Raw genomic sequence first — 144,179 nt, 5'->3', positions numbered from 1 at the left:
GGTCCGCAGGACAAGTTGTGTACCTGAAGAGGCCATGGAAGCTCTGCGTCCCTTCCCACACACCTTGCCCTATGCATCTCTTCCATTTTGCTGTTCCTGAGTTATATCCTTTTATAATAAACCAGTAATCTAGCAAGTAATATGTTTCTCTGAGTTCTGTCAGCTGCTCTAGCAAACTAATGGAATCCAAGTAGGAGGCCATGGGAACCTCTGATTTATAGCCAGTGGTCAGAAGTACAAGTAACAGCCTGGGCTTACGACTGGCATCCTGAGTTGGAGGGGTCATTGGACACCCCAATCTATAGTCAGATGGTCAGAAGTCCAGGTAACATCCTGGGTAGATAATGTCTGAATTGAGCTGAATTGTAGGACATCCAGTTTGTATACTGGAGAATTCCTTGGTGCTGCGAGGTGAAACCCCCATCACAGAATTGCTTGTTGGCGTGGGGACCCCCTGCACCATTGGAATTGGTACCAGAACACTTTTAGCTACATAACAAATTACCACAAAGTTAATGGCTTGAAGCAACAACTTTTATTATCTCACAGTTTCTATGGGTCAGGAATGTGTGTGTGGCTTAGCAGGGTGTTCTGCTTCTAGGTTTCTCCACAGCTGCCATCAAGGGGTTAGTTAACCCAGGAGGTCTGAGAAGGCTGTCAGCAAGGTTTGGGTCGGGCTGCTTCATTTCAAGGCTTGACTGGGAGCAATGTCTACTTCCAAGATCATTCAGTGGTATTGGCAGGATTCAGTTTCTCCTAAGTTGTTGGACTGAGGACCTCAGTTCCTTGCTACTTGGGTCTCTCCAATATGCGAATGAGCCAAGATGGGGGAAAAATGAGTGAGAGAGTGCCAGCAAGACAGAACAAGACAAGTCACTCTCGTCTAACCTATGCTGGGAAGCGACTTCTCATTATTTCTTCTGTACTCTATTTGTTAGAACAAGTCACTAGGTCCAGCCCCACACAAGGGGCATGGATGACACAGGGAGTAGGCAACAAGAGGTAGGGACCATTGGGAGTCACTTTAGAAGACATTCTATAATAGCATTAACCAGATAAGTGGCCTTGGGCCTTAGTGCTTTCTTCTGTTTGATATCATAATAAAACACAAAATTTAAAGGTTGTTGAACTAAATCAGGGTGGCAAAGTCAACTGCCTTCCAGAGCTTGGTAGGTCACAGTTTCCTGTACAGTGGGTCATGTTTGAGATGTCAGGCACTGACACGAGGACTCCTGACAAACTATCCTTGTTCTGCTGGGCCTATCGTATTCAAAATCAAATCTCTTTGAAAGACAAATGTAACATAGGGGTGATAAGCTGGCTCCTGGTGCTCCTGGCCCACATCTAGCTCTAGTCATACTCTTCATATCACACCAGCTGGTAGGAACATTGGCTAAAAGAAGGTTATGTTGGGTTGAGACAGTACTTTGGATAACAGAAATGTTTGGCATATTATTTCTTCAACAAATGCTGACTGAGCCTGTGCTATGCCTGGAGCTGCATTAGCTCTGAGGACACCAAGAGAAATGAGACCTGGTTCCTCAAGTTCTCCCAGTCTATGGAGGACAGACACGCTGCCAACACCGTGGGACATGTGCCATTGAGAAGCAGGGTAGCAAGACAACAGGGGAGGGAATAACTGGGTTTGTGGGGAGTTAGTGACATCCGAGGACAGTGGGGGGGGCCTCTCCCCTTCCCAGGGGCACAATCCACCACTCCCATTTTTGCTTTTTATGTCAAAATGTTTTAACAATGAGATGATCTCATTAATCCTCCCAGCACTCTGGGATTGTAGGAGGGACACGGGTTATTACTCTGTCTGATAGAGAACTAGCCGAGTGGGGACCTTACAGCACAAAGTAGCCATCTAACAAGATCCCAGAGCAGGGGTGGAATCCAGTCGCTGACAGCCATTGGTTTGCTCAGCTGTACTGGGCTCCAGAAGGGCACTGGCTTAAAGTCACATTTTTCATGGCATTTCCACACCACTGCTTTGGGATTAACTGCATGCAGTGGCTAGGAATAAAAACAATTACAATAGTACGGTACTTTGCCTTTACGTGGTGTTTTAAAATTTTCTCATTTGACAGCAACACAGAGGTCTGAGTTTAGGAAGGGAGTGCATTGTATTCTTTCATCAAGCCTTGAATGGCTGAAGTTCAAAGTCCTTCCAGAGATCACCTAAATATTCCTGAAGCAACAGACCCCAGATGAAGAAAGGGTATTTATATGGGATGTATAATTAATTTGAGATCTAAAAGAGTCACATTTTTTTCCTTCCATTACGCTTTTTGAAAATGTAAAAAAGCAGTGTTTTTTCCCCCTTTCGCCTACCCCAACTGTCCCTAATCAGGTGTTGTTTGCAAAGCTGCTGCTTTATCATGAGACACCTGCTACCCCCTCCCCCAAGAAGTATCTGCATATTGAAAACTATGCAGGAAAATTTCTCAATTCTCTACCTTGTATCCAGCCACCCAAAGTGCTGCTTTACTATCAGAGAGAAGGACAGAAGTTCTGTGTATTGATTCATCTGGGAACTAGATATAATCAGTCATCCTTTCTACCAGCCCTGACAGGCAGTTCAAACAGCATCTATTTAGATTGGAGACCAATTAAATAATTATCAAAAGCACTGGGAAGACAGCAAGGATAAGACTCAGAGGAGCATGTGGAACCTAGTAGGAAAACATAATTGCCTTTTTGAATTTCTCCCTTACTCGCCTTTTATTAAACCCTGCCCTTCCAGTGACCTCTGCATATCAAAGAGGGCCTTGGGCAAGCTCCTTTTGATAGCACCCTCCCTGCGCACAAAGGAGTTTCCTGGTGTTTCTCTGGCTTAGGAGGAGATAGATTTTTCCCCTCCAGCTAAGCAGCCAGACCATTTGGACTTGAAAAAACACACGAGCACTTGGTCAGGATGGACGAACCCTGCCTTCTGGCCACGCGTGCATGAGGCGCTGGCTACCTTGCACTCTGCCCAGGACGCCCACCCAGCCGGCCTAACGTGGCCGCGATCCAGGCTGCCCAGGCAGAGTGGCCGGGCGGGTCCTTGCTGTCCACGGATGCATTTGGTTCTTCTCTTGGATTCCTTTTCATTCTGTATCTGTCCTGCTCTAAGAAGCAAACCCAGGAAAAGCTAAACCAGCAGCCTCTGAAAATGGACCAAATCCAGTCTCCACTTGTGCACCTGGGTGGGGACTGGCCCCTCTCTCGCCGCCTCCACAGAACCGGGGTGGGAGGAAGGCAGCCCACAGCCAGCCCCGCTGCAGACAAGCCCAGGGCTCACCCTGACCGCTCAGCAACGGCCTATTCAGCCTGGGCTCAGGGCCCATCGGTCTCAGAAAATGGGAAATCTCCGAGGTGGCCCAGCACAAAAGGATGCAAATGACAAAGGGTCAACAGCAGATGCCCATAATGGAGTGGGAACAAATAGCATTCACGGGCTTCATGTTTTTTTGTGTCTCCCACAAACGGCACCCCATTCTTTGCACACCATTTTCAGTGTCAACCATTCCCGTTTTCATGTCCAAGAGAAGCGTGAGAGGGGCATCTGGACTGATTTCCGCTTGAGGTTTTCTGCCCGTGGACTGAAGTGGGCCTCTTCTGTTTCTTTGCAGAACTGTGACATGTGTCTGCAAAGCTTTGTGACAGCCGCCCCTTCCTGCCCCCTGTCGCAGAGGCGGTTATATTTTCATGCTGAGTGGGAGGGACTGCATTGATGTAAAGTTTGCAGAACAATTTAAAACCCTGATTGAAGAAGATGTGGGCTTGCCAGAGTTGTCATTGACTGACCTTGAGCTTGAAAACAAAGCACTGGGTCTAGAATTTTTATGAAAATGAGACCTTTCTCTGGGATCAGAAACCAAGAAGAAAACGTGGGTACAGCACACACCCACACCTCCCCTCTCTACACATCAGGAAGAGGCGAAGGCTACCAGCCCAGTAAAACTTGCGCATTTAAATGAAACCGCAGATGGAACGTCAAACTCAGTTGTTAGAGGGACAGGTTACCCGTGCACATGGGGTAATAACAACAACAAGCAACATTTGATGAAGACTGCGTTCCAGAGACCCTGCCAAGAGCTTCGTAGTGTTATCTTACTTGATCCTCTTAATTACTGTGAGGTGTATGCTCTAATTATTCCATTTCTCGCTGGAGGAAATGAAGCCGGCACGAGGAGCCTGAATGAATTGTTCAAGGACACAGAGAGAAGTATGGGGGAGCTGCGACAGGACCCCAGGAAAAGCTCTTCCAAACCCAGCTAACAACTGGAGGACTTCATCAGTTAGGACCAGGAGGAGCTGCAGATCACCAGAAAACTGAAAATAACAAGAGCCAGGACACGCAGAGGTTTATTTTCTCTCCCTCTGGTAAGAAAAGTCTGGAAATAGGAGTTGTACTAACCCTGGATTGGCTGTCATTGGGGATCGGCTTCCTTCTTTCCTTGCTACACCACATCCTTACTTCTGCCTGCCTTCCATCCTTAAGTTCGCTTCATGGCACAAAAATGTTTTCAGAGCCTCAGCCATCATGTCCAATTCCAGGAAGGAAAGAGGAAGGGAATAGGGCACAAACGTCCCCAAGCAGCTGTCTGCTCCCCCTTTAAGGAAAGGTTCCTGAAGCACCACCCACCTCTTCGGCCTCATTGGCCGGAGCTGTCATATGGACACCCCTATCCCTGAGAGAGGGGACAGGTGTGCCCATATGTGTCCATTGTCACCTTGAGTGAAATTAATATTTCATTTTCAAAGAAGGGGAGAATGGCTATTGATAGGTAACCATTAGGATACTCCAGAGGTCCCAGCGGCCCTTAACTTGAGATGAAGGTAGAACGGCCATGTAGATTTGCTGCCATCCCCTCCGCCAGCTTGTCTGCTTGATACTTTGATTATCCTGGGAGCTGAGGAGCCTGCTGGGAATACTTCACACCATGGCCCAAACTGAGCCTCAGACACTACCACCTGGTGTGCCCGGCGGCCTGGGCAGCTTAGGTGCAGAGGGCCTCAGAAAAGGGCCAGGCCTCTGAGAGGCAATTCAAGGGCGAGGACCTTCCAGTTCGTGTGCTAGGTGAGCATGACTCTGAGGAAAGCTTGGTGGCACTGAGATCCTCTCTGACGCACCCACTTTGTGGGTTTGTCCATCCTGGGGACAAAGGTCCTGTGTATAAACTCAAGTGGCTGTAATACTGAACTCCCTAACATGTCTGGACATAAACAGCTCTGCTGTGGAGCTCCCCCTGAGTGTAACCCAGGGAGGAAGCCATGTGTCCTTATCGTGGCTTCTCAAGTCACAGTTGAAGTGCTGAGATGATGTGAGGATCAAGCACGTGGCAGCCAGGGAGATCTGCAGGGACGTGTGCCCACAGCGGCAGACGCGGAGGGCGGCATGACAGATCAGAGGGATAGAGGACATTGGCAAGTGGTGTGTGTCTTTTAATCCTGGATGCCCTTCCAAGTTACTGGCAGGGGGTTCTCTTCATGGGGCAAGATCTGATGTAGTGGAAGGGATATTAGAGTTTGTAACTTTCAGATTTAACTGTTAAGATGATGTCGTTTATTCATAAACATACTGAGATCTGGGGATATTTAGATGACACAGGTTTGGCCTGAGTTTTATTTTTTTTGCTCAAATACCAAAACCTGAACCTGGCCAACACAACTCAGGTAAAATTAAATTAACCTCCCTTTTTCTCCAATTCTGAATCCCCCTGTTCCATTTCATCCAAACTCAAATGGAAAATTGTCGATAGAGGAAAAAAGTAGAAGAAAGACAGAAGGGAAAGAAAATGAAGGGAGAGAGGGAGAAAGAAAGAAAAAGAAAAGGTAAAAGAAAAGAGCCAAACTTTTAAAATTGTTGTCATCAGTAGAATTGGTGATAAGGGCAATAGTAATAGAAGTGATCGTGTTTATTTTTAGTTTTAGGAGAAGCAATCGTGTAACTTGTGAGAAAATGGACTGCTGTCAAGTGTTACCACGCTGTTATTCTCACAGCTCAATTAGTCACAATGGAATATTCGGTAGGCAGTACAGCTTTCAAAATTTCATTTGGAGACCATTCTGTGTTAGAGTTATGATGACACTGAGCATTGTGGTTGAAGAACACTAAATGAGAATGAAGTCCAGACTCTCAGGTCCCACTCTGTGTTAAGGTTTCAGCTAATTCCCTGGGAAAGAGCAATGGCCATTCCTGCCCTGTGTAGCTCACAAGAATGTTGTGCGGGTCAAATTAGAAGTAATGGTTAAGGTGCTTTATACACTTAGAAGTTTCAGAAAGATATGTTGTTATATTTAGCAGAGATGTGAAGACCCAGCTAAGTGCAATGAAGCCAGATTCCTTAGTGTGAGTTGGAAACCACTGACAATCATTTTTACTTAAGGATTTTGTAGGTGATGTTGATGAGCTCTATCAAAATAAAGGGTCAAGATATGATTTCTAACAATGTCTTCTTTAGGAAAACGCCCACTCAGGCCCTTTGCCCATTTTGAAAGTAGATTATTTGCTGTTTTGCTATTGGATTGTATGAGTTCTTTGTACATTTAAATGTTAACTCATTATCATGGGTTATGCTTTGTGAATATTTTTGTCCCACTCTGTAGGCTGATTTTCAATTTGTTGTTTTTATTTGTTATAAAGAAGCTCTTTAGTTCAATGTAGTATCATTTGTTTATCTTAGTTTTTGATATCTCTGCTTTTGGTGTCTTATCCAAGGAATCATTGCCAAGACCAATGTCAAGGATCATTTTCTTTATGTTTTCTTCAATAAGTTTTATGGTTTCAGGTTTTACATTTAAGTATTTGACTTATTTTGAGTTAATTTTTGTGACTGGTATAAGATAGGGGTCAAGTTTTATTCTTTTGCATATAAATATGCCCCTTTCCCAATAGCATTTATTGAAGAGGCTGGTCTGGAACCCATAGTGGGTTTTGGCACACTTGTCAAATATTAGTTGACCATATTTATGTGGGTTTAAGTCTGGGCTCTCTATTCTGTCCCATTGGTCTGTGTGCCTGTTTCTAAGCCAGTACCATCTTGTTTTGCATACTACAGTTTTGTAATATAGCTTGAAGTCAGGTAATATGATATATCCAGCTTTATTCTTCGTTGTCAGGATTGGTTTGGCTCTTTGGGGTCTTTTGTGGTTCCAAAAGTTTTTTAAGATAGATTTTTCTGTTTTAAAAAATGCTGTTAAGATTTTGATTAGGATTTAATTTAATCTGGAGATCACTTTTGGTAATATGGGTATTTTCACAATATTATTTCTTTCAATCCAAGAATATGGGGTATCTTTTCCTTTGTGTCTTCTTCAGTCTCTTCCATCAATATGTTATAGTTTCAAGTGCATAGGTCTTTTACCTCCTTGGTTAAATTTATTTCTAAGTGTTTTATTGAATTTAATGCTATTGTAAATGAAATTGTTTTCTTAATGTCTCTTTCAGATAGTTTGTTGTTGGCAACTGACTTCTGTATGTTGATTTTTGTATCCTGTAACTTTACTGAATTAATTTATTAGTTTTAACAGTTTTTAGTAGAGTTTTTAGGGTTTTCTATATATAAGATATGTCATCTGCAAACAGAGATAATTTTACTTCTTACTTTCTGATATGGATGCTGTTATTTCTTTTTCTTGCCTAATTGCTTTAACTAGCCTTGTTCGTAATCTTTAACTTTTCACCATTGAGTATGATGTTAGTTGTGGGCTTGTCATATATGGCATTTGTTATGCTGATTGTGTGTACATTCTTTCTACACACAATTTATTGAACCTTTTTTATCATAAAAGGATGTTGTATTTTGTTAAGATTTGTATGCGTCTATGGAGATGATTACATGATCTCTATCTTTTACTCTATTAATTGGGGCATCACATTTATTGGTTTGTGTATGTTGCACCATCCTTGCCACAGCCAGATGTACAGCTCCAGCCTCGGGAAGCAGACAGAGGCAGTCAGTGGGACACCGGGCAGCTCTGTCAGCTCGATGGGCCTCGGTGAAGGGTGAGGACCGTAGTGAGCCTCTGTAACGCAGGCCGCAGAGACTCACGGCAGCGGGCTTCCCGGAGTCCTCATAGTCTCCTCTTCTCCACAGCAGGAAATTCCTCTGAGGCCACCCCTCTTGGTGCCCAGCTGCTCTTGAATTGGGGGTGCAGCGATACAGTTAATATGCTTCCTATGCTTTTCTATGCACCCACCCTCAATTCTTGATCTCCTCGAGGATTTTGCTGTTTCTTTGTAGTCCAGAGCTTCCCCTGAACTATTTTCTTCATTTTGTAGTATATTTATATTTATTTTTTGCAAGGGAGACAAGCGTTGCGACCTCCTAGCCTTCTGTCTTACTCAGAAGATAGACTTTTGATGAAAGGAAAATGATCTAAGATTTGAAGTCTGAAATGCAAGAAGAAATAAAAAGAAATACAGAGCAAAAAAATAGTAACTATATGATTAAACCTATAAGAATGAATAAAATAATGACTTTATCTTATAAATTTTAAAAGAAACAAGTAAAATACAGACAATAACATATGAGTCAGGAGAGAAAAAAAGTGGATTTAAATATTCTAAATTCTTCACACATTTCATGAGTAGAATAATAGTATTGATTAACCCAAAATTTAATGTTATTATTTAATTTTTGTAGTAATCACAAAAAGTAGAGAAACAGAATATACACCTGCCATTCTAGCAAATGGAAAAATAAGTGGGAAGAGAAAAGAATTCAAAAAAATAAAGGGTATGAGATTAAAAACAAACCATAGAATAGGCAAAAAATAAAACTGAAGTAACAAAATAAAATGGTAGCTTTAAAACATGCACATAAGTAATGGCATTGATGTAAGTGGATCAAGTCCTCCAGTTTGTAGGCTGGGGAAAAAATGAAAATAATAGTAAACTCTAACTATATGTCATGTACAAAATATATTCCTGAAATATCAGAAACAGGAAAGTTAAAAATTAAAAGAATATGCAAATAGTAACTAAAGTACAGTTGATTTGGCTTCTTCTGTATTAAACAAATTTTAAGGGAAAATATATTGCTAGAGATGAATGAGTTCCTTTGTAAAGATAACTGGTTCAAGTCATCAGAAAAATATTCTATACCGTTTTGAATCTACTTACGCAATAATGTATCTTCAAAATATATAAAGCAAAAGTTGACAGAATTATGAGAAGAAATAACAAATTAATAGTCACAGTGGGAGGTTTTTTAATACATCTCTCTTAGGATTGGAACTGATAGGAAAAGCAGACGGGAAAACTCTGTGACATAAAAGATTTAAACAAGATAATTAGCAAATTTGACCTACTAAACTTATATGGAACACTATAACCAATAAATGCAAAGCATACTTTCTTTTAAAGTACACACATGAACTTTTTATAACTACTTACCATATTCTGGACAACAAGGCAAATTTTATGGATGAAATGATGTACACCATGTTCTATGACACATTGCAATTAATTTAGAAATCCATAGCACAAGGATAATTAGAAAATCCTTATTAATTTAGAAACTAAGAGCTCTACATCCAAATCTATAGGTCAGAGAACAAATCATAAACAAAAATTTAGAAGTATTTCTAATTGAACAATGAAAATGGCTATTTCCAATTTTCTTATCTGTAAGGGAGCAGACTGCAGCAGCAGTGTTTGGAAAATTATAGCTGTAAATGCGTATATTAGAAAAAAATTAAGGCTTCAAATTAATGAGTTAAGCATTTATATGAGGTCAGAATAAAAGCCATAAACTCAAAGAAAGGAATATAGATCAGAAAGTAACTTAACAGAAGACACACACAAAAGAGAATTCAGAAAGTCAAAAGTTCTTTTTTTGTAAAGACTGAGAAATGCCAGGCAACATTGATCAAAGGGAAACAAAAAAGATACAAATAATAACTATCAGAAATGAAAAGACCCATATTCTGCAGATGTTTCTGATATTTTAAAAGGTAATAAGGGGGTATTCTAAATACTTCACATAAATTGGAAAATTTTATAAGAAAATCAAATTCTTAAAAAATATAATTTATCATAACTAACTTAAAAACCAGAAAACCTGAACACTCTTACAACCATTAATGAACTGAATCAGAAATCATAAATTTTCCTCCAAATAACACCATTGGTGAGTTCTACCACAAACCTAAAAAAACCACAATTCAAATTTGCACAGTTTCTTCTAGAGAACAGAAAAAGGAGCCTACTCTCTACTGGGAGGGGTAGTTAACGTGTGACAGTCCTCGGCCACTCTGTAATTACCCCACCTAGAATGGGCATGGCCTCCGACAGGACACAAGGAGAAGGCACAGCCACTCTTAACTCACTTAGACTATAAGTGCACGTCTTTTTTACGCCCGTTTCTATTGGCCGCTATCACTGCAAGGGAAGCTCAGAAATAATAGTCTTATATGTAGAAGATGTAGCAATGGTATGGTATAAACATAGCATGTCTTGGCTACACCCAATTCACATTTTATGAGCTAACATAACCCCCTTACTAAAACTTCACAAACACAGTAAGGAAGGAAAACTGGAGGCCAGTATCCTTCATTAATATAGATGCATAAGTCCCAAACAAAATCTTACCAAACTTAACCTAGAAATAGGTAAAAAGGATAACACATTAGGACCAAATTGGGTTTATTCCGGGAACGCAAGGTTAACTTTACAAGTCCAATTAATGTAACTAACGCCGTTAAGATATTAGTGGAGGAGAAAATAAAATAATCATGTTGATAGATGAAGAAAAGATTATGATAAAATGCAATATCATTTATAATTTTTCAAAAATTTCTTAGCACACTAGCTGTAAAAATGGAACTACCTGATTCAGATAAAGGTTATCTATAAAAACACCACTCAACAGGTGTCATGCTTAATGGTAAAATGTTGAATGCTTTCCCCTTAAAATCAGAATCAATAAAGTAATTGTTATTACTGCTACTGCTTACCATTGCACTGCCTAGGCCCTTCAGTTCAATAAATCAGAAAAAAAAGTAACCACTTTCCAGTAACCACCCCCTGCCCTTTGTGATCATGAGTTTTGAGTCCGTAGATGTGGACAAGAAGTTGCATTTCTTGCAAGTTCCCAGGTGGTGTTAATACCACTGGTCTGAGAACAACACTTTTAGAACAACTACATATTTAAAAAAATATTCCAAACAAAAGAGCCATTGATTTCTACAGCAGCACAAAGGTCGTACAGAAACCCTGAGATGAAGGTCTTTCCCTTACCTTGATCTGCCCACTTCAGATAGCAGTGTAATTCTGTGTAGCATTCCTCAACATCCTCAGTTACACAGAAGAGAAATTTTGGGCGGAGAGAGCATAAGTAACTAGGGGACTATGACCCAGAGCCCAGACCTCTCTGATTCTAAAGTCCCTGCCTTACCGTTGGTGTTCAATGGGAAGTGAGCACCAGAGCCCAAATTATGACCATGCAATTTTTTCAATAGGATGAGGTGGGCTTGGTGAGTAGAATTCACAAATGTAACTCAGGAGTGCATTAAAAAATAGTTCACATGCCAGCAATAATGGTGTGAACCCTCACTGCCAGGATTCATTATGAATAATTTCCTGGAAAAAGTATGATAACAATGCCACCAAATGGATGGCACTTGGCCAGAAGCTCTGAGGTGACAGACAGTAGATCAATATACTATATATGCTAGTGTTGTATGTAGGAGAAACCTGGCCTGAAGTGTTTAAAATCCCTATAAAATCTTTGTCAATTGAGCATAAATGACCTTCAGAATGAAGACTGAACAAATTGCAGGGTGTCAGAAAATTGTACATAATTTTCAGAGAAAACAGCCCACTAATGCTCCTTCCTCTTACTCCCCCTACCCCTGGCAAAAATAAAAAATAAAAAAAAAATCCAATAACATCAAGGTTAACTTTATCATCTGGGTCACTGGAGTGGTGCAGCCTAATCCTGGCTGGGAATTCAACTTTTAAGATCTAAGATTGATAAGTTCGGGCATTGTACTTCTTGGAAAGTACTGCTTCCTGGGTTGCCTGATATGTTGCTTTGGATTTTTTCATCTATGTTCTTGACAGGTTTCTACATCAAAGCAATCTCATAAGCAATTACTGCCAAGATGAAAAGCAATTTCTGTTATTGTGGAGAAGTCTATTTAAATTATTAAGTGGGCAGAAAGTAAAACAAATAGCATGGAGGTGCTTGATTATCATGGGCAACAACCAATCATTGATAATTATGCATAGAGTACAGAATTTAATTGTTTGACAAAAGCAATGTTCTGTATGAACCCGGTTCTTGTTTACAAGGTACTTGTCCAGGTGTGACTTTGACTAGATATTACATGGAATCAAAATTTTAGAAATAGAGCAGACATGCTGGATCTGATCATGCCTGAAGTATCCATTTTCCAAAAACACAATAACTAATACAAGGACTCTTTAAACAGACTTTTCTCTTCTTTGGAAATTTCTTAGAGTCTGGCTTATTTCAGTAGACACACTGACCACCTGTTTGACCAGCCAGTACAACCAAAGCAGAGAAGTGAAATAGAGATAGTTTTTGGGGATAAGAAAGGAAGTTTTAAAAAAGGCATGGAGTGAGAGGATTTGAGAGCTTGAGAGAGCGTAGAGTGGGGTATATGAGTTGCCTAGAGCTGCTGAAACAAATTACCACAAACTTGGTGGCTTAAACAATAGGAACTTACTGTCTTACGGTTCTGGACGCTGGAAGGCTGCCTTTAATGTGCCAGCTGGGTTGGTTCCTTTTGAGGGCCATGAGGAAAGGATCTGTTCCTTGCCTCTCTCCCAGTTCTGGGAGCCTCAGGCATTCCTTGGGTCATAGATGTTACTCCTCTTGTGTCTTCACATCATCTTTCTTGTGTTCGAATTTCTGCTTTTATAAGGACACCAGGCATATTGGATCAGGGCCTCCCCCAATGGCCTCATTTTCATTTAATTACCTCTGAAAGATCCGATGTCCAAATAAGGTCACATTCTGAGATACCTGGGGGTTAGAAGATATATGTATTAGTGAGGGGTATGGGAGATACAACTCAACCCATAACAGGAAGAGAGTTGTGGGTAGGAGAAAGGAAAGGGGAGGAGGAGAAATAGATAGGGAAAGAGACTAAAAAACAAGCAAATAATGAAGACAAGAGAGAGAGAGAAGAACGAATTCTTTATCAATTATAAGACTCCAGGTATCTGCCAACTCCAGGTTCTTGCCAAACCCAGCCAGGTGCTGACACTCAGGGCTGCTGGGAACTCAAGTCCAGCCATTGTGTAAATTAGAGGTTGGCATCCCCTTGGAGTTAACACAACACTGCAGGCACCTGGCACCGTTGTACATTTGCCCGATCCACACAACTGAACATTACAGCTCCATCAAAACAGTACTGTGAGCTTCTTTTCCTCAGTGACTTAAGGAACAGAATCCTCAGTTTTATAAGGCCATCAGTGGAAATGCTATGCAGAATGTGCTAGGGCTTGGATTATCAAGTGAGTGAACTCTGTAGATTTTGGTTCTGTTCTGCATGTAGGACATAAGACGAAACAACTAAATCAGATAATCTGCTATCCATCAGTCTAGTTTTCAAAAACAAAAATATAAGCCAAATTGATAGCTTTTTAATATTAATAGGTCCTGTTGAGGCAGGATAGTAAGAAACTAGGAAAATCCCTGGGCAAGTAGAATGGGGAAAGTGAGGCAAGAAAATTAAACAAGGCCAAAAAATTTGAACAACTTACAGCCAGCTGGTGAATGCAAGACCTTATCTCTCCTGACCAAGGACACTTGAGAGCAAATGGTTTATACCTCCCCTCCCTAAACAGAGAACTCATAGCTTAAATCACCCTGGTCTGGAAAATAGAGAACAAAGACTTAATTAACGTCATTTGTGCAGGCTAAACCCAAGGACAGATGAAATCAGGGGAACAAATAACAAAACCTGATTAGAGCTAGACAGGCCCAAGATAAAAGTAAAACAGTAAAGCAGACCAAAGAATAATCCCAGACTCCCCTATATGCTCATTTTGATGTATCAGCATATTAAAAAAGCACCTGGAAAGCTGATGAATATTCTGCTGAAACCCTCCCCTAAGATTCTCGCCCACAGCAAAAACAAAAGTATACAAAGCCCCCAGGACAAAGATCTAGTGTGGTCTCGATCTAGAGTACACCATGCTCCTTCCCAGGCATGACATTTTTGTTCTTCCTAAACTCTAAGGGCCCCATGAGGCTTGCAACCAGGAGAGCAACAGGCAGAGGCAGCTCATTCTGGGCTCACCCCCTGATCCTGTCTCCAAGGATCCCTTTTTCTCTGACTTCCCAGTGAGCTAAAAGCAGCCCTGCCTTGGCTCCCTGCTTTCCTGTAACATTTCTAGGAGCCAAAGCAGAGCACCACCTCGGCTCTCCCCTGTTGCTCTTTCTACCCTAAGTCCTTCCTTTGTTTCACTGTCCCCAGCTTTAATAAATGTACTCTCAAAATTACCTGGACTTGTATTTTGAAATCTTTCCTACAGGAATGATGCCTGTTCCATCTGTGCATCTTCAGCTCTTAGCAAAATGCCTTTGTCACAGTTGTAACTTAATACCGTAGCCATTTGCCAAATGAAGGAATGAAAATAGAGTGCTTCAGAATATACATCAGTTTGCCACAATTGCAAATTATTTATTTGAATGAGGTCGATCCAGTCTTGGTAAAAATGCAAATGTCTCTAGAAGGAATCATATAAAATACTTCTAGCCTTTAATAGGTTGGTGGGAATAAATTTTCTAACCAACTGACTCCTCAAATTGGGAAAGAGGAGGGAACACATGCTTAGGACAGAAATGGGAGTAGTTTAGAGCAGCCAGGGGGTGAAAGATGATGCTTATGAAGGCCAAAGGGAAGGGTAGGAAATCTTAAGCGGACAAACTTTGCTAATCTCACAGTTATATTCTACTCAAAATTTTTGCAAAGAGAATATTAAAAATGTTTGCAAAGAGCCTCCGGGTCTAACGATGAAAGCAACCAATCACATGCCTTGCCCACTGGGGAGTTAGGAGACGAGATAAAATGAAGTTCCTTCCCCTAGCATCCCATCGCAGAGAAAGATCCCGGCCTACAAACACACATTCTCACACTGATTTATTTCAGATATGCGGAAAGTAACCTAGTGGGAAATTCTTAGGCAATACTGAGCTGCTTAAATTCTTGGTTATTCTTGGTTTTGTGAAAGCCAGAATGTCAGCAAATTCAGAAATATGAACAATGGAGATAAAATCCACAGTTTGGAGGGAAGCTAAAATGTGACATTCTTAGAAATAAGCCCTGTAATCTCTGTTGAGATCCTACTTGCTAAACATTCATGTACACCTTAATGGCAAACAGACACAGGATCCATTTGTAAGAACTGGCATTCATTAAAAAATCTACAAAGGTACTTTTACTAGAGTGACAAAAACACATAGTTACAGACCATAGTTACAGTCTTTTTATAAATTTGAAGCTGAATTGGCATGAGAACTAATGTATAAAGAGAACTTGCTAGGACAAATTTCAGGTGGGATCTAGTCAATCGCCATAGGATTGACTTGCTAGCTTGAAACTTGAGGGCCTTGGGTTTTATTTTCTTTTTGGAAGCTCTGACTGTCTTTGGCCAAGTGGCTTTATCTCAGTGTCTGGCAAGAAATCAAATACAACAACGGAAGAGAAAGAACATCTAGAATTTCCTAAAAGCCCACGTGCAGGTACATTTGCACAGCATTGACAGGTGCTCACAGATACTTCATCTTGCATTTATTAAAATACCTTAGTACAATGTAAGTAGGGTATCTATTTAGAGAAACAGACTAACTTCTTAAATTCAAATTTAATTAACTTCATTCCCCTACTTAAAAAAAGCTTCTAGGGAGCCCTGTTGACATTGGATTAAAGTTTAAATTCTTGGCATGTTATACCCTTTATAATCTACTCTTTGGCCTCCCCTCCCCACCCCAACCCCAAGGGCCCTGACTGCCTTTTATTTCCTGGTACTAAGATTACCTCCTCTGGAAAGTCTACTCTGAACGTCCAGATTGGGATCAGTGTCTCTAGATTCCCACATCAATCCCTGCGTAGTTCTAGCTTATCCGATAGTATCCGTCCACATGTCCCGTTTCTCCACTAAACTGTGTGGACCCTGTATCATCCCTGTCGCTCTAGGATGTAGCCCAACACAGCACATGTTCAAAATAATTACTTGTTAAACTAAACAGAATTGCATTCATGAAAACACTTACTGTATGTAGGTGGCTCAAAGCCACCCGCGTGGAATGGAAGCTGAGACGAGCCTCCCGAAGCCCAGCAAGGTCACGCTGGGGCAGGCCGCGGTCAACGTGAAGCTCGCCTGTGGCAGAAGGAAAGCGGGCTACGGCGTGGAGGCAAACTGACAGGGCCCCTCTCTTCTTTATTCCTCCCCTCGGGTCTTGCGCCTTCATCTCTCCCTCTACTCCCCGCACCAATTTCCATCTGAACACACGTGCACTCAGGGCCCCGCCACTGTGACCCGGTCAGCCGCCCGCCACTCTCACTCTTGGCTGGAGCGTGGGAAGGGTCTAGAGCCCACCGGGCTTGTATGAAGAGTTGGCCTCGCTTGGGGAACACAGATTTAAATGCCTTTAAGAGCTGAGCAGTAGGTGTAACTGAAGAGCATTCAAATCCAGATTTAAAAAATAATAAAAATAGCTTGCTGAGCAACCAAAACATGGCTGACATATATGTCACTGACTGATTTGCAGGTTTGGGACCTCTGGCCTAGACGCTTTCTCCAGTAGTAGATCCAGAAATCAATGGCTAGCAACCCAGATCACAAATGTAAAGAATGTATTGGGAAAGAAATGGGGTCCTGGCACAAACAATATTGGAAAGATGTGCTTCCTACATACAAAATAACCCCTCACCAAAGGTGGTGACACAACACACACACACACACACACACACACACACACACACAGAGCATCTTGGAGGTCAAGGCCTCTATGACTACATTTTAGGTCCAACCCTGCTGATTCTATTTTTTTTTCCATTTTGTTTTTCTTGGTTCTCTGTGTTATTTATGGGGCATCATCCAAAAGTCAAACATGTGCCAGATATTGGGATGGAGAAACGGATAGACATGATTGCTCTTTTGAAGATTTATAAGGTAGTAGAGTAAGACAGTTCACCTATATGGAAAAGTGTAACAAAACCTTCCAGGGAATAGCGGGGTCTCTAGAAGAGAGGGGTCATTCCTATGTGAGGAAGTCAGGACAGGTCTCTGGAGAGGAGAGTCCTCGAAGTTGAATCTTTCCAGGTGAATGAATAGGTGTTTCTTAGGGAGATATGAGCTCAGAGAGAGAAGCTTGAACACAGTCACTCAAACATAAAAATGATTTAGACTAGTGTGATGGGATGATCAGTGGTTCTGCAGGGCTGAGAGATATAGAGAAAGAAAAAAAACTAGAAAAACAGAGTCCAGAGTATGGAGGCTTTATAGGTTCAGCTAAGGATTTTGAAATCTATTCTGTAAGAAGGGAAAAAACGAGTATTTGGGGGTGTGCCAGGATGATTTTTGTGATTATTAAGTTGTGTTTTCCATTTCTAACTAACCAGGCAGCCCGCACCACTGTTCTTTCAAGCAGGTGGCCTGCGCTTTTCTCTGGCCTTGCCCTGGGATGTTGGCAGTGCCCGAAAGAGATGCTGTTGGAAAAACAACATTCTTTTCTGTTCAAAGACTCCTGTCTTGGAGGAGATGCTCAGCATCCTGAGTGGGAGGGGAGAGAGGAGAGTGCCTGAAAGAGAGAGCTGGGAGAGGAAGAGAGAGATTCCCTTTGGCTGGGAAGGGAGTAGATATTGGCAGGTCACCAAAGAGTCAGAGACACAAACCTGGTGGCCTGGATCCGGGCACTCTGAGAGGTGCCTCAGAGAAGTCACGCCAGCTGCGCTGCTCCCCCCTAAGCAAATACCTCAGTAGCTCAGTTGGCACAACAGCTGGAGAGAGGTCTTCAAGAACCACGTAGGTCTAGAAAATGGTACCATTTTCCTAATGATTGAATAAATCTTAGAAGCCACCTGCCATTTTTCTGGGTGCCGTGTAAACTTCCTAGTTCCTTGGACTCATCTAGGAAAAGGGAGGGGCCTCCATTAAGGACTGTGATTGAATTTCCAGTCAGCCTTACATAAGAAGGGCTGAGAGTTAGATTTAGTTGGATTTTTAAGAATGTGACATTTTTTGAACACCCGAGCCTATGGAATAAAATTAATGTGTGCATTACAAAGCATTTTATACGGGAAAAATAGCACGGTCAGACTTGTGTTATGGAAGGATGATGTCGGAGAGAATTTATGTGGCATCCATGAACTTGATTGCAACTGGGGAATTCGATCTTCCCAGAAACTAGTAAAGTGGGACAATAGAACAGGGAGAAGGTCCACAAAAGAAACAGAACATTAATCTTCTAGAAAGATCAGCCCTTCCCAGATCGAGGGAGCATATCCTAAAGTCCGTGTTGGAGAAATGAGAGATCAGAGCTCGAGTCCAGCGTAGGGCACACTCTCGACAGCTCAGGAGGTGACAGTGCAGTGCGGCCTGCCCAAGTCAGATTAAGCTGGAAGATACCTGTGTCCAGTAAGATGTATTTTTTAATGTTGGTCAAAGGGTACAAACTTTCAGTTATAAACTGAATCCCTTCTGGGGATTTTATGCACAGCATGGTGACTATAGATAACAACATTTTATCGTATATTTGAAAGTTGCTAAGGGAGATCTTGTGTTTTTAACACACACACACACAATAACTATGTGAGGTGATAGATATGTTAATTAATGACTGTGGTAATCATTTCACAATGTATACATATATCAAATCATATTGTACACCCTAACTATATACAAATTTGTCATGTGGACCTCAATAAAGCTAGAAAAAATACATAAAAATTGAAAATAAATATTTTAAGTACAACTTGAATGAACTAAGTTTTGTTCTTGAAAATATACACACTTGGAATAATTATTAATTCCAATGGGTTAAATCTGAAAAGAAACATCAGCTGTTAAAGTATGTATACATTTTTTGGGACACCCTGTATAAAAAATAATATGTAAAATAACTTTTTGTTCTTAAATATATATAAAAATACACTTTAAGTCTCACATGTCATCATAAATCTAAAGAAAGAACATCAGTATTATTGGGTCCAAGTTCATGCCTTCAGGCATAAAATATTGTTATTTCCATTTTAGGGTTAAAAACCTCAGATATCAAAGAGATTGAATTCATTCATTAAACACATATTCAAAGAACATAGACTAAGCACACCTTATTCCAGACATGCTGGTAAGAACTGCTGTAGAGAAGTCTAGTGATGGGAAACAAACATGTAAGTAAAATTTGATTTTATATATTAAGTGCTATACACTTGTATGTTCCTTTTGGAGTGTCTGCCCCCAACAATGACCCCATTTTTCTGAGAACTCTGCGCGCTCTCTCTCGCCTCAGTAGTGACCACTGGCAAATGTGTTTTGCAATTTAATCCAACACTCTGGCTCTAATTGATTGTATCTGGTATGGTCACTGGACTAAAGAGAGTCCAATTAAATTCTCTTTCCAGGGAATTTAAAACTGGCCTTGAGAAATAATCTCTTAGTCTGAGCTTGTCTCTCAGGTCAAAGGCAATTTTAGTAAATTATAGATTTCTATGAATTTCATTAAAATTTTTTAAATTATTCAGATAAAGTTGTTCAGAAGAACTTATCTTTTTAATATCTGTAGCACCTACAGAGGAAGCCTTTTTTACTCCTGCTATTGGTTATTTGTCCCTTATTGTTGTTGTTTTTTTTTAGATAGATCTTGCTGGAGGTTTGTTAATTATATTAGCTTTTCAATAAACCAATATTTGTTAATCCTCTCTAGTTTATACTTGTTTCTATTTCATTAAATTCTGTTCTTTCTTATTTCCTTTCTTCTGTTTTGTGTGTGTTTATTTTATGGTTCTTTTTTCTAGCATCTTGAAATGGATGCTTTGTTCATAAATTTTTAACCTATCTTCTCTAATACAAGCATTCAAGGCTATAAATTTATAAGTGCTGTTGGAATTGTATCCCATATGGTTTGAAACTCTTTTGCTACAGTTAAACTGAAAATGTTTCTGATTTTCATTATGACCTCTACTTTGACCCTTGGGCTACTGAGAAGGGTATTTCTTAATTTTTAAATACACAGGAAACTTTCTAGGTATCTTTTTGTTATTGATTTCTAGCTTTATTACACTGTGGTCAGAGAACACAGTTTCAATTCTTTGAAATTTGTAGAGCGTTGTCCAGGATATGGCCAATTTTGTGACTGTTCCATGTTTGCTTGGGATAAATGCATACTCTGCAAATCTTGAGCACAATATTCTATAAGTATACATTAAGCCAAATTTGTTAATTATGTTGTTCAAATTTTCTATATACTTAGAGCTTTGCTGCTTCTTTTGTTCTCTGTGTTCTGTTAGTTCCTGATAGAAATGTGTTATCTCCCAATATTATTGTGGATTTGTTTATATCTCCTTGGAATTCTTTTGCTTTTTACTTTCTATATTTTGAGGCTATACGAATATGTACATATAAATTTTAAAATGTTGTATATTCCTGGTAAATTAAATTATTATTGCAAAATGATTAACTAAAGTAATTCTTTTAGCGTTAAAGTTTACTCTGTCCAATACATACTTACAGTTTTCTTCCGATTCCTGTTAGCCTGATATGATTATTCTAGTCTTTAACTTTCTAACCTTTCTGTATCCTTATATTTTAGATATGTTTCTTAAATAATATTTTCTTGGATTTTAAAAAATAATCCAGTATGATAATCTTTATCTTTTAACTAGAGAACTTAATTCTTGTATATTTGAATTTTGTATTTATTATCTACTGTCCTATTTTGTGTTGTCTCATGTGTTTTGTTTCTTTTTGTTTACAATCCTGTTTTCTTTTGCATTAAACAATTTAAATTTTTTTTATTCCCTTTGTCTCTGTATCATTTGAAGGTTATATACTCTATGTATATTCATTTAATGATTATCCTACAGATTACAACATACATATTTACTTAAGTTATCAAATCTATATTTTTGCAACACCTTTACTATCTCCCTTATAATATAGTTCTTAGACTTTATCAGCTACCACCATCCTCCAACTGAAATGTCACTTAGAGTCAATATTTGTTTAGGTTTTCCACATATTATACTTTATTTTCTCTTCCTCCCTTCTTACACCTCAGACTTTCCATTTTAGATCATTTTTTAAAATGTAATGAACATCCTTTAAAATGTCCATTAGTGAAAATCTGGTAATGGCACACTTTTTCTGTTCTTTTTTGAAAATTGAAAATTTCTTGTTTCTTTCCATTCCACCCCTCACTATTGAAAAATATTTTGGATGGGTATAGAATTGTAGGTTAGACATTATTATTTCTCAGCACCTTAAAGACATCACTACAGTGTATTCTTTATAGTTACTTGTTCCCTGTATATATCTTTCATTTTGCCTTTTAAAATGTAAATATAGTTATTTACATTCTATTAATGTAAATTAATACTTATTTACATTCTATTAATGCTAACATCTGAAAATTTTGAGGATCCTTTGCTGCCATGGTTGCTGTTCTTTGTGTTTGTAGAACATTATTTCCTTGTGTGCTTAACAATGTTTAGTGTTTGCTGCATATTTTCTTTGGAAAATACATTTCTGGGAATTCTTTGAGGATTGTGATGAAAGTACATTCCTCTGGACAGAATTTGCTTTCCTTTGCCATGAACCCTTGAGCACTAGCAGTTTGGGTTCCTTTCATTAAAAAAAAGCTAATGGTTTGTGATCTTTTTGGAGTATCTGAGTGACATGGGCTGTAAATCCACATGAGGTAGTTTACTTGCCTGCTCTTGAAGTGACAGCATAGCTGTTTGGGGTGTTCCAGCCTACGGGACATTACCTACTAGGCTCCCTACTTTGGGAAGGTCTGGGCTTTATCTTCTATACATATCTGCGCATATGTTATGCATATGATAGCATGAATACTTAGACTCATGTTTATCAGGTTTAATAAATGACCTCAAGGCAGAAGCAACTTCCAAGCTCCCCTTGTATCTCTGGGTTGCCACCTTCACTTAGACTTAGTACTGATTAAATCTCTTTTCTCCTCTCTTTTTGCCTCTTAGATATTTTCAAAAGGTGCTTTCTATATTTTATCATTCAATCTAGTTCTCAATATTGGAAGAGTTAGTCCACATGCCAAGCCAGAAGTAATGCTAGAAAGAGAAGCCACACTTTTACCTTCGAATAGTAATTTAGCTGTTATTCCTTAAAGGTAATTTTCTTTAAAATTCTAGAGTGACAGTTTTCCTCTCAAATTTTCAGATATTAACATAATTCTAGAGTGACAGTTTTCCTCTCAAATTTTCAGATATTAACATACTATTTGTTTAATGTTCATTTCTTGGACTCTATTTTTGCCAATGTTTAGTATACAAACGTTTTAAGGTTCGTTATTCTACATTTTATGCCTGGTTGTTTTTAAAATTTTTATCTTTTTCTGTGAAATTATATCACAACACAGTTTTAGCTACATACCACAAATTTGGATATATCCTATTTTCACCATAATCCAGTTAACATGTTTTCTAAAATTCATTGAAATTTTTTTAACCTACGTAATATTTAGAAGATATTAATTTCAAAGCATTTGGTTTCAGTGATCTTTTGCTATTGATTTCTATCATACTTCCACTGTGGTAAGAAAACATACTTTGTTTTTCAATTTTTAAAATATGCTAACACTTGCTTCATTGCCGAGCATAAGATTAAATTTGGTACACAGTACATATGCATTTGAAAAGAATGTATTCTGCAGTTGTTGGCTCCAGTATTTTATAGATGTCCAAGTGTGTTAGCCTTGTTGTTCATACCTTCTCTATTCTTAACTAATTTTTGTCTGTTTCTTCTATCACTTATTGAATAATGTTGTAGGCAGTTTCTAAAAATGTTCCTAGTATTTATGCCCTTCTCTCCTCAGCTGTACACTGGATCTAGTAACTCAGCCGCTATGTGGTGAGCTGCCCTTTGGGGGGGTGGGGGGCAGAGAACTGAAAAAGGCTTCTGGTCAATGACCATAGAGGGACTGAGAAACTAAGTCCAATAGTCTGTGAGGAACTGGATCCTGCCAATGACCAGGCTGGAAGTAGATCTTCCCCTAGCAGAAACTTCAGATAAGATTGCCATATGAGAGACCTTAACTCAGAGGGCCCAACAAAGCCACACTTAGATTTATGATCTACTGAAACTGAGGTGATAAATGTTTATTAATACAGGTATCCAAATCTTGGGGCAATTTATTATGCAGCAATAGATAATTAATACAAGAGAGATTTCACTGTAGATTTGCCTGTTCTTTTAATTCTGTTTTTTATTTAAAAATTGATTTTATTGTGATAAAATACACATAACATAAATTTCCCATCTTAACCACTTTTAAATGTATAGTTCAGTAGAATAAAGTACATTTACATTGTTGTGCAACCAATCTCTAGAACTTTTTTCATCTTGAAAAACTGAAGTTCTTATACCCATTAAACAGTAGCTCCCAATTTCCTCCTGCCCCCAGCCCCTGGCAACCACCATTTTATTTTCTGTTTCTCTAGATTTGACTATTCTGAGTACCACATGTAAGTGGAATCACACAATATCTGTCTTCTTGTGAATGCATTATTTCACTTAGTATAATGTCTTCAAAGTTCATTTGTGTTGCAGCATGTGTCAGAGATTTCTTTTTCCATTGCACGTACATATCACACTTTGTTTATCCATTCATCTGTTGAAGTACTCTTGAGTTGCTTTCACCTTTTGACCATTGCGATTAATGATCCAATGAACATGTGTAAACAAATATCTCTTTGAGACATTGCTTTCATTTTTTTTAATTATATACCCAGAAGTGGAATTGCCAAAGTATATGGTAATTTGATCTTTAATCTCTTTTGAAGAGCTGTCATGCCATTTTCCATAGTAGTTGCACTATTTTACATTCCCACCAGCAGTGCAGAAGGATTCCAATTTCTCCACATCCTTGGCAATACTTCTTTGCTGTATTTTCTTTGATAATAGCAGTCAGTCCTAATGGGTGTGAGATTAATTCTGTTACTTTTTTGCTTTAAATATTTTGAAGTCATGTTAATATGTGCACAAACATTTAAATTTTCATGAAGGATTGATTGACTCCTTTATAATCATGAAATATCCACGTTTCTCTTTGATAATATTTCTTGCTTTAGCATGTATATTGTCTGATAGTAGTAATGCTACATTGGACTTCTTTTCATCGGTGTTTGCATGTATATATTTTAATTTTATTTTACTTTCAAACTTTCTTTGCATGTCTAATGTTTAGATAGAGATTTTAAAAAATCTAATATGATAATCTTAGTCTTCTATAATTAAATATTTTTTCCATTTACATTTAATGCAACTAATGATATATTTTAAATTTTAATCTACCATTTTCTCTTTCTTTTCAATTTGTCCATTTAGTTTATAATTTCTGGATTTTTCATATTATTACTATTTTTACAAGTCCTATTCAGTTCTTTTCAAATCTACTTTATCTCTTTTTATAGTGTTCTGTTCTTCTATTATATTTTTTCTTTAATTTTGTTATCTTGAGCATGTTTATCTTATAATTTCTTGAAGCTTATTATCTCAGTTTTTTAGGAAAGTATCAAATCTCCTTTGTTTTGTCATTGATTTTGCTCTATGGTAAGTAGGGTTTTTTGGTTTTTTTCCATCATGTGTTTTCTAACTTTGATGTTGAGCTTATCGTCAGCTTTTCCTTCTCTTTCCCTTAGAAAATCAATATGCACTGAGTTAAAAATATCTTTTTCCAAATGAAATATTCTTCAACAAGGACCCGCGCTAGCTTTATTATGCCAGGGCCAATTTACACATTGATTTATTTGCTTAGTATTTCTATACCACATGGGCAATTAGGGTATCACTTCTGTGTATTATGCAAGTTTGGGTTTTTTATGTTTAATAGAAAACTTTTTGCCTAACACTGGGGTCAAGGGAAGAGAAGATTCCCTGCCACTTTTCTAGGCCAGAATATAGAGCTTTTCTAATCTTCTGTCTGGGAATAACCATTTGGATTAGCTTTGTTCAGAGTTTTGGTACATGCTTCGTACTCTATTTGGACCCTACACCATGTCTCCTGTCCTTACATGTATATTAAAACTCTTCTCTCTTTCTAATTCTACATATATCCTACTTTAATGTCACCTTGGACTGTCCCAGCATTACTTCTGTGTTCATCATTCTGGTGATACACTGTTTTGTTGGAACCTAAAAAATTCTGATTCTTTTCATTAAGATTGGCCTCATTCATCTGTATTTGTATCCGGCAGACAGATAAAGAAATTCACATTTTTATTCACAATCATGCTAGAACTGTAAGTCCCATGCCAAAGGGATCCAAACGATGTCTAATATTCTTTATGGATTTGAAATTTTATTATTTTCAGTGTTAATACTGACTCTAATGCATGTGCATTCATAATAAAGTCCTTACCTGCTACTGATTCGTTAAATACCAGAGAATTTTATCATAAGAGTTTCCACCAGAGAGAACTTTATGATTGTATAATCATAAAGTGCTGGTCTCAATCAAATTTTTATACAAGCCTCTTAGTGAATTTATGACAGTGCCACCCAGTCTTCTGTTTATCTTCCTTTCCAAAAAGTAATCTCTATGTTGGCTATCATCGTCATTAACTCTGTTCACAATTATTTCACCTCTATTTTCTTTGGTGCATATGGTAAGACTGTCATTCTCTTCCCTCTTAAATTTAGTTATAGCAATATGACTTTCTTTGGCCAATGAAAGGTCCGTGGATGATACCACTTTGTGGTGAAGGCTTTAAGAGCTAATGCGTGCTTCTTCACATTTGCTTTCTCCTGCCCCATAGTCACTGACAGTATTGCAGATCATGCTGCTTCTTTAGCCTGCGTCCCAGAATGAGGAGTGTGCAGACTAGAGCTTCTGTCTGACTTAAAATTGACATGGAGTTTGAGTGAGAAACAAACCTTTGTTGTTTGAGATTTTAAGGTTGTTTGCTAGTGTAGCAAAACTTAACCTTTCCTGATTGACTTGAGAATAAATGGGCAGCTTCTTTTTCAATGTATTTCCCATATGTTAGCACAGCCCCGGCACAGTAAGTGTTTATGAATTGTTGAGTCAAATTTTAGAATCAAACTCTAATCCCTGTGGTGACAGTGCAAAGATGAGGACTGATTTTCTGTGAGATTTGGTCTTTAATCCTCCATATATTCCATGCATCTTTTCAGCTGGAGGGAGGGAAAGTTACATTTGACTTAGTCACAAATAGAAATAATTTTATTTGGTACAAAACCCATTAGGAAAATAAATACAAAAGACTTTTTTTTTTTTTTCCCCCAGTGGTAACCTGCTACTGCATTTCCTATAAACACTAGAGTCTATTGGCCTGTGAGAAATGGGGCAAGGTAGAAGAGGCAAGAGTTATTTGTTTTGTTTTTGTTTTTTAGCTCAAAAGAATTGGGACAAAAACAACTCTGATTGCAAAGTTGTGTACTTATTTTGGCATTCATTCAGTCTACCTCACTTCCTACTAATAATCTATCTTTTTTTAAAAACAGGTGTTTTATTCTCAGAGGCTATGAGGTCATTCTTGTTCTATGATGTAAGGTGATTGGATCTACCGAGAGAAAGCCATATTCTCTCAGTCAGATAAATATTTTATAGATTACTTTTCTCAAACAGGCAAAGTAGCCGTATTGTTTATTGTTCAAACTGAGAAACATTTGAGGATGAAAGAGGGCACCATTACCAGTTATACCAGTATAATCAGCATAAACTGATATTTGCCTGGGCAATCTATATGAACACATTGTGAACGCAATACTTATGAATGTGAATTTCACAACATATCATCAAGGCACAAAGTCCTTTGTTCTGAAAGGACCCAGCTAATTGAGGGACCAAAAAGCCAAGGGAAAGACATTTCATCCCCAATTAGGCATTTCAAAGGGTGGCATCATTTCTCCAATAGCTGATTATCACTAACCTTTCTTTAGATGTACCCCAAGTGAGGTACTTTTATACAAATGCATGAACTATTTGCCTGGCCTGGAAGGCCTGTTCCTTCCCAGCAACCCCCCACCCCAAGACCAGATTAAATGTTTTTTACTCTGGAAAGGCATCTCTGACATCCCTCGATAGAGCCAGTCTGGCAGCTGTGTTTCCCCAGCACAGTGTAGACACGTCTATGGTAGACTCGGCATATTATATTAGAATTCTCTGTTTATGTCTGCTTTCCCTTGTGGGCTGCTCAAGGGCAAAAAACCACATCTTATTTTCTATTGTCTTTCTAAGAAAAACTTTTTTTTTGCCCAAAAGTAACTGTTCAGTAACTGTTCAGTTATTGAAAGAATAAACCCAGAGAAATACTTATTTAGAAAAAGATTACATTTACAAGGTGTAATCTTTCCCAGCTTGAACATGAGATAAAAGTAAAAAGAATGAACTGGTCTCCCAGCTGTTTCATAAGGGAAGAAATATAGAGTGGGAGCAAGGGAAAAAACAAAACACACTTTCTTCATTTTAATTACATTTGGCTGTGGTGCCATTTCTGGATGGAACTCACAAAACTGTAACTGCTAGAAACTGTGTGTTTATTACTTAAGGGAAAACAAGGTAATGTAGTAATCTTTAAGGGTTTTTAAAAAGACTTTTGTGGTACAGCTTCTAGGAATGAAACTCGATGTACATCATATCCCCCAAATGGTAATTACAGAAATTAGAGATGCGGAGAACTCATCTGGTCTACCCTCCCAGCATGGCAGGCATTTTTATGTGACTCCTGTCATTTCCCAGAAGTGGGCAGAGCTCTTAGCAGAGCAGAACAAACTGCTTTGGAAATATAAGGCAGATGCTTGGCTCCTAAGGCGAGATGGCCTTGGTGAGGGATTGGGAATTGACACATGTTAAATTAAAAGCAGAATTCTCCAAACCAGGAGTTAAGGCGGAAGCCTAAGGCATGGAAAAGGCATATATATTTATGTAAAGGGGAGAGCTCTCTCTCCTGGGTAGGATGTACAATTGCCTTCTTAAGTTGTTTTGCAGGATCTGTGGAGCTGCCCTCCCTGAGGCATGTGGCAGGACAGGGCGGCCGTTCTCAGAGTCAGAAGTAATACTGTCCATGAAAAACGGCATGGGGCACAGAGACTCATGAGGTTACTTTGGGTTCTAATTCTGGGCTGACACTCTGAGTAGGTTAGAAACATCAAACATCTGCATTTCTCCCCAGGGCTAGAGTTTTCACAACACTAGGTTGCAGGGAGGGGTCCCACTGACCTGGGAGGGGGCAGCAGGAGAGGGAGCAGAAAGAACAACATACATCTCTCCCTGCACAGTTTGCCTCAGCCCCCCCCCCCCATTCTTTCAGCAAGTGTATCATGAACCTCCACTAGGCTCGGGGCACTGTGCTAAGCAGTGCAGAACTAATGACCAAAATAGCAGCCTTGGCTCTCAGGATGGCTCAGTCCAGTGGGAAGGCAGCCACATAAACAGATCATCACTGACTGCGATAGGTGTGCTATTCAAAATATGTATAGGAGGCCATGGGAACGTGGGAGAGGAAGTTGCTCGTTCTGCGGGGTTACAGTTACAGAGGAACTGGAATCTGGGGAAGGCTTCGCATATGGTTCCCCATTATAAAGCCCAGCCTCCTTGGCAAGGCATTCTGGGGTCTCCATTATGTGGGTCTTTGTCAGATCGGATAAACCACATCTATTTCTCACAGTTCTGGAGCCTGGAAAGCCCAGGGCCCTGGCACCAGCAGGCTGGGCGTTTGGCAAGGTCTTGCTGGGTCACCCGCTGCTGTCTTTTCCCTGCGTCCTCACGCACACAAGGGGCAAAGGGCACCACTGTGGTCTCTTTCAAAAGTGCACTAGTCCATGCATGAGGGCTCTGCTCTCATGACCTAATCACCTCCCAAAGGCCCCACCTCCTAAAACCATAATTTTTGACATTAAGTTTTCAACATGTAAATCCTGAGGAAATATATGCATTCAATCTATAGAAATGTGTCTCTGCTAGTGCAGTCTCACCACCCATCAAGCTCGACACGTGCTCTCTGCTCCATCTCCTGTGCGTTATTCTTAGCTTTGCCTCTTTGCTCCCCAGCTGGAATGCTCCACTTCTCTCCCCTACTCTGACTCCCCTCTGTCAAAGACCAGCATAAGTCATACCTCCTCATGTCTTCCCTGATTATTTCAGCCCACAGTGGTCTCCCCATTCTGGACACACTGTTTGGAATTCTACTTTGATACTTGATTTTGTCTGACAATGTGATATCTCTTATATTGTCATTTAACTCTTTTATTGATTTAATGCCATCCTTTCTTCCTCAACTAAAATGAAAGGCATTAAATGGTGGGCTTCATTATCTAATATTTCATATAGACTGTAGGAAAGTGTAGGACACAATACTCAATAAATACTTGTTGAATGAGTGAATGGAAAATATAGGCATTTTCTCCCTTCAGGATGAAATTGTCTTGTTCCTTAGTGTCAGATTCAATATCAGGAGCCTTCCTTTCCTGTGGCTACTAGGTGGGTACTGGCATTCCCCCCGCCAATTGCCATCCATCCATTCATCCACCCACCAAGTACTTGAGAGATGACTATGAAACACTACTTAGTGCCAGAAAAACGAAAATGACTGACAATCTAAACAGGAAGGCCAGCACGTAAAGGGGTAAGCGGAACCCAGCGTTATGAGCTTATATCTGTGAGACTGGGGCACAGAGGACTGACAGATCTATCATAGGGGGAAGTCATGAGTTCATGAGGCAGGGGCTGGAGACGCTTGAGCGCCTCAGGTGTCCATCAGGGAGTGTGGTTAGAATGGGGACTTTTAGGGGCAAGAAGCTGTGTGAGCAAAAGAGTAGCCGTGGAGGCTAAGGCAGCGCAGTGCAGCCACACAACCCGCAGTTTTTGAACAGGGTTTCAGGAGCCCTGAACACCAGCTGGCCGTTTTAGTTTGTCATGCTTTGGCCCAAGACGGCCCCTTTGTGCATTCCTGACCCGATTCCATTGTGACCTTGCATATTTGAACATGTCTTTATTCGACCCTCGCAGATGATTTGATTGATACTTTGGCAGGAGATAAGAGTCCTTGGCTGGAAGTAATATTCTCTCAGAATACTGAAGGAATTTCCCAATTATTTCTAGCTTTTAGTGAGGCTGGACTTAGACGCCATTTCTGACTCTTGATATTTTATATGTGATCTTTTTCTCACTAATTGGCCCCAGACGTTTTTAGGATCCTCTCTGTTTGCTGGTATCAATGAAAATGTACCTTGATATATTTTATTGTTGTTAGTTGACTTCAACTATATTAAATAAAATGTTTAATTTTTAAAGTCCTTAATGGGTCCTTTAGAAATGGAGATTCATGTTCTTCTTTTATTTCTTTAAAATTGCCGTCTCTAGGTATTCTCCCTTCTTTCTTTCTGGAATTTCTATTGGGCAGAAGTCTGATCTTCTGAACCACTTCCCTAATGTTATGTCTTCTCTCCTATTACTCGTGTTATTACCTATCTCTTTGATCATTTGTTCTACTCTCTGAGGTTTCTTTAACTTTGTATTCTAGTTATTTTACTAAATGTTTTCTTTCTTTTATCATATGTTGATTTTATATTTGTTATTTCTTGTTTTGAATATTTTTAATAGCATCCCATTATTGTTTCATTGATGCAAAATGTCCTCTTATTTCTCTGAGAATAATAGTTATAATTTTCTTGAAGACCCTTTCTTTCCTCCAAGTATCTTTTATTTTTTCTATTTGTCTTTCTGGTCTCTCTCCCATTTTAAGAGGTTTTCCTTAAACATCAGCCACCCCTGGCTGTCTGTTCATGGCTAAGAATGTGTCACTAGGAAGCTGAATGGACCATCTGTGTGCATGGATAGGACTGGGTAATGGGTGGGGAGCATTATAAGGCGATCCATTAGGTGAATTGTTTGCAACCATCAATGGGCATTTTCCCTTAAGCTAAGATGTCAGCAATCTGAAAACCCAGCAGGAGAAGGGAGTGGGGGCCTCACCAATTACTACTAGGCTGTTAGTTAATTGTTCTTATTTCAGCATCATGTTCCACTCTTTTCTGTGCCTGATGTGTTTACCTATAGAGCTTCTCAGGTTCGTCTTCTCCAGTAAATCTCTCAACTCCTCTGAGTTTGGGGCAGAGAAGGCACCTGAGTGCTTCCTGCTTTTTATACAGACTGATCCCTCCCTACCCCAATGTCTTCTGAGGCCTCTGTGCTCCTAATTCCTGAGCCTTTTCAGATTTTTGCAGCTCAATTAGTTTTCCCTCTACAAACTTTCTCCATTATGCTGTCAGTTACTGTTTACATATTACTCTGCATCTCCCCAAATTTTTGGAAGCATTATCATTTACTATCATGTCCTTACTCCCATTTTCTTCATAACTTTTGGGCCTTCTTTTTTATTTTCTTACTACCACTTTGGAGATTTTGCTGGATAGAGTTGAGAAAGCCCTCTATGTTTAATCTGCTATATTTAACTGACAGCCCTTTTTCTTTATAGGACCTTAGATTTATAGGACTGGCTGTCTTGGGGGGCTCCCCTCACTCTCATCTTCCATCCCATACCCAGTGCTATGGTTCCAGGTTGCCAGATTTAGCAAATAAAAATGCAGGATACCCCATGAAATATGAACTTTAGATAAACAAATATTATATAAAATATAATTAAACTAAAAAAGTATTCATTGTTTTTCTGAAATTCAAATTTATCTGCTCACCCTATATTTTGCTCGGCAAACCTGCTGGAATAGAAACTTCTCACCCTAGCTTTGGCTCTGTCGAACCCAATCTTAATGTCTAAGAAATTAATAGGAAGGAAATATCCCTTCCTTGCTCTCCTACCTCCACGACAGGGTAGTGCTAGAACTTACCTGGTGTTCAGGGCCTTCTATACCCTGTGGAAACAAGATGGGTAAAATTTCTGCTCTTTGCATTTTGCTTATGCTAAGCTAAAGAGTTTGAATTTTTATTTCTTAGAGCATTAGAGAAATGGCAAATATTTGTTCCAGTGAAGTGATATCAGATTTGGATTTTAAAAAAAATTATAGAGGGTGACACGCCTGGGACTAGGGAGAGCTTTAGATGACTTGTCATGAGTAATTCAAACAAGAAAATATGGCATCTCGAACCAGGGCAGGATGCGTGAGAATGGAGAAGAGCCAATGCAAGGAATATTACAGAAGTAGGAACTCCTGGCCTGGGAAAGCGAAAGCTGTGGGGAGGGGAAAAGAGGTGTTGAAGATGTCTGCTGAGTTTTGGGCTTAGGAAAATGATGGTGAGTAGAGCCTTTCATCAAGAAAAGGAATTCAGGAGAACCATTTTGGGGAGGAGACTGTTTTTCTCTCTAAAATGGTTCTCATTTACACGTGGGAGGGGGATGTTCTTCTGGGAATCGTGAATATGCTTGGCCTTATTTCAAACTCCAGCAAAAAGAAACCGCGAGGATGTATCCAGCTTACTGAAGTCGTTTGCAAACAGTTGCTCCTGCGCCAGCAGCAGCTCATCTGATGGAGGGAGGCCTCCGTTTCCCAATGCAAGCAAGGGGGGGCCTTCCCACGTGATCTAGCCCTGCCCTTTCTACCAGGGGTGACAGCTGGTGGCAATTGTCGGCTCAGCAATATGGAAGTAGGCTGTCCTCATTTAGCTTCAGCCCACGGTGACAAAGAAGAATGGCAGGGGCTGGTCTGTGCTGGAGCTGAGCTGAAATAACCCATCCTGGACTGAGACCTGATCGAATCAGAGAGGACCGACTCCCTTCAGGGACCATTTTCTTATCACTTCAGAGGCTTGTCCTTTACTTTCTCTCTTAACTTTCAGATCACGTCATCTGCATCCAGTTCTCTTCCTGCACTAAATCATACCCTTGCAATAATTATGTCAGGGATAGTTTGTCAGCTGCGATCAGCACGTGTCACTTCCCGAGGTGTTGAAAAAATATGGACTCCTCTGTTGTTGATTTTTTTGGTTCACACCAGATCTCTTTATTGAATTGAACTGGTGAAAGTTTAACATTAACTTCAATGCCAGGTTTTTTGCTCTTTTAATAGTCAAGGCAATGAAGACAACTGCTATCTCTGTTAAGCTAATGAGGCAGGACAAGGGACAGAAGGAGGCAGGTGAGGCCAGTCCTTCATCCCTTGCATCTCTGTTGCCCAGGCAACTCCTCCCCAACTGCAACGGCATATTTGGCTTTTTAGTGTTGCTTCCCGGGTCCTGTGTCGGCAGACCAACTGGCCTCCCCCTCTGTTTGCTCAGAGTGTAGGGTGAACTTGATCAGTCATCATGACAACTCCACCCAGGGCTCCTATATCGTTTTCTATTGCCATCGATTTAATTTCCTTTTGAAAATTTGTACCGAATTGAAAGCGCAATTTTGCATGTGAAATGACTGGCACAAAGTACCAAGTTTCTACAGTGCCTAGGAAAAGGAAGGTGGATGTTAAAGGAAACATTTTTAAAAATGGAAGCAGGGTGCAGGGGGAGGGCAGAGCTGAAACTCAGATCCCCAGCTAATAAAGCTAGTGAGTCCCTAAGAGAAGAAGGAAAGGGTTTGCAAACTTGCAGCTCTACAAATTCAAACCAGTATTACTGTGCCTGCGTTGGCCTTATTAGATAAATTGTTAAACTTAAGTCTAAGGTCAGAGAAATAATAAAAATCAACGGGGTAGAATTTTTAAACAGGGAAACTAGAATTCAGTGGAAGGAGAGTAGGGAACACAGCACCTCAGCTTATGGGAAGAAACGTTTGTCAGCCAGTGCGAGCTTGTTGTTGGGTTGTCTCTTAACTGGCCCACCTTTCAGGAGGTAATCATGGAGTATGATGAATTGTATTTAGTGTTCAAATTCTCTCGTAATGCACACATGCATGTATATGTGCGCACACACACACACGCACACACTCACACACACACACTCATACACTCACACACAGACACTCCAGCACGCCCTGAAGCTGGTCCACTGGTTTTTAAGAAGTGCTGTTACACAGTGGTTAAGAATCTGGGCTCTAGAGCAAAAAGGCTGAGAGTCACGTCCCGGATCTGTAAGCTGCTAAAGGATTTGGGGGAAATTGTCTCTGAGCCTCAGTGCTCTCCTCTGAAAACTGCGGCCGATTAAAAGAGCAAGGCCACGAGGCACTCAGGCTGCTGCGGGGAGCACGTCACCAACCGCATGGTTATTATTTTGGGAGACTGGCCTACAAAGATCGCGTCCCTTGCATGGCTCCGGTTCTCGGGCTAGAGCACAACACTCCCCACCCAGCTCCCTTGTGTCCCCCGGGCAGTGCTCCCGAGCTCTTTGCCTCCCCGCTTCCTGCTGCGGGCGGGCAGCAAGCCCCTTGCTCTGCGCGTGCAGAGGAGGCTGGGTTGTTTGCCAGGCGGCGAGGAGGGTGCCCCTTGAGGCCGTCAGAGACGCTAATGAGATCTCTGTTTAACCACGGCTGTGAGCCCGCCTGGCAGTCTGGGGAGAGATGAAACACCTTGCACGACAATTAGCTTTTCACAGCCATTAGCAATTTGTAGTCATTAGCAGCCCAGGCACACTGCGGATAATACTCGGGAAGCAAACACGGCTGCGAGTTGGAGCAGGGCTTCCGAGCAGCGTCAGCCCCCAGTGCGTCGGGGGTGTCAGGGCCTGAGAACCCCTGTTCCCCGCAGCAAATGGGATACGACCCAAAGTGCCTCGTTCCTTCCCATCATATCTTTGAAAAGGCCTGCATCGAGCCCATTATTTGTTTCAGCGAAATGTAAATCTTTCAGAAGGAAAGTCCAGAAGATGGATTGTATAATAAAGCAATTCTGAACTCCTTCACAGACCAAGAAACCTAGGCTGGGCTGCAAGGAGTGCTATGAATAATTGAAATGCGAATTGAATGAAAGCCCAGTGCAGCGCAATGATTTAGACGCAGAGCTGTTCACAGCAGCACTGCTAAATCCTGGAACCATCTATATCTTTAACAGCAGGAATTGGTTAAATTGTTGTGTTACACTCCTTTAAAAATAATATCCTGGAATTTACAGGTAGATGACATTGAAAAGGTTGCAGAACAGTAGTAACACGACTTTTTTTTTTTTTAAATGATATTCAAAAATATTAGCAGTGCTTGTCCTTGGGTGCTGAGAATGGAAATGGATAGCTTTAAATTTTCATTTTTTTGCTTTCCTGTTTTGTATTATTTTTCTAAAATAACTATGTAGATATGTATAATCCCTTTGAATTAGAGAGAAAGTAAAAGAGAAAAAGAAAGCAGAGTGAGAAAATAGACCCTGAAGAGCTAAGTGGATTTAACATAAATGCATAATTTTGCAGTAAATATTTTATTAAATATAACATACATACAAAAAAAAAGACACAGATAATAAGTATACAGTTCGATGCCTTCCCACACATTGTATAAACCCATGTGCAGAATGAGTTTTAAATACGTGATGGTTCTGCTTGTGGTTCCCCAACCACAACTCTAGCTGGTGATCAGTTACAGTAGGAGATCAGCTAAGAGGGGTCAGTGATCCAAGCTGGCCAATTAGAAGCCCATGATGGTAACTCTGGAGGAAAGGTGGTAAGTCCCCATTTATAGGTGCAATAACTGAGTCTCAGGGAGTAAGAGTTACCTGAATCCCACAGCTACTAACTGGAGAAGGTGAGATTCATTCCCAGGCAGTCAGGCTCTGAAATCAGCATCTCACCAAGAAGAGAGAGAGGAGCTGGAGAAGGTCCTGCAGAAGGTCAGAGTATCCCTAAGGGCTTGATGATTGGACATTGAGAGAGGGAAAAAGATATGTAAGGGAGGGCAGGAAGGCTAGTATGTTAGGACAGAGGGATGGAAACGGCAGTTCCTGGAAATTTCTACAAAAGGGAGACCAATGGGGAATTTGATATCTGTAAGTTTGGTGCCTTTGTGTTCCTCTAGTCCATATGGAACTGAAAGGTGCCCTTGAAGCTGATGGACCAGAGCTACTGAGCGTAAGAGCTTCTGGCCTTGTTCAGAAGTCACAGTCAGCTAAGAAAGAGAATGGGATCTGATTTGTATTCTCTTTATATTTGCTGGTTCATAGGGAGGCAAGCATAATCCCCTCCACCTAACCTCCAAAGTCTTCACCCGATTATCAACTTGCTTTCCCTTGAAATAACTCTTCTGGGTGAACCATGAAGAGGGTGCATGCTGGGCAAGGGGTGCCTCTGGATAATATGGAGTAAATGTTGAGGACAGTGGGTGATGATAGCAAAAAGTCATCTTTCAAACTCCCTGGGGAGGACTAAGCTCGAAAATTTTCATGGACAGCATTTTGTCAAAGACATACGCCTAGGAATTCGGTTTTCCTAATTAACTCGGTGGTAGCACTGAAGGTGGTATTCATACTCAGTGATGTGTGAGGAGGGGTGGATATGGTACCTTGTAAATACCTCTATTTAGGTTGTAACATCCTATTTTGACACTGTAAGCTTTTCAAGGATAGGGGCTGTGTGGTGGTTCATCTGTACACCTCCAATGCATCACAAAGTACCTGGTAGCTAAGAGATGCTAAATACGTGTTTACTAAATGGATAAAACACATATCCTAGATTTCCTAGGGCAATACCAATGTAAACATTCCATTGATTACATATGCCGATTTATGTTCAGAAATGCTGATCACTAGAAAGTCAGGTCTAAATGTGACTGATGGGAATTGCAGAGAAATCTTCAGAGATATTTCTTAGCAGTAGCCACAATGCCAGTCATTTTTTATAATCCTTCTTCAGTCATTCTTTGGCTCCAGTAAAAGTAGGATCAGACAGAAATGACAAAGTTCCTGGCAGTGAGGGAAGCAAGAATTTTATAGGACCTAAAATTGGATCCTGAGCTTCATGTTTCACTAACTTCAGAGGTTTGTATCTGTTAAACACCCTTTTCAACAGGCATTTATTAAAGTTTTACTAAGTACCAAGATTATATTCAATGCTAAGAATCCAAAAATCAATAAGACAGAATCCACAGACATGAAATAGATAAATTACAACACAAGTTGAATAGTGTTTGTGTCACATAAGATGTCTTTGGTTGCAAGTAACAACAAGAACAAAAATATGGCTGAAACAATAGAAATTTTTAATTATCTCACAAATCCTGCAAGTTTAGAAGGAAATGATTCCAGATTGGTTCACCAGCACAATGATATTATTTTTTAAATGCCAAGTTCTATCTCGTTGCTGTTTTATCCTTTGCTCTTTGGTTTGTTGCCTCATGGTCACAAAATGGTTGCTGTAGCTCCAAGTACCATGTTCTCAGGCAACTGCAGATAAGTCAGGCAGAAAGGAACTTGCTGCCTTGATAACAGTGTCAACGTAAGAATGCCCAAACCTGTAGAGAACTTAAAAAAATGTGCTTGAGCCAAACAGAGGGTACATGTGGAAGCAAAATCTCAATAGACGGAGAAAAATTCTTCCTAGAATGACAGTTTGCAGTTTCTTTTATGCATTTTTGTATTAAGAAAGGTATATAGGAAAGCTTAAATAAAGGTGGGAGAAAGCAAGGTGGGGATTGGATTACAGGATAGTTAACAAGATTACATGCTCCCTTCAGGAGGTCTGGAAAAGAGAATTATTCTGGCATTTTAAAGGCGAGTTAACCTAGATGCACAAGAACACTGGGCAGGGCATGCTTAAGGCAAAGATAAGCCTTTTACTAAAGAAGTTACATTTATGCCTGCGGTGTGACTATCCACCACCACCTGCCCACGTAGGAGTTTATGATCAGACCACCTTGTGAGGTTACTTTCCATTAGAGCCTATTAGAAGTCCTTTGTACCCCTATTTTAATCACAACAGGAAACCAAAATCTTCTGAAAAGAGCCCATCAACAGATTGCTCGTTTGTTGTCATTGGTCAGAATTGGGTCATGTGCCTACTCGCAAGTGAATCCTGTGGGAAGGGGGGCGGGATTGCCACACTTGGCATAAGCCAATTATGCTTCATTCTCTTGGGGTGGATGAAGAGTCATCTTCCTGGAGCATGTTGCCACCCCCTAGAAATGGGGATCCTATAACCTAACGAGGAAGGTGTGAGAAGAAGGTAACCAACCGTGCTTGCCGCTGGATTAGGCATGGAGCAGTGCCAGTCAGTGTACCTGTTTTAATTTGATAACTTGCCTTCAGCTCCAAATCCCTTCCTAGCATGAGACCAACAGCCCAGTTCTACTAGAAAATTCTGGCCTGTCACTGACACCCCCTGGCCTTGACCGCCCCAGCGCAGGGAATAAAATAAGCTGCCAGACTCAGCTTTGGATCTACCCTCGAGTTCTCATAACCTTAAGTTTTCACAATTCCAACCAGTTTTAAAAACTGCAGCTCGCTGATGCGAGTGGGAGTTAGGAATGCCGGAGGAAGGGTGAGGGTCAGGTCAACAGAGGAGGCTTGCGGTGGATCTCCTGCCTCAAACGCAGGGCTCTTGGCAGGACCCTGAACCCCAGCCGCTTCTCCTGGATGAGAGAGAGGCCGGGAGGGTCCAGCCATGGGGGTACCTGAGTGTGGTTTGAAAGGAAGACAAGTATATTTTCATCCCTGAAGAGCCTAGGTTCTGCTTCCAGGATGCATGTAAGAGAGAAAAAAGAGTGGTGTGGGCCTAGGGAAGAACCTTAAGAAAGTAAATAGAAGAGAGCTCTGGAGGGTGTGACTTTGGTGAGCACATGGACAGTCACTGGTGTGACAGGGCCGCAATCGACACACTACTATATCGAATACAGTGGGACAGGCTACGATGTGATATGATGCGCAGTAGGATGTAAAATAACTTAATGGAATACAATAGAATGCAGCCATACACCAGGATAATTATTAAAATGTACTGGGCACTCACTTAATAGACAAGATACAAGATACTTCCCTGCTTGATGACTTGTCATGTTCACAGAGGTTGGTAACTCACCCAAAGCCACTTGGTTAGGTGGTAGCCTCAGGACTCCAGGGCCCAGGCTGTCTGCCACCAAAGCACCCACCCCGGTCCATCGCTTCCAGTTTGCCTTCTCCCTACCAGGGTGTTAAAGAATATTGTGGCGCCTGGCCGGGCGTGGCTCAGCGGTTGAGCGTCGACCTAGGATCCAGGCGATCGGGGTTCGATTCCCGGTCAGGGCACATGCCCTGGTTGAGGGCTCGATCAATGACTTTCTCATCATTGATGTTTCTCTCTCTCTCTCTCTCCCTCTCCTTTCCTCTCTCTGAAATCAATAAAGATATACTAAAAAAAAAGAAGAAAAAGAATATTGTGGCGACAGGACCAGGTGGTGGCAACAGACAAGAAGACACTGGAAGAGTTTAAGTGAAAAATCCGTCAATTGGGCTCTGGAATGAGAACAAATGTTCAACTGGCTAAAACAAAAATTTTTAAAAAATGAAAGAAATAACACCAAAAAGTTATTTTAATCCTGCCCAATGTTCAGAGAACAAAATAGTTAATTTAAAGGTTTCTGGTTCTATAAAGTGCAGGAGAGTAAAGAACAGAAGAGGAAGCGCTCTGTTTGTAGCAATTACGTAGACGGAACCTCGGCTCCAGTGTGGAATTCATGTAAATTTATGCACGCATCATCGAGGTTCTGCAATTCCCTTGCCCATTTCCACAATTATTCTCTATCTAGATAGTTCATTCATTTACTCATTAACTCAAATGCTCACTTTATTCTTTCATTCATTCATTTACCTGGACATTTGTCATATACTTAGTCAGTCTCTTCTGTGTGCTGGGTACCAAGGGGGATAATGGAGGCTTAAGAATTAAAAAAACACACGCTGTCTGCTGCCTTAAATGAGATGGAGTTTCATATAGTTACAAGATGTAACTTTCCTGGGATCCACTCTTAGCTCTCGGTTATTTGTGAATGGTGCCTGCTGGGGACAGGCCTCCTTTAGTCCTCTGGTGTGACGCTCCCGTAACGTGGGGAGTTGCCCTGCTATGGGGAGTGGCCTGTCCCTGATTTAGGACTGAGAGTGGAGGTCAGAAGATAAGACACTAAAGAACAGAGCACATGTGATGTCCTCTGTCTGTCTAATGGGAGCAAATCCTGGCTCAGGGATGCTCTGTGAGGTTCTGAGACGCCTGTAGGATTTTGAACACATCAAAGCTTCCAGGAACTGATCAACCCATCTTGGTCTCCTTAAGATTTCCCTCCCGCCTGCGGAGGGGCACTAGGCTACCTAGGCGGGTGCCTCTGTGGGATGCACCTACAAGTACCTCTGGCTTCTGCAGTGCAGGGGGCAGCTGGCATTCCCAGCCCAGTCCTGGGGGAGCTGCAGCAGCCACCCTATAAAAAGACACTTAGCTCTCCGTGGGAGCTAGTCCGTCCTCCCGGCAGAGAGCAGCCCGGGGAGAGGAGACACATCCCCATGCACTGCAGCCTGGGCTGCATGCCCCCGGACCGTAATCACAAGGACTTATGAATGGAGAGAAGGGAACAGTCAGTCCCAGGGTGCATATTAGGGATCCTAAGTCCTATTTGATCTTACAAACTTGGCAGCCCCTAAGACCTGGAAACGCTAATGCCCTGAGGCCATGCAGTGTAGTGGAAAGAGAGCTGGCATCAGAAATTCTGGTTTGTCTTGGCCCTGCCCTTGCTAGCTACGTGACCAGGAGCAGGTCTCCTCACCCAGCTGCATGTGGGTTTTCTTGTGTGTCCAATGAGAAGCATGAGATCTTTCCTGATGACCTCACAGGGCTGGTCTTCACTGGTTACTTTTCTTGCACACAGTGTACTAACCCAGGGATTGCCTTAGTCATGACCTGCTGACAATACAAGGGCAGGATAAAGATAAAATTAATATTAATTTTTGTGGCAAATACAGGGTGGGGCAAAAGTAGGTTTGCAGGTGTTCATATGGAAAATAATAATAATAATACAAGAATACACTGTGTTTTGCGTACTCACAACTGTAAGCCTACTTTTGCCCACCCTATCATGTTGATAGTTACTGCTACCAGTTGTTGAGCTTTTATTATGTACCAGACACTGTGCTCAGGACCGTAGAAACATTATTTCATTGCCCAAGGTCACATGGCCAGTAAATCTCAGGGCAGGACTCAACCCAGACAAGCCAAGATCTTAACCCTGTGCCAGCTGCATCCCTCATGACCAAACAGCCAGTTTATCAAGTCCCGGCTTGTAGAGCATGAGTGAGATACGCCTCCTTGTCTGCTCACATTAATAAACAAATAAATGAAATCAATTCATCAAACCCTTTAAAACAGCCAGATCCAACAACTTTGGAATATCATTTAAAAAAACATTTAAGGAGCAGAGTTAAATAAATGTATAGGGAAAAAGTGATCCTATTTTTACTCATATTTAATCAACCTTGTGCACTGCCTAGGTAAAACTTTCCCCTTAGGCTTGTTCAGAATGGGCATCCATCCCCCACACCATGCCCTCTCATCCATTCCTAAAGAAATATTTTTCCAGCACCTGCTCTCTGCCAGGCACCTGAGACGTGCTTAGTGAGGGAAACTGATAGGCATACAATTAGAGCACGGAAGCCCTTTGAGGGATTGTGGACAGGGTACTAAGGACACACAGAAAATAGGGAGTGAATGAAGTCTGAGAGCATCAGGGAAGCCTTCCCAGAAAAGGTGGCAGCTAAGTAGAGTGAGAGACAGACTGTTGGAAGGGCCAGGGCAAGGGCGAGGAGGGGAGGGGAGAGGGGGCCAGGACACCTCAGGAAGTGGGAGTATTCTATGCAATGGCTAAGAGGCAAGACCCCTCAGGGAGCCCAAAGTTCAGAACAGCTGGTGGATAGAGTCCAAAGACTGGGGAGGCAAGAGCTAGAAAGAAGGCTATATCATGCAGGGCCGTCCATACCACACAAAGGAGTTTGGACCTTATTGTAATCACATTGGGAATTAATTGAAGGCCTTTAATTTGTCTGGTGAAGGTGGTCATAATTCCATTTGGGCATTATAAAGATGATTCTGAACACAGCTGGGAGAATGGACTCCTTAGGGGCAGGAGAGGAGGGCAGCTAATGGAAGATGGAGCTAGTTAGAGAGTTTCTGGAGTAATCCAGCCGAAAGATGGTAACTCAACCTGGGGTACTGGCAGTGGGAATGGAGAGAAGCAGATGCTCCAAAGAATGTTTAGTGAGGTGATGTGATTTAGTGATGGAAGAAAGGTGGGGTGGGCAAAAGCATGATGTCAGGGATGCTGTGTCTGTGCCAGTCCCCTCAGTCCCTGAGAATAAGGGCTGATCTGTTTTGTTCCAGGTTCTTCCCAGTTGAGATGGAATGGTTTTGTGTCCCCAAATTTCTGAATCCATTATCCCATGCTTCTTGATGACCTTCATCTCTTCTTTTGCCCCATATTTTCTTTCATCATTCAGCATACTAACTAGGGCAAAGCAAACTGCCGTGCCAAATCCAGAACCTCAGTGGTTTATCAAAATAGTTTATTTCTGCTCATGTGAGAGTCTTCCCGGGTAAGCCTGCAGCTTCCCTCCACATGCAGGTTAAGAAACAGGCCCCCTCCAGCTGTATGGCCTTGCTGTTCCCTAGGGCCCCACTGTTCTCAGTGTTCAGCTAGTAGAAGGGGTAAGAGAGCGGAGAAAGTGAGCGGTAGAGGGGGCCGAGTTTATGGTGACAGAAGGACATTTGACTTTGGTTGGTGGACACATAATACAATATACAGATGGTGTATCATAGAATTATACACTTGCAACCTATATAATTTTATTAATGTCACCACAATAAATTTAGTTAAAAATAAAAAATTATAAAAAACACACAACATTTTGTGAGCAGATTAGTGAGGACTTGTTACCTGGCCACACCTGCTTGCATGCACATACCCACATGAGTGGGCAGGGCATAATGTTTTGCTCTATAGCTAGGCACCTCTGGCACACCCAGTAGGCTGAGGCATTAGCTCATTTTCTCCTTATTTTTATTTAGCTGTTTCTCCTACTATTTGGCAGCTCCAGGTCATGGGAATGATACAAACATTTCACTCCTCTAGTTGAGACACGGAAGGAGAATGACATGCATCTAAATCACAAATATAGTTCCTAAGCTGTCCGTCACAGGTACACCCAGGGCCACCGTTTGCTGCCATTGAGCAAAGGGTGCCCGAGATATGAGAGACCGGGGTTCAAGTTCTGGCTCTATCGATAACTTAATCACTTCACCTCTTGGACCCCAATTTTCCCATGAGTAAAGTGAATGGACTGGGCTACACCATTGTTTCTCTAAGTGTGTTTTATAGAACATTAGTTTCATGAAAAACTCCTCGCCAAATCAGTTTGGGAAATACTGTGAACTTTAAGGATAGTCAAGGCTCACAGGCATACTGAAGGCTCTGAGAAATCTTATATATTAAGGAACCTTGTTTGGCTTTCTTTAAATTGACAGTTCCTAATAGTGAGAAGTATAATTTATTGATGGTAGCCATTCTATCACATTGTGAGGTGATATCTCATTGTGGTTTTAATTTGCATTTCTCTGTTGATTAGTGATGCTGAGCATCTTTTTGTATGTCTGTTGGCCATCCGTATGTCCTTTTTGGGGAAGTGTCTATTCAGGTCCTTTGCCCATTTTTAAATTGGATTGTTTATTTTTTGTGTGTTGAGTTCTGTAAGTTCTTTATAAATTTTGGATATTAACCCTTTATCAGATGTATCTTTGACAAATATGTTCTCCCATTCAGTGGACTGCCTTTTCTGAGGTGGCACTGACTGAGCCTGCGGGATGGAAGTGAGCTCCATGCCCCCCTTCAGCTCTGTGGCCAGGCTTACTTGAGCCCTGGGCCAGAGCCTCTGTAGGAGACATGCTCTCAATGTCCTAGCCCTTAGCAACCCTTCTTTCCCCCAAGGAACTGAGCTCAGCAGGAAGAGGCCACCAGGACTTGGGAAGACTGAACAAGCAGTCTCCCATTGAGGGGGGTCTTGGTTGAGCCTGTGGGTGTGGGGGAATACTGGCCCTCATTTCCAAAGCTTCACAGTTCAATGTCTAAGTGTCTACTTATAGTTTCTCCAGAGAAAGAGCGCACCAAAGGTCCCTGTTGGGTGCAGTAAACAGTCCTTTCCGCCAGACTCAAGCTTTGCAGGGAAGTGTGACCAGTATTTGAAGGACAGGGTTAGTGCACTCCCCAGGCTAGTGCTGTAAGAACAGGAGTATCTGACCCTGGGAAGGTGGTGCCTGAAGGTGATGTGGGATATTGACTCAGGACCAGGACCTCAATAGTTGACACATCCAGCTCTCTTTGGGGCCATGCAAACTAGGTCTTCTCTTTATGACTCTCATATACCCTGAGTTGCCTTCCCTCTACCGGAGCCCTGGGCGAGTGCCCAAGAGCAAGCTCCTGTGCATTAGCCCTTTAGGGGAGCAGACTCCCTCCTCTTCCCGGAGGACAGAGTTCCTGCTGATTTTCACTGCCAGACACTATGCAGGCTCTACTTCCTGGCCCTGGTGCTCTGGGTTAGGAGTCCCAGTGTGGGGTTGAGACCACACACTCCTCAGGGTAAACTTGCAGCTAAGATGTTTCTTCAGCTTCTCAGCCACCAAACGCTGGTACAGGGTACAGCCCTCTCCATGTCTCCACCTTTCTTACCAGTCTCTATGTAGCTTTCTCTATAAATCCTTGGATAAAATACTCCTGTTCAGCTGTCCTTCAGCTGGTCATTCAGGTTGACTGCTCTATAATTTGGTTGTAAATCCAGTTTTGCACCAGGAGGAGGTGAGCGTAGCTTCCACCAACTCTGCAGCCATCTCAAAAATCCATCTAGCCATTATTTTATTTATTAATTTTTCTACACCCCTTTTTTTCTGCTCTCATTCTGGTAGCCCCATTCTACACGTGTTGGTGCTCTTAATGATGTCTCACATTCTCTGAGGCACTGTTCATTTTTCTTCATTATTTTATCTCTCCTTTGAATTGTACAACCTGTATCAACCTACCCTCAAGGTCACTGACTATCATCTTCTGCCAGTTCAGATCTACTGTTGAGTCTCTTTGGTGGATTTCTTATTTCAGTTACTGTGCTTTCAACTCGGGAATTTCCATTTGGTTCCTTTTTATAATTTCTATCGCTTTATTATTATTCTCTGGTGAGACATTGTCATCATACCTTCCTTTACCTTTTCAAGCATGATTTCCTTTATTTCATCCAGATAGTATAATGGCCTCGTGATACCTGTTAAGTCTGACATCTTCATCTTCTTGAAGGTGGTTTCTGTTGCCTGCTCCCTCTCCACCCTGGATGTATGTGTCAACGTGTTCTGCTTTTTTTGCAAATCATAATATTTTTTGTTGAAAACTGAACATTTTTGGTAATATATTGTAGCAACTCTGGATACTGATTTTTCTGAAGGCTTGTTGTTGTTATTTCTTGTTTATTTGTTTAATAACTTGGCTGAAGTGTTTGAGGGAAGTCTATTTCTCATGAATTTTGAAGGATAGAGCCTTCATTCTTGGAAGGATAGAGCCTTGAGCGTGGGCATAGTCACCCGGGGATGACCAGTGTTAGCAGGGCTCTCATTGACTGTTTCCCTGATTTTTCTCTGTTAAACTGTTTGTTGGTGTCACAGCTGTTAGGGCCCACTGAGTTGCTGCCTGATTTCTTTTTTTAAAAAATATATCTTTATTGATTTCAGAGAGAGGAAAGGAGAGGGAGAGAGAGCTAGAAACATCAATGACCAGAGAGTCACTGATGGGCTGCAGCCCGCAACCTGGGCATGTGCCCTGACCGGGAATCGAACCCCGACTGCCTGGATCCCAGGTCGACGTTCAACCGCTGAGCCAAGCCAGGCCGGGCTGCCTGATTTCTTTATTGTTTTCAATAGTGTTCCTGTACATATATTATTCCTGCTGAGTTCAATTAAATTTGGACCACTTTACAGGGCTAATCTTTGAAGCATTTTTCTAACTCCAGAAAGGCTCATCTTGGTTCTTGCTGGCAATCTAGCAACCAACCTCTTCTTAATTGCTTGCAACCAAAACCCCCATCATTTTTTAAAATGCCTTAAGATTAAATTTTCCCACAGTCTGTTCCAAATAAGTTCACTTTTTTGGGGGAAGAGCTTCACCAGCTTACATTCTTCTTGGCCTGCTTCTCCCTGTAGACAAAAATCTCAGAGCCACTTCTTTGGAGCTGGAAGCAGGGGCAATGACCCACCTCTCTGGAGTACCATCCCTGCTCTAATGAGCAGGGCGCTGGGCAGGGGCCTCTGATCTTTTTAGCTTGCCTCTCCCCATGTGGAATATCCTCTCTATGATCAGAATGTGGTGAGGGTCATTGGCCTCAGTATTATCTGAGCTCTTTACCTGGGATAGAACCAGTGAATGGAGGAAGGGAACCCCTGACCTCTTTACCACCCTTGCTTAGAAATTAGCCTCTACAACACGCAACTAGGGCAAGATGGGCAACATAGGTGTCTGTTCATTCCAGGAAGATACTAAAGCACTTGACTGGTAGCTTGGTGGAGAAGGATCGCACTCTGGAGTGAAGCTTCTATCATTCTGACCTGGGGGTGGAGGGAGGAAAGGGAGGGAGTAGATCATGACTCAGGTGACATAGGCTCTTACTGTTCTTATCAAGATTTAGTGGATTTTCTTGAATAAGTGTTCTTCATTTGCTACATTCCCTTAGGTGGTTTACAGAGCTTTTAAATAGTTGTTGTTTTTTTAACCAATTAAGGTTGTTTTGTTGGGAAGTGAGTTTGCAAAGCTCCTTCTACTGGTATTCCAGAAGCTATCTCTCTCCAATTATCTTTAGATGAAACTGAACTGATTAGGATAAAGGAAACAAACTAGTATAAATGCAAAACATTAGAACAAACCTGAATCTAGCTAACTTGGCTTTAGTGATCATTATTATATACAAATAGACTATTTTTAGTTCATTAACTGCAAACTTGCTTCATTTGTGTTGTAATTCATTAATCAAATAATATGTTGAGGGATGAAGCTCTGGTGCGGTTTGAATTTTTAGATAAATTCCAAGATTTAGATGATCGAGTTGCAGTGTAGCATTAAATAACCACTTTAAAGGGCTGAAGAATTGGTGACTATGTGCTTTTTCTAGAATGCAGGTATTTTAGTATCTTAAATGTCACTGTGCTTATCTAAGAGACTGGGTAGGTTTTAATGTATCCACTCTACACCATGTCTCATGTTTGAAGGACTGGCACATTAAGAAATTATCTTATCTTATAGAACACATAGTCTCTGATTTAATTAACAAAGAAGTATTTATAGAGTATCTACTGCCCAGAAAGTCACTGTGCTAAAAGGCAAATGTACGAGATACCAGTCTTCAAGGAGATGGTAATCAAGCAAGTAAAACATTCTCTAAATACGGAAAAAAATAACTTCCAACTCAAGACAGTGCATTTCAATGACAGATGAATAGTACAGAGGGATTCAGAGGAGAGTCAGGCCTTTAGAATTGAAGTCACATGTTTTAGTTAAAACAGTGACTTAAAACAATAGCAATATTTTTTTTCTTTTTCTACAGTGGGGAAAGCTTATCTCTGTTCCATGCAGTGTTAGCTGGGGAGTGACTGCTGGTTGATGGTGACTAAGGGCTGGAGGGCTCGCTTCCCTCATGTGACCAGCAAGGTGGTGCTGGCTTAGGTCGTGGTTTCTCTCCTGGGAAGTTCTTGAGAGAGGGCAAGGGAAATGAGGACTTCAGAATGTCATTGGGATTGTCTATATTAGAGTTGAAGAATATTGGAGTTTTGGGGAAGAAATCAAATTGCAAAAAAGATGAGGAAATGGGGGAACTGAAGCAGGGTTGTTTCCAATCCAGAGAGTAAGAGGCAAGAGAAAAATCAGTTGGTAGCCGGAGGGATGGTTCAATCAAATAAAGGGTTTCTTTCAAGTTGGGACAGATTCAATTATCACAGGAAAAAGAAGAGGAAGAAAAAATTTCAGTTTGTGGCCTGCCTTAGACTGGATTTCTAACAGCATTGCATTAGAATAATGTACTTGGAAGTATGAAAGAATTTCTCGGGCTCCCCTGGGGTCTTGATTTGTTTAGATGCTCCTGTGCCCCGGGAAGAGGGAGTCCAAGGCTTTTACAGCATTTCATATTTATACAACCTGAATCCAATACTCCCAGAGGAAAGCTGTTCCCTGCTCCTTAGAGGGTAGTCCCCTCCGGAGATTAAGAGAAGGCTGAGTATGTCCTGGCCTCACGCAAAGTAGAACACGGCTGAGGGGCCAGCCAAAAGCATGACTGAGCATTTCCTCTGAAGAGTTGCGTGGCTTTATTTATAATCACCTATTGGGCAGCCAAAACTACCTGAGACTGGAAAGCCCGTAAAGGACTATGCTGATGATTTGCCTGCTGTTTGCCACCGAGGGGTCTCATGGCCAGGAGGGAAGGCACGGGGTGGCAAGGAGGCAACTCCGGGGAGCTACAACTGAGCCACTACTTCTGAGAGCAACGGCTGCTGCTGGGAGGCCCTGCTGCAGAAGGTCCAGGGGGCAGCGTTCAGGGGAACCGGGTTCTGTCCCTGACAGTTAACACCGGTGAAGCCGACTCGGCCTGGCTTTTCCTGGTGGCACTGCTACTTTGGCTGCGATGTCAATAGACACTGCTGTGTGCCACCGAGGGGAAACTCTCCAGGGAGCGGAATTTAGATGAAAAAACGGGGAGCATTCTTTGGAGGCCAGTGGCCCAACCTCTTCGACTAGCAGGCATTAGCCTTCACATTGATGGGGAGAGGAGATTGACATTTCATAGACTTCAAGTGAAAAGCAGATAAGTGTCGTGGGATGAGCTTGTGCCTTGGAGCCTCTTTGAGATGGGTTTGTATTCATGCTCTGGTTCTTACTAGTTTGTGCCCACGGGTGATTTGTCTCAATTTCCTTGCCACCAACATTGAAGAAAAAAATCTTAGGATGTTAGAGAGAGGGCTGAATGAGACAATACACTCAGTAGTACCTGGCATATTGCAGGTATTCAAAATGTGATAGCCAATAATGTTCTTTCCTGCCTGGCCCCCCTGTGAAATGGAAAGCCATGAAACAAAGGCGTGCAGTGCAGCCAATTGCTGAGTCCTTGAATTATATCCTGCACCTTATATTTCCATGGAAATAATCTAGGAGAGTATAGTTTGAGAAAATCGTTAAATAAAGTATCAGAGGCCAGCCTGTGCCGGGGAGAGCCAACATACTGTTACATGGAGATGGACTGGCAAGGGATCCTAGAAATCCCATGTGCTTTAGAGACCAACATGTCCATCCTATGTATTTCTAATGATGATCCTAGGACACGTTAGCATCAAACTGTTGAAAGGATCGTAGTCACAAAGGGTTTCCTTTCTGCACGTAAGGAGTTAGTTTTTTTCACTGCACGTGTAAAGGGTACAAGCCAAATTTCTCTTTTAAAAATGCATTGCTTGATTAATTTCCTTTTGCCCAGCTCTACATGGAGAGCAGATGTGGGTGTCACTTTGCAATTCAAAATCTGAACCTTCCAAAGATGCTTCTTGATTTGATGTTCCAGGTGGCTGAGAAGAAACGGACATTAAGTGATTGGCTGTGGCTCTGAAAGGTCATGAGCCACTTCCTTCAGCATGTTGGAGAATATCAACCTGTACCTGAACTTTAAGCCTCATATTTTGCTGATTATAGATACAAACCATGTGACGGTGACTAGAGTCTTATTTCATGCATATCCAGTGCTCATTTAGGTCAGGGCTCAACGCCGATGGGAAACTCTGTGATTGGCATTTCAAAGGTATATTTATTTCAGTCCTACGTGGCCTTTCTCACTTAACCCCACCGTCAAAAGAATTTAGACAATTTGGCTGGTGGGTCAAGGGGAAGGTAATTCCTCACTTTATGTATAATCATTCACACACTTAGAGTTCTCAAAATGTGTCAATCTTTCACAACTCAAATTTTGCACATAGTTCATTGGCTAGGGCTACAATAACTGACACATTTCAAGAAAATATTGTGGGGATTATGGACATGGGCAGTTGAAACATTGCTATGCGATAAAAATCCATAAAGTTAATAGAGGTAATGCTATTTTTGTTGTAGCATCAATATAGAACAGTTTTGAACATCATGAAATATATTTGCATCTAGTGTTTGGTACAAATAAAAATACTTTATAATTAAAATGTTATTCACATGTACTGCATCATTAATACACTCAAGCTCAATGAAGCAGATTCACTTTATTTTTTTTGGTTAACAAATATTTATTAAGAGTCTCTTTTGTGCCAAGCCCTGAACTAGCACTGTATTTTAAGTCTCATTACAGCTGGGTATACAGACAATAAATTATATCCACACGTAAATTAAATAATTACAGAATGTCACTTGTATTATAAAGGAAACGGTGTTCAGGGAGGGTAGCATTTATGAGGTGATCTACTCTACGTAGAACAGACAAGGAAGGACTCCCTAGGATTGAAGTGAAGTGACATTTAAGCTGAGACCTAAAGCATGAGAAGCCAGCTATTCGGAGAGTCGCAGGAAGGGTATTTTAGGCAGAGGAAAAGCAAAAACAGAATCCCTGCGGAGGAAAAGAACTTGGCATCTGCAGAAACTCCACACGATGCCACTGGCAGAGCATGAACAGGGAGGAGGGAAGCGTGACACCAAGTGTAATTTCTGATCATCCCTGTGGAAGGCTTGAGGAAAGCGAGGCTCGGAGGACCACTGTCCGGGCAGGCACGCCGGGGCAATAAATGACAAACCTGGCCATGGGATCCTGGTTTTCTAATTGCAAATCCCAAGCCTCCTCTGCTAGCCTAAGGGCAGGGAGATGAGGGGAGTGATGGACAAAGGATGCAGAAGTCACTGTGCTTGGCCCCTCGAAACTACACATGGCTTTACTATATCCCTTCGTATCATTTGATGTATCCATGAGAGTCCTGACAAAGTTCTGGTACAATAAAAACAAGAAAAAATGATGACAAACCAAAGGAGAGATTAGCATTCTTGAAAAAAAAATCACTACAAGGAAGGCAAAGGTAGAACATACCATTTTAGCCACAATCCTGGTTCAAAGGCCTCAACTTCATTGACGGCTGGAAACTGTTGGGAATCTTTTAGTTACTAAATGTATCATTTGCTTTGTAAGACACAAGCAGGTTGGCATATATCTAAGAGTTCTGGCGCCTGTATTCCTTGGTATTTTGTTTTGACTTTGAAGCTAAATTATTTTTAATCTACGATGTAGCAGCTGCGTCTGGAAGTGGCTGCCACTGCGGAAGCCGAGCAGTGTTATCTCCTGACAGGCGACATCACAGATACTAAGAATCGCATCTGGGACCAAGTGGGGTGGGTACCGGCAGTCACAGACTTGCTAACACTGGAGAGTTATAGTACCAATAGTAATTATAATAGTAGTTATAATTATAAATACGGTGTTGGCAGGCTCAGCTTCATAAACCACTAATTCATGGCGTCATGTGCTATCCAAAAGGCCTCTCTCCTGGCTCTTAGAGACCCTCCCCTGCTGAAGACTCAACAGGCCAATTGGGCTGAAAATCAGGCTCAGGACCTGACTGTGAGAGTCAAATTTCAGAGGATTAATATGCAGCCCTGTCAAATCTTGTATGCTAAAGTCAGAGCCTTGATAGGGAACGAATAGGACCCTGAAACAGAGGGTGGGGACATCTAGATGGAAGATTTGAGAACCCCGAGTCTTTAGAATCTCTTGAACCCCCTGGGGCTCAGAAGTGGGCCAATATTCCTTGCCTAAAAAACCTTACAAAGGCTTCCTTGATGTCGATGTCTTGTAAGATGGTAACATTCCTTCCTTAAGATTTGTTCCCACCTCCCTGACAATATCCAGGTCCACAACTAAGACCCACTCCCAAAATTGCCCAACTAGTAAAATGCTGTTGTGAGGATTAAAAGAAAACATATATGTGTTTTAGTTTTAGATTGTTGCTGTAACAAGCTAGCACAAATTTGTAAAATTAAATAATGCAAATTTATTAATTTACATTGCTGTATATCAGAAGTCTGGCACAGTCTTGCTGGGCTAACACCAAGGTGTTGGTGGGCCTGCATTCCTTCCTGGAGGCTCTAAGGTAGAATCCATGCCCTTGCCTTTCCTAGCTTTGAGGACTCCCACGTTCCCTGACTCATGGCCCCTTCCTCCACCTCCAAAGTCAGGAACGGCAGGCTGGGTCTTTCTCACCTCACATCGATCTGATCTTTTCCTGTGCCTTTCTCTTTTCACATATGAGAACCCATATTATTACATTGGGCCCACTCAGGTAATCTAGGACAACCTCCCTATTTTAAGGTGAGCTGGTCAGCAACCTCAAGTCCCTCTGTGACCTGAATTCCCATTTGCCATATAATGTAGCAAATTTATAGGGCTTAGGTCCCGGGATTAGGATGTGGACATTTTGGGGCGGTCACTATTATTCTGCCTACCACAATTTATGAAGATGCTCTTAAATGCTCAGCAGCTGCTTATTACTATTCTTGGCTTCTATCCCTGGGCTTCTGCTTGCAGGTGGAAAAAAAACCCACAAGCACGTGAACTTAAGGTGTCTTAAACCCAGCGTCCTCCCTGGTCCTCAGTAATAGTCTCCTCTTCGACTTCTTCCTCTGATGTCCCCAAACTACCACGTGCCTCCAGCCCTTTCCCAGTCCCTGTGGCCTCTCTCTCAGCAGATGGCTTTATTGCCTCCTTTGAACCAAAAACTAAAACCATCTGGGTTGAACTACATGAGTCTCTGGTGCTTCCACCTCCAAGGTTACCTCCCACGGCTCCCGATCTTGGATCTTCCCCTGCCGTCCTGCAGGATTAGCGTCTCCCCCTTGCTCAGGCCACCCCCCACCCGTGCTCCTGGCCTCCCATGCGCTTGAGGACGTTGCTCTCCTCCTCGCTTCTCTCCGCTTCCTCGCTGCCTTTCCCTGTCGACTGTTCCCGTCTCCTGGAGCTGCCGTCTGCAATCTCTTGCACTCCACAGCCGGCTCGGTGGCACTGCTTCCCCCTGATGCTGCCGGAGCCTCTCTCATCACTCCTGGGTCCCTTCCAAGGCTCTTCCTCCACCTGCTCGTTTATCTGCGGGGCCTCCCAGGTCCTGTCCTTGACCCCTGCCCATCTCGCTTTGCTGTCATCCTTTCTCACGTCAATAGTCTCCAAAACTCGGCGCTTTCAGGAAGCCTTTTGATCTCACCTCAGTGCCTTTTCTCGGAGTTTCCACAGTATTCACAAGTAGCTGTACCTTAGCACTTATGTCGCATTATATTGAATTTATACCTTTGCCAGTCTGTCTCCCCTATCATAAGACAAGCTCCGCGTGAACACAGATGAGAGTCCAGTCCTCTTTCTCCAGTACCAGCTACAGAGGCTGGCACACAATTAACTCCTCACATGCGTTTGGTGAGCCTTTTGGATCTGAAACAGAAAATTTATAAAGTCCTGGACTTAGTCTTTCTCATCTACCAGATCCACCTTCTGCTGAAAGTTATCTATGTTCTATTATGTAGAAGATGCTCTAGAAAGTGAAATAACATTTTCTAACAAATGTTGCTGGTATCATTCTACTCTGCAGAGACAGACAACAAAGCACAATAAACCTCATTAGGCCGGTTCATGTATAATCATAAACAATTTACTGCAAAAGAACTTTTCAAATAACTTTCCAGTTTCTGTATCCACAACGCTTCCATGGCTCGGTGCATTTTTGGAACTGCATTTATGGAAATGTCCTCCTATTTACATAGTGCTCATGTGGCTCTGAATGTCCACAGTGTGGCTTTTTGTGATGGATGGCTGATTAAATGCTCCAGAAGCCCAGAAATAAGGTCAGGTTTGCACAATACTTCACTGTAGCCTCCACTAAAAAGCTGTCCTTTCAATGACAATGACATTTGGTAACTTGGTTCTTACATTTCCTATTCATGTCAGGAACTCATGGAAGAGTAGATAGCTTTTTTTTTTCTTTCTTTCTGACTTTCCTCTTAGCTCTGCTGTAAAATTATCAAGGTCTCCTGTGATGACTCCTCTGTGTTTTATTGGTGGATGAAGCAATGCGTCCACAGGCCGAATATAATTTTGCAAAGTTCTTGGGCATAACTGATGTTATACAAACAAGAGAAGGTACTTGGAATAAATGGCAACATACAAGTGCAGATTCCTTTGGAGCTTTTCAGATCTAGGATTTACTGAGCTAGGGACAAAAGAGTCCAGTAGAATCTGTTCTACCTGTTTACTGGGTCCTCCTTTTCTGTATCAAGTCATAGTAAGCAACCTATCTGCACAGCACTGGAGGGCTTCAGAGAATTGGGGAAACGCATTTGGGTCACTCGCGGAGTAACTCGTGATTTTTTTACTTAACGTTGCAGGATGGAAATTGTCCCAGCTTTCTCTGTCAGTTCAGGAAGCGCTCAATAAATATTTGGTGAAATCAATCCAGGTCCGGTTTTGTCGCCAGTGCTGGGATACAAAGATAAATAAGACACATCTGCCTTGGAGGAGTTCACAGTTTGGCAGAAAAATCAGCGAAGCTAATAAAAGGGGCAATAAAACATGATACAAGCAAGGTGCTATGGGAACCTAGTAAAAGGTAAGATGATCAGGTGGAACCCAGGAAAAATCCGGAGAAAAGGTGACACCCTTCAAGGCCCAGGAGATGGAGAAGCAGGGGAGGAGGGAGAGCGAAGGGGGCATCTAGGGAACATCTATGAGGTCTCAGGGAGGGAGAGCACTGAGGACGTCCGTGGAGCTCTGCAGTTTGATTTAGGTGACTCATGAAGATGCTGCGGGCGAGGGGACAATGAATTAGGTCTGGAAAAGCAGGCTGAGGTTGGACTGTAGAAAGCATCACAAATTATCCACGGAAGTTTGAACTGCATTTCCCCCACCGAAAGCTCAGTTTTTAAAGCCCTGTGTCGCTAGAACACTGGGTTTTCCGAAGACCGTTCCTGGACATGCTGGTTGTGTAGGATGGTGGTGACCAAAGCACCTGCTCAGTTTTAGTCGAAGGCGGGAAGGTACCCAGTGTGAGAAGTAATATTCATAGAGAATTTCCTGAGCTGGGTGCAGCCCATCCATCTCTTAGATAGACTGAGTTAACCAACTTATAGTGCATACCTGGACCCAGTAGGTCCGCCTCCTCCTTGAATGGACTTTTCCATTCTGCGCTTCAGCAAGATGAGGTTGGCCCGTGCTGAGAACTGCAACAAGAAGTGGTTTGGTGGGACATTTATTTATCTAAATAGCTGGTTTGTCTTTATCTTAAAGGAAACGTGGGCGTTGTCATTGCTTGTGTGTACTTTTTTGTTTTTTTATTATAAACACTAGGAAGCCTAGAGCCACATTTGTGGCTTACCTCCAGGGGAGGGTTCTTAGGGCAGGCATTCTTGGGTAGTAACTGAACCTAAGGTTTTGACTTCCTACACTTATATTCCCTCCGCTATAAAGCCTTCATCTACTCCTCTGGTCCTTTTGCAAGCATTTTGCACCCTCTCTCAGATTCTTTCTTGGGGAAAAAGCTGAGATGAAGAGGGATAATGAACTTACACTGCTTACCACAGTACCTGGCATATAGTCCATTCCCACTAAGGACTTGTTTTTGTTATTGTGGTTCTAACAATCCCACCTACTCTGCAGCACAGTCCCCCATGTGGACAAAAATGGAAAGGAAGCATATATGACCGACAGAAATGCTTTTCAAATTCTATTTTCATGGCCTCAGCCTCATTAAGCACATAATTAAATGGACAAGTATGAGTTGAACAATTACCAGTGCAAGCCCCTGAGCCTTGTGCTGTGAAAGAGACAAGTCAGTAAGTCAAAGAGATGGTAAGTGGGGCTTCTGATCTAATGAGGGAGCTAAGATATCAGGACAGGCCTCAGTATCCTCATCTGTAAAATGGGAATAATAATACAACCTGTTTTATGGAGTCGTTGTAAGGATTCTGACTTTATACAAGTAAAAAGCCAAGAATTGTGCCTGGCATATAAAAAGTACTGTTAATGTTATTATTACTGTCAATGACTTTCAGAATATCCAGTCATCAGGGGCTCTAAAAACTCAGACAAGGGGAAAATCACTTCTGGCTGAAGTCATCCAGGAGGGCTTCCCAAAGGAGGTGGGATTTGAGCTAGACCTTGAAGGATGGAGACAATTCAACTATGCAAAGAGAAGCAGGGGTATCGATCTTTTCAGAAACCCAATTTGGCAGAGAGGAGAGGGAAAGACCTCAGGACTGCAGACAAAAGGTGAAGGGGATGAGTTGTGGCAAGGCTGGCAGAGGCTCCTGTCCTCTGTGTCACTGCACGTGGGGTCACCACTAACACCCCACCTCATCATGGGCCCTCCCCAACCACCCCTGAAAGAAAGCCCAGTGCTGATCCTGGAGACACACCCTGAATCCTTTCCCCACCTTACAGCCAACAGGAGAATTACCTGGGGATGGTGGTTACAGTGAGCTACCCAAACCCCTTCCATTCCCCCACTAAATTCCCACACACAGGCTCAGAGACCATGATTCTCTTTTGGGCAGTCGAGGGTTTAGGAAGAAGAGTGCAGGAAATGTGAACTGAGAGGGTGGCAGCAGAGTCCCCATCTGCGCCGACATTGGGGGGCCCTTAATACTGAACGTGACAGGGGAACTCGGTGGCTCCTGCAGCGCTGGTGGCCCGGCCCCAGTGTGAGCCCACGGACACTGGCAGCCAGGGCGGCCGCAGCCGTTTCAGACGAGGGCTGTCGGGCTCCTTTTCCACACTGATCTGTTTGTTTAAAGAGAAAATCAATTTTTAAAACGTGCCATAGCCTGGTGTTTCTGGACCCCTTAAAATTTGGAGGGAAGAAAATCCCACCAGCTGAAAGAGGTTAATTTAGATAATTAAGCACCATCCTTGTACCAAGAAGAAAACCCCCAATTTTAACCTGCAGCAGCGACCTGTGAATCCACAGAATCCACGGAAGGTTCGGTGGGTGTGCGTGGGCCGCCAATAAGCTCCTGCCTGCTGGCCACAGAGCCTTAGGGGCAGAAAGATGAAGACACGGAGCAAAGAGGGACAAGCCAGTTATAGTTATTGGTTTATTTATACTCAGACTCTTTCCAAAATTATGGGTGCTTACAAAATTCAAGTGAAGAAGACAAACTATCCAAATCAGCACCACTGACACGGCCGAGCGGCACAACTCAAAGCAAATGCTAACTTCTGTACATGGAGAGTTTTTTGACTTTTTAAAAAAATTCTCCTCTCTGTCATGTGACATTGCTGTGGGCAGGGAAAAGGGTGTCAATCAGGCAGGTACACCTACGCTCTCCATTCCTGTCCCTGTCCTGAACACCACAGAGAAAATGTTTCACAAAGGGACTGTACTCAATTAAAATTTCATTCAAGTTCAAGATACAGATACGCACATAAATCGTAAATCTGCAGCTGGATGAATTTTCACAGTGGGAACATGTTCCGGGTGACCAGCACCCGGATCAAGAGACAGGACATTACTGGGATCCCAGGTGCCCCATCAGTTACCCTGCACCTTCGGGGGTAACTACTCTCATGATTTCTCGCACCGGAGGTGACTCCTTTTTTATTCTGAGCTTATATAGGTGGCACTATACATCATTTACTCTTCTGTGTCTTGGATTTCACCCAACATTATGTTTGTGAAATCCATTCATGACATTTATTCATCCATTCTCATGGCTGCATGGTCGATTTATTTAAAATGCCATGATTTACTTACCCATTCTCTAGTTAACAGACATTTGGGTTATTTCCAGGGACTAAGTAAAGTAATTTTTTTGGTGCAAACACACTTGTACATGCCTTAACATGTTTTGGGATTATTCTCAGGAGCAGGACTGCTGGACACATTGCTGAGTCCTTGCTGTTCACTGGAAACTGTGAAAGCAGGCAAGGCACTGGAAAAAAACCACAGAAAAACCCAGTCCTTGCTTACAAGGACCTCACGATCCAGTGAGGGACAGAGCTGAGCGGCACATACTCTTAGATTTTGTAGAGGTCATGTGTGAGAGCACTTGGCACTGGAGGTGGGGACAGGTAAGGTGAGTGAGGCGAGCAGGGTCAGGAAAGGCTTCCCAGTGGCGATGACATTCGAGTTGGTTTCTGAAGGATGAAGAGGCACTGATGGGCGACAAAGTGGAGAAGGCATGTGGAAAGGCAGAGGCAAGTGAGACGGTGGGTCAATTCCCAGGCCACGTGTCAGAGCAGCAGAGGAAGGTGGGGCATGTGTGGTGATGGTGGGGGCTCAGCAGCTAAGTTGGGGGCACATCATGAAGGACCTTGCTTTCCATCTAAGAAATATACAGGGTGTCCCCCGAAAAATGTATACACACTTTAACAGCTAATAGCTGTTAAATGAACACGAAATGTATTTTAATAAACACTGCCTTTATAATTATTCAAAGTGTGTGTGTATACATTTTGGGGGGACACCCTATATACTTTAGCCTGAATGTGGTGGAAACTGTAGAAGACCCTAGGGCCTGGAGTGACAAGGTCAGTTCCTTTAGGTGGCTACATGGTGATGGGGCTGGAGAAGGAGAGCCCAGAAGCTGGAAAGTGATGAGGGAGTAGGCTTTATCTGGAAAGGGGAAAGGGAACATGGTATCTTAGCAGATGGAAACGAGGCAATTCTTTGAAGAAAGTCTGGCTTTGGCCCAATATCCAGGCCAAGAATCTGGATGACTTCTAGTGGAATACAGAGCATGTGTATGGGGAGGGAGGCCGGAAGGTACGTGTGTGTCTGGGTGCCAAGTTTCAATGTGCAGAAACCACACACAGTAATTCATGCAGAAAGACTTGGGGGCCGGCAGGCCACCTGCTGACATCCAGACTGGTGCAGGCAAGGAGCCCTCTGCTTGAGAGCGGAAAGGCGGAGCATATGCACGAGGAGTTCAAGCCAAAAAGCAAACGCACTGCGACGCGGGTCTGGATCGGCGGTGCCAAGATCTCATCACCGCTCTCCCTCCGGAGTCGGAGACAGAATGCTGAGGGGGGTGAGCAAATTCTAATCCTGCCCAGAACCCTGCTAGACCCTGGCGAGGGTTCTAGAAAGCCTCTGTTTTCATGATTGAGATCATGAATTCAGTATTAATAGTTTACATAAAATTACCTCGTGCAGTGGCCTGGTTGGAGCCCAGACACTTGGCCTTAGGACTAGGTCTGGATACTTGAGACAGCAGAGGCATTTAAAATAAAATGTAAAGGGAAGATCCTAATTACTTTATTAAGTTCAATTTATATTAAAAATACATCTCCTTCTAGTTCTTCTAAATTTAAAATTGGCAAAATATTGGAAAGTCTGAGAAATTCACAGAAGTAGAAAACATTTGCCCCACACCCCACTAGCCAAAAAATACTGCCATTAGGCTTTTTCCCCTCTTCTTTCCCTTCTATCGATGTACACATTTCTACATAGTTGTAGTCACAAGGCAACCTTCTTTCTTTTGGCCATAATTGGCATCATCTCATATTTCTTAAAAACTTTTTGTAACATACGTTTTTTTTCCATCTTTTTTTACCATAATTTCTTATCACTTTCTTGGCATTTTATGTGTTCTTATCTACAATTTTACAAAATTATTTTATTTCACCTTCTATTTAACAATTTTAAAAACATTACCAACATTTTATGAATATCTTCCTAACTATATTCCATTGTATAGTGCCACATTTTATTTAAATAATCCCCATTTTTGGACACTTACGTTGATTTACTGAGAAAAAAAATTATGCAAATTTTTAAGCCTTTGGCTCTATATTACCAACTTTCTATCTAGAAAGTGTGTACCAGGTTGTACTGCCTACAGCAAAGTAGTGCCCATTTCTCTACACCTTCACCAACACTGGGTATTATCATTTTTAAAAAACTTATGATGATTAAAAAGGGAATTTTATTATTTTCTTTATTACCACTGAGGTTAAATATTTCTTTGTGTTTATGGTACTTTCTTATTTCTTTTGTGAACTGCCTATTCAAAGCAATTTTTAACCTGGCATAGCTGTCATGTGGATATGCCACTGTTTAAGCATTCCCTACTAAAAGGGGAAATACAATGTAATGTATATGTGTAAGGAGCTCATGCCAAAAAGCAAATGCATTATTGCATGTGTCTGGAACACTGTGCCAAGATCTCACTACCCTGCACCCCTTCTGCAGACTTCCAGGTTTTACCCATATGTATATAAAGCTGGGATGAATGACTTTGAGTACAGATATGCCTCATTTTATTGCATTTCCCTTTACTGTACTTCACAGATATTGCATTTTTTTACAAATTGAAGGCAAGACCCTCCACCAGCAAAAAGATTATGACTTTTTTTATTGTGATGATTATTTTATTGTGGTGGTCTGAAACCAGACCCATGTCATCTCCGAGGAATGCCTATATAAAGGTTTTGTGTGTTGGGGGTGGGGGTGGGGGTGGTATTTAGAATACATTCCTAGAAGTAGTGCTATTAGTTCAAAAAGTACGGCTATTGTAAGTTGTTATACCCAGTATTACTTTAACATAGAATTAGCCCTAATGATAACAGTGAAACAGCCATTGATCTGAGAACAGATGTTCATAAAGGCAAAGTAGACTAAATTTCTGGTGTTGGTGGGTTAACATGTCTGTTTGTATTTAATATGAAATATCAAGTGAGACAGGAAGCATGTCTTGCCAAACACTCTGCAGACATGGGCCATTCATGGGTTTCATTAAATGCACCCCCAGGATTCAGAGGTGCGAGGCAGGAGGATGCGTCCTCTGATTCTAATTACACTTACAGTGAAGATGCCCATGTAAGAGGACTGTGAGGTGGGCGGTGCTTGCACTGACTCACCTGCCCTTCTTTTGGGGTCACCTTCTGGTTCCATGGAGCATGAATCCCCTAGAGCCTGGAAAGAAAAGCACTTTAGAAATTACCCTTGGTTATGGCTCGAACCTGCCCATTTATTTTGGGGGTGGGGATAGCGGGTAGCTTCACTAACACGCCCTAGAGATCGGTGTGTACGAGTGTAGCTGCTGTCCCTGCTAGTGGTTCCACGTGCGCAGGTTCAACCAACTGCGAATCAACGATATTCGACAAAAGCCTTACGTTGTCGCTGACCTGTGCTATCTGGTCAGGCCCACGGATGACTGAGTCTGTACCAAACACACACAGACTTTTTCCTTTGTCATTATTTCCTAAACAATGCAGCCTGACAACTATTTAAATAGCATTTGCATTGGGTTAGGTATTATAAGTAATCTAGAGATGATCTGAAGTATATGGGAGTATGTGAGTAGTTTTATGCGGATACTATGCCATTTTACGGAAGGGACTTGCACATCCATGTTTTCTGGTATCCATGGGGGGTTGTGGAATTAATCCCAGATGGATGCCGAGGGACAATTGTATATGAACATGCGTGTGTGTGTTTATGGACTTGGTGCTAAGGAACAAAAGGGTTTCTAACCTACCCGAGGACCAGAAAAGCTTTTGTAAAATGCATATTCCTGAACACCACCCAGGGCATCTAGGGGGGAAATCATGTTATAGTCTAATGTGCTCCTCAGGTGATTCTGATCATCAGAGCTTTGCCTTCTGATCTCTATTTTGCTCATGTCCACTATTACTCTAATGATTGGTCTTTTGTTTGTTACCTTTTTTCTCCACCTGCTCTTCAGCTAGAGTTTGCCTATTTTCAGTGTTCTGCTCTTCATATGGTGGATCTAGGAGTAGATTTATATTCTGTGTGCAGGACTCAGTGTGTTTCTGCAATCTGAGCCTTCATGGCTTCCTTAGTTCTGGAAAATTCACAGCCATTTTCACTTAAAATATTGAACATGCCCCTTCTCCCATATTCTTCCTCTGACATCCCCATTAAACCTAAATTGGAACTTCTAATTTAAACCTGTCTTTGGATTTTATACCTTTTTAAAAAATGTATCTTTATTGATTTCAGAGAGAGGAAGGGGGAGGGAGAGAGAGACAGAAACATCAATGATGAGAGTCATTGATCGGCTGCCTCCTGCATGGCCCCTGCTGGGGATTGAGCCTGCAACCCGGGCATCTGCCTTGACCAGAAATTGAACCGAGATCCCCTGGATCCTAGGTCAATGCTCAACCGCTGAGCCACGCATGGCAGGATGAATTTTATACCTTTTTCTCTCTCTGCAGCACTCTGGATAATTTCCTCAGATTTATCTTTTATATTCTCAACTCTTTCTTGAAGTGTGTCCGTCTCTTAAAGCTAGTCATTGTTTAATTCTATTCACAACTTTTTATTTTAGTACCTTGTTCTTTGGTGAAGTTTTTTTTTCTCCCTCTAGCTCCTTAATGATTGCAAATATACTTAATTTATAGATAGCTTTAGATTGTTATAATATCTCAGGTTGTTGGGTGCTATTTATCCCACATGTATTTGTGGGCTCCCCCGCATTGTGGACCACTTCTTTGTTTGATTTGTAGTTTTGAATTGTGAGCATATTTTCAGCTGTGGAATTTCTTCAAACAAGTCTGACATTTGATTCCTCTGGGAACTCCAGGATCTCACTGGTCTGAAATGTTTACAACATCTATATTAATATCTCCATTTGGGGGTCTTATACTATGAAAGCCATCTAAAATTTGGATCCAACACCAATGCATGACATAGATCTTTAAAAATTTTCATTTATTGTCAAGAAGTTTCCCACATGGTATTTGTAGTAAGTGAGCAATGTTTTATGATCCCCTGTTCTGTTTTGGCATCAGCTCATGCACTTACCACATTGCTTATGGGGTCTTTATTTTTTGGCACATGGGAACTTCGTCCACTATGTATGTAAAATAATTGTTATATTTTATCCAGCATTTCTATATGTCTGGAGCACACAGAAGGGTGTCAGTACTAAGTAGATGGGACTAGAGCCCACACTAGTCAGGGTTGGAGACCAACAGGTGCAATACAGAACACATGACCTCAGACTGGAATTGAAGCTTCAGCTGTGACTTCACCATTCTCTATCTGAATAAGCTGTCATTTAACTTCTCCAAGCTTTATTTTTCTCATCAAGAAATAGGGAAATATGAGTCTGATCTTTCTGATATGTTCTTCCTGTTGCTCTAAATTCCCTCTTTACTTATATGGAAGATATTTTCTGCACTCTCATTTCTAGAGTAGCTGGAGAAGATTGCAAGTTTCCTGGAGGCAGGTACCATATCTTATTCAACATTTTCCCTTACAAAGCAAATAATGGATGAGTGAATGAAATAGTAGCTGATAAAGTAATCTTGTTAATTTCCTTCCATCATGTACTTTTCACATGCCAATGCACTGAGAAAAAAATGGTTAAAAAGAAAGACCTGAAATTGGAAAGAAATCATAAATTCCATTTCTTAAGATGTTTGCAAGGGTAGGGTGAGGGGTGATTACATTCTGTGGAGTTTCACTCCTTTCTCTCTCCCTGGAGTGCAAATGAGTGAAACTGTGTATTGGTTTAGAGGTTCTGCTTGGATAAATGTTTAAGAGCCAATAAATGTCTCAGGCTGAGTCAAGGTGAACAGCCTCACAGTAATTCTCCCAGAGCCTCAGGGTACCAGGCAACACAAGTGAGCAGAGAGGCTGCCAGGCCCTCTCACCCCATGCCCAGGAGCAGACACATGGCCTCATAGGTATACGAGGAGCTTTCCTAAAACGCTGTGTTTGTCAAACAGCAGAGCAGTCATATTTTTTTAAAGTAGATAAGAAAAACAGAGGCACATAGAAATAACAGGTCCTCCCAGTGATTCTTGTGGCTTGTAGATTCCAGGTGAAATCTATTGTTCATTGTGGAAGGAAATTTGGTACCATCACTCAAAAAATTGAGAGCACAAGCCCTTTTTTCAGCTCTCCCCTCTGGAAATGTATGCTGCAGACAGACTCACACAAAAGCAGTAGGCTGTTCAGGGCAGCCTAATTTTCTTTTCTTTTCTTTTTTTTTTTTACAGTTTATTTTTAGTAATAAAAAATCTGGAGGAGATTAAAAATTCCCATCAATTGGGAATCGATAAATAAAAGACACATCATACAGTGGAATGTTCTGCAGGTCTCTACATACTCATATGGAAAGGGGTCTAAGATTTGTTTATAGTGACTAAGAGCATGAATTTTGGTGCCAGATGCCCGAACTCAAATGCTCCTGCTTAGCTCTGTGAGACTGGGCAAACAGCTTCCCATATCTGGGCCTCAGTTTGTTGAGGGAAGGGACAAGAGATTAACCAAAGAAATTATATGCATAACCCATGGACAGACAATAGTGGAGTAAAGGCCTGGGGAGGGGGCAGAGTGGAAGGGCCAATAAGGAAAAAGAGGGGAATATCTGTAATACTTTCAACAACAAAGATAATAAAATAAAATTAGGATAATAGTAATACTTGAGCCTTAGGGTTATTGCGAACATCAAAATAGATTTATATATAAAGTGTTTATAACAGTGCCAGACTCTCAGCCAAGTACTAAACTATTTTTAAGGTCACTATTATGTTATGTTTGCTATTTTTATTATTAATAACTAAAAATAGCAGCTAATGCTAACTGCTTATGTCTGGGAGTTACATTTGTGGGGTCTATTGAAAGAATATACTTTCAATTTTCATTTTATACCATTTGGATTGGCTACAGTGAACATAATAATTATATTAAAATAATAGTTAAAATCAAAAGTATACTGGATAAGACAGTTGTTCTGAAAGTCTGATATATATTACAAGGACTTTAAAAAAAATCACAATTACTGATAGATGTACATTTAATACATTAGAACCTGATTAATATGAGCAATCTCTTACAGTTAATCTCATATCTGTAATGCATTTTACACTTAGCAAATGTTTTCATATTCATAAATTCATTTAATCCAACTAACTGGATTATTAATGAGTTCATTTAATCCCTGTGAAGTGAATTTCATATTTATTATCCTAAATAGAGAAGGAGTCTGTTATTGGATTTTCTTTTTCCCCTGCTCATGGCAAAGCTGGGCAGGCAACAAAATTGAGGCTTAGCATGTTAAGAGCTTGCTTAAGATCAGACAACTTCTGAATAATGGAAATAGATAAAAAGCCAGGTATCCCAAGGCAAAAACTCTATCCACCAAACCATAATTAGCCTGCAAATTAGACTACTAAAATGATAAAAAAATAGATTTATAATTCTACCCTATGCACGAACACTATCAAGTTTCTAGTTTGACAAAAAGATGGGTTTGTTGTAGGTTAACAGGAGAGAAGAGCCCAAAAGTCAGTTCTCAAAGTTTAAGAACAAAGTTTATAGAACTGGCCCAGGATAAAGATGACCAGTCACTGGCAACTGATACAATAAAATATAGAGTTGGCTTCTGTCCAGAGCACCCTCAAGTTGGAGAATGGTGATTAAGACCTTAGAGTGAGACAATGAATTGATCAAATTGGTAGAACCAATAGTATAATTAAAAATATTTGCCACTGGATGTAGCTGAGGTCACTGTAACAATGAACAAATTTATATCAGGCCAAATAGCCTGCAACCTACATGATCTTTGGCAAGTTGATTTTCTCTCTGGTTTTCTCACCTCAAAGAATGGACTAGATGGCTTCTAAAGTGTCTTTCATCCATTCATTCAAAAGACAGGCATTGAGTGCTTTCTTAGTGCTAGACACTGATGCTACTATGTTGAGTGAGATTGAGAGGGTCACTGGTCTCAAGGAGATTGAGAGGGTCACTGGTCTCACTGGTTTCTGGTGGGGGCTAGAAAGACAATAAACAAACAAGTAAAATATCAGACAGTGATAAGTGTTACAATTAGAATGAAAATAGGCTGATGGGAAAGAAAATGACTGAGTATGACTCTAGGTGGGTGCCCAGGGAAGTACTCTTTGAGAAGGTGACATTTTACATGAGATGGTAAGAAACACTGTGCCATGCATGAATGAGAGAGGTCATTCTAGGCAGAGGAAGAGCTAGTTTACAGACTCTAGGGAGGGAAGACACCAAAGGAAGGGTTGGTAAGCAAGGGCTTGAGCATGTATGGTTCTGTAAGTCAGAGACTTTTAGAGGACTTGAAACAGTGGTGTGATCTAATTTATGATTCTAACACTGTGGTTGCTCTGTGCAAGAATGAAAGCAAGGATACCAGGTAAGAAGCTATTGCAGTAGTCCAGAAAAAACATTATGACTTTGTCTAATGTTGACAAAGAATTGGACAGGTTCAAAGTATTTGTAGATAAATGGGTTAAGTGAAAGAGAAGAGTAATTGTCAAATTTTGAGCTTGAGCAAGTGGCTGGATGTTGGTGCCATTTTACAAAATGGGAAGAAAGAGGTATGTAAGGGGTAGTTAGTTCTGTATTGGCCATGCTAAGCTTTAGATGTCTATTGAACATCTATCTCTGTAAAGATGTCAAGCAGGCAACTACAATTAGGGGTCTTGGGGACAAAACACAGAGTCTGAGTCATCAGCATATGAATAGGAACTGGCTAGAAGAGAGGAGCACAAGATCCTGAAGCACTCTCACAAAAGAGGGAAATTGAAAAGATGGTCTTAACGAAAGAGAACAGAAAAAGTGGCCACTGTAGTGTGCTGGAAAGCCTCAAGAAGCAGAGAACAAACCAGTATCAGATGTTGCTAGGAGGTCTAGTGAGATAAGACCAGCAAATCAAGTATTTGATTCCCCATAAAGAAAATCATGCTAAGGACCCAGCTATATCCACACCTACCATGCTTTTATAGCACTTAAGGGCTGGGAAGGAACCCTTAACAATAAGTTTGTAAAGGGGTTCTAAAGAGTCAAATTGAAAGTCAATAGATGGGACTTCCCAGTGTGACTATTCCCATATGCAGAAAATCTCAACAACACCCATCAAGAGGAAAAATAAACATGAGGTTTTTAGCAGAGTCACGAAAACAAAGGAGATTGATGTACTTCGAGATAAATGTAATGATCTTAATGTGTAATTATTGCATGTAGATCCATTCTACTCATTATGAGGAAATGAGAATTACATGTAAGTTGGCAGCAGTCCAGAAGTCAAGTTAGCCAATAGCTATCACGTAGCTGTTAGAGTTTATAACCCAACAATTGATGTTTGCGTATATGGCACAAACTGAGCAATAATTCTTTTTGAAAGAACTGGCTTCATTCAGGAAAACAATTTGTAAAGCTGGTTTGGGGTAGAAAGATTGCTCTGAGGACATGGGTCAGCATGAACCAGTCAGCTCTGCATTAAAATGAATAAGCAGTGGAGAGAGAGGACAATGCTAAGCAATATGGCAGGAGGCAGAGCTTTAGGAACCCACATACCTGACATGGAATTTTAAGCTGTTTATGCTGCCATAATATAATTAACCTTCACCAGACTTTAATAAAATTGTACACAGATAAACAGCTCATGTGCCTATAGGTACTGACAATTAGAAATTAGAGATCTCCCAATAAAAAGTCAGCTCATCACCCAATTATTCTACAGTTGACAAGCCAAGTCCAAGCACACAGAGCTTCCAACCAGCATTTTTTTAAACATGACTTTAAAGTATGAACAGAAAGCCTCTCACATAAAAGACAGAGACATCAAACAAGAAAGAAAACTTTAGAGACTACACACTAAAAAGAGCACTTTAATGACACTATATTAAGCTAAGCTATTTACCCTTAAAACAAAGTCAGGGTGCTATTAAGAAAAAGAACAAGAATACGCAGAGATAATTATTTGGGTAAGAAAAGAGTTCTTAAAAACTTAAATGTGATACTAAAATTATAAATATATATTTGTAATATATGTACAGGTTGTAAATTACATAAATGTTATATGTATATTTTGTAAATATACATATATGTAAAAGATTTAGAAAATAAAGCTAAGAAAACAGCTCAAATTCTTTTTTAAAAAATCAGAAAAGAGATGAAACAAGAAGGCCCAACAATCTACCAACAGAATATAGAAGAAAACAAATGTCAAGAGAAATATTACAAGAACATTTCCTGGACCCGAAAATCATGTGTTCAGATTGAAATGGCCCACAGAGAGCCCAGCACAATAAATGAGAAAAATCCCCACCACTGTTGTAAACTTCCAGAACACTGGGAAGATAATAAAAGTTTCAAGAAAGAGAGAAAAAACAGGTGTTATATAGATAAGCAAGAATAAGAATGGCAGTGAAGACCATACCTAGTGCTGGCAAGATAGAATACAAATGTTTCCTGACATTTAAGATCTAAAAAGTACTTACCTCCTATGTACCTGTTCTCCATCTAAAGCAGGGGTGGGGGAACTTTTTCCTTTCAAGGGCCATTTGGATATCTGTAACATCATTCGCGGGCCATAAAAAATTATCAACTTAAAAATTAGCTATGAAAAAGCTGCCAGATTTATTGAATTTCGAGTCCTGCCTGTGGTTGCCTTGGCAGGGCCAGACCAAATGATTTCATGGGCAGTCTACAGCCTGAGGGCCAGAGGTTCCCCACCCCTGATCTAAAGCAATGAGGCAAAGCAAGCAAGAAAAACCAGTATCAACGCAGGAGGGAGATGAAGGAAATTCCTTGGATAACAGTGAAAATAAGTTAGACAATAGGCTATAGGTGTAGAAAACACCTATCCAGATGACATTAAGGGACGGATGAGTCATCTGGTAGATTTGCAAGCGTAGAAAGTTACATTAAAGGTTGTATTGCTTGAGCTTGGAAATGTAGATGCAGAAACCAGACAGCCTGGGTTCAAATCCAGGTTCTGCCATGTATGATCTTATCCAAGTCAGTCAGCCTCTCTGTGCTTCACATGTGTCATCAATAAAATGAGGCTCATAATGTACCTGCCTCACAGAGCAATTGTAACAACTAAACACATCACTCTACTTGAGGTGTTAAAAATAGCGTCTTGACTATTATGGCTGTTGGAGGGGTGTACAGGTTGTCCACTCAAGGAAGAGGCCTCAGTGAGACCTGATTTTGTCTGAGCTCCAAAGTCAAGCCAGGCTGGGAAGAGCCCAATGCCCACCCTCAGGTGCAATGCTGGCTGGCACTTTTCTGCCTCAGTGACCCCTTACTGGGGTTTGCGTCCATGCTGGGACAGGCTCCGCCATGGTGCTCAGCCCCCACACCATCTTTAAGGGCTGAACAAAACCACGAGACTAGTCTGCATGGAGGAAGTCACTTCATTAGGGCTTTTTCCTGTCTGGGGGACAGATGTGTTTGGATTTCAGTGGAGGAACTGAAATTTCAACAGCTGACCTAGAGACAGCTGCTGCAGAAACCCAGAGGGAGGGGGGGGTCTTGTGTTTTGAGGAGTCACCTGGCAACACCCTGTGTTGCTGCTGACCCAGAGCAGAGGCCAGCTCCTTGCTAATGGGCCCAGAGGCGATCCTGTTTCAGGCTGTGTCAGGAAAAAACAGTGTGGTCAAGTCCCAGGGACTTCTTGCTTGGGTCACAAAAACACCAAGACACCACCTGAGAACAAAATCCCACACGAAATGTAAACGAATAGCACTTATGACAGCTGTGGGAAGTGAAGATTTTTAAAGAAACAAATAAGTGCAGATGAATTTATTTTAGAACATCTGAAATTCTGAGGAAATGGCCTTGGGTTTATAATGCCTGTGGATTCTGGTGTTTACAACAATAAGCAGAAGTACTGAGATTGGGGTTTTAAATCCTTTAAGCATCTCTCTATAAAACCAGTTCATGCTAGCTAGCCATTTTTTCTATAAAGCATCTCAGTTTGTTTCTCACTTTTCCCCCTATGTCAGAGCTATGGCAAAAAGAAGGGAGGTTGAGGAAGGGAACACATATTTATAAAGTACTCATTCTGTGCTACGCATTGTGCTAGAAGCTTTGCCCACATAAACATAAAAATTACAATTCTCAGTCAAGAATGATTATGATACCAGTTTTAAACAGGAAGAAACTAAAGCTCAGTTTATTTAAAATATGTCTAAAACCACAAGGGGAATGAGCAGCAGAGCTGAGATTGAAATGGGGTCCTCCTGGCTCTCAAATCTATGCTCTTTCCATTCTACCATGTCCCTTCTCACAGCCCGACACAGGCCTTTGTTTTCTGTTACGCAGTGAGGCGGCACTGCCACCAACAAAGAGATCACACTCCTCCATTTGTTCATGGAAGTCAGAGAGGACGGGCCCATAAATTCAAACTGAGAGTGAATGCACTGGTCTAGTTTATCAATGAAGACCTGCTGTAGCACATTTCTCTATTTTGCCAGGTATTTAAAAATCTTCATTGTTCAATGCTTCTCACCTTGCCCAGTGGAAGTTGGCAAGCACTGTTGTGCTCACTTAATAAGCCAGTTACCCAGGGAAGGGCCTGGATTAGAAGCTGTGATATGGAAGGCTCATGCATAAGTGCTTTGAGTTTCCTGTCTAGATGCGATGTGTAATTTGGAGGTCTACTTGGTGGGAATCCAGTTAGGAATCCGGCAGATATGATTGCTTCAGAGCTTTGGAGTCAAGGGCACTAGCCCTGCCTTGCTATCCTCTCTCTCTGATTAGTTCTCTGTAGGGAGATCCTCTTATTGCCCTTTCCTTTAAGAGTTGGTAGCAGAAGATTCTGACCTCAGCCCTCTCCTTGCTTAGTCTCTCCACTCATTCAGTCAAAAAGCTCTCAGTACATGTGCATGTTAACTGCCAGTTGGCTTTCAGGTCTGTTTCTGGCCCATCCCCTGTTCTGCTCTGTATCGCAGGCTCCCTTGCCCTCTAGCTTCTGGTTATAATTTATGAAAGAGACCATGTAGCACTGAAAGGTGATTAAAAGGAGAAGGCCAGATACTTCCTACTCCACCACCCTTCCTGTGGCGCTTCACTGGTCACCCATCCACCAGTCCTTACTGCGGTTCTAGCTCCTGTCCGACTGTGGGCTCCCCTCTTTCACTGTCTCTCCACCCCTAGGGGTGATGGCAGCTTCTAGCTGTGACTGATCTATGGGCCACCTCATTGCTCCCCATTTGGCTGTCCAGCTTTTCCATTCCCTTTTAAATTAATTATCTGTATTAAATATCATCAGCTTGAAAGACCTAGAGGACTGTTTTCCTGGCTCTATCCTGACTGACACAGACAGCATTCTTAGTTATAAGCTACAAAAACTAACCTTGACATTGGCAGGAAAGAAAATGATTAGAAAGATATTGGCGAGATCAAGGAGCCTTGTGCTCTGAGATCACAAGAGAAGGAGCAGTGCTCAGAACCCTCCAAGTCCACTGTTTGGGTGAAGCCATGTGTCACCAACACTAGATGCTTGAAGTTACCATTCAAATTATTGTCTCTGTCACTATCTGTCAACAGAATCAAGTCTGGACATTTCCTATTTCATGACATTAGCTCCCAATTTAGAGACCGTAATGGGTGCATCTGATTGACAAAGCCAAGGTCGTGGGCCCACCCCTGGCCGAACATGCATCTTACATTTTCAGTTTCTATCATGGGAGATGCCCTATTTATAGGTAGCAGAATTCCCTAAATACAGGAGAGGGATTTGGATGCTGAGTGGCAATTCTGTTTGAGCAGACCTTGAAACAGGGATTCAGGTATACGTGGTTTATTTGGGAATTGGGGGAATCCCAGGAATCACTGGTATGGAAGTGAGATAAAGGAGGGAAAACAGATAATGGAGAAAAAGTTATCAATCAACTTATTGCCATGGGGTAACCAGAGCAGCTGTCTCAGAGTCACCCCGCCTTGCTCAGGGCAGCTGAGATGGGGCTTAACTCTCCCAACTTCCAGCCTCCCTCCCTCACGTGTGAGCTGAGTGGGCCTCAGCAGCCAGAGCAAACCTTCAGGCAAATAAATATGGGAACTAGTGGTTGAAAGTTGGGCAGGTGTCAGCTGAAAAGGTAAGGGATAAAGGATATGGCAGGGCACTGAGAGCATCTGCCGCAGGGCATAAGATGAAAGGCAAAGGTCCCGGGCACTAGGCACAGCTAAGTGTTCAAGATACAACACTGAACGAGAGAGAGGCATTCCTGGCCTCGCCAAGCTGCTGGTCTCAGGATTCGGACGTGAATTGGCAAGTACAATACAGTGGGACACGAGCAATATCAGCGGCAGCCTGAGGAGCTAGATCTAGACATCTGGCCTCAAAGACCCAGGGGGATGGGGATGGCATCCTATTTATTTTTGAATCCCCACTGCTCAGCATCGTATCTATTCAATACATGTTTTCTGGCCAAACACCGAACTGTCAGGCACAGTCCTGGTGGTATTAGTTATATTCATTGTCTCTGTTTCTCACTATAACCTCACAAGGTAGATGAGTCTCTGTTTTACTGGGAAGAAAGTTAAGCCACTTGTAGTTACTCTTAACCGTCTGACTAGTCCTAGTCATTCTATATATCTCAGCTTTGATGTAATTTGTCCAAAAGTCTTGCCTGCACAGTATGCCCCATCTCCAAGCCTGGGCTATCCCTATCAGAGAACTTATCTTCTGATTGTAATTGGTAATTCATTCTCGTGTGTTGTCAGGAGCTGAGCCCTTTCAGAGCAGGAACAATGCTTGTTTTGTTTAACAATACAGCATCCATGCTGGAACACTCTAGATGTGCAAACCACATTTACACTGGTCATTTTGTGAATGACCTGAATAAATAAAAAGACTCAGAGATGTTGAGTAACTTGACCACCTCAAATCTAAGAGGTGGCAGAACTGAGGCTTGAACTACAGTTGGTTTGACCCCCAATAATCCTACACTTTGCTGAGCACTAAGGAACTTATCCATCTATGGCATCTAGAACATTTAAGTTGGCTTAAAGACTATTTTAAGGTCAAAGTAATGGGGCAGGAAATATCTAAGAACTTTCCATAATCATCAGACAGAGGAATTACAAAGCAGAACTCTAGACCTAAAACTAGAAGAAGGTTCTTAGAGAACAGGGCCCCCTACTCAAAGCTTTGTTTGGACTGGACACTTTAAAAATCCCCCCTAGACTTAACATTCTAAGGATTTTAACCTAATCTCTAGGTAAAAGGAAAACAGCTCTCTCTAGCACCAATAAGTAACTGTTATTCAAATTGGAAAGAAAGAAAACTGTGACTATTTTCTGATTACATGATTTCACAGATAGAAAACCCTACAGACTCCACCAAAAAAACTACTTAAAATAGTAAACAAATAAAGTTTCAGAATACAAAATCAGCATAGGAAACTCTGTTGCGTTTCTATATACTAACAGCAAACTATCTGAAAATGAAATGGGGGAAAACTATCCCATTCATAATCCCATCAAAAAGAATAAAATACCTAGGAATAAACTGAACAAAGGAGATGAAGGACTATACCCTGAAAATAAGACATTGTTGAAAGAAATTGCAGAAAATACAAATAAATGGAAAGATATTCTGTATTCATGGATTGGAAGAATTAATAATGTTAAAATGTCCATACTACCTACAGCACTCTACAGATTCAGTGCAATCCCTATCCCAATGGCATTTTTTCACAGAAATAGAAAAATCCTAAAATTTGTATGGAACCACGAAAGATCCCAAATAGCCAAAACAATCCTTAGATAAAAGAACAAAGCTGGAGGTATCACACTTCCCAATTTCAAACTACACTACAAAGATACAGTAATCAAAACAATATGGTACTGGCAGAAAGAAAGATGTACAGACCAATGGAACAGAATTGAGAGCCCAGAAATATGGACAACTAATTTACAATGAAGTAGCTAAGAATATAAAATGAAGAAAAAGAAGTTTCTTTAATAAATAGTGCTGGGCCACTACTTTAGATGATACACAAAACTTTACTCAAAATGAATGGATTAAAGACTTGAATGTAAGACCTGAAACAACAAAATGCATAGCAGAAAACAGGCACTAAAGCTTCTGGACATCCGTGGCTGTGGTGGTGTTTTTGTGAATTTGTTTCCAAAGGCAAGGAAAACAAAACAAAAATAAACAAATGGGACTACATCAAACTAAAAAGCTTCTGCACAGCAAAATAAACCATCAACAAAACAAAAGGGCAACCAACTGAATGAGATAATGATATGCATTTAAGAGGAATATTTGGAATTCCACAGCAAAACATTTCATGATTCTTCTTTCTATGTTCCATCATTTCTTTTTCTTGCATTTGAGAAGTAAGCTTAGAGACAAAAATAATACAAACCCACATTTCCTGAGTCAGACAAAACAAAGGTAGACTTTCACCATCCCTGTAATTTGTCAATGTGCCTTCTTAGATTAAGATAAATTTGACAGTACAAAGGAAAATTACTTTAAAAATCATAGCTGTGCTGGGCATGGGAAACATAATCTTATAATATTAAAATTCTTTTGAATTTAGTTAATAAGTACAGCTCTCACAATGCATGAATATGGTTTTTAGAGTAAAAGTGAGGTTGCATTATTCACATTCAGCTGGGCAGCCGAGAGGATCTGGCCAATTTCCCATATTTGCGCTGCAGAAATGTGGCGTGGATGACATCGGAAAGAAGAAGACATACTGTGCCCGGTTGTATTTTCCCAAAATGGCCGTGTTAATATTTCCAGTCCGACACGTTCTTGCAGAACTTTCTACTTCACCCTAAAGAGATAGAGTCTATTTCTCTTCTTGGGTAATGCTTTCTGAGTACCTTGAATAAAGGAATGGAGAGAAAATGATGGCTGTGTGACTTCCAAGGTCAGGTTATAAAAGGTGATACAGTTCCCACCTGGCCCTCTCTTGGGAGGCTCGCCTTTGGAACACAGCCACATGTAGGGGTTCCAGCCAACCACCAGTATCACATGAGTGACTCTTCAGGTGATTCCACTCTTCAGCCTTCTGGTCACCCTACCTGATGCCAAATAGAACAGAGAAAAACCCACCCAAATTACTCACCTGTGAGCAAAATACATATTGTCATTGTCTTAAGCTACTGTTTTGAGGTGGTTTGTTCTACAGCTACTGTAATACTTATCAAGTGTTTTCATTCTGTTTTATCTTCTATCAATAGTTTAAGTCACTTTTCACCAGGAAAACTATTTAACAATCATTTCCAATCACATACAATAATTCATATATTCTGGTATCCGATTGTCTCAAAATAACTGCCTTGTAGCCACTATATATTTGGTCACTGAGCAGAATCATGTGAGAGCTATGCTTGTTCAACTGGAGCAATGCAAATTCTTAATTCAAAAATTATAAAAGTAATACATACTCACGACAATTCGAGCTTTATAGATTTTTAGCAAAGAAAGAAAAAAGAAAATTCCACTTTGTTGCCTAACTTTCCCTCAATTCCCCGTCTTTCTAAGGTAACCATATCTAGTATATGCTTTCAGACCCTTCTCAGCTTTCCTACACTATTATATACCTTCCCTTAAGTACATATCGTAGGCAAATTCCACTACATAGATCATGAGCTTCTTATTCATAATAATCATGATCAAGGTATGAAGATATGATGATGGTTGCCATTTTTGTGTGTTATCTCTTACTATGTGCCAGGCAATGCAGAACATGGATAGCTTGACATTTGCTAATGTGGGAGTATTTACACAACAGAAAATGGAAAATACAAAAAAATCAGGGCTTCTGTTCCTGGAAAACCAGTTGTTAAATTTACCAGCAAGAATCATGTTTGTCTTTGCGTATTGATGCATCCAGGATAGTGTCTAGACATGGAAGGCTCTCAATAAATATTTGTCAAATGCATGAATAAATGTCCCAAATCACAGGCTCAAACAATATTCCAGTTGATGCACCTCTGAAATGAATGTGACTTACCAGTTTGTGAGTGTGCATGCTTCCAAAATGCAAATTCTGTTTACTCTGTTTTTAGACATTTCTCTATTTGGATAATTAGATTGCCCTCTGTGTGGGTTATCGGAGACAATGACATAGCTAAAGCATGCAATTTACACACAAGGGCATAGTTCCCCAAGGGTCAAGGGGTCATGCTAAAATAAATTTAAACCTCATAACCAAAAAGTATCATCTTTTCTACCCTCATCTCTTTTATTAGCTTTGGTCATATGTGTGTGTACACGTGTGCATGAGCACACGGGCATATGTAGATCTTTTTGGAGGAATCTACATACATAACAAGTAATATCATCTTTAGACAGAATTGGTTGGGAGGCTTGGTGGTATATATGGAAGAAAGTGTGAATAATACAATATTAAAAGGATAGCAATGCAGGATTTGCCTTCTGTCCAAGAAAGAAAATCATACCTGTAAGATGGTTGCCTCCAGCTGTAAACACTGCCCAAGTAAATATCAGCAACTTATGCGCTTCAGGCCTAGAGAAGCCAAAGCGATGGTGACAACTGGATAGAGCACAAAGGCAATCCTGAAGAACAAAACTGTGGCCGTTATTTGACCATTAAGACCTGTTGCAGGTTTCAGGTTGCTGACAATAACTATGATTTGCAGAATAATAGATATCTACATGGCACTTTGCCAAATTCCATCTCTGCTGAAAGTGCAAATGCTTTCCAAAGCAGATTTATCTTTTCAATAAACCCTCTTGTGTGCTCCAAGGCATTCTTTGGGGTCCGGCTGGTTGTGAAGAAGATGAAGGATAGTGGTTTTGATATTGACTCACCATTTATTCTTTAAGGCTGGTCCCTTTCAGTGCTGCACTGATGAACAGGCATTTAGTTGAATTCTTTTTTCTTTCCCTTTTTTTGGGGGGGAAGGGGAGGTGAGGGGAATTTCAGGAAATGTTAGCAATCTCTGTTCTGTTTCTATGAAAAAAACTCATTAGGGTATTACAAATAATGGTATAGCTTACTGTGAAAGTTATGTATCACCGCTGTAATTCCTTGCTTCTGGGACATAGCAAAAAATTTTCACCACTGAAAATGCAGTCATCATGCTGGTAACATCTCCCAAATCAAAGGCATTGGAAAACTGCAAAGAAGCCAGTTCCCTATAGAAATCAAAGGGAATAAAATTAAGGGAATGTCTAAGAAAATTTCTAGCATTCTAAAGCTTTGACAGGTCAGAAAATAAATTAACTTACCAAGAAACCTTAAATGAAAGAATAGAAAAATCAAAGTAGGGCACATTGCAAAAGTCCAAGAATGAGTCAATATTAGAAAAACCTATTAGTATAATTCACTAAATTAAAAGTCACAAGAGAAAAACAGCTTTCTCATCCTATCCCCTTTCCCTTCCTGAACAATTCAGTCCAAGAAGAAGTGGGGCGTGTTGATATTCTTCGTATATTTGAGTTTTTATAATACCAAGTCTTCAAATCCATTGTCTTTTACACGTGGAACATCTCTCAGTTCAGACTAGCCACATTTCAAGCATTCAATAGTCACAAGTGACTAGTGGTAACTGTATTGGATAGCCCAGCCTTAAACTGAAATAATCTACTTATGAGTTTGCTGTCCCTACAAGAAGTAAACTACTCAAGGGCAAGATCAATGTCTTCCTTGTAGTATCATAGGTGTCACATCAGGGTCTGGTATCTAATGAGCACTCAGTAAATGTTGGCTAAACTGAAATGACCTGAAGGTATTTTGAAATAAGGTGGAATTAAAAAAAAAAAAGTATCTTTATTGTTGAAAGTATTGAGAAGGTGGGATTTTAACAGCTGTTCAAATGAAGAGCAGCTTATGCATACTTATAATAATTATGATGATAGGAATAATAGCTAATATTTTTGTCTTGGACAGTGCTCTATTATTTATTTATTTATTTATTTATTTATTTATTTATTTATTTTTCCCTGTAAAACTTGGGAAGACATCACCAGTTTCTTTTTTCTTAAAGAATGTTTTATCTTATTTTTAATATATCTTTATTGATTCAGAAAGAGGAAGGGAGAGAGAAGAGGGAGAGAGAGAGCTAGAAACATCAATGATGAAACACCAATGATAAGAGAGTCGTCACTGATCGACTGCCTCCTGCACGCCCCTCACTGGGATGGAGCCTGCAACCTGGGCACGTGCCCTGACCGGGAATCGAACCTCGATCTCCTGGATCCCAGGTCGGTGCTCAATCTCTCAGCCATGCCCGGCCTGGCTCTATACTCTTTAAATGTGTTAGCTCATTTAATCCTCACAATAGCCCATATTCTATGTGCTATTATTGCCTTCATTTTGTGGAAAAAGAAACTTGACCCCAAATCATATTGCCACTAAGTGGAAGAGCCAGAACTTACTGAAATAGTTATAGAGCAACAAAGTAAATGATAAACACACCCACCACCCACAATAGACAAAAAGTAGAAAATAAACTATATCCACAGATGTTACACACCTACTCCAGTAGGTAAGTTTTCTCCTGAATCTCCCTTACCATCCCCACCAGCATCTTTTCTGAGGCTCTGTGATCTTCTGAGTTCTGCCTTATGCAGTGTGTAACTCTTGCCATGTTTTTGAACCAGTCCTTCGTGGTTTTAAATTTACTATCTTGCATTCTTGCCTTCTAAGTTGCTTGCATTCTGCCTGTCTTGTCAAAATGGCAGAGCTTTTCATAAACCACTCCAGCGAATAAAGTCACTTTTTTCAGAGCCTAATCTCCCAGTATCTGGAGAAAGAGTAGGGTATAAACAGCTGGCTTTCCTCCACCTCTGCCCAGAGAGGACCCAGTCTCACTTACATGGCCTGGGGGGAGGGGGAGCCATCACTGCTTTTGTTTAAGGGAACCAGGCCCAATTGTGCTTCATAAAAATGATGCAGATTGCCATTTTTTATTCTTTTGGTGTATAAGAATTCTATTATCTCCAAACCCCAGGAACCAGTACCACATCTGGCAAAGGAAATAAAGCTGGTCTTAAGGAGAAAATCGATTGGGAGAAGCCTTGAAAGTAGGCAGCCACATTTGGATTTGATATGGTGGCAAATAAAGAGCCCTGGAGGGTTTCTGAGCATGAGAGTGATGTGATGAAAACAGTGATTAAGGAAGATGAAATGCAAGCAGGACAAATTGAGGGGAGGGTAAGGATCAGAGGGGAGGCCCTCAACCAGGCCCAGGGAGGCGGAGAGAGCGAGAGAGAAAGTGGGGATATTAGGAAGGGGATTCATGATTCTATATAAATTAGTTAACATAAGACCATCATCAAACCACTTTACTACCAGGTTACTATGAGATTTTTATGCTCTTACCCTATTTGGGAAGGCAAAAATAAACCCATGAGGAGCTAAATATTTTCATTACAGTGATAATCAAATTTCATCTGTGAATATAACGGTTTAACTGTATGTATACCCTGCTGAGCAAATGAGCTTCATCAGGAGCATGCGAACAGTTCATGGGGCAGAAACGGAGCGCAGAAAAATTTATATTAGGCCCTTTTTTTCACAGAATAAACAAACACAATGAAAACAATTTTTTAAAGCAGCCTCATGTGGATGAAGCCCAAATGACAGAATAGAAACGGCTGTCCCCAGAGTGGCAGCTCCAGTCTGCCCTACAGGACTCTAAAAGCACCCGAGCCAAGTCAAGTCCTCCGCCGGCAGCAGGTAGAGGCTGACTCTGCGGTGAACCGGCATTACTTGTCAGAGCCTTGCATCCTAAGCAGTCATGTTCTTCAATTCTGGCTGCAATTTTAAGTGGTCCAGAGACTTAAGAGTTATTTGCATCCAAATTTAGATCTAGAGAGAGCCTTAGAGAACATCTGAATCCATAGCTTATAAATATTTTCAAGCGGCACACTCCTTTTGCCAATTAAATCTAATAGACATACAGCGGAGAGATATTAAAATGGGCTCCATGGAGAAGAAAGGACTGTGGTAAAAAGCCCAGAATTCTACCCACTCATTCTCTCCCCCTCCCTGTCCCAACGCCATCCCCAACCCCCTACAGAACTTACATACACTGTGGCAGACCCGGGAGTCCTCCCCAGGAAAGAAGTTTGCAAAAATACTAGAGTCTAGTATTTTTGTTTTTTGGCTTCTTGTGACAGATGAAAAAATTGAAGCCCAGAAAGCTTAAAACAGGACTTCCATTTCTATCCACACAACACACTAAATAACCTTTTAGCCTCCTTCTAGAAATGCATAGAATTCTAGCTAAATACAAATACCCACTTAAATGTATAAAAGGAACTCACAAGGACATGAACTCAATTTGAAAATATGGGTGTGACCTATAACCCTCTAATTCTGTGTCTGGGTATGTGTCCCAGAAGAGTTTTTTAAAATTCTTAATGGAGGTGCATCACTGGGTCATGGAGTCACTTTGGTAAATTGCAACCAGCATATTTTTTGGTGTGAAATAGACTAGATTTAACTGGATTATAACTGAATAAAAAATAAAGGTATTATTTTGAGAAACTTTTATTTCACATATATGTATTTATACACACACACAGACAAGTTCAGCACATATATGTGTTGAGTTTCCACATAAAATATATCTTTAACTGTGGGTGTAGATAAAAGTTTTTGAAAATGTTAATTTAGATGAAGCTTTTGTATGTTAGTCTAGGAAAAATACAAGAACAATCATTGAAACATTGGTTAAATAATGCAAAATTAAAAGCAATCTAGGATTTCCAGTCAAGATGGTAGAGTAGATAAATGCTGTGCTCCTCACAACCACATTAAAACTACAACTAAATTATAGAGCAGCCATCACTGAGAACCACCTGAAGACTAGCTAAACAGAAGTCCTGTAACTAAGGATGTAAAGAAGCAGCCACAGTGAGACTGGTGGGAGGATCAGAGACACAGAATGGGCAGGTCCCATACCCACAGTGTGGTGATTAAGAATTGGGAGAGAGATCTTGGCTGTGGAAGTCCCCCCTGAAGAGCAAGGGGTCCCAGACCCAGCTCTCCAATGTGGGCACCAGCCAGGAAGAGGAAACCCCCATAACATATGGCACTAGAATTCAACAGTGGCATACAGTTTTTTTAATTATATTCTCCCGATTTTTTTGCTTTGTTGTTGATTTAAAAAAAATGCTTTTGTAAGTTATAGGTACTCACCTGAGACCAGATGGATGACTGGGGATAATCTGGAAGACACCCAGGACAGGATCCCGACTGAGTTCCAAGCTAGTCTTCTTCCCACATGGCTCCCAGTTCATGATCTGTCTGTAAATAAAGGATTTGCATCGTTTTGGACCTAATCTTAGTAATTTATTTTTACCTGAGAGATATTGTTCCCCGAAGACCATCAGGCCACATCTGCTCTGGCCAGAAATAGCACAAAGCACACTCACTCTGTGAGGCTGGGCTGTTGCTTCACAGTCTGTTATTTGGCTCCGTTTTCCAACCTCACTCACTGATTACAACAAAATGCTGAGCCACTGAAAGGTCCTTAGAGAGAGAGATGATCTAAACATGTAGAACGTATACGGTGGGGAAGAGACTGGTGGGGCAGGGAGAGAAAGGAGGGAGAGAGAAAGAGAGAGGGAAGGAGAATCAGCTTTGCACGCGGAAACAGACAAACACAGGAAGTGATCAAATTAATGTCAGAATATTGCTGAAAAAACATAAAACACAGGGTGTATTGTTGATGTGCATAACTTGAAAAAGTAGCACTTTTATAGCCTTTGAGCACAAATGCACAATCTATTGGGAGGGAGATCATTAACTTTTTTCTAGTCTATCTTAAGACAAAATCAATCAGACTAGCAATACTTGGCAATGACTGGAAATCCTTATGCAGAGAAATTTATTATGCTTCGGAAAAATTCAGGACAGTGGTTTGATCACGGCATCTTTTATAGCCTTCAAGTTACATAAGAGGCGCTACTTTTTCTTCTCGAAGCATAACTTCCAGGTCAGCTTTAGCTTTTCAGGTGGGCTGCTGCCAAAGCTTTCCGCTGTTGGAGGCAGTAACACCAACAAGAAGATGATAACCCTTATAGGAGAGGGCCTGCGACGGGTCCTCCTCTGGAGTCAAACTGCAAACTGTGCATAATTGTATCATTCAGATGCTTCTCACCTTGGAGCGCATACCAGTCATGTGAACTGTGAGCACGCTCTTTTGGCGCTGCTGGAGAAAACAGGTCTGGGACAGAATGCCTTCCACTGTATCGAGAGCAATGCAGCAGCCACTAACAATGATTGAGCACATACTCTTTCTTATAAACCCTTCACCTCATTTAGTCTCAACCACCTTCTCAGGAAAGTAGTCTTGCTAGCCTCATTTTACAGCAAACAAAACTGAAACCCAGGAAGGTTAAGTAATATACATCAGGTCCTCCAGAAGAAGTGGTAGAGCCAGGATTTGGACCCAACCAGTTGCTGCTAACACACTGGACTTTTATGTGCAAACTAGGTCTGGGAGGCAGTATTTAAAATAAGTGGAGGCAGCTACTGAGATGACACCACCAAATTATATTAGGACCATGGGACCTGTGCTTCAGATACAGCAGGTCTAAGAGGGGCGTATTCACAGGCCAGGGAAGGTGAGGATGGTTTGCTAAAAATCAGAATCCTTTCCTTAGAGCTCCTAGCAACCTAGAATATCCACTACAGGGCGCCTGTGTGTCCTGCCCCACCTAAGTTATGACTAATTCTGCTACGGTCCTCAACCCTCAGAGCAAAAGTGGAGATGGACTTGAAAATGATATTGGATGTAAGTCAGAATGCTTAAGCTTGAGTTCAGTATTGTCATCTACTAACTAAATAGATTCATTTTCATGTCATTTCTGTGAAATGAGAAAAAGAATGGCTGCTACATAAAACTGGGGTGGGGTCAAACCAGATAGGGGCACAGAGAACTTTGTATACATTGTTGACACACAAGGTATTTTTCCTTTGTTCCATATGTCAAAGCAGAACATTACAACAAAATACTGGAAACATCTATGCAAGACCCATGCAGAACCCAAAGAGCCTTCCTTTGCACTTAGTGTTATTAACCTTGGTCAAGTCACTCTTCCTTTTTTTATTCCATCTCTAAGAGGAGGGGTATTAATCACCAAAGTCTCTTCCAACTTTGATATTTTGTGATTTGTTTTGTCCCAGATCTAGGAGGGCTAGACTGAGGTTTCTAAATGGTAGTTTGGGTACTTCCAAGTCATCTTATCTTTCTAAGGTAGACAATCATCACATTCCTCAGGTCCTACCAACCACACTGGACCCCAGAGGAAACCTAACAGCCCACAGATATGATTACCGTGGATCTAAATGCCCAAGTTCACGTGGTAGAGAAAAAAGAACTGGATTCTCTATCAAAGTAGGTGGATATCTGGCTTAGCAAGCAACCTGCTTAGAGTAGGGGTGATGGCATTCCAGCACTTTTGTTCTGGGTAATGCCAGACATATGAGGAATGCAGGATGGGGAGAACTTTGAGGGAGCTTCCAGCCTTGCAACCTCATGTCACTGCTTCATTAAGCATCACTTGAAAACTATGTCAGGTATGACCAGCCATGGCAAGCTGGCAGCCAGAGCGGGGCGCTCTCCAGGCTTCCCGCCTCTCGTGTTGGTCTTCCACGGCAAGACTCATGAAGTGTCACAAGTGTAACTTGCAGGAGTGAGTGTGGTCCTGAAGCAGCTGTGTGCTGGCTGAACGCTTTGCCAGTTCCTCCAGAAAAGGGCTGACCCCATTGCAAGGGAAGCCAGCCCCTTGGGAGCCCAGGGATGGGGCTGAGAATGACAGGTCCATTCTCTAGGAAAGTAAGTGATCAGTCACTCGGATCACAGTCTATTACATAGACCCTACCCCTGCCATCCATCCCCTGGGCTCTGACAGGCTGAAGCAGATGATAGGAAAAGTCACTTATGCGACATGGAGCCCTGTCTGCAGCCTAGAGATACATCATAATGCCCATGGCCAGAGTGGTTACAATGGATGAGCATGGGTGGCCTCCCGAATCACCGTGCAGTGGACACCCATTAATGATTTATTTCGTCTCTCTAGCAGGCCATGCTCACTCCTGCCTGGGGCCTCTGCACTGGCTACTCTCTCTGTTTCATTTGCAATATCACTTTCTTAGGCCTTCTGTGCATACACCCTCCCATGACTCCCTATCACAATGCTCCATTTTATATTTTATACAGCATTCTCATTATCTGAAAGGGTTCTGTTCATTTCTTTTTCTGGTTTATTTTCTATTTTTCCTTTAGAATGTTAACTTAGTGAGAGCCAACATCATCTCTGTCTTCTCCAATCTATCCCCAGCACCTAGCAAAATATCTAGCAGATAATATGGGATCAATAAAAATTAGTAAGGTTAATTAATTCGTTAACTAGTTGGTTAATTCGATTTAGGACAAATGAGCACTAACAGCGGTGAGATTCCAAAGCTTCAGGGTGCCTTTCTTAGACACTTTGAAATGTCACCATTTCATGAGCCATGCCCTGTCCTCTCCCCATTAAAGATCTGACAGTCACTCTCTGATCCATAGGGAGTGGCTCCTGACAGCTCTATTTATACCACATAAATTTTTCACTGAGGGATGAATTTAATTTTAAGTAACAACAATAACAACGACCTCCAGCTCACTGTCATTTCGACAAATAAGGTATCATTTTTCTGGAATAAGAACAAATGAGGGGGGGGTTGGTGCAATCCAGTGTCAGTGTGACGGCTCAACCACACAGGGACCTTGGCCCTTTCTCCTTTGCATCCTCTGTTCCTAGCACACAACTTTCATCTGGTGCTTGACATATCATGGTCACACGATGGCTGCTGCACCACCAAGCATCATATCTGCATTCCAGAGAAGAGGAAAAGCAAAAGGAGAAAGCCATGCCAGGTAAATTTGTTGTTACTTTTTCCTGGGTCCCATGGCTACCCTTACACCAATTACTGACAGAGGGAAATGAAATTACTAGGTATTGCCACTCTCTCCTCAAAAAAACAGATGTCCCACAACAAAATGAACTAGAGTAGACTTGACCCCAAATCCAAGCTGAGGCTTACAGAAACTGAGCGCTAAAGGTGGGTCCCTTGAGCGATCATGTTTTTAAACTTTAAGATTTGATTGCACAAATTGTTCAAATTCCATCATAGGCTCAAATATCTTCACAATATATTTGCCTTAGCTAGCTCAAGATAAATTTTGTTATTTAAAACTAAAGTGTCCGTTACAGGAGCAACTAGCTACCAGCATTCCACACGGTCAAGCAGGCGGCACTGCGTGGGAGCAGCAGAGGGTCAGACAATCCACCCACACCTCCCTCAAGAACCATTCTCTGTAGCAAACACTCTGCTTCTCCGGAGGTGACCCAAACACTGAGACATTATGTCATCAGCCTCACAACCTCCTCCTCTTCATCTTCAGACAGTATTTGCTGAGGTCCCAAGAGGCCTGCTGGGCACTGAAGGCCTGCCTTGTGATGGAGGAATGGGGGCTGTGCAATAACACCCACACTAACCAGGGAGGGAATGAACTGCTGAGATGTCACATCACAAATCTATGACAAAGGCCAAAAATATACTGAGCCTTCGAATTATTAGCCGAGTACTTTTTTTCTTTGTGAAGCCACCTAATTATTCGGGACACACAGCCATCTACAACCCTACAATTAAGAAAGATCCCAATGAATGAAAAGCCTGGCCAGTCCAGCTTAGAATTCTGTCCCTGCTAATAGTCACAATGAATATTTCATGAATGGTTGAAAGGATTGTCGCTCAAGCATTCTGCAGGGATTCCTCTACAGATCTCTGACTCTGTCATCTATGAACTTGATCTACATTCTTCTTCAATGTATACATCTCTTCAATTTACACAAATTTTAGACAGGATTTTTCAGAGTGTGTTGCTTGTAGCTTATGTGTGTCAAAGGAACAAATGGTTCCATGATCATATGATTTCGGAAACACCTGGTTAAAGAAAGTTGAATGACTTCATTGCAAGACATCGCAAAGCCTTTAATATTCCAAGGTGCATAATGAATAGCTAAGAGAGAGACTTAGTGTGTGGCATTTTCCAGATTTGTTCAACCACAAATATTTTTCCTCGGTGTATAACTGAAAGTCTGGTGATTGAAGAGGTAAGCTTTGGAAAGCACTGCTGAGGGGAAGGGGGCAGGGGTTACATCCTAGAACCTACTACCTCTTCTAAGTCTCAAGAGGCATATTCTATGACTTAGTGACGTAGGCCACTGGGACAAAAGTTTGGACACTATGTGTATGCTTAGTGAATGTCACTAGATAGTTAGGATCATCCCTCAGTCCCCTGTTCCTGAATTCTACATCCCAGCTGCTGTCCTGGGTAAAAAGCACATTGAGCTAAAGAGGGAGTTCACTGTGATCTTGAGCTGATCGTGTTATTTCCCCAATCACCAGGCTCCTATGAGAATAAGGAGAGTGCAGTCATTATTGAAGGTTCAACACCCTATTATTTTTCTTCTGTTCCAACCCTAATCAAAGCAACTGTCACCAATGCAAGGGTGAGCAAGCCACACTGACCTCACTGACATGATGCATAAAATCCTATTTGTCTTGTTCAGATCCACCTCCCTTAAAAGACCATTTGGTACAACATAACATAAGAATCCTGCCTCCCAATATCCAGACATTTCCCTAAGATATCTGCCACCAGTTCGGCTGCTTCATACCCTTTATATGCTTTAAGTATCCCAGCACTGGCAAAGCGATTTTAGGAGAATTAAATGCCAAGATTGGCAACAGTTTTTCCAAAGCTTCATTCATAGGACATCTAGAAGGAAGGAAACCTTGCATCCCTGGAAGCCTTTTTTCCCAGGGACAGAGAGATCCAAGTCAAAGAGGAAAATGACTGGACAAACTCATTTATCATCACAATGTAATGATATAAACTGCAGTCTATGGAATAAGTCTAGGAGAACTTCATCTCTAACTCTAAAGGTTCAACATTATCAAAACTTAATAATCAAAACTTTATTGTTTATCTTTATCCCCAAGGTGAATGTTTTTAGTCTATATTAATAAGAATCCTAATCCACCTAAATTTACTTTGACCTTATGTTCTAAATTGAATCATTTGAAATGTGCTGAGAAAACCCCTACATCCTACCTCTGTGAAAAAGGGAATGGTTTTCTCTAGCAATAGGAACAAGAATATTAAAAACCACATCATGTAACAGAAAAAAAAACAACTAACAAGGACATCAGAAGAACAACATTCTAATCAGTGTTTAGACAGCTGTTGTTATGAGTTGAGTCCTGTCCTCCCCAAAATTCATATTTTGTAGTCCCAACCTTCAGTTCCTTGTAATGTGACTTCATTTGGATTTAGGATCTTTATGGATGTAATCAAGTTAAAATGAGGTAGTTAGGGTAGGCCCTAATCCAATATGGGTGATGTACTTAGAGAAGAAAACATTTGGACACAGATATTTAGTGAAAAGATGATATATTCAATAGGCAAGGGAGAAGACAGCCATTTACAAGCCAAGGAGAGAGGCTTAGAACAGGTTCTTCTCCCACAATCCTCAGAAGGAACCAACTCTGCCAACACCTCAACTTTGAACTTCTAGCCTCCAGAACTGGGTGACAATAAATTTCTGCTGTTTAAGCCACTCAGTCTGTGGTACTTTGTTACGGCAGCCCCAACAAAAAAAAATTGTGTTCTTGGGTCAGTCTTCTAATATCTCTGGGTCCATTTCCTCATCTATAGCTGAAGGGGGTAAGTGACCTTTGAAATTGCTTTTATGTCTAAAGGTTAATGACCAAGGATGAAAATAGCCTCTCACCAGTTCTCCTGAGATATAAACACGCACCCTCTTCTGAGAAAAGCTCTCCCTCTTATCTGAAGATCAATGGATCGGAAGCCATATTTGATAATCCTGTCTGGCCATCCTAATTGATATTTCAGTAATGACTTCTGGAAGAAAAATAAGGAAGAAAGGAGGCTCAAAGGAACTCCTATCAAAGGTCACACACTTAGAAGTTTATATCATTTTACAAGAAATTCATCATTTGGAAAAACTGGCTTATAATAAATTCTAAGGGAGGTGCTGGGATGGGCTCAGTTGAAAAGATCAATAACAAATGTAAGTTTCATGACATGGTTCCCCACAACAGAACCTCTGTAAAGTAAATAAAAGCACACATTTTGTGCTCTCTTCACAACCCGTTTCTGGGATCTCTCTCTCTCTCTCTCTCACACACACACTTAAATGTTAATCGTGAAAGGAAATATGCTTCAGGCACAACTATCAAACATCTGAGTGCTACTGTCCTGTTCCATCTCACCAATAAAACAGTGAATAACAACGACTTTTTGCAACGTTTATCAACCTCTTATCAGCTTGTATCATCTTGGAATAAATCCTAGGCTATTAATGCATCTTCAAAGCCTGCAATATAGTATTAATGCCAGAATCATAGGGGGTAATGAGCATTTTGGCAACTGAAATTGCAATTCTAAATGCTATAAAGCAGAACTGATGTTCTAGCTCCCCTTCTCTTTACTTCATTGAATGTATACTCTCCTGCCAAAGGAAATGCAAAGGTAAGTATTTTATTCTATGATATGATTTTATCATTCCTAAGAAGCAGTGATAGGGTAACCTTCATAAGCAGCTAAATGGCTTGCTTAACGTCAACTATATTAAAACAAAAATCAATATAGTTGGCAAGCACCAATTCAACATTTAAGTGCACAGTGCTTGTATTAGTCAGGGTCCCAATAAGATGGAACACACAAGTCAGAATAATTCAAAGAAGGTTTATTTACTCAGGAAGTTTTTACAAAGGTATACCCAGGGTGTAATAAAACCACAAAGATTGTATGTAATAATCCAAGGTTAGGAGCTGAAGCACTGTTACCACCCTAAGCACAAGGAAGCACGAAGGAGGAGTGGTGAGCAGAACCCAGAAGGAGAAAACCATGTAGAGAAGACTGTCTGGAAAGGAGTAGTGGTATTTCATCTAGAGACACTGCCCAATGTATTCCCACAAGGAGGGAGGGAAGGGAATAAATGCCCTGACCTTACTCCCCCTCCTCCCGTCAGTTTCCCACCAGAGCTCCCTTTGGTCAGATCCAACCAGAGGAAGAGAGCAGGGTGCCCATGAATGTGGTCTATAAGGGTTAGCCTCTAAGACAAGGGTGAGTAGATCTACAGGGAGAATTGTATGACATACGGCATAGTGCTAAATAACTCAACAACTCATTGAGATATTTGTAAATATTATAAGCAGAAACATCCCTGCTCTTATATACCATTTTATTCCCAGATACATCATTCCAATGCCAATCAACTTTCCAATTCTCTGACACCAAACTGGTGTCCAGTAATTCAATTCAATGCAATATTAACTACCCAGAGTTAGCACAGACCCCACAAGTCAAGGGCTCAGTCTCACTTTAGATACCAGCCACAACTGCAGTCCCTAGGGGACCCACACTTCTGCCCATCTGACTACAAATCTGGAGGTTCCTGCAACTCACACTCAGATTCAATAATTCTCTAGAGCCAACAGAACTCAAGAAAGCTCTCTATTTTCTATTACAGTTTTATTATAAAGGATACAACTCAGGCACAGCCAAATGAAAGACATGCACAGGGCAAGGAGGGCACAGAGCTCCCATGCCCTCAATGAGTGTGCCACCCTTCCAGCACATAAACGTGTTCACCAACCTGAACGTTCCCTTAGCTGCACTGTTTCAAAGTTCCTAGGGAAGCTCCATTAGGTAGGCGTGATTTACTAAAGCACTGGCCACTGGTGAGTGAACTCAATCTCCAGTCCCTTTTTTCTTCCCAGGAGTTGGAAGTGGTGCTGATAGTTCTAATTCTCTAATCACATGGTGGGTTCCTCTGATGACCAGCCCCCATCCTGCAGCTAGCTAAGCACCCCATGTATAGTAACCTCATTAGAATACAAGAGACAGTCCTATGACTGTGGAAATTCCAGAGATTTTAGGAGCTCTGTGCCAGGAACTGGGACAAAAACTATATATATACCCTTTAAGCATGTGTGTGTGTGTGTGTGTGTGTGTGTGTGTGTGTGTGTGTGTGTAAAATGCTGATCACTTGGAATTTTAATAGCATGAGGTGGGACTCATATCATTGGGGAACTATCCAGAGTATCAAGTCCTTTTGGTGGCACATTGTACAATGTATTACATAGGCAAAAATATCCTACCAGCCCCAGCAAATGTCCAACCCAAGCTTCTCACTTCTATTTGGAGCAGCAGAATCTGTTGGTTGTGAAGGCGACAAGAACGGATAAAACTGCTAGGAGACTGGAGCAGATTGTAAATCTCTAATTTAAATTCCATCTAAAAAATCTTTGTGAATGTTTTTCCTGTGAGTCTCCCTGTGGTTGGGATGTCAGAGGCATGAAATGCCGTAAGAATCTTGAAGCCAGTTAGGGTTTTTCTTCTCTAGATTATCCAGGTAGAGGGGAAGGAGAATCTTAAAGCCATGAAGGGTTTTGGCTTAAAAAGTTCACTACACTTTCAAAAGGAAGAAGGAAAGAGGGAGAAAGAACTCTGGAATGGCCCATGGGCCCTGCATCATTCATTAGCAAACACTAAGTGACTGTTATGCACCAGAAACTGTGGTACAGTGTGCTGGTGTGGCAAGATAAAAAATATTACACACACATGAATAGGGAGGTTTCTCAATAGTAATAGCTTTCTAATATTAACAAAAATGAGTTACACCCTATAACCAAACTGTGAACTCTCATCCTAGACAGTTATCCAAAGACTTCATATGGTCCTGTTTGGAGAATATTTTAAACCCTGCTCACACACACTTGGCCCACCTTTCTGTGGAAGTGGGGTACCCTGCAACTTGAAAAAAAAAATACAAAGGAGCAGGATGGTGGGGTGGGTAGGGAAGGTCTTTTACATGTATATTTCCTGAATTTCCTCAGGGAATGTCCTGTTTGGCCAGTGCATCCTCTGTGCCTATGATGCTTTTGATCAGCAGCACACAAGAGCATCTTTTCAAGCACTTAAGCAGAAAAATGCATCCAAGAACAGACTGTGATCCTCTGCAAATGTGTGCTAGAGACACCTGATACTAGAGAGAAATGCCTGAGGCAGTTGTTCTAAACCCAGTCTAAATGACCCTGGGGGGAGAGTGGATGGGGACTACCAGTGGATCATTTGAAAGAGACAGTGAGAGAGAACGGAGTGGATATCTGGAACCACCCAAGGTGTAGGGAATCATAGCTGGAGGTGGGGCCCAGGGCTCTTTTTAAAGCCATACCCCCTTCCCCATCAGACAATGGAAAAGAGGCATATCCTAATTTTCCTTTTCGTATCTCTAAACAACAGTCACCTAGATTGGGTACTTTGGAATGACACGGGGAACATTTTCAAAATATACATGTGCAAGACCTTTCCTACCCACCCCACCATTCTGATAAACATTATCCAGTGCAACCTACGCATTTTGCAAGAGCCTCCCCCCCATTCTGCTCCTCCCCACCTCCCTTCATCCCACCCCATCCTCAGCTGAGATTCACTAAACACTACTTCTCTGTTATACTCAATTACTAGAAAGAAATGTATTTGGGTCACATATCTTAATTCCCTGCTGACATACCTTAATGAAATTAATATTTAACAACACACACTTGACTTGGATCAGAAATGCCTTAAAGGGGTTACCTACTTGAATTTTACATTGTTATATCTTCTGGAAAATCAATTTCAATTATCTGATACGTTACCCAACATCCTTTACCTTTCACGAAATTCCATGTCTGACAAGAGATGGTCCCCCCAGCAGAACATGTCATTCTTCCCTTCCCTTTTTCATTCTGCACTTTTTTAAAGAGAGCCCGTGTTCAACTCACTCAAGGAATGAAGAATTATATTCTGCTTCCCTGAGGATACAGTATCTGTGTAAAATGTGTATCTAAGAAATATGTCTGTTTTCCTCCATTTATTTATTTATTTATTAGTTTATTCATATCAGTATGGACTCATTTATTTTTTTTATTTCGGGTTTTAATCCACTACTACTTCATTTTGTTGCTCAATTTTTCCAGCTTTGGGCATCGGGAGCTCTTTCAGGTGGCCCTGTGTCCCTTTGACATACCTCCATCACTGAGTTGTTGCTGTTCCAAGCACCTTCTCACATACTGACACTGTAAGCGGCTCCATGTTCATCCTTCATATTTGCTACCCTGGTCCTAGAATCAGCCATTTATCTTAGTTCTGGTTCCTTTGTTGGAGAATGATATTAGAAACCAAGATCTGGGTGGTAGGTGTGCTCATTGCCAGAGGTGTCATTGCTTCTAGGCCTACTCAGTTGACAGAGCAAGGAAATATATGTGTGTGAATATTAATCCATGAATACATATATACATATCTATAAGTATTTCCATATGTAACCATCAGTATCTATATTAAGCTAACATGAGTCCATATTGATATCTCCAACTCTAATCCAATTACCACATAGATGATTCCAGCCTCCTGCTCTTGCTTATCTGTTACCTCCCACTCCAACAGTGAGAAACTGGGTTCTCACCAATGTCCATCCATTTACTTAATTGCTAAATTCCAGTTTGCATGTGTAGTAGTGTCAGAATTATTAACCTGCACCTCCATGGGGAACAACTTACCAACTAGAGTACAGTGCTTATGGACGGTTTCCCTTTGCCTTTAGTCTCACAGACTCCACTCATTTCCAAGGTTACTTAAGTCAGCACCCTTTTACCTCCACATCATTCAGTGAGGTGGTTTAATACATTTGTAGTACAGTTATATTGCTTTGTCACAATTCTGCATTTTATCCTGGAATCTCCAACTGATTAAATAATTTTTTAAAATCTGCATACATTAAAATTCATTCTTTGTCCTAAAAGTTCTATGGGTTTTGACAAATGCCTAATACCATGTTTACACCATCACAATTATCATACAGAATAGTTTCACTGTTTTAAATAATCCCTGGTTCTTCACTTATTCAATTCTTTCCCTTTTCCCTGAGCTTTTGGAAACAACTGATCTTTCTACCATCTCTATAGTTTGCCTTTGCCTGAATGTCACATAATTTGAATCATATAATATGTAGTGTTTTCATACTGGCTTTTTTCACTTAACTTGTATTTAAAAGTCATTCATGTCTTTGGTGGCTTGATAGTTCATTTCTTTTATGGCTGTATAATATTCCATTGTGTGGATATACCAGAGTGTATTTATCCATTCACCTATTGAAGGGCATCATGATTACTTCCAGTTCTGAGAATTATGAATAAAGTTGCTATAACCATTCATATGCATTTCTTTGAATAAATATGTTTTCAAATCAGTAACTTAAGTTTTCAAATCAGTAAATATGTAGTAGTTCAATCACTGGATGGTATGGTAAGATTACATCTAGCTTTGTAAGAAATTGCCAAACTGTCTTCCAAAGTGTCTCCTATTTTACTTTCACACCAGCAATGAATGAGACTTCCTTATTGTTCCATATCCTACTCAGCAATTGATGTTGTCAGCTTTTAAATTTTAGCCACTTTAATAGGTGTGTAGAGCTATCTCTTTATTGTTGTAATGACAAATGACATTGAATATTTTTTCATATGCTAATTTTCCAGCTGTATATCTTCTTTGGTGAAGTATTTGATCAGATCTTTTGATCATTTTAAAATTAGATTTTCTTATTGTCTAGTTTTAAGAGTGCTGTGTATATTTCGGGTATGTCTTTGATTAGATATGTGCTTATAAATATATTAAAAACTCATTGTCAAACCCAGGGTCACACAGCTTTTCTCCAATGCTTTATTCTAACAGATTTATAGTTTTGTATATTAAATTTAGGTCTATGACCTATTTTTAGTTCATTATTATAAAAGTGTAAGGTTTAGCCCAGCTGGGTGTGGCTCAATGGTTGAGCATTGACCTAGGATCCAGGAAATCGTGGTTTGATTCCCAGTCAGGGCACATGCCAGGGTTGTGGGCTTGATCCCCAGTTGGGGGCATGCAAGAGGCAGAAGATCAATGACTACTCTCTCATGACTGATGTTTCTAACTCTCTCTCCCTCTCCCTTCCTTTCTCTGAAACCAATAAAGGTACACACACAAACACACACACATATACATATATATATATATATATATATATATATATATATATATATATATATATATATATATAAGAGTAATGTCTGGTTCTAGGTTCAATTTTTATTTTACATATGGACTTCCAATTGTTCCAGCATTATTTGTTGAAAATCTTACCCTCTCTCCACTGAATTGCTTTTGCTCCTTTGTCAAAGGTCAGCTGACTATACATGTGTGGGTCTATTTCTGGGCTCTCTATTCTGTTCCATAGATCTGTATGTCTGTTCTTTCACCAATGAACAGTCTTGATTACTGAAGCTTTATAATAAGTCTTGAAATTGGGTAGTGTGACTCCTCCAACTTGTTTGTTTTTTACCCCCAGTATCGTGTTGGCCATTGATATTTGTTTAAAAAGCTCCCCAAATGATTCCAATGTATAACCAAAGGTAAGGATCACTGCCTTGGAGGCAACTGGGAATAAAAGCAAGAACATGGGCATTAAAGTTAAGCAGCCTTAGTTCAAATTCTTCGTCTGTAGGTAAGCCATTTGAAATCTTGGGGCTTCAGTTTCCTATTTAGGAAATGGGAGATCAAAATGCTTATTAGCAGAGCTTTTGTAAAAGCAGCTTGGAGACTGGGATGAGCATGTAGCAACGAACCGGTCCAGTCAAGTTCCCTTTTCTCCCCTTTGAATCCTTCCTGACTGTTTCCTTCGTGTCCTCTTTGACCATTTTCTTCCAAATATTATGAAGAACTGGCATAGTGATTATTATGAAACCTCTCCTGAAAGCTCCATAAACACACAGGATGGGTCATAATCTTGCTTTGCTTTTCCGGGAAATTCGCTGCCTAGACTAGAGAAATAAGCCTGTTTGACAGTCTTTCTCAGAAGGAAGTGATTCATGTTGAGCCCGTGGAAAATGAATACTGGCCTATTCTTTAATGATTTGGGGAAGGGCTGAGAATTTATTAACCGCATGGAAACAATAATGAGAAGCAGCAGCAGAGAGAACAAAAGATAAAGAGAAAAACAAAAGTGATGAAAGTGCTGGTTTCGTTTGTTTGTTTGTTTGTTTTTAAGTCAAACAGGCAAATGACCGGGAAGAACCTTTTTTGTTTTTTGAAGTGACAATGGATCTTTTTATGGCTGTGCCTTTCTACTCTTTAAAATGTGGAGCCTTGTTTCAGTGGACATTTACATACATGAGGTTATCAGGTAGAAGGAGAGTTTAGAGATTTTGGTGGAACCGCATTCTCGCTTTCCAAAAGCCCATGCTTTATTTCACAGAGTGAGAAGTACACGCACAAGTAAGCGAACCACAATATAAAAGTCACAAAAGGTGAAAAGGGAGGGGACAAACTGCATTTATCAAGTGTGTTTATGCTCCAGGCATGCTAGGAATTACACGTTTAAATTATTTAATCCTCAAGACAGATTTAATACCATTCTCACTTATTAGATGAGAACTGAAGTCGGGGCAAAGCCTAGTGACTTTCCTGTATGGATGCTCTAAGACTTCTGGCACTGCCCCTTCAGCAGTCCTGAAAGGAGAGAAATCTTTAATTTCTTGCAGGACAAAGACAGGAGCATTTTCACAATGGCCTCCCCAAGACAGAAACCCTCCTCCTGCATGTCCCCAGGAGTCATCTCCCCAGGCGTCATTAGTGAATCCCAGAGCCCTCCATTCTTGCTTCCCAAAGCTCTGCTGGCCCAGCAGCAGTGGCAATAATGAGGCTCGGTCACCATGTAGCAGATGCTGCTGACTCACAGGAGAGAGGGGCCAGGTCTGGCTACGCCTCTTCCTCTTACTGCAAACATGAAGCCCAACCAAATTCCTCACAATAAAACTCACGACAAAACCCAAGGAAAAGAAAATGTCAGGGGGTCAGATGGGGTCCCGGAAACCACTGCAGAACCCAATTAAAAGTTGGTATTTTCCAGCTTCACTTGTGACAGGTATTTCTGCGCACGTTCCCCCCTCATTTCCCTGAGGAAAGGTGATGAGACATAAACCAACAGCGTGGAAAACACTGCTCTAAGAACGGAACTATTAGAGAATTCACAGCAGCAGATGTGAAGAACTTAGGAGTAATTAAAGATACTCTCAGAGAAAACAATCCACTGTCATGTAAACTAGGAAGAGATGAGGAAATGGTGACTGTTACATTTTAAAGATTTTATTCATAAAGAAACATACGGCTGTCTCGTCACACTTATGCTGAGAATCCCAAGAGGGAATGTTTTGAAAGTCATTTGTCTAGGATCTGACACTCCATTTGTACAGTGCAGAAGCTCAATTTTCTCCATTTATTCAGAGCTACTCAGGTTCTCGAGGACTTCCAGGCTCATTGACATATAAGACCCCAAAACACAGAACAGAATGCCAAAGTGTGTGTGGTTTGTGGGGGTTTTTTCATTTAAAAGATTTGGGTTTGTAATTTTTAAAAATTTATAATAGTGGATAAAATTTTCTATTAGTTATAACACTAACATCCGAGAACCCTCACTGCTGTGTAACAACCACATCAAAACTCAGAGAATTAAAACAATAAGCGCTTGGTTTTGCTCACACATCTCAGGTTGGCGGGCATTTCCGCTGATGTCAGCCAGGCCCAGCTGACCTCTCCTGGGCTCACTCAGGCGCTGGTGGTCAGGGGGTGGTTGAGCCACCGGGTGGTTGATCTAAGATGATCTCACACACGTTTAGTGTTGTCTGGCAATCAGCCCAAGCAATATGTTTCTCATCTCTGAGAGAGAAAGGAGTATTCAAGGCCTCTTGAGACGTAGGCTTAGAACTGGTACACAGTCACTTCTACCACATTCTACTGGCCAAAACAAGTCACAGAGCCAGTCCAGGCGTGTGGGAGGAAGAAATAGTCTCCAGTTATTGATGGGATGAGTTGCAAAGTCACATACAGGATACAGAAAAGGAAATAATTACAGCTATTTTGGCATCGATCCTCCACACCTGCCTTTCTCAGGTTCTTGGAAAATGAATTAATAAGTAGAAGCCACTTGATAGATACAAAATAAAAAATAATTGGATAATGCTCAGGGGTTATGTCACCCAGGTTTTAAAAGAACTTGCTGAACTCTACATGCTCCAAATCCAGAAGGAACCAAAACACCAGACTGTCTCTTCCCCTCTCCTGCCCCACCTGTACCCCTACACCTCCAAATGCCCATTGGCCAATCATCTCTCCGAGTGAATTTTTTTCTGCAAATGCCCATCACTAAAGCCTTCCAGTATGCATTGCTTTTTGCTGGTTTCATTCTTATGGTGACGCCTGTTTGCACAGAACAGATTTACTTTCTGTAGTCTCCACAATAATTACTATGTTTGCTTTTTAGTCAATAAAAATTTAATAGCTGCTAAAGCCGTTTCAGGAAGAAATAGAGAACAACATTCTTTCGTCTCCCACCTCTTCCTCAGGGGGTGGGAGGCAACAGCACTCCTGGAATCTCAAAGGAGAATCTTTTTTCTTTCCTTAGCTATTGCTATAATGACCAGGAATTTCTGGCCCTGTGGTGCATAATCGTGTGGAAGAACCCAAACGTCTGTGGGCCACAGGGGTATTACATACACAGGAGCATTTCCTGAACTGTTCCGGAATGGAAGTCTGGTTATTTTGCAGAAATTCAGGGAGCTCAAACCCTATTAGAGTAAGTTAGCATTTAGGTCTTCAGCATGGCTTTGGAATGAGCCTTCCTGTAGAAATTAGTTTTCTAGGTCACTATTCCATTACACAGTGCCCTCCTTATGAGAGCCCAGGGGAGGAATTTCTCTGATCTCAGAATGGGAAGCAGTTGGGCTGCTTCTTAGTACTTGGAGTGGTTTCTCGGTGGCTGTTACTGCAGATAATGTAGATCACGTATGTGAGGGCCTCGCGCTCTTCAAGTTTAGTGCCATATCTGAGACCTATCTCTAGGAAACCTATAGAAGTTTTTGGTGTGAATTTTAGATATTAACCTCACACCTGACTCTGCCTTATCTTTCCTAATTCTATATACTCTCTCATCTGCTTTCCTTATTCAATTATCTTTGCTTATTTTGTCCTATTTTAATTATTTAAGCAGACTTAAATGCCTTTTAGAGCCTCAGAAAATAAATAAGCAGACAAATAAATGCCAGTTTCTCAAGATAGAGTTTAATTTTTTGAATATTATAAAAAATTCTTCATTCTATCAATTTTAATGGAACCCTTCCTTTTTGATTTCTAATACTGTGGCCTGAGTTAATCATACCTCTCAATGGTCATTACCATCTTTGGTCTCTTGCTTTATTTTTTTTTTTTCTCCCTTATCTCGAACCACTATTCCTCACCTGTCCCAATGCAACCATTTCAATGTGATTAAACGCATGCCTTGTCTTAGTATGAACTCTTATCAAACAAAGTCTTATATGCACAGATCTTAATGGGATGCAAATGTTATTATTATAAATACCTCAAGCTGTACCTTTGTTCATTCAGCACTGTGTTCTAAAGACCTCTATATTTTGCTATGGGCACGTCTAGACTGCTACTTCTCTCTGCTGAATGGCACGAACTCCACACGTTTTGCTGCTCCACTCCCCACACTGCCTTCCACCCCCACCACAAATACGCTCTGACGACAGTTCGTATACACGGGGTGAACACTTCTGAGAATGAAAAGGGAGCTGTTAAAAATTCCACAGGACAGCAATTATACACTACAGTTGTTGAAGGCAAGCCGAAATGCTTGGTCACCTTACTCACATAGGACCCTTATAACCTCTGTGAGAATTCCCCCTGGATGTGCACCCAGGGGCGGACTTGCTGGGTGAGGAAGTGCACAGATAGACCTCACTTGCTGTTCCCACCAGAGTCTTCTGCAGAATTTCTACACCAGTTTACAACCTCATCAAGAGTGCATGAGGGTTCCCATGGTCTCACATCTCTGCCAACACTTGGCATTATTCTAATTTTGCCAGGCTAGTACATGCAAAGTGATATCTCATTGAGCACCTCTTCACATTCTGGCTAGCTTTTTGTATTTTCCCTTTCTGTGAATTTCTACTCTTATATCTTTGCCCATTTTCCCCTGAAGTATCTGTCTTACTGATTTGCAGAAGATGGAATTTTTCTAAAATGAGCACACATTTCTTTGCACATCACCAGCATCACTCTCCTTTTTTCCTGGGGATTGAAACTGCAACCCAAGTATGTGCCCTTGATGAGGAATTGAACCAGTGACCCTTCAGTGCGCTGGCCGATGCTCCAACCGCTTAGCCACACCGGCCAGGGCAAATATTACATCATTTTGATGCCCATACTAAAAAAGAAAATGGTAAACACCTTTCAGGAACTAAAGCTGTTTTTCAGAGTGAACTAACAATAAAATAGATTCCTTATCCTTTGGTAAACTTATGGTACTGTTATAAAAAAATTTTTAAATGTGGAACTAATCAGAAAAAAAATTGTTGCTTATTCATTCACATGTCTGGAATGTGTATTGTGTCATACTCTATGGTGGCTTTTATATAGATTATCTCACTAGCCCTCAGAACCATCCTATGAAGTGATTATCCCCATTTTATGGATGAGAAAATTAAGGCAGAGAAGTGAAATAACTTGGTCCAAGTCACATAACTGGTAAATGATAGAGCCAGAATCCCAACCTAGGAGGTCTGAGTCCAGAAGCTAAGTCTTAAAACTACTATTCACTCTGCATCCAAAGTTTGCAGTTTTACTTTAGGTGGGCCTCGAGGTTAGGTACAATAAAAACCTTAAACTCATTTAAACTGCTGACCACTTTGGACACCTGGAAGCATCAAAACTTGCCGTGTGACTGACACTAGGAGTGCTTCCCAAAAGTTAGTCAGTTGTGTCATTTCTAGGATACAGACCATGTTCAGAAATCAGATATCCCTTCCCCTGGAAAAGCCAGTGACTCCTTTTTCAACTTCATGATTTCCTTTTTTATTTTTTTTTAACCTATTTTCCAACACGATATTCTCCTCTGATATCACCAAGTTGCCTAGAGGAAAATACACGTGGCTCAAACACCTGAGTTGTTCTTAACAACCTTTTGCTTCTGCAGTTTACAATGGACCAAAGATACTGGGGGACAGCCATGAGTTTTCCAACTATGGGGAGTCTATAGGGGTCCTGTAGGATGGTTTTGAGGATGGTGCTAATTATTTTGTTTATCTCAGCAAAATCATATATTCCCAAACGTTCTGACCAGTTCCTACAAATCTGTAGGGAACTAACTGCAAGCTGCCATCATAGACTCCACTAGAAATTATTCACAGCACCTGCTGGAACACCAGGACATGAGCATTCCACGGACATGAGCTTATCTTGCTGAACTGCTCCGTGCAAGATTTCAAATTTCCAAGTCACCAACCCCCTTGAGTTCCTGGTGAGTGTTCTTTGACTGTACAGAAATTAATAGGCCTTGGCCCAACTTTTCAAAGGTGCCCCCACCCACCTTCACTGCCCCGACCCCTCATTGGAGAGCTGACTCCCCATCCTGCAGGGTGGTGCACTCCGTTAAGCTTCAGATACCTAAATGACTATTTATCTTTTCTCTATTGTAGTATTGCTTTATTCCTTGTTTTCCTGTTTGCCATTATATGTCTTTTTCTTTTTCTTTTTTTACTGTTATTACAATATCTGCTACTAATAAGCTTCATGGCCACTCTGTCTTCTGTACCTGCCACTCCGATTCATATACACACTTGCATTTTTCTGCTGTGTCTTCTCCCTCCTCCCCTGCTGCTTCTCTCAGGCCCCCTGGCTCTGGGCTGAGCAGAGCATCCACTCACGCAGTGGCTCTCAATGTGGCCCTGTAGACTGGCTCCCATTCCACCCCCACTTGGGAGAGAAACCCCCTGAAATGACCTGGCAAAGCTGTGTATGGGTGCACACACCTGCCCACGTGCATCCATTTTTCTGAGGAGAGAACCGTGGCAGACCCTATGGATCGCCTACCTCCAAACAATCCCCAATATCCTATGTCCTTGACTCCCTTTGCCACAGAGGCTGAAGAGCTAAAATTTTCAATTTCCCAGCTTCCCTTCTTTTGACCAATGAGGAGGAAAAACACCCTTCCTTTCATAAAAAGCAAAGCCTCACTAGGAGAAAATCCTTTGCCCTTCTCCCTTCTTCCCATTAGTCCTGCCTGGAACGTAGATATAAAGCACAGATATACAGCAGCCATCTTGCAAACATGAGGCTGCAGGCCTGAGAATGAAGGCCTGTGTTTATGGTGGAAAGGAAAGAGGTTGGAAAGAGATCCAGTCTCTGAGGGTGTCCGTGAACCACCTGCCCCACCTTCCAAATTTTACTTTTTCCTTCCAGGTGCCTTTGTTGTGGTGCTGAGTGTCTCCCTTCCCTGCACAAACATGTGATGACAGCCAGGCAGGTGTGGTGGGGAGGACTTGAGAGGATGGCTCTTTTCAGGTGGCCTCCAGCCTGCTCTGGGGTACAAGGGAGGTTGAAGTGGGAGAAATAACTCCCTGTGGGACATCATACTTGGTGACCAGACCACCCTCATACCTATCAGTGCGCTTTTCCCATGTCTCATCCCACTTATCTCAAAATTGCCTTAATTCCCAACCCTGTCAAGAATGATGGGCATTTAGCCCTGTAACTCCATCTAGTCCACTCCTGCCTTTTCAGAGATGGAGAAGAACAAGCGCTGAAAGGCTAAGGGTATGTCCAAGGTCAAAGAGGACACACCAGCAGCGAAGGGATAAATGGGACCAGAACCCTTTTATCATTAACAGCCGCCATTACTACCACCGACTGCCACATAGTATCCTTCCTGCTCAGTGGGCACTGCTCTGGGTGCCATCTATGTGGCCTTTTATCCTGACAAAATCCCCAGAAGGTAGGTGCTGTTACCTCTACTTAAATGCTGAAGACCCTAGGCTCAGACAGGTTATGTAATTTTCCAAGTCTAGAAAGAAACAGAACCAAGACTTGAACCCAGCTCGGTCTGGCTTCCAACGCTAGACTATTTTCACACCTCCAGGTAACTCAAGACAGTGTTTGTCTGATCTGCTATGGACATGCCTCAAAAGCAGTTTTCCACAATTCCTCTATAGACGGCCTTAGCCATTGGAGCCTCAGGAAATCTGTTTCAGTGTTAACTGCATTTCCCCTTTAGTGCAGGGAATGCTTCCTGAAAGAGCCTGTTCTCTCAGCAGCTGGTGATATTTGATTTGATTAACACCCCGGGACCTATCACCAGACTTAATGATGATGCTTAATTAATCGCTTACGTTAAAAGAGCTGGCACTTTCTGCATTTGGTTCACACTTCTAGCCTCAGTCATGTTTTCTCTTCAGCAATAATATTTACGCAATTAGAAAATAGTGAATTTATACTCTGACGTGGACCTGAGCTGTGTGTGGGACCTCCCAAAGCAGATGTCCTTGACAGGTGTAGAGAAATAGACCTTTTTTTCACAGCAAGAGCCATGAGTGAGATCTTCCACTTACATTTCAATGAAAAATCATGCCTGTATCAACAAATATTCACTGAGCACTGACCCATATTCTGTGTGACAGTCTACATTTCCAAGGCCCCGTGGGGGCTAAAAAGAAGTCTCATTATACATAACTCTTTTTTTCTTTCCTGTTTTTGGTCTAGAATCTAGATAGATCAGAAAAAGGCATTTTACATTAGACATCTTAAGTTTCAATAAGCATTTGCTAAGGTATCCCAAGATATTATCATGCAAAAGGCAGGAATATATGGCCTGGGTGATACTACAATGAAGTGAGTTTGTGATGTTAAATGACTCCAGGGTGCAAACGGAGATCAAACTAAAAAGAGGTGATGTGCCACAAGACAACCCCTGCAATATTTTAAATCAAGAACTTGGGCAATGATACAGAAAAGCAAGATTATATCTTCTGATAGCAGGAAGCTGGAAGGAATAAGGCAGCATCTTGGATGACAAAGTTCTTGACAAATTGAACAATGGGTTGAATTCTAACATCATGAAATTCAGTAGGAACAAATGCCAGAGAGCCGCCAGAACCAGCACTGCACAGGGAAAGACTTGAGGATCAGCCACCAGCCACAAGCTTAACATGAAGCAATGGTGTGATGTATGACCCAGGTCACTAATGCATCTGTTTAACTGTACTTATTGGGATGACACTGATACAGGTTCCAAGTATACAATTCTATAATACATCATCTGCATATAGCATTATGTAGTCATCATCCAAAGTCAAATTTCCTGTCACAATATATATGACCCCATTTACTCTTTACCATCTCCCTGCAACCCCCCTGTCCCTCTGGTAACCACCATACTGTTGTGTGTGTCTGTGAGTTTCTGTTTGTCCTATTTGTTCATTTGCTGCTTTCAGGTTTATATCCCTCATATGACCTTTAAAAACTATACATGCTTTTTTCAGGGGACCATTTAGAGTTGAGTTTTCTTTAATATTTTCCTTTGTAAAGACCGACACAAATACCATATCACACTAAATCTAAGACACCATTGGTTGTAAGATGCATCTCTCTTATCTACCATTGAGAGAGAGAGCAAAGTGCTGCCAATTAGACAATACCCCAAACTTCTTTCCATTTACATTCCAGCTCTCCTGGAGCACTTTTCAACTCAGCATTGGCATGTTGTTCCCATTTTTTCACACAATATCAGTGTCTATGTCATGAAGAGCATTGAGAATGTAGTATGTCTTCTAAAAAGCATTCCACTGTTAGCTCCAGAATTTCTTCCATGCAGTAACATTTGATCTGAAGGCTTCTACGTTGTTACTTTTTTGTTCTAACCAGCAAAGGACAACGGTAAGTTTTCAGACAACAACTAGGATTTTTATTCTTCCTTCAAATGGCCCTTAAATTGTTTGCTGACTGAAACTTTGATTGAAGTTGCCTACTTATGCCACCATGAAGAATAACAAAATTTGTTCTGCATGGACAGTGACAAACACATCCCACTTGGCTCCAATCTACAGACCCCTGGGATGTTAAAATGTGAAATATGGATGTTTTAGAATTTATAAAATACAGTTGCTCAATTTTCCTGCTTGTCTTTCTGTTTTAGGTTATACCCTTTACTTGACTTTCCCCAGCCTGCATCTCTAGCTGGCTATGATAACCTCTAGTAAATCTCCTCAACTTTCACTGAGAGTTTCCACAAGTGTTTTCCTGACTGGCCCTTATTTCTATTTTATACTCAATCTTGTCTGCTTTAGAAGTATTCCTAATCTTCTCATTTCAGCTCATTTCCTCTTTTATGCCCTGCAACTGGTAGAAAACAAAGCAAAAATGAAAAGGTCAACCAAGACTTTGCATCTCAAAAGAAGCCATGCTTCATCTCTCGCTGTTCTTATTAAGAAGAGGTATAGAGCTTTACAGTGCAGAGTGGTTCTGAGCTCTGGCTGTGAAGTAAAATAATTTGTAGAGACTTTAAAGTCTAGTTTTCAGTGGGCTATCCCAAGACCCACTGACTCATATTCTCATTTGAGAGTAGAATTGGGGGGAAGCAGGCACTTGTATTTTTAAGAGAGATCCACGGATTAATGTGGTATGTCATCTAGGTTATAAACCATTAAGAGCAGAAAGACATTAGGCATTTTCCAGGTCATGCAGAGACAACTCTATTATATACACTAACATAAATTTGAAGTCAAGAAGCCTGAACTCTGGAAACAATTCATATGGACAGACTACAGTTTTATTCATTCAGACTATACTATTCACATCATCCTGTACTCAAGATGATTAAACTAAGGGATATGAAGGACATTGTAATGATTGGGCATGGGGTTGAGCATGGCAAGAGCACAGGCAGGAAACAAAGGATGAGAATTTCTTTTTCCAACCTTCCAACAATCCCAAATGCTGCCTGGTCTGAGGCCATGGGGAAGGTGACTTCAGGTGACCTCACCCTCCTCCATTCTCTAGCCACCACTTTCCAGGCCTATTTCAGGGACAAGATGCTCTGGGCACAATTCTGGCCCTGTGATTTAGGAATATTTAGGGATAACCTTAAAGTGGAAGGTTGTATTAATGGGGCCCAAGCTCAAAAAATATGCAAATCCCTGCACCAAACGGCTCAGGGAATGGTTTTTATGGCTGTGAGAGAGCCCTGACACTGTGTCCTAATCACCTCCATTTTTAGCAAAGGTTCTTCTAAATTTTAGATAAGTATTAAGATCTCCCATCTTTTCTGGGTGCTAGTAGATAATTGATGATTCCACTGTTAGCTCTGGCCTTTTTGTTGTGCCAGGAATTCAGAATAAAGTTTTCACACCAAAGCCCAGGCCATCTTTTACTCACCTCTTAGATCCAGGGACCTCTTACTTATAATCAAGGGAGAGACTGAGATTCATCTCCTGTGAATTTCTTTTCCTTCCGGGAACTAAAGCAGAGGCTGAAAACAAGAATATCAAAAGCACAAATCACTGCAAATCAGTGCTGATGGTGCAATGAGCACTGATGCTTTACTTTTTTTCTTGCCACCCTTTACAGGCCCTGGCCACTGTGGCTTGGTTGGTTGGAGTGTCGTTCCATGCACTGAACGGTTGCAGATTCGGTCCCTGGTCAGGGTGCTTACGGGAGGCAACCGATCCTCCCGATCAATGTTTCTCTCTCTCTCTTTCTCCCTCTTCCTCCCCCTTCCTCTCTCTTTAAAATCAATATAAACATATCCTCCAGTGAGGGTTAAAAATAAAAAAGAAATTCAGCAGACAGGACCCCAAGTGGTTAACCACCAAAGTGTGTAATAGTTTAGAAATATAAGTTATATTAGTCGTATGGCTGGTGTGCCTACTGTGCAGTCTTTGAAAATTTTTAATACAATGTCCTTAAGTTGGGCCGTTCCCTTCACAAACTTCACATGTCAGTAATCACCACCGGGAATCCAATCTCAGATGGCTACCTGTCCCTGCACGGCTTGTCCCTTACCTGCTCGTTCACTGGGACTTGGTTAGACGCCGCAGTCCTTTCTTTAGTTTCAGTTACTCTCTCTGTTTCACAGGACAGTCTTCTGTATCAACCATGGGCCCTGAAACAGAAATAACTTGTCAGTTAAAAAAAAAAAAAAATCAGAGCCCAAAATGCGTATGTTTGAGAAAAAAACTTGCTTCTTTTCTTCACCATTGTCCACTCCAAATGAGGACCTCGGGAGTGTTGCTTCTAGAACACAGCTATATATTGGAAAGACTCCTTCGTGCAAGTCGATTCATACCCATAGGGCCTGCCTCCCACCGTCAACCCTCGCGGGTAAAGGGTCAGAGATGCCTGTCCTCATTAAACAGAAGGAAAGTTTTCCTGTTACAAATTAAAATCCTCCCATGGCTGTGGATTTATCAGCAAACCTGCTCCCAATGGTCACCCTGTAAATGATGATTGGGAAAAATCAATCATTTCCTTCTGCTACCAAGGCTGCTCAAATTGGTTCAAAATGCTAGGCTTCCTGATGGAATGAAACTTCCCTGAGCCAATGATAGTATTCCAAGGGGGAAAGTGGAGGGGTAGTTGGATGGGCTGGACCCACATTTCCAGGGTCTGAAGGGAAATGTTCAGCAGCATGTGGCTTTACCACCTAATGTATTCTTAGACAGGCCCAGGAGAGATGGAGACCTCCTATGTTCTTGTTCAAGATGGGTACTAGACTTATCGGGTGGGTCACTTCGTAAGGTATATACATGTTTAATTGTTGTGTCGTACATCTGAAACTAATATAATACTACATGTCAACTATAATTGAAAAATAAATTTTAAAAAGTTTTTGTTTGTTTTTACCCACCCAAAGAGTTGAAAATATTTAATAAGCTTTTATTATTTAGTGAAAAACAGTACAAGATCATTCAGAGAGTATGTGTGTCCCTGGCACCATACTCCCTCTGCTCCGCCTTCCCATCAGTGCTGGAGGAAGCTTCCTTTTATTTCAAGAATGCAAATTTAGGTCATACGGCAAGTAAATGCGAATATGATCTAAATAATACATTGATTGGGCTTTGCAATTCTGAAAACAATAAATAAACTCTGAAAACAAAAATGACCACAGCTCAAGCAGTGGCCATTTTAAATAAGATCCAGGAATATATTTATTTAATTTGGTGTTTTATCAATCACCTCCATTGTCTTCTTTGTACAGGTCAAAATGCACAGGCGATTTCTCTTCGGACATCCTCCCCCAAAATAAAGCACATGCTTACAAAACATATCCCTCACCTAACCAGGCATCTTCTGAAAAGCACATACGGTATTTTAAATTCATGTTAAACATTTTTCAACTCCTCTGAAGGCTTCAATAAAACAAGAATTCATACACCTCACCCAGGCTGCCTGACTTAAAATAGTGTGAGGCTTGGAGAGTTAAACAATAAAATTTTCCAAGTATACACATGCTGTGAGAATCAATAACCTCTTCTCAAACCAGCAAATTGGTTTCAAGTATTCGGTTCATTGGTTACATCCAACAGCCTGAACAAGAGGCCCCCTCCTGAGTGAAAGGGCCGGGAGTAATGAATTCTTGAAAAATGTGTTCTCATCACAATTCCTGTGCTTCTTACTGCATGGACGATGGCATGTGTAAAAACCCTATGGAAGGAACCCTGGGTTTAATTTCAGTCAGTCCTCTTTGTGGGAATTTTAACAAAAATGCCTCTGCAGAGCACTCTGTCCGCTCTCATTTCATGAGAACAATTCATGGCAATGCCATTGTTTACATAAAGTGATATTTTCTGGATTTCAAACTTTGACTTTGCAGCCAGATTATCCTTTCTAAAATAAAACTGATAGTCTCTTAGAAAGGTTTAGCCGAAGTCACTGGCCCTCCTGCTGACCCACGGGCTCTGGGAATATTTGTCTGAAAACCCAGCCGTTGTGCTAGCAGAATGTTCACGCCCCTCACTCTCAGGCAAGCAGCCTGTGTTTTCTTTTCCCTCCCTTCTTGCCGTCTCATTCCCGGGGCGCCATCCTCCCTTCTCTCCAGCAATCAATGCCTGTCGCCACCTCCCCAAGCTGAGGTCACTCCCCTGCTCTCAAAGGCTTCTGTACCAGTCCTTCCACTTTTGCAGCCTCCTTTCCTTTCTTCTTGGGATGGAATGTTCATGCAGAAACTCTAGCCCAGAGTACAGTCTAGCTGAGAGAGAAGTCTTCCTCCAGCAGGGTAACTTGTGTCTTCTGCTTAAATGTACACACAGTCAAAAGGGACATATGCCATGGGAAAGGAAAAGGAACTGGCTTAGGAGCAACTTGATCCTCAAATGGTCCCCAAGGCTCCCTTCCATTCCCATCTGCCCAGTGCCACGCTCACCAGCAGAGTGGCAGAACTGAGGCCTCGCCTCTCAGGGCATCTTTTCTTCACAGAGCTCTGCAGCTGCTAGTTATTGGGATCTTCTTTCCCTCCATATCCTCAGAGGCCCTCTCAAGGCTCCCAGGGGGTTTTTAGTCGATTTCAGGGCTTAAAACTACTGTTTCAGAGACACTGTAAATTAAACAGGCCTTTGTGAGCTGGCTTAGGAGGCCTATTAACATTAATTATATTTTATCTACTGATAACCTTATAGCCCTACTAGTAAAAAAGAATTTTAGCATTATTAATAATATTGTTCATAAATACCCTAGTATCCAAGAGAAACTGCAAGTTAAAAAACAACTGAATTTTATAAACCCAAACTTTGAGAAAGGATATGGAAGTTGGAGGCTGCTCTTTTTGGTTTGTTGGCTTTCTCTTTATTTCCTCTAACTTTCCACATATGTATTCACTCAACAAGTATTTCCTGAAAACTTACTGTTAGGTATCCTGTGAGGGGCTAGGACTAAATTTGAGACTCCCTGTTATTGTGGAGCTTGCAGTCCAGTAAAATAAACAGGTGACCAAGTAACGTAGAAAAAGATAAAAGCAAAACTGCTACTCTGACAAATGGTAGAAAAGATGGGTACAGGGTATGTCACTAGGAATATCGATCTAGTCAGAGAAGCTAAGGAAAATGACAGCTGGGTAAAGGTGGCAGAAAAGGTCCTTACAGGAGAGACAATGACATGGGCCAAAGCCCACAGTGGAGGGAGCCTGGCAAGGCAAGGAACTGAAAGGAGGCCCATGGCAGCGCCTGGGCACAGTGGGGTGGGGCACAGATGAGGCTGGGGGGGCGGACGGCGGCTTCCCGGGGAAGAGCAAAAGGGAGCCCTACGAGCCTGACCTGGAAGGGGTGACAGGACCAACTGGGCGTTTTCAGTGCTCTCGTCACAGGGCGGAGAAACACTGGTGGCAAGACTGGCTGCTGGTAGTCCACTTGCAGAGGCCACTGCGGGAGCCCACATGAGAAACACCTGCCGCTTAGAGTGGATGGAGGCCGACCCAAAGGTTGTCAGGTGGGAAAACAGGCAGGATTTAGCAATGGGTTGGACATAAGAGCTGAGGTCTAGGAAGCACGGAGGAATGACTCTTAGGTTTCTTGTGTATCCTGGTTTAACTATTTGGTCCTTTGCTTTATCACTGGCTATTGTCTGTGGTTTCTAGGCACTTACTTTTCTCTCTTCATGTTCCTACTTCATCCTGAAGGGAAAATTACCTATCACTTCATCACTTCAAAACTAACAACGCACAGAGCCCTTAGCATTATTTCACCAATCCCCACAATCTATTTTTAATATATAACATTCCCAAATGATTTCTGTTTATAATTTTTAAACTAAGTTTGGTCTGCCATATATATATATATTTGCTTAGGATAATTTTTTTTCATTGAAATGAGAAACCTGATATTTTGATACAGTGGTAAAAGATTTTTTAGTTACAAATAATTACAACCAACCTAACCCGCTGTAACACAAAAGGGAATTCATTATAAGAACACAGAATGGCTCATGGAACCAAATGCAGAAATGAAACCGAGACTTAGAAACGGGCTAGAATCCCTCAGGATTTCTCCCCATATTCTGTCTGTTCTCTGTATACTCCTTCAGCCTTTTATCTTGGAAGTATAGCTTTTTTCCAGTCTTCACTCCACAAGACAGCTATACAACAACTCCATAACAGCTCCTGTATTTATTTGCTCTGGGTTTAGCCACAGAGACCAATCCTCAGTCCTTCAGGGTCTCAGTTCCAAATCTCAAGGATGGGATTTGCCCAGCTCTGGTCAGTTACTTGACCCTGGATAGTTGAGTACGGATGGGGTGGGTGTGAGAGTTCAGGGAAGAAACAGCCAGCAGCCATTCTGCGTTCCCAGAGAAGGGAGAATTGTTATGATCTTGGCAGACACTGGTATGGAGGTGGAGGAGGGAAACAATAGCTCTTTTGCTTCAATAAACACGCGTTAAGCACCAGCCATGTCCCAGGGCCTGGCTAGGCTGTGGATACAAAAATGCATGCGGCAAATTCCACCTTCAAGGAGTATAACACCCAGCACTGCCCGCCAACACCTTGGCCTCTGTCCGTGTTCACTTACCTATAGCACATACCTATAAGCTCACAGAACCAACACGCAAGATATTCATACTGTGCCATCAACGTTTACCTCTCCTCTTGGACAACCCCCAAACACTGGCAGACAGAAAGGCAGAGGGTCAAAGCTTTATTTCCAGTAGTTGTCACATGTTAACAACTGAGCTGGATAAAATATAAAATGTATAATGAAGGTGACTGGTACTTCTATCTACTGTTATTCATCCATCTCCAAGGTAAAAAAGTTATCTGTCTATAGATAACTAGAAAACAATGTTAATTGCAGACTATATCATGTCATTCAAGAGGGTCTCTCTTCTTGCAGCCTGGCCCCGCTGTCTACCGCAGGAGCAGAGAGCATGTCAGGTTCTGAGTCAGACACTGGATTCTGGTCACACTAGCTGTGCGACCTCAGGAAGTCATGGGCCTCTGTGGGCCTCACCTGTAAAGTGACATATCTCAGTGTGAGGAAGTAGGAATCAAAAGAAATACAGAGTGTGGAGGTATAAAGTAAAGCACTGAGAAGGCAGCAAAGGTAAGGAACCCATGAGAACTGCTGGGGTTTGGGGGCTGAGCTGACAAGAGGAGACAGTCTGTGCAGAAGATGCAGCCAGAAGATAAGGCTGAAAACGCAGACAGGAGCCTGCTGCTGAGCACTGATAAGGAACAAAAGGAAGAGATAAAAACAGGTCAGGCAACCCAAAGATTCCTCCCAGACCGATGGCGGGATTACCAGATCGATAGCCTGTAGGCTGGAAGCCTCCAGGATCCCCCAGAGCGCAGCATGCCTCTCGCTTTGCAGATGTCGCTGCGCTTAATCTTTCCTTTCTACACAAAGCAGAAAAGGGCTACCTGGTTATTTAGAAACTTTCACCTACAAAAAGAAAAGTCAACAGTATTTCCTTCCACTTCCTTATGCGGCACAATTTCCCTTCCATCCCACTGCCTCTTGGACCTTTCTTTTATGTTTCCTTTTTATGATACGTTTAAATACAGGTTAGCTGCCTCTCTAGAAAACTTTCATCTTCTCTTTAATTTCTTGTGTTTTTCCTCTACCGGACTTTATTTTTGCTTTTTCAGATTTCACTAGATCCCCATTCATTTGTATGAACATTGCTTTCTATTTAAAATGGTATAGACATTTTAGCCTTATATAAACTATAGGCATTTCAGTTTCCTCTTGCTGAGTTTCCTATATTTGAGTTTCCTAGTGCTGTCTCAGCATGATCCCAAATGCAGAACAGGTGCTATTAAGCTACTTTTAATAAGTAATTAAAATGGAAAAAAACCCTTTTTACTATCAGAAGTCATTCCTCTTTTATTTCAAACAAGCTTTTTCAATGCTGGTGATATTAAATTAAGGGGGGTAAAAATGGGTTCTCACGAGGCAAAAAAAACCACTTAGATATCACACTGGTTTATGACTTTCTAACCCTTAAGCCTCTCTGACTGCATAGACATATGGCACACGCGTGGTGTTAAAATTTCATGGTGGGAGGAGGCAGTTAGGGGGGAAATGTGTCGAAAAGCACCTTAGTGGAGAAATAAAAAAGGTTGAGGAAAATGATTTAGAACTAACCCATGTCCACACAGCACATTCATTTATACAAGAGTTAAATACAGCCTTTCATTTGATCTCCACAAAAACCAGGTGAACTGGGTGCTGTTAGCCTCTTTTCCAGACATGCAAACTGATGATCAGAGAGCTTACTTCCTAACTGTGTGACTTGATGACAAACCCTCCCTGTCCATCAATGACACTACAGCATATACATCCCTTTAAAGTAGGGTTTCTCAACCTCGGCACTACTGGCATTCGGGGAAGCATAATTCTGCCATGGGGGGCTGTCCTCTGCATCGTTGGAGGTCGAGCAGCATGCCTGGCCGCCACCCATCGGTGCCAGCGGTGCCACCCCAGCTGAGAAGCCAAAATTTTCTCCAGACATCGCCAAACGTCCCCTGGCGAATGCGGTGGGAGAAATCGCTCCTGGCTGAGAATCACTGAGTTAAGCCTACCTCTACTGTGTTTAAATTCCTATATAGTGTCATGATAGCTAACAGTTACTGAGCATTTACTATATACAAGGTGCTTTTTATGTACTGACTCATTGAAACCTCCCAACAACCCTACGGGGTTAATACTGGCCTCAGGCCCAGTTTACAAACAAGGAAGCACAGCCCCGAAGGATGGCAGTCAGTAAACTGTAAAGCTGGAAATGTAGATGCTGGTGTTGCATTTATATCACAAAGAAGTGCTTGGACTATTGACCCAAGTATAACCATTTGGTCCATACAAAATAATCGATTGTGCTGACTTTGAATTTAAGCCCACCTGGGAGCACTGAACCGCCACGCTATACTGTCTCAGGACCAAAATGCCCTCAGCTGTTCTCCTCATTTCTATATCACTTGCCCTCTGTTATCCCATTTTACATACAGGTGCCAGTTTTTTGTAGGTGCTGCTTTTTAATCTATTGATTCATTTACTCTTAATATGCTCAAAATGAAATTCTAGTAAAAAGATGTCCAATATAGGAATGTACACGTTAATAAATGAATTTTTAATATTATAACTATCTGCTTAGTATGATCCCCCTGTTGTGAAAGGTTACATGGGGTCACACACATGATCCCATCCCCCACCCACCCACATCCACAGAGTGCAAATGCAGTATCATCAGCACAGGACTTATCTATGGGAAGTAAACCTATATTTTCAAACTTTTCTACCATAAGTTCATTTAAAAATTACACAAATAATGATTTTTTTAAAAAGATGATTTGATCAGCTAGGTGAAAAAAGATAGCGTTTAAGAAGCAGGGGGAAAATGCTTCACATCACACAAGGTCCTCGAATTCAAATTGCTTAGCACTAAGGGATGGGGAACACCAGTGGGTCTCAGACCTCATCCCCTAATAAGACTGAATGAGAACCTTTTCCAAATTTTCAAGGGGAATTACATTTAGAGACAGGAAAGATGTCCTGGTTCTACATTTCCCTTTAATCTTGGATATCTGCCTCTGCTTGTAAGATGAAAAAAGGCAAAATATGAACAAATGAATGAGCATCAAATAAGTATTTGGGGCAAAATTTGGACACCTGAATAGCTTGAAGTACTTAAAAGGTTCCGTGAGCTAGGCAGTCAGGCAATCATGACTTCCCATTTGGATGACAGAATTCAGAACGAGTGCTGCGTGACTTCCATACACTGTGACAGCTGAGTAAGGTTGAACTAGATGGAGTTCCAGGGTGGGCCCTGCACCTGATTCTTCTCTACAATCCTCCTCAACTGGCCTGCTGTGGGAGCCCATAATGTTAACAGTGGGTTTAATAATTAACGAATCAATACAATAAAAAGCATTAGGCATTTTAAGAAGAGTAGGGAAAACAAGTGACAGGAGAATTCAGAGGAGAGACACCAGGCTGAGTTGGTGAGTCAGACAGGCTAGTTCTTTACCAAACAATTTCCCATCTTCTCCTGGGCACACAAAATTAGACATTTGACAGCATGCCATGCATTTCGGGGTGGAAATATGATTGATTTACATCCAAGGGAGGTGAGCAGAAGGCAGGAAACCGCTTCTAGACCAGACCCATAAACCCCACCAGCTGAGGGGGGAGAATTCTGAGGACCTGGAGGTAGGCAGAGCCACAAGTTGAAGGAGCCTGAGTCCCTGAAGCAGCGCCCGAGGGAAAGCTGCCCAACTAGAAACTGCGCTGGAATGTTTATGAGCAAGAAAAAAATGTAGTATGTTCCTTTTTTTTTTTTTTTTTAGGGAGCTGTTTGTTATGTCAGTTAGCTTTCCTGACTAATACACATTTGGTTCAACCTGAAGCCATCCAAGTTCTCAGAACCAACCATGACACTAGAAGCTTTTTCAGATTAGCTACTTCATAAAATCCCTAACAAATGCTCCTGCCATCAATCTCTTTTGCCCCTGGAGACAAGAGTAGAGCTATTATTAGGAAAGAGGTAGGCATGTTAATAAAACACCGAAGGTCTTAGTTGAACCAGGACTTGTGGAGTAAGAAAATTCCCTTGAACCAAGTGTACTTAAAAAGGCCCGTCTTCATTTCCATGTACTTTTAAATATTACAAACAAAGGGCATGCTTGTTTTCACCATGGGCAGGTGGTAAAAATTAGCGTCTGGAACTATAGCAAGAACAAAAACTTGTCTGTGAAAAAATATGGACAGTGGTTACCCAGCAGACCCAGGGTATTAATCTTGGATCCTACCCTGTCCCAACCCCTGTCATCCCATTTCCAATTAAGGGTTATTGAACTCCCAAATGTGTGGGTCACTGGGCTTGTCACTGGAGATACAAAGATGAATGAGGCAGCTGCCGTACTCAGAAAGCACCCTGTTCAGGAGACAAGTGTGTACATAATCAATTCTATAGTGTAAAATAGATAGTCGTAGTCTGTTCAAGCAGGGCACAGTGGGAGCAGTGAAGAGCAAATGTGGACCTCTACTTGGGATGATTTCACACAGGCAGTGATGCTTAAGTGTCCCAAGTCCACCCCTGAAGTGGCACCTTCTTTGATTTTTCTCCAGTTATACACAAATAAACATCTTTGAGTGAACACTAATTATCCAGATGTGAAAATGCCAAAAAAAAATTTGAAGACTGCTTTATCATCAAGAATTTGAGCACATAGCACTATTTATATGTATTGGTAGTCAACATCTGCTAATGCTTTATAAATATTAGAAAAATATAAAAATGATGCAATATTAAATATAAAATAAAATTTACTGTATTTTCCCCTGTAGCCACCAAATGCCTTAGAGGACAGACGCTGAGACTATGCAAACCCCTGTTCTCCAACCTTTGCTCAGTGTTTCTAGCGTCCATTGGTGGGTCCATCCGCAGTAATGATCACTGCGGGGTTTGCATAGTGACAATTTTTTGTGTCCTTTGTTCTTTTCACATTTATTACTTGGAATTCTACTGCACAGAAGAACTGTCACTTCTCCATAGAGAGTTTGTCCTCATTATTCACAGATTACATATTTAAGAATTTGTCTACTTGGTAGCATTTATTGGTAAACCGTTGTCCTTTTCTCTATTTAGTGGCGCATTTTTCACATTTTGGTGCTTTTTATTGGTCATCTCACTATGTGAAAGGCACCCCAAGCGCGGTGCTGCCCAGTGTGCCTAAGCACAAGAAGGCTGCGCTGTGCCTTACGGAGGAAATGCGCGCGTTGTATAAGCTGCGTTTAGGCCCGAGCTGTAGTGCTGCAGGCCGAGCTCAATGTAAACGAGTCAACAAATGATATTGAATGAGGTGTCTAAATTTAAATAGAAACACAAATAAAACCAGGTTATGTACTGATTAACTGATAAAAAGTTTTTATCAGGGCCTTGTAGAAACTTAACCCCATAATTTCTCTAGGACCAGTGGATCCGTATTAGCTAATCGAGTGTTTACACACAGTGACTTTATAGAACATAACTATTGCGAATAACAAGAATTTTATGGGCTACATGATCTGTTTTCATGATCATGAAAATAGTATCATGATCTATTTTCTTGTCCTATTTTTTTCTACCTTTGGCCACTGGGATGGTAACTTTACAGTGGAAATGTCTGGTGGCCACCATCTGGAGCATGTGATCAAGACCAGTGTCACCAGTAATAACACACATCGACATCCTGAATGCTGTGGCTTGATGTACTGACAGGACTGTTCTGTGGTGCTCTGGGTAACTTTGGTCCGATCATGAGAAGATGCCAGGCAGGCCTGAATCGAGTGATGTCCAGCAAAATAACTGATCAATACTCTTTCATGGTGTCAAGGTCACAAAAGAAAAGAAGTCAAAAACTACTGCAGATTACAGGAGATGAGAGAGGAATAACAACTAAGTGCAGGAACCATAAATTGGATTTTAGGAACAGGAGCAAAAGAGACATGAGTTGGACACTTCAAACGAGTTCAAATGGAGTCTTTAGCTCAGTTCATGGTATTATATCAGTGTTAATTTTCTGACTGTATTAATTATACTCTGGTATGTAAGATGCTAAATTGGGGTATGCTAGGACAGGGACACATAGAAACTCTCTGTAATCTTCTTGCAATTTTTCTGTCCATCTAAAAATAATTCAGAATTTTGACCACTGGGTGGTATTGCATACCCCTGGTTACAGAAGTTGTGGAAGAGAGGGGAGGAACTCCATTTCAGAGACTATGGATATAGGAAAATGTTCAATTTTCCAGATAGTTTCACTCTGCTAGGGTATTAATTTTCCAGGTAGTTTTTCTAAATCCAAAAACCTTTAGGCAATAGTGGAGAAAATAAATGCCTTCTTCTTTAAGGTATTATGGAAGATTTGGTTGTTTCTAGGCAGGAAACTTCACTTCCAGCTGTTGAATTTGGGCAAGCCATAAGCTCAGTTTCTTCATCCATCCATAAAACGGAGGGGCTCAAATGAATAATCATACCTTATATCTCATATATGTCATAGCATAAAAATTATTATTCTAAGTTAACCTTATTATTCAGCATTTGAAATCAGGTACTGCAAGAATACGCTTTAGGATGTTTATTCTGCTTTCTTGGTAAAAAGCAGTAGTGTTGACGTTTTACAGGAAATCCAGGAATTAAATGACAACAGTTTGAAGAAATTCTGCAGCAGTGCCCCCTGAAGCTCATTTATAAAGCACACTTTAAATGCTCACAAGCAGTATAAACATATCTAAAGAATCAAGAATTGCTCAGCCCTTTAAAATGTATAAGCCACTTACCTATCGTGTGGAAAAGCAGATTATAAATGTGCAGCTGTACAATGCTTTCAGATACCATTTTCCCACAGGGATATTTTTAGATGGAGGTAAGGTAGAACTTCTAATTATACTCTGGTAGAGTATTATTTTAGAAGCCATAAGTCACCAATAGAAGAAAAGGTACATTATAAACTGATGAGATGCAACATTCAAAACAAACAACAAAATGTTTACATACATTTAATCCACTCTATTATTAGGGAAATCATAATTTTGTTACATGTTACTAAGTTGGCTGAGAACTTCAACTCCTGTCCGTTTCATGATTAAGATCATTGGAGAAGTATTAGGAGTGTGGAATGAGAAAGAAAGCAATGGATCAATGAGTGTGTAACGGTCACTCAGGTAGTGCGTGGAGAGAAGTCGAGTGTGAATCCTGCATACATTAATGAGATGACTTCACCTCCCCCTTTTCTTGCCTGACAAATTCATCAGTTCATTTAGAACAGTACAGAAGGAACGAGAAACAGGTGCAATGATAAGAATAGAGCTTGGTGCATGGCATTTCATATAGGTCACAATTTCCCTTCCCATTCTATGGGAGGAAAAGAAGTACTCTGTCAAGATTTTTAAATTTATGTGTTTTGAATCATGAATAATACACAGTAAATTATTTTTCAAAGATAATAGGTCAGGTTTCTAAAAATTAGTCCTTTAATCACTAAGAAATTAAATTTAAATAATTAAATCTAGCAGTAATGGAACAGAATGGTGACCAGAATAGCACAGTGTTAATACCATGTGCTCCTGTCCCCTTGAGTTTTTGTCCTTATGTCGCTAAAGCAATTTCATTCTCTGGGCTTTACTTCCTCATTTTAACGTGATGAGAATGTAAGTCATACTTCATAGTGTTGTAATGAAGATTAAATGAAATAATATACATAAAGTCCTTGGCATAGATCTAGTACTTCGCAAGCATTCTATAAAGATGAGCTATGGCTGTAATGTAACTTTTTAAGAGAGAAATGTATGCAGGTATATATGTGTAATTAATATATGGGGAAAGAAGACAGGAAAGAAATACAGCAAAATATTAACAGTAGTTATCTAGGGTGGTAGGATTATTATTGATTATTACGTGTTTTTAAATGTTTTCCTTTATTAGTGTTATTTTGCCAAACTTCCTACAATGGACAGGTATTTTTTCCCTAATCAGAAAACACATGTAGTTTTAAAAAAAACAAGAAAGGTGAACAGGAACTGTAAATTCACAAACATGTGCTTCTTTCTTTTCGATAATACATTATCTAGTCATTTCTGACCCAGGAAAGAAGTTGGGTATGGACAGCTCCCTCTCACTTGACTGAAGTGAGGCGGTGTTTGCAAGGAATCATCAAGGACAGGGATGAAAAATGAGAAAATCGATGGGGGAGGGTGGAGAGCAAAGAAGGGAGATCCCCAGGTAGCTGAGGAACTTGAAGAAATAGAGACAGGAGAGAAGAACAAAGAGAGGGGCTCTGCCAAAATTCCCACAGCCCTGCGAGGCTGCCAGAGCATGAGGAAGGGACCAGAGAGCTCGTGCGGAGCGTTTGTGCATAAACCATCCACAGGAGTTTTTTAAAAAAATCTATTGTATATCTAAAAAAGAAAATACAATGGGAGCCTACTGTGGTGAAGAAACCTGGCCGTGCCGCCGAGGAACCATTCTCAATGGCTCTTTTCCAGTCACGCTAACAGGTTAATGATTATTTGCATTTCATTTAGAAATTTTATGAAGAGACATCTGACAGTGATAAGGATCCAAACAACCTACAGATTAGACAAAGAACTTTCTATTCACACTTCTCATTCCTAATTAAACATCCAGTTGTTCTTTATGGCTGCTGTTCCAGGTGTTGCCCAAACAATTGCAAAACTAACCTCTCAACTGCCAGTGACCTCACATAACCCCCAAGGGAAACTGGGAGCAACTTCCAAGCCCTTCTCTCTTTTGGACGGTGAACTTTCTTCAACAAAACATGAGGCTAACTGGCCTACCAGTCACCATTGGGAGGTGTTTTCCATTGGCTAAGATATTTATGCTTACCCAACCCACGAACTACTAGTCAGTCTTCCTCAGGGGCAAATTTGCCACAGCTGACCATGGTGAAAGGTAAAGCCTGTGCCCACAGGAGACAGTCAAGTTGATAATGTAACCAGGGATTGAATCTATGACTTGGTTTTGTTGACTATGAACTAGATGGCTGCTCATCTGGCCAGGAAAGGGTTAGGGTTAGGGTAAGACAGTTGCAAAGGATCATCTGGTTAGGCTATGAATGGAACCAAAAACACAATTTAATTTCACTGACTTCTGTTTTTATGAATGGCTAGAGGCTATTTACCGGTAAATTACTAAGTGAATTATTAAGGATTACTAAATGTGTTATTAATAAACTAAACAGCATATTGCCAGAGTTTACTGAAGATTAATCTATATTCTCCCAAGACAACTCAGTGCCAGGCAATGCTTGCCAATGTTCAAAAGCTCCCACTGGGTATGGCCCACATAGAAATAGAATTCCTGCAAATTTTTAGAAAGAACACTTAGGGAGGGGCCTCACCACAGTTGATTTGGGTTGGTCAGGTTTTTAATTACTGTTATTTCCCTTTTTAATTATAAATTGCTCTTAATTTAGCATCTTTGTTACAAATTTAGTTTGTTGTGGGTTATTCAGTTAATACTAATAACTACTTCTGTTTGAGTGTTTTTTTCAGTCTAGGCCCTATGCTGAGATCTTCACATGTTCACTTATTGCTCTTAAGCTTCCTTCGAGGCAGGTAATAGTACTTCCTCATTTTACAGATGAGGAAACTAAGGAACAGAGAGGCTAGCTAACTTTCCCGAGATCACACAGCTGGAAAATAGAGTCAGAATTTGAACTCAAGGATGGTTACTCTGAGAGGGCAGCAAACTTTTCCTGTGAAAGGCCAGATGGTATATATTTTAGGTTTCATAGGCCATATGTTCTCTACTCAGCTGTGCTATTGCAGCACCAAAGCAACCTTAGACCCTAAGTAAACAAATGGGCATGGCTGTGGTCCAATAAAACTTTATTTATAAAAACAGGCACAGTGTGCTGGTCCTTGCATTAGAGGCCTCAGTCTTTAGCCACTATGCCATTGTTTGCTTTCGTAACTTCCAATAAAGCATATATGCAGATTAGGACACTAATATTCTAATAGCTATACTGAGACACAAAGGCATTGCAATTCAAATATTAATCATTCATGTCTTTACTGATAAATAAGTAAAATATATGTTTGTAAAGTAGTACATTTATTGGTGATGGGAGGAAATTTTGCTTCCTTTTTTTAACTGCAACATATGATAAAGATGCCCATAAGATTATTTGATTAAGTTCATGTTGCAATGTTCTAAGGTGTAAAAATCTATAGATAAGCTTATAATTTGATTTTAAAGTAAGCATAAAATCCACATATTTTTGGCCCCATTGTTTTATATAACCTAGTTGGAACGCATGAAGTAGGAGGGCCACAGTGGATCTTTTCAGCTACCTAGCATGGCTACAGTTCAAAAATGTTTGAGAGCCATCATCCTAAAAGACCAAGCAAGGGAAATTTCTGAGCCCCGATTATGTCTGAGAGGAGATTCCAAATGGCAGCAGTAAGGAGTGAGGACATTTTATTTACATTCAGCAATAGTCTAACACAATGGCTCCTATTATGACTAAGTTGTGTCTCCTTCAAAATTCATATATTGAAGCCTGAATCCTCAGTGTGACTGTTTTTGGAGATAGGGCCTTTGAAGAGGTAACGAAGGTTAAATGGGGTCAAAAGGGTGGGGCCTTAATGTGATGGCCTGGTGTTCTCATAAGAGGAGGAAGAGTCACCAGAGCTCTCTGCACTCACACAGAGAAAAGGCCATTCGAGGACACTGAGAAAGACAAGCCAGGAAGAGGACACTCACCAGACACCAACCCTGCTGGCACCTTGACAAAGGACTTCCAGCCTCCAGAACTGTGAGAAAATAAATATCTGTTGTTTAAGCCACCCAATGTGTGGTATTTTGTTATGGCAGCAAGAGCAGACTGATACACTTTCCAACTTTTGAATGTAAAAATTATATAAACTTCCACAAGATATTGATTAGTTCTATACTCACTCTCTAGTGACTGAGATTATATATAAATACACATAGACACACAAATAATTGTATATGATGACTTCAGTAATGCCTATCTGTTACTAATCATAAGAGTATGTAAATAACCATCTTTGGTGCAAACAGTTGTATGTATATTTGAGAGAGATTATTTTATTCAGTCTGTAGATACTGCTTGGTACTAATACACTTTCGCAATAATAACTCCATTGACAGTCCCCCTCCCCCCTGGCATCCTTGGACTACTGGGAAGAAATCACCTATTCCCAGCCCTTTTTAAGTTTGGCTAAATTTGCACATCCTTGGCTCAGTCTGTCTCTCACTGCTGCCCCTGACTGAGAGCATGGCACACACAAAATGAAGTGTGTTGGTCAGTTTGATGAAATGATGGAATTGCAGGGATCCCAAGATTTAAGGCCAGGGAAGAATCATGGCAGGTATAGGGCTAAAAGCTGACCTGCTGCTATATAACTTATCACACATTCTTCTTACTTGCCTGAGACTGGAAGCTCATTGGGAAGAAGCACCAACATCTTCAACCTAAACTTCTTTCTATATCCCTTGTGGCATTTATCATTATATTATAGGAACTTAATTAATATTGTTAAACAGAAAAGGGATCTAGGCTTGGGGATTTCCGGACCTGGCTCATCTTCCCATCGTCAGTATTACTTGAAGAGGTTTTAAACTATGGTACCCAATCCCACTCCAGCATCTCTGAAAGGTGGGGATTTGAGGACCTGTAATTTTATTACGCTCCTCCCGGCAATCCTGATGCAGTTATCTTGACACCATTTCTCAGATTTTCACTTGACAGTTTCATTAGACGAATATAATCAATGGCCTCCATTAATGGCTACCCATATCATTGCCTTTTGCCCTATAACTTTGTAGTACCCTACCATTTGAAACTCTCCCAAGGGACTTGTTTTGGCCAACAGAATTTTAGCAAACTCGACGCAATCAGAGACTTGGAAAAGTGTTTTCTTGCATGCTTCCATTTTCTCTCTTCAATCTCTGCCACCGCAATGAGAATATCCCAGGAGAGACAGCTGGAAGGATATGAGAGGCATGTGGAATAAAGCTGAGTCATCCTAGCCAAGGCTAGGCTAGGTCAGCCTCTCATCACCGCAGATACATAAGATTATCACAATCACCCAGTGAACTGTAGACTTGGGTAAAATAATAAATGGCTATTATTTTAAGCCACTAAGGACTGGGGTGGTATGTTCCACAACAGAGCTCTGATACAACAACCACGAGGCAGAGCAACCAGGGGGACAGAGCATCTAAAACCAAAGGCTGGACATGGATGATGTCAGAGAGTATTGCAGAACTTTTCAATTTATATTCTGTAGGATGGTATTGAAAAGAAGAAAGGTCAGGTATATGGGAAATGCTAATTTAGCTGGTTTCTTTGCAGTAGAATCTCAAAGCCTTTCATGTGAGTCATATACGTCTTCCAAAGGAAGAGTTTATAAGCAATGTTCCCCAACCTTATTTGACCATAGAGCCTTCTTTAACCCCCACACAAAATGAACATCCCATAGAACACATGTTGGACATTATTTAAGACAAATTGGTATTCTTCCTGCTTCAATGTTGTTCTAGAGGGTAGAACTGCACTTAAGGCATAACAGTTATGTGGAGAGGGATTGGGACTAAGTCAATTCAAGCAAGGGCTTGTCAACTATGAGAATTTTTTAAAGATGAACTTGCGTGCCTTGTGAGGCAGTGGATCAAAACCCTGAGACTGAAATCATACTAAGAGAGATGTATATGAAGTTTAGATATTTTTTGGAAATAATAATTACCTTCATTGAGATTCTTATTCAATAACATGATGAAGAATTCAGATTACTTCTTTTAGTTAAAAATTAGTGTGACGGTTAATTTTCTGTCAACTTGGCTAAGCTATGGTGTCCAGTATTTGGTCAAACACTAGCCTAGATGTTGCTAAGAAGGTATTTTATAGATATGATTAACATTTACAATTAGTTTACTTTTAGCAAAGCACATCACTCCCTATACTTTGGATGGGTCTCATCTAATCACTTGAGGGCCTTAAGAGGGAAGACTGAAGTTTCCCATAGAAGAGGAATTCTGCTTCATAGAAACCCTTCCTGAGTTTCCAGCCTTCTGGCCTACCCTGCAGGTTTTTTATTTGACACCCTTCATAATTGTATAAGCCAATTCTTTAAATAACTCCCCACTCCTTCTCTGTCTCTTTCTTTGAAGAACCCTGAATACAAATAAATACAAAATACAAGTAGATATCAAACATCATTTATATTTTGTCACAATCCTGGATTAAAAATATAATCTAAAACTTCTACTCTGGCTGCTTTCTAATACTTGTCTTGGGCAAATCAAAGTGTAAAGTTTATCAGATTTTTCCTTTGGTTCCTCGAGGACTCATCTGGGCAGTCAACTGAGAACTGGAGCTCATAATTGCATTACAGTGACAGCCAGGAGATGAGATTTCTAACATTTCCTTTTTAAGAAGTGCAGATTTTATGAATCACCTTGGGTGGCATAGTAATTCTGTAGCTGTATAATGTTTGTGAGAAACTGACAGTCCCTTATGAACCACACTGACCCAACTTGGCAGGGCCCCAGCACCTATTTATGGCTTGAAACATGGGGTAAGAGGTCACAGAAGGTGGTTCTCTTTTCTGGAACTGAGTCAGATAGATGATAATGTTCCAGGTCAGAGTTAACACAAAGTCTGATTTATTGCATCATGTTCTCTGAATGACTTCCTGGGAGCCTAATGAACTACTACAGATCCTGTGTTAATATCCAATGCTTAGTCATACAGAAAACAAAACAAAACAAAACAAAACTGAAGAAGATCAATATAAAAAAAGAGGACTTTAGGAGAAATAAGTAAGAAAAATACCAGCTGTAGTCCATTGATTGTAGGAATATGAACTGGAACCACCACTCTGATTGGTTAGGTGCCCTGTTCATACATTCATCATAAGACTTCTCACAGTGTAGCAATCACCATCCATAACTAGTTCCTTGAGGACAGATCCTTGTGTCAATCATTCTTGTATCTTCTCTAGTTCAATGCTGGTACATAGCAGGGGCTTGAAAAATGTTCACGGAGTGAATGAGTTAGTAGAATCATAAAGCAGGTCTTTCGATCCAAGATGGTGGCAGAGTAAGTGGTAGCTATACTCACCTCCTCCTGGAGCCAAACTGAAATTACAACAATATAGAATAATCAGTCTGAATTACCAACTCAAGAATAGCGGAAGAGAAGTCTTATAACCAAGGATTTATGGAAGAAGTCACATCGAGACTGGTAGGAAGGAAGGAGATATGGAAAGGGCTGGCCACCACAGGTGGTGGCTGAGATTCCAGAGGGATATCTCAGCTGCAAAAGCTCCACTTGAGAAGAGTGAGGTCTCAGTTCTAAACTGGATCCCCAGCCTAAAGCACCAGAGCCAGAAAGAGACACACATATATCTGGCTATGAAAACTGATGGGGTTTCTGTCTGCCACTGAGAGACAGGAGTCTGCTAGAGACTCAGGGGACCTCTTACAGGACCACTGCACAATATCTCATTTGCAGCCACTCACCCTGGGCTCTGGCAGGGGGAGAGCAAAGCAGACTACAGTCATGCGAGGAGAGACTGGAGTTTGTGGCTCTGGGGAGAGAGCTAAAAGGACAGCTGCCAGAATCCCTGTGCTCCCTGTGATGAGTCACTTTTCCATACCATAGATGCTATCCTTCTTAAATAGAGTGCATCCCTCCATAAGGCATCAGCTTAGGGAAATGCAGTGGCCCCATGCTCTGGACTCCCTGTTGCCCCACCTTGTGGAGTGTGTCCCCTGCTGAAGAGTCAGCTGCCTGCCTGGGCCAGGGTGTAGAGGTCTCCACAGACTCAGGAGATGTCAGTGGCTGAGAGGTGTGATATGGGATGGGGCCACTCCCTCACCTTCCTGAAAACCTGACTGGTGTCTCCCCTCATGGGAGATCTGATAGCCTCACTCTCCAGACTATTGGTGGCTCCACTCTTTCGACTCCTGCTAGCTCTGCCCTGCCAAGGTCTGAGCAGAATCTGGGACAGATTGAGTTGTGTGGCTCTGGAGTGGTGGCCAATCCTCTCACCTTCCCCAAGCCTGACTGGCACCTCTCCATCACAGGAGATCCACTAGCCCCATCTTCCCACCTCCCAGTGACCCTGCTCTGCTGAGATTGGGCTCCTGGAAGAATCTTGGACACACTTAGTTATTTGGCTGTAGGATGGGGGTCATTTTTCCCTTGCATGCCCAACCAAAGTAGAGCCCTCCCTTCACACAGCCAAATCTTGGTCTGTTTGGGCCTGATAAACCCTGATGGCCTTCCCTTGATGACTCCCTGAGATCCTGACCCACAACAAAGGTGTGTGAGTGCCCAGTGGGTGGCAGTTAAACTTGGTATACATGGGGACATTTGCTGAGTAGCCTCAGACCCAGCACTGGTACCAAGTTTGAATCTGTATCAGTCTGGTGAATACTACTGGCCCCTACCTGGTGACTCACTGAGAACCTGTCTCATGCAAATGGAGTACCACCAGAGGCTCTTCAAGTGACTGAGCCTAACAAACGGCAGGCATGCAGAGGCAGGCAAAGGTGAACTTCTGAGTGCCTTGGGACTTTAGCTGACCTGCCCCTGGGCCTGTTGCTGGTAAAAGCCAGCCTTGGTGCTCAGCTTTGTCCTTCTGGCACACACCCAGGCCCAGCAAAGGCAGCCACAAACTGTGGATTGCTTTGTAGCTCCAAAAAGGTTTCCCAGGGCCAGTCACAGGCAACATCTGACACTGGCCTACACCAGAGTCCCTCCAAGAGGCCCCAGAACCAACGCACCGGTGGCCAGCTTCAGAAAACGTCAGAGCAGGATCCAATTAGCTTCACAAGTGACATATCCAAATGAAGATCTTGGCAGGCACCAGACCCTGATAAGGCAAATTCTGCCTCATGTGGTCAGTACCTGCACAACAGCATACACTGTGGTGGGGGATTGATCTTCAGAGTAAGCCAGCCTGAGAGTCGACCCCATGCACAAATAGGCCAATTGAAATCAAGACTCAGTTACAACAAGAGGGTCTACATAATCTACACAAGGACATTCCTGGAGCATCCAGCTCAAGTGATTAAAGAGACTGTGCCATTGGGTCCCACAGGACACCTATTACATAAGGCTACTCTACCAAGACTGGGAGTCATAGCAGATCTACTCAATATATAGACACAAACACAGAGAGGCAGCCAAAATGGGAAGACAAAGAAACATGCCCCAAATGAAAGAACAGGAGAAATCTCCAGGCAAAAAACTAAATGAAATGGCAGCGAGCAATTTATCAGATATAGAGTTTTTAAAAAATGGTTATAAGGATGCTCAAAAAACTTAGTGAGAAATACAACATCATGAAAAAGGACACAGAAATCATTTTAAAAGTCAGAAATGAATAATAAAATATCTGAAACGAAGAGTACACTAGAAAGAATAAACAGTAGGTTAAATGAAGCAGAGGATTGAATCAGTGAAATTGAATACAATATGGGAGAAGACACCCAATCAGAGCAGTAAAAAGAAAAAAGAATTAAAAAAAATATGAATAGTATAAGGAACCTTTGGGACAACATGAAGTGTAAAAACATTCGCATTATGGTATACCAGAAGGAGAAGAAAGAGAGAAAGGTATCGAGAACCTATTTGAAGGAATGATGACTGAAAACTTCCCTAACCTGGTAAAGGAAAAAGACACACAAGTCCAGGAAGCACAAAGAGTCCCCCCAAAAAAAAGAATTTAAAGAGGCCCACATCAAGACACATCATAATTAAAACTGCGAAGGTTAAAGACAAAGAGAGAATCTTAAAAGCAGCAAGAGAAAGACAGTTACCTACACAGGAGCTCCCATAAGACTGTCAGCTGATTTCTCAACAGAATCATTTGAGGCCAGAAGCGATTGGCATGAAATATTCAAATCAATGAAAAGCAAAGACCTTCAACCAAGACTACTTTACCCAGCAAGACTATCATTTAAAATTGAAGGAGAAATAAAAGAGCTTCCCAGACAAGAAAAAGCTAAAGGAGCTTGTTACTACCAAACCATTATTACAAAAGAAATGATAAAGGGACTTCTTCAAAAGGAAGAAAGAAAAGACAGAGAAACAGTTATAAAGAATAAAATGACAATAAATACAAACTTATCAATAATCACTTTAAATGTAAAGGACTAAACACTCCAATCAAGAGACATAGGACAGCTGAATGGATAAAAAAAACAAGACACATATATATGCTGTCCATAAGAGACCCACCTCAGAATGAAAGATACACAGAGACTAAAAGTAAAGGAATGAAAAAAGATGTCATGGGGGTGGGAGCAAGGTGGAGGGGTCAATGGGGGAAAAGGGGAAATATCTGTTATACTTTTAACAGTTAAGATAAAATTTAAAAAATTATGTTATGCAAGTGGAAATTTTTTAAAAAGCTGGAGTAGCAATACTTATATCTGACAAAATAGACTTTATAACAAAGGCTTTAATAAGATACAAAGAAGGACACTACATAAGGATAAAGGGAGAAATCCAACAAGAGGCTATGACCTTTGTAACATTTATGCACCCAACATAGGAGTACCCAAATATATAAAGCAAATCTTGATGGACATAAAGGGAGCCAGTCAGGATTAATTCTCATCCTACCATGGAGTTTAGCAAGCCTAGCATGATCCGGAACCTAAGAATACTTCTTTCTAAAGTAGCCCTGACACATATATGCAGTACTCTGAGTTCTTAAAATCTTTAGGAATGAAGTCCTTTCATTTGCATTTGTGTGTGTGTTTTACTTTGCTAGGGCTGCCATAACAAAATATCACAGACTGGGTGGCTTAAACAATAGAAATGTATTTTATTATGCCCTGGAGTCTAGGAGTCTGAGATAAGGTGTTGGCAGGGCTTCTGAGGTTTCTTTCTTTGGCTTGTAGATGGCTGTCTTCTCCCTGTATCTGCACATGGTTTGCCTTCTATGACAGTTTGTGTCCTAATCTCCTCTTTTTATAAGGACACTGATTATATTGCATTAGGGCCCAGCCTAATGACCTCATTTAACTTAATAACCACTTTAAAGGTCTTATCTCCAAATATAGTCACATTCTGAGGTACTGGGGATTGACTTCAATATATAAATTTTGGAGGAAAACAAATAAACACACAAAGACACAAGCAAATATTTTATTTTTCTTTTTTTAAAGTATAATTTCCATTTTATTTTTTTTCCAGAGAACTTTTTTTTCAGTTCTTAAGGACTTAGCTCCTTACATGGGCTTTAGTGGAGGTCGTTGGGCAGCACCTAAAGGTCTAAATCAGGTGGGAGTGTTCAGTCCTCCTGGGCTTCACTAGAATGATTCCTGACCCTCTTGTAGTGAATGGCACAACTCACACAGTAACGCAGTTTCACATACAGCTTGGGAAACACATAGGCGTGGAAGACACTCACTTTGGAAATGCCCCTAATGGCTGTCACCTCCACTCTGTATTGAATGACAAACTTCTTAATGGCCTTGTTCTTGGGCACACATCAGGTGCACCTGGTGCAGTTAATACGTTGCACATGGCCACAGCTTTTTTTGGCAAGACCATTGTTCCTCGTTTTCTTGGTCACCTTGGAAGTGAGAACCTGAGAGCTATATGCAAATATTTTCACTGCTTTCAGGCCAAGAAGGGAGAGTCTTTACTCTATCCAATCTTAATATCTTCTCTCTGGTTGCACAGACTTCCTCATTAAGTGTGGAGGGAGATGAACTACAAGGTATGCTCTCGGTGTCTTTCCTCTAATTGATCATTAAATCACTTTCAAGCTAATTAATCAATTCCTTTTTCATTCACGTCAAATTTTTATTTATCCTTTTAGAATTCTTGAAAGCTGAAAGAAAGAGGAACACAAGAGCCCAAAACTGGCACACAGAGAAGTCCCTAGATCCTGGCCTCTTTGAGAACTGGCTGGCTCTTATATGTGTGCATTGCCAGCATATAACACATTACCTGGTATATAAGAGGTGTCCTAAAAATAGATGGTAAAAATGATGTTTGCAGGAAAAATAACCTCCTGGTAGGTTCCTGTTTTCAAGTTCCAAAGTCACGTTTGCCCCTAAAGAACATTCTCATATGCTGACTCATATTGAGCTCATTGTACTCTATGTTTTAAAAACATATAACCACTTATTTCCTGGAGTTTTAACAGACTTGTATTTGCAGATGTTTATGTTAAAACAGGTGCTAGAAATCTTTAAAACCCTATTTACTCATAAACAAAAAAATGGCATCAACCTATGAGACAGCATTGTCCATTCAGAGATGAACCCACTGAGACATATACCAGCAGTCACTCATGGAGCCCTTTTGAATTCCATTGCTGGGGCAGTGTGTTCAAGAAGCACACACCATCAGAGTCAGTCTGGCTGCTGACCTTGCCTTTGCTCTGGCCCAAGAGGCAGCATCAAGAGGCAAGTGTGAGCATTTGGTTAGTTGCTAGGGCCTTCCTTGTCTAACACCAGCCAGGCATTCTTGTGATGGGCCAAAACCCATTGATATGAAGACCTTGTTGCTGAAAATCCAGAAAATTCACATCTAACATTCTGTATCTTGGACCTGTGGCTGGTTATTTGACTCTGGTCCTTGAATGAATGAGTCTGATCTGATTAATTTTTTTGTCTTCTGACTCAAACTACATATACTCTAGTTCTTGTTATGATCATCTATTTGGGAGGGAGGAAATAAGTAAAAACTACTATAACCCAATAACTAATCAACAGATTTTTGAATGGTTTATTTAGAACTGAATGCCAAGAAAACAGAAAACTAAACTCCAGAGGAGTCTTGATTGACAGCACGTGGAAGGACCACAACTTAGCTTCTTGAGAAATTTTGTCATCAGCTGTAAAGTCAGGTAAAACCCAGTGATTCTGTCCTGCCATGAACATCAGTGGTCCAGTCCTGGAATGCCACCTGCCATCACTCACTAAGATTGCCATGGAGTTCTTCATCATTAGGTGGGGTTAAAAGTGTGATATGTAGAACAGTGAACCCAGGGGCACAACGACCAAAATTAAAAACTCAACACCATACTAGCTATATTCTCTAATCGAGTTATCAAGCCTGCTTTTAGTTTATTTACAAAATTGAAATACCGGAATCCAACACCTAAAAGAAGTGCTGCGAGGATTCAATAAGATAATGAATCATTCTGTCAGTTAGCCAACAGACATCTAATGAGGGCATACTAGGTGCCAGGCACTGTTCTAGAATCTGGAGATATAGCTGTGAACAAGCCCTAGTGGAGCTTTTATTTTTAGTGGGGGAGATGGATTTAAAAATTAATGAGCAAATAAATGAGCACAGGGAAGAGAGACAAGTGATATGCCATGGGAGTTAGAGGCTCTTATTTTAGATACGGTGGTCAGGGAGGGCTTCTCCAATGAGAGGGCATATGCACAGAACTCCAAATGAAGTCAGAGAATGAAGCATGTACTTGTCATGGGGAAAGAACAGCCTCATTCCCCAGAACTTATAGCAAATGCACAAGCCCCAAGCAGGAATATGTTTCGTATGTTGGAAGCCTGGGCTACACAACAGTGGAGGTGGGGAGACGTCAGGAGAATCAAGATAAACATTTTTAGGTGGAGCCACTAGTATTTGCTAATAGATTAGATGTGGGTGGGAGATACGCATGTTGCACACAGCATTATTCAGTACCTATTGATTTGGGGGTACTACAGAGAGCCATCCTCCTGGAGAACACAGATCTGAAAGAGTTAGATGACATCCAGGCATCAACTCTAAAATCAGGACATACTGGCTCAGATCCAAGATCTGCAGTGTCGCCTTAACAAGACAACAGAGTAGCACCCCCAGCAAGATGAGACCGGACCATAAAGACTTTAACATGGCCAAAGAAGGGATTTGCAAGCCAAGTGGTGGTTTCTCAGACGTAAAACCATACATAAAGAGAGAATGATGGAGCCAGGAGCAGACTGTACCTTTCCAAACGCCATCCAGACGATGGGGAGCCTTTGCCAAGTGATAACAATTATTATGGTCCCTTGGCAAGGCCATCTCTGTTATAGGGACTGACTCAGGGAATTGCAGCCAACTGACTTCGAGTACCCTAGCCTTTTGGCAGGATAAGCGTCACTGTGGAGATGGATGCTGACTGCACCCTAAGTATGGCAGCCAGTACAAAGAGCAATCTGGCTGCTGCAATCACGAGTCCGGCAAACGGCGATTAAGCACGAAGACAAAGGCAGACAAATCGGGAAATCATTGTTCCTGGGCCCAGCTGAAAGAATTACAGTGAAACATAAGTCCTCTCTTCTTAAGAATCCCCAGCCCGTCTTACCACCTTTAAATTAAATGGCAATAAGACTCCTCATGCACGGACATGCTTGGATAAGAAAGCACTGTGATACATTTTTTTCAACCTTGGTGCTAGGTAGCGAAAAACCTGATGAATGATTTTCAACGACAGAAGTATCAACGCTAAATTTTGTTAGCTCTTGCATAATTCAGCTTAAAAGAAAATTGTTCTCCAAAAATAGTATCCTATTGACTGATCCTATAAAATACTTATTGTTTATTAATGCATAAGATGGGTCAGGTTTTGGGAAAACAAACCATTCAATGTAAATGGATATTTCACATGATTAATTACAACCTGAAGACATTCCAGTATTTTAAGTACATTGACAAAAGTAATTCTGAAAGAATACAGAGTACACTCTCCCTGCTTAAACAGGGGGCACTGAAGTACCTTCCTCCTGTTGGTAATGAATCAGAACATAAGTAATCATGATGCTCTCAGAAACCACTGGCATCCACAGAGTGATATGTTCCCGAACTAAATGGTCCCTCTTAAAAATAAAATGTTATAACAGTTTTTCTTTGGTTCCCTCCCTATCAGGAGACTATTTTGTCTTTTGGCTGTTGCTGCTGAATCTGACTTTAGCTATGGAATGAATTTTGTCCCCCTAAAGTTTATGTTGAAACTCTAACCCCCAAAGTGATGGTATTTAAAGATGGGGCTTTTGGGGAGTGATTAGGTTTACATGAGGTCTTAAGGGTGGGACCCTCATGATGGCATTAGTGGTCTTATAAGAAAAGACACCAGAGAGCTTGCTCTTTCTCTGTCTCCCTCCCCCCTCGCATACACACACTGAAGAAAGGCCATGTGAGAAGGCATCCAGCTACAAGCTGGGAAGAAGGCCCTTACCAGGAACCCAACTGACCAGCACCTTGACCTTGGACTTCCCAGTCTCCAGAGAAATTAAGGTTTGTCCTTTAAGCCCTCCAGTCTATGGTATTTTGCTATGGCAGCCCAAGCTGACTATGACAGAGGGCGACCACATTTCCATTTCTGATTCCCTGTTTCTGATCTGCTGTGAACTGCTTGATCGAGTTTAGCTTAGAATAAAAGTTTGAATTGGATCCATGGGTGCTATTTCATTTATCTTGACAGCTCAGGTGTCTTTATGATCTACTTTCAAATTCCAAGTTAAATTTTGGCATTCAGGAGTTCAGTATTTACTTATGTTTTCTAGGCTGCTAATAGCTGAAAACTGGTTTAAAAAAACTAACAATATAGGCATTTTAAGGAAAGGGGGAAAAGTGTTCAATTGTCTCTCACATCTGAGTTAAGAGAGCCCTTAAAGCTTTAAATTTAAAAAGACAAGAGTTCTCTTTGAGAAATCCTGATGATATTCTTTAACTTTAAGCGTTTGTGGTGTGAATGATTGAACAATTTGGCAAAAGTGGAGGGTGGAGGTGAGGTGGAGGGACAAATAGAAAATGTGTATACTAGACCTTATTTTGTCTTCACGGATATAGTTAAGATGGTATTTTTAGATATTTTGAAGTTTGGGAGTACTGGGGGCAAGGGAGGAGTGTTGCTAATAAAACCTCCAAAATAATAAAAAGTAATTAGTATGCAGCTTGTGTCAAACATATTATTACTGTTGTTGGGTGACAAAATGAGCATAACCTGCGAGAGGCTATTACCCTCCAAAGGAAATAACGTGACTTCCGACCAGTTTAACACTTGTTCTGGGCAGGAGAAGCGAGCAGCTTGCAGGGGGACCCCTGAGCTGTTTATGATTTTTAGCAGATGGCTTAACAATGAGTGGCTAGTGTGCTTAGCAGAATAGGCTCAAGGAATACCTGATGAGGATCCTGCCTAGGAGATGAAATTTTAGGATTTCCAATTGATAATAAGGCCCTGAAGACAGGAGTAAAAAAAAAAAAAAAAAAAAACTTTGCAAGTAATGACTTGTTAGTTCATGTACATTTTATGCTATGTATATATATATATTATGAAGGCTTCAGATGTAAGAGAAGAAAGGAAATGGAGCTTAGTTATAAAGCAAATAAAAAGATCATTTACTTATTTCAACTTCCACCTTTGGAGCAGAGCCAAGCACGTCATGTAGGTAAAATGTAAAATGAGTACAAATATTCTATGGGCCAGGTGCCAGAATTTTAGGAGTGGCCACTGAAAGATGAAAAAAAAAAAAAAAAAGCAAACAAGAAAATGATGTCATTCTCCCCTGTCTGTGTTATAATATAAGCACAAGGTCCTACGCGAAAGTGCAGTGAGCAGATTTTATAACCTGGCCGAACACAGGAGCTTAGCTATAATGGGGCAGCTAACAAACGTTTAAGCAAGAAATAGCTACATTTGTAAGACAGTTGACTAAGCACTTTCACCTAAATAATTACAACAGCCTCCTAAGAGATTGCATTATTCTTTCTAATTTACAGATGAGGAAGGCAAAACTCAAGCAGTTAAATCCCTAGGGATTAAGAAGTACAAATTGCCAGTTGTAAAAACAGTCACGGTGACGTAAAGTACAGCACTGGGAACAGTCAATAATATTGTAACAACTATGTGTGGTGCCAGGTGGGTACTAGACTTATTGGAAGATCACTTTGTAAGGTATATAAATGTCTAATCACTATGCTGTGCAACTGAAACTAATATAAGATTGTATGTCAAATGTAATTGAAAAATAATTAAAAAAAGAAGCTAAATTCATCACCCATGATCAAACAGCCCATGAAAGATCAAAGAGGTCTTCAACTCAGATATGACCCCAAATTCAATGTTCTTCTGACTGGCTATATGAAGGTAATATACACCGGACAGAGAGGCAAGTTGATCCCCAGCAGGGCCTGAGCACAGCCTGGCAATACAATGAAAATTAGCTAGCGTAACGACCCACATCAAAGTAATTGGTTTCACACTATATCTTCTATTTCCTAACTTCTTTCAGTTTCCTTAGTCCATTCAAAAGTACAGTGACATCCTGGCTTAGAAAGAGTCTCTTCATACATCCATCATGAACACTTATTCACTGGAAAAATACATATTTGCTCAAGAGCTTTTTGACTATCACGCATTGCTCAGCTTTTAATCAGTTGTCTGTTGGTAGCATCTGAAGTGCCAGGGCCTGTTTTCTGCGAATGACGGGGTAATTTCTAGTGAGGCTCAGGTTTACGAACCAGTAAGACCAGATGCATAACATGAGGTTGAAAATGCCATCACTTCAAACAGCTTTAAATGTTTTTCAAAGTTTAAAGATTTTTCAAAGCATGCACAAGAATCACCTAGTTGCTCATATCTATCATTCATCTGAATGGAAAGTAATTTCAAATACTACTTTTACATGGATATTTTGAACAAGTATTTGTTTCCCAAAAATTTCTTATTTCAGCTCCTTGATCCTGTCTTCTACCTGCAGCATGCTCTATTCTATTCTACCATACAGTCAATTTATCTCACCTTTGCTTAAAGGTCATGAGGATCGAGAGGTTTCTCCTTTCTTTGAGTTGCCTTGGCCTTCTGCTATAAATTATTAAGGCTGATTCTTAATATGTGGTCATCTGTCACTTCTTCATATACAGATGTCTTATGTTCCTTGTCAAAATTATACCCTCCTTGAGAACAAGAACTGCATATTATACATTTCATACCATAACAAAACCTTATGGAAAATAAAGTAACTGCACTAGGTCTTTAAAAGTGAGGAATTATGACACGGTGAAAATTTGGAGGGAATTGAGTACGCAGTGACAGAAGGGTTGAGAAGCCAAGTGGAGTAAGACAACCCACAAGTTAGCAACAATAAGTTTCCTCTACCACCTTTAGGAATAGGGGAGATAATGGGAATAGCTGTTATCACAGCCCAGAAGCCAGGGCCTTCCAATAAGAGCTAAAACCATGGAGGAGACACAGCTACTGTCAGAGACATCAAAGAAAGTGAAAAGAGAGGTGAGAATCCTCTGACTTCCTCCCTATTCTTGCCCTCCAGTTTCTTACCAGTGCCTCCTTTTGGACACACCTACTTGGAAGCCAAAGAGTAGGAGAGCCTGTATCTATGATACAAATCGTAGAAGGAAAGAAGGGAGGGATGAACCTGAGAGTAAATAAGCAGTTTACAGAAAGTGATCAATACATTTTTACTGATAGATACAGAATCAATTAATCCATATGCAATCATTGTATATTACCATTCAACTTTCCCTTTTAAAATGATTAGTACAGAAGACTGCAGGGTGAGATATTATTTAAAAGATATGTAGAATTAGGCTATTGCTTCTAGTAATGGTAGACAAGGAGATCTGGACCAATCCTCCTGCTGAGCATATGTAAGGTACACATGCACGCACATCATATACATATACTGTACATACATATACATATACATATGCATATGCATATTCTGCTTGACACATTGGAGAGCTAACATGATAGTAAAGGTTCAGTGTCTGGGTTTTTCCTCTGGGGGAATTTACCAATTCAGGAAGAGTCAGCCAAAATGCTCAGCCGCACTTTTGGCAGTCAGTTTCATGGGAACCGAGTGACAAATGCAGTCTTGGGCTTGGTAAGGGGGCCGAAGTCGCCCCAGCAGAGTGAACCAGGGGAGGCTGGCTTTTACGGTAACTTCAGTTCAGCTTTGACTCATCTTCACCCCTGAATTGAGACGAATGTAATTCAAGATGTACGAGCTGCCAGGCATGTAGAAGAAAACAATAGAAATCTTCCCTGCACATATAAATTGTCCTAGACATCAATTATTTCTGCAAGTGGTCTTTCAATGCAATATCTGACACACAATAAAGTGACAACAAGAAGACAGAAACTAGAAACAGCAGAACCAATAGAAAATAGAAATAGGCCCACAGTGGATCTAGATACCAGATTTATCAGGCATAAACCCTAAAATAACTCAAGTTGCTAAATGTTGATAATGGTTGAAACTGAGTGATAGATTCTTGTGAGTTCATATACTTTTCCCTCAACGTTAATATCTATTATAAATTTTTCAGAATAAAAATAAAGTCTATGAACCAATCCAAAGAGAATCTTCGTTGGCTCTTTTGTTACGACGTCAGGAATACCCTGAAAACCACTGCTGAGGGAAACACTGCTTCATCTCTGTGACCTCATCAATGCTGGTAGGTCGTGAATAGCAATGAAATCTAGAATACATAAAAGTGAAACTATGCTTACTCTTTCCAAGAAATAAAGGACTCAACTATGAATTCAGCACAGAATAGAAATTATTTTTAAAGAATATATCAGATAGAAAAATAATAGAAATTCTAGAATTGAAAAATACAGTAACCAAGTGCATCAAACTCAGAATCCATTCTGTGTGATTCTTTTTATCTGTCTGATAATGATATCAGTCATAATAATAGTTATGCTTGTTATTTGAGTGTTTCTATATAGTCCAACATGTATAACTATTAATACTCTTTTCATGGCTTATGTAAACATTATACTAGATGCCAAATGCGGAAAAGTGAGACAGAAGGCAAAAAGAAAAATATAGTAATCAAATTAAGACTCAGTGGATCAGCTGAGAACAATTGATACATAGCTGAAGGCAGACTTAATAAACTCGAACTAGTGGGCAAGGTAAGAAAAAAAAACGCTCAGATTGAAGCATAAAGAAATAAAAAGTTGGAAAATATTTTTTAAAATGATAAAAGGGTAGAGGAAATAGTGAAAAGATCTAACATACTTCTGGAATCCTGAAGAGAAAGAATGATACCAAAGCAATATTTGAAGAAATAGTAGCTGAGAATTTTCCTAAATGATGAAAAACAACAAATTATGTGTTCAAGAGGTCCTGTGAACTTCAAGTAGGATGAATAAAGAAATTCTCACATAAGCAAATAAATCCTCACATAAGCAAATAGTAAAACTGCAAAAAAACAAATACAGAGAGAAAAATTTTAAATGCAGCTGGAGTTTTAAAAAATTGCTTTCAAAGAAGCAAGGAAACCAACAGCTATCTTCTCAAAACATAGCAATAAAAGCCAAATGGGATGATTTCCTCAAAATGATTTTGGGGAGAGGAAGGAGGGACCAGGAGGAGACATGAGGGGGACTTCTGGGCTGCTGTCCATATTTTACTTCTTAACCGGGGTGTGCTTATATAGCTATTTACTTAATGGTAAACCAATGAGTTATGTATTTATGTCTTGTGCACTTTTCTGTATGTGATAGTTCATAGTATGTTTTAAAAAATAGATTGTGGTAGAAAAATGCTATTATTAAATAATCATACAACTGCCATACTGCACTAGTTCTATTTGAAAGCAAAATTTATTGTATCATGAAATTTTAGGCTGCAGAAGGAAAAGGCTGAATATTTGAGAAAGAAGTTATATGAGTCCCAGGTATATAACTAAACTAGCCTAACCTCATTTCTTACTTGTGATGCTAAAGAAGCCTGGCTATAATGAACAAATAAATATGCTAATCACGAATATGCATATCAATAATATGCTAAAGATGCATCTGAAGTGTTCAGTTGAAATCTTTGAAAGACTTTTCCCTCTAAGCTCTTTTTTTTTTTTTTTTTTAATATATCTTTATTGGTTTCAGAGAGAGGAAAAGAGAGGGAGAGAGAGAGAGAGAAACATCAATGATGAGAGAGTCACTGATCGAGCCTGCAACCCGGGCATGTGCCCTGACGGGGAATTGAACCCCGATCACCTGGATCCTAGGCCATCGATGCTCAACCTCTGAGCCACGCTGGGCTGGGCTAAGCTCTTAACTATACACTGTCTACTGCTCTTATTATTTGTTTGTCAAAATTTAAATAACAGAATTTAAAAAGGGGGCAAGACTAGGTTTTTAAAATATCCTCTCGTTAATGGTACTATCTTTGATGATTGACTTTTTGCTATAATAAAATACTTAGGCTATCAAACTTAGAGGACTAGAAAAGCCCTGATGCCATTTATGCTGGCAGTGGTAAGGCTGCATTCATGCTGCTTGTCACACTCCCCAGGTTGCCATGAAAACATGAAGAGAAGCTAATTGCACATAGTAAGAGTTTTAATTGCTGAGTACCTGACCATTACAGCAATTTCCACTTTCAAAAGCATCCCAGCTGACACTGTTAGAGTATCATAGCTGAAAAGAGTGGGACTAATTGGAGCAATTAATTAAAAACACACAATTAGCTTCCATGGCAGAGATTATTTTTTCAGTTCTTACTCTCATCACTTGAGGCTGTGAGAATTTTATTATCTTACCACACTGGTATGGTAATGTCTGTGCTGATCATTAAGGGGGAGAGAGTGCGGGAAAAGAGGGGCAGGGCTCACAGCCCAACCAGGTGACGGACAGAGTCTGGCCGGTTTCCGTGGTGGCGAGCCAAGAACGGAGCAAAGACCAGGAGCCAAGTGACAGTACAGGCTGGGGTCTAAATGAGAGCCACTGAAACTGGGAAACATCGTTCTCTTGCCAGTACCTCGGTCTGTAAAGAAAATAACTATTACCTGTCTGTGTACCTCCTAAGACTATGGAGAAGATGCATTAACAGCTATAGTGCTGGCAGGGAGGAAGCTGTCCTTTTGCAGTTGAGTATTGCAGTCGCCCAGTCTGGGGGGGGAGGGGATTTCAAGGTTTGGCAGCTAATTACTAGAATAAAGTCTGATTTTGGGGGTGGCTGAGGAGTTCCATCTCGGAATGATAAGGAGTCAGACATCTCTTGAAATACATGAAGAGTCAAAAAGGGACATATTCTCTCCCCCCACCACATCCTGATCTCAAAAGAACTGACCCAGCTCACACCTGCAAACAGGACATACAATCAGCCTGGGGTGACGGGTAGGCCACAAAAGTCCCTCCAGCATATTCCACATCAAGGTGTCAGGCTGAAGCTTGAACCCAGTTATCTGGTCACAAAGATAAGCGGCAACTGATTAAGTGAATTAAAAGTAAAGATTCTTATTAGTAAGAGCCTTCTCTGGAAAAGGTCACCACACGATCTCGTGTGTCAGGCTGCAAAGCGCCTGCCCGGGTTTTCCTCTGCACCCTTTCCTGGGTGTCCTGCTGAGGAATAACACCTGCATAGGCCTGCTTCCTCCGGAATCAATCTCCGTTCTGATCAGATGGAGCTGGAATCATGGTGATGGGCTATGTAAAAGGACACTCTAGTGAGCAAGTATTAGGACCAAGGCTCCAAAATAAGCTCTTTTTCATAGCAGCTTTCAGGTTCCAGCGCACGTTACATGTAAAAAAGAAGATGGTGATTCTTGGTTACAAATAAACCGGGTCTTTGTTTCAGCATTTTGGTTCAAGTCCAGAATTGAAAATACCTATTTTTTCATTATACTTCCACAGACTTATGATGACTTATGTGTAGTGGCAAAATACTGACCAGTTCTAGAAATTCCTACGCATTTAATGGAAACAAACAGTGAGCAACTAGAAAACAATGCCAAACCTATCTAAAAATCTCTTAGCTAAAAATCTGAAACAGGTAAAGCTTGTGATGATTATATAGAGGAAAGAGATTAAATTTACCTTTATTTCCCCCACTTGATTCAACACTTAGCTATTCTAGCAATGACTGAACATTTGATATACTTCTCTTTAAGCTCAAATATATTTGCTTTCTCTTGGCCATCCCCTAGTTGTGCACACATACATTACATCTGCTTGTGTTCGGTAAATATGTACATCACATAGCCAATCAAAAATTTATGATGCTTCAGTGATTAACTCGAGATGCCAAAGTATTTTAATTGCTTTATATGCCCAAGGCTTCAAGCTCACTTTAACAAAACAAATTAAGGCACTGGCATAACATTTGCCAGCACAGAATAAATAGACGTAAGCACAAATAGCATTCATTATCAATCATTAAGGTGAGGGAAATGGTGTCAAATTTGGAGTACAGATGGTGTTCAGAGCAAGAGGTACCAATATTCTGTCTTAGCTCTCAGCCCCCACACCCTGCCAGAATTATAAAGGATAGAAATCCACAAGAAACGGTAGCAAATAGGAAGCAAACAGCTGTCATTAAGTGTGTTTGTGGGCCCAAATCAAAGGTGAAAGCTTGGAGAAGTTGGTATAAAAATTAATTCCTCATTGTTTTCTCTTTGAATTAAGCCTAAATCGCTTTAGACTGAAGCAAGCTGACCTACCAACATAGGTGGGAACATAGTCAGAGACAGACAACAAGAAGCAGCGACTTTCCCTAGCTCTTAGCCCAATAACTGCCCCAAATCTGACCACTGCCCAAGGGAAAAGAGAATTAAAGGGACATAAGACAGCTCAGGCTTGTCCCATTGAGGAATGGTCTTGGACTTTATAGCTCAGCTCTAATATGAAAGAAATAGGAAACAGTAAGCTACAATCAATGGCTAAATGTGATACTGACTACTATTTGGGTGAGCCAAAAATGCTTTCAGCTAACACTAACAGGAAACCCATTTAACACCGACTCAACTAAAAGCATGTTTTCCTCTCGAAAGAAGTCTGGACACAGGCAATGATTAGCATAGGTTGACCAGCTCACAGATGGTAGAGCCCACATCTCTGCTATTCTCTTGGTCTTTTTCTCAGGTCAGCTATCTCATGGTTGCAAGATGGCCATTGAAATCCTGGCGAGAATTAAAGGCCAGAAGTAAGGGAAAGGGGTCTCAATATCCATGTACCTATATTCAGGACGTGAAACTCCTCCCCAAAACTGTCAGCAGAGTTTTGTTTATATGTAATTAGGCAAAACTGTGTTATATGGCCACTCCTGGCTGTAAGATTATAGGAAATGAGAATTTGGGGTATGGGAAAGGGAGCTCTGCTCCTCCTTGGGGGGAACAAGGGATGGGGGCAAGACAGAAATAAGGAAATAAGAGTTTTTAAGGAGATGACATGAATATCTGGCACCAGATTTTGAGGAAAGATTACTAGGAGTGAGAAAGAAACATTCCTTTATTTCTCAGACACAGGAAAATACTTCACCAAAGAGCAGAACATTTCATATTAGGTTACCCTAACAGGGGGAGCACAAATGATTTCCTTGGACTAATGCAACCAAAAGCAGGACCCGGAACACGTCTGGCACTTCATCACACCTGACAAGCAACTATTTACACTCTTTAGTGTTTTTATCTAGCAAACAACAAGTAAAATGAGGAAATAATGTTAAACCAGGATACAGAATAATCCCTTGCATCAACAGTGCATGGCCTGGTTTTGAAAATGCCAAAATAAGTGAAATAATTGATAAATTTAACTTTAATGTAAATTAAATTAAGACCATTTAAATTTACCACTTCTAAAAGAGCCCCAGAGACATAAAGATTAGAGATGGAATGGGAAAAAATAGATAAGGACCTGTAAAACATTTCTAAAAACTATTGTAAGATGGCAGGGGTGGGGTCGGGGAGGATGCTGTTTTGGTGCAGAAATGGTTTTATTTTCCCCCCAAAGTATGTGAAGATCTACTTTGGGGAAAATATTTTGGCCAGGAACATAATTTCACAGTACGTATTTTAAGCTAATGAGGCAAACATATACTACTTAGATTTTAATGTGCTTTGATATCAAAGGGCTTTGAAATGGTATATTTTTCATTTACTCAATTAGTAAAGTGCTTCTATCAACTTGCAGATGCCTTGGGCCCCCAACTCCCCAGATATTCTGATTTAATTGGTTTTGGGGTAGAGCTTGGGCATAGGCTTATTTTTTTCTGTTTGTTTAAAGCTCCTGGATTGATTCCAAAGTGAAGCCAGAGTTGAGAAAAACTGGATCAAAAAGATAATACTCCATGACATTGAGGGTACAGGGAAGTCAGACCACACATAAACACTAACAAGTGACAATTAGCATCATCTGTCTAAAATACAATTTGGCAATAAGTCAGATGCCTAAATAGATTCCCTTTCTAAGAACATGTCCTAAAGAAATGGGCAGAGAATCAAAGATTAATATACTGAAATGTCCCCAGTAAAATTAGTTATTGTTGACAATATTCATTAATGAATACAATTAAATAGCCTGACACATTTGTGTTAAAACATTTTCAAAAAGAAAACTTCAGCCCTAGTGGGTTTGGCTCAGACTGAAGGCTCTCGGGTTCCATTCCGGTCAAGGGCACGTACCTCGGTAGCAGGCTCAATCCCCAGCCTGTCGCCGAGGTACATGCCCTTGGGGTGCATGAAGGGGCAACCAATCGATGTGTCTCTCACACTGATGTTTCTCTCTCTCTCCCCACTCCTCCTCTGCTCTCTGGAAAACAATGGAAAAGATATCCTCAGGTAAGGATTAAAAAAAAAACAACTTCAAAAATGAGAACGTACTAATGAGATATATGTAAAGGTAAGATGAAAGTGTATGCATTATGGTATACTCCAAATTATGTGAAACAGGCACACATACAAAAATGAAAGAAAGCACACTGAAGCACTAACAGCAAAATAAACTGATGAACAAAATAGATCCAGAGACATGGAAGCATGCAAGAGACTGACGATTCTCAGAGGGAAGGGGTGGGGAGGGGGGTGGGGAGAGATTAACCAAAGAACTCATATGCATATATGCACAGCCCATGGACACAGGCAATAGTGTGGTGAAGGCCTGGGGAGGGGGTGGTAGTGGGGTGGAGGGGGCCAATGGGGGGGAAAGGGGGACATCTGTAATACGTTCAACAATGAAGATGAAAAAACAGCAAAGTATTAATAAGTCTTGTGGTAAGTTTTTATTAGTAATATGCATTTCTTTATACTTTCCTATGTTTTTTCAAATAATCTATGTATATGTGTTAATTTTACACTCAGAAAAAAACTTTTTCCAAAGTCTTTGGTTGTAATATTTGTGGGACCCTTATTTGGTTGGAAAACCCAGTTCTATTGCCATATTAACTGAGTATATAAGGGTTTCTAGAAAACTTGGTTTTCATCCTTAAATGATCAATTAAGTTGGGAAAAAAGTACTCAAGATACTTTTTAAAGAAAGCTATCATAGTTCATTTTTAAAATTAACTCTTCTATTTTGTAAAAAGTATAATTTAATCTTAAAATGTAATTTTAAAGGAATACAACTATATATAGTCAGCATGTATAATGAGATTAAACCATTTTTTTACACCATTGTTGTCAAAGCTATTAACCTCCAAGGAGAAATTTAGCCAGAACTTTTTCTTACTGTGTTAAACATACTAGATAAAGTATGATACAATAAGCAACATGGGAAACCTGTGGATATTCATTTATAAAGGTGTTTTCCCAGACCTAGGTACTCTTTTTTCATTCTTCCTTTTGAACATTTCTCTTTGTCCCCATGATCCTTCCTCCAAAAAAGAGAGGTTGTCCATTGCCCCTCTGAGCTATAATGTTTATAGTATTTACACTTGTAATATTTAGTTTTGCTTCGTGGAAACTCAGCTGATCCGAGCACACTGTAGCATTGGTTTCCAATTTTACATTCCCCAGGGAAACAGCTGGCTTAATGTCATGGTTATTGAGTTAATTACCGTTTTGATGACTTGAGGTAATGACTTGTGTAACCCCCTAATTGAAACCATTTCAGAAAATGTGCACAGGCTCTGTTGGGGATGGGTAAGGGTCCAGGCTGAGCCACTACGCTACAGAGAAGGGTGGCTGCCATGCTGGCTGAGAAGGTAGAAAGAGCCTGGCCATGCTGCCATGCTGCCCGTGCT

At 41.0% G+C, this 144,179-nt stretch overlaps 1 long non-coding RNA gene and 1 pseudogene across 1 annotated transcript; both read right to left on the bottom strand.

Moving 5' to 3' along the window:
- Window positions 1-72,189: 72,189 nt before the first annotated feature.
- LOC107538146 (uncharacterized) lies at window positions 72,190-105,238 on the bottom strand. Its single transcript, XR_015715438.1, has 6 exons — window positions 105,153-105,238; window positions 80,930-81,037; window positions 76,780-76,917; window positions 76,591-76,666; window positions 76,218-76,348; window positions 72,190-74,830 (listed from the first exon to the last, which is right to left on the bottom strand). It is a non-coding gene; the product is annotated as an uncharacterized LOC107538146 (long non-coding RNA).
- A 23,301-nt stretch (window positions 105,239-128,539) lies between these two features.
- LOC107538091 (small ribosomal subunit protein eS26 pseudogene) lies at window positions 128,540-131,213 on the bottom strand (annotated as a pseudogene).
- Window positions 131,214-144,179: the final 12,966 nt, after the last annotated feature.

This window comes from Miniopterus natalensis, chromosome 12, assembly GCF_054644295.1.
Source record: "Miniopterus natalensis isolate mMinNat1 chromosome 12, mMinNat1.hap1, whole genome shotgun sequence".
Taxonomy (NCBI): Eukaryota; Metazoa; Chordata; class Mammalia; order Chiroptera; family Miniopteridae; genus Miniopterus; species Miniopterus natalensis.
This window is presented reverse-complemented; position numbering and strand designations above follow the sequence as displayed.